This window comes from Spea bombifrons, chromosome 2 (assembly GCF_027358695.1).
Source record: "Spea bombifrons isolate aSpeBom1 chromosome 2, aSpeBom1.2.pri, whole genome shotgun sequence".
Lineage (NCBI taxonomy): Eukaryota > Metazoa > Chordata > Amphibia > Anura > Pelobatidae > Spea > Spea bombifrons.
This window is the reverse complement of record NC_071088.1, coordinates 9,189,767-9,310,444: the sequence shown is the minus strand read 5'-3', so window position 1 is coordinate 9,310,444 and position 120,678 is coordinate 9,189,767. Positions and strand designations below refer to the sequence as shown.

Sequence of the window (120,678 nt, the reverse complement as noted above, 5' to 3'; positions counted from 1 at the left end):
TATGTTGAGGGTTAGTTGGACTGGGTAAAAATCTATATTAGTTAGTCCCAACTAGTACGGTATTGGTGTTCTCTTATGGAAACTTAGCTATACCTGGGGACTTCCTTGGAAGTATTCTGGAACCCCGGCAGTGCCCACACTCCTGATCATTTTAAAATACCTGTACTTTAGCACAACCTCCAAAAATTGTATTTGAGCTTTGGGAGTCAATGTCAGGTTCTAGTAGACTTGGACCAAATCAGGGTCCCATCAGCCCACCACGGTACTGACTCTTCTGGAAGGTCTTGAAAACGCATGCACAAATGGCACATTCTGGCCCAGACTGCCTATCTGGCACACCTGGCAAATACCTGGTCGCCAGTGGCTGCGTATTTACCTTTACTGCTGTTGGAGAGGTAGATCAGGTCCTTTAGTGTGCCTCATCTGCTGGATACGTGCGCCTGCACGCTGTTTGGGTATAAAAATGTAATACGCACCAGCGTGTATCTAGCCGGCAGTCACACATACATCATTTGGCAGTCGCTGGCCTTAAAGTGCGAAGGACACTTAGTCGTTCCCGGTCTCTAAATCCAGCCACCCCTAAGCATACAGAGACACCTATATTCTCTAAAGATGTGTTTATATTTAATAAATGAACATGAGCTTAATCTGGATCTTTTGATATAATCTAGTCCCTTACTATTAGGAGAAAAAACGAAACTCTTTGCTCACTCAATAATAGTAAAAAAGACTGTAAGAAAATTGCAAAAAAAACTATTGCGAAATGCCCATAAGAAAATCAAAACTTTGACCACTACAAAATATTCCTTTTTCTGGGCTAAGAGTCGCCACAGAGAAAGATTGATATAAGCGACCAGGTTTAAATAATTGATTGCAGGTACATTGTATATTGTGTCTGTCTGCGTTCCCCAATGCGCTGGACGCTCACGCAGAGTGTGAAACCCTTTCACCTTAACATAATATATGGAAGCTGTGATCAAAAATGAACAAATGTATTTTTCCCCCAGAACACATCCAAAGTTCTTCTTCTTGGGAACTGATGGTCTACAAGGGGCTCTGAATGTTACGCCTAATCAAGTCGGATATCCACAATGGGACTATTAGGTTAGAGAGCATTCATGGTTCTAAACTGGAATCAATAAAAATGAGACAAGACCATTGAATGATGATTATTATTTATTCCCTACCAACCATAAATGTTCTTTCCTGGTTCATCACTGTAGGCACAGGTTAAACACAGATAATGGATCTGCATTCCGCCCAGAACCTGTAGGTTATTCACTGTCGCAGACACGCTTTGCTCTATTCCTTCCATTGAAATATGCAGTTCCCAGTGACGGCCTTGGCAGTTATTCTGCCTCACCCCAGGGGGGCAATGATTCAGAAACCCAGTTCCGCCACTTAAAGATGCACTTAGCGTAAAGACAAATTGCCCCGACATAATGGCCTATTCTAATCAGATTCTGTTACGCAGTAACTCAAATAACTACTTCTCTTTCAGATAAATGATATGCATGCGATCTCCGTGGTGGGAACGTTTGGACAATAAAACCTTAATCGGAACCGTCATAGACATTAAATGCCAACTATGTCTGTCTGTCAGACAGTCCCAGGATGCATTGCAGCTGAAAAGGATTTGGCGGCCTGGAGGCTGTTCCATGAGCCCCATAATTTCAATTAGAAGCCTCTCCTCTGAATTTGAATAAATGGGGTGAAAATGTCAGTTCTGCAATCATGCAAACGCTGACAGCTGTCAAGCATCAGTGCTACGCAAATCAGTTTATAGACCCCCGCTATACGTACTTAACCCATCGAGTGCCAGGGGCACATTTTTCCTCATGGGAGACATAGAAAACCTACACTTTACCTAGAGAAACCTATGTATTTTTTTGTTTCTTTTCAGAACAAGTTAAGCGTTTCATTAATAACTAGTTTAAGGCAAACTGTGCATCAGGGGAAGAATGGTACCTTTTGGCCCAGGGCCCAGGTAAAGCCGAGTGGCCCTTGTTTGCCCCCCCCCGGATAGATAACAAATGCACTAGAACACATTTACACTGACTTATTCAAACACATTCCTACTACACTAAAACATTCTCACTCCATTATCACACCTTCACTTCCTCATACCCCCATTCCATCACACTTTCACTCCATCATTCTGTCACACTGCCACAGCCTTACCTTGTCCGGAGGATTTTTCATTGCTGCTCGCACACAGTGTTAGGCTGCTTTCTTACCATGGGGTTCCGTAGCATTGCATTTTATTACCCTACCACATTTCTGTTCCCTTCCACTAGTGTTGGAAGAATATTGGACTGGCCTTAGGGGCAATTACCCCAGACCACATTCTGTGTTACAGAATATTTTTTATTGAATGAACACTGATATCTAGATTTATAATACGTTGCAATAAATCACATGGATTTTTTGTATTCCCTGCAGCCGCTATTGTTGAGAGGAGTCATCTGTGAAAACTACTGGAAGGGTGAAAAAGGTGACATATCTTTGCCCCACATGTTAATAGGTAGGGCGGTTGGGCCAGATGACTGACCTATCACAGGTCCTCATTATGATGTGGGTTACAAGCTTGGGGCTGCAACCACAGAGAGTCGGACTGCAATGCACACCAGTTGGTGTTGCATGGGAACGTAGTAGGGATTCCCTCCTCTCTACCCACTGCTAAGCTCTCAAGCCACCCAGTAGTGGCGTTATAACTCCGAGTGTCCGAGCACAAGCAGAGTCAATTAGTGCTGTGCAGAAGTCTCCTTCCATGGTCCAACCACCTCCAATGCCACCACGTGTGATATGGAACTATTGGAGGGTCAAGAAAACATTATTAGTAATTACAAACCCAAGAGATTCAGGGAATGGACCCAAACCCAAGCTTGTTTTCCTCCAATTGTAGCTTACATCCCCTCCATCAGTGTGGGAAAGGAGGAGGCTGGGGCAGTTCTCTTATCATTAATTATCCCCTTACAACTCTTAAATAGCAGGTCTCATTGTTCTCTCTCTCATATTATCTTTACTGCATTATCTTGTTTTGCACAGAAGGTTTGGGTGCTGAACTTTTATTCTTGTGCATCTATGTGTTTTACCGGCCTTACTACAATTAAGAGCTTACTCTACCAACTGTTTGTTTTTCATTTTATTTATATATATATGTTTTAAATGATATGTGTTTAATAATCTTATAAATGAGACTCTCTGGGCAACCTCATCCTGGAAAGAGGACAGAGAAAATAAACCTTAAAGTATAATTCTTAAAGTTTTTTTTTTCCCTCCTACGTGGGAAAGATGATTCTGGGAAGACGGCAATGAGAAAGTATTATTTTCCCACAATCTCTTTGGCAATGTAAGTAGTTTGCGGAGCTCTTGAGTGTTTGAACGTGGAGAGAGCCTCTTTAGATGGACCGTGACTTGCGAGTGCTATGGAATACTTTCAATTGAGTTCTCCTTGTCGCGTCTCTTAAAGTTGATCAATGTAGGTCTGGATAGATGGCCTCGGCGGGGCTCTGTGTGCGGGAACAGCCCGTCTGCGTGTCGGAGCAGGTTGCGCCCTGTGAAATACGTGGAGTATATTGTTAACGAAGTAAACTGCTGGAGGATTAATTAGCTCTGAATCACATTACACAGGAATTGTTCTGTGACCGGACAGGATGATTAATGAAGCTCAACGTTTTGAGAAAGAGAGGCCTTTCCGTGCATGGGGACGACCGATTCTTCTGCATCCACTCCTGTGCTTTTATTCGATGTACACAATGCTTTCAGTCTTTATGGCTACTTTACAGGGTGCTCTTGGGGGGTGACCTCCTGTAATAAAATAAATTAAGGGCTGTAATGCAAAGATCTTATTTTTTTCTTTTCAAACGACATTTCTGTTTTGTGCCTGGAATAGAGTGTTCTTTTGTTGTTTAAGCATAATAGCGGAGGGTGTATTTGGACCTTGGTGTATATATGTATTGGACCCTATGTGTATATATACCGTATTTGCTCGATTATAAGACGAGGTTTTTTCCAGAGCAAATGCTCTGAAAAATACCCCTCGTCTTATAATCGGGGTCGTCTTCTAATCAGACCCCAAAAAAATGCTGGCGCCATGCTGCTTACCGGTCGCGAGCAGCGTCTCTTCTGTTAGAAGCAGGGCAGGAAGCTTGCAGCGTCCTCACAGAACTCTATCTCCCCCCTCCCTCCTCTGAGGGCGGGGCCAGAGAAGTTGCTACAGCCGGTCCCCTGCAGAAGTCTGCGAGTGGGAGATCTGCAGTTCAGGTGAGGGGGTGGGGGAGGGTTTTTGAGTATGTGTGAAGTGTGTGTGATTAAGGGAATGAATGAGTATTTAAATGTTTGTGAATGAGTGTGAGTGTGTGTGTGATAGCATGGATGTGTAAGGGGGGTGGGGGTTGTAGCATGGCATATGGAGGCTGTAATCCCACTGCTATCATCCCCAGGTTCCAGCATGTACTGGCTGCCTTGGCTTGATAGGAGTGTGATTGCTGTTAGCAGTTTGATATATATATATATCAAACTGCTAACAGCAATCACACTCCTATCAAGCCAAGGCAGCCAGTACATGCTGGGTTAAAAGGCATATCATGGGGCTGAGTGGCATATAGGGGGTTAAAATGCATTTCTGGACCTCCAGAAATGCATTTTAACCCCCTATATGCCACTCAGCCCCATGATATGCCTATATACCTCCAGAAATGCTTTATACCCCCCTATATGCCACTCAGCCCCATGATATGCCTTTTAACCCCCTATATGCCAGAGTGGCATACAGGGGTATAAGGCATATCATGGGGCAGAGTGGCAAATAGGGGGGTATAAAGCATTTCTGGGGGCAGAGTGGCATAACTGGGGGGGCAGGTTGGCAAATAAAAGGAAATTTAAAAAATATATTTTTCTCAATCATAGCTTTTATTAAACATGAAAATAATTTACATTAATTAATATTTACTGGTAAAACTTTTTCCCTATAGGGTAGTCTTATATTCAGGCTTTTTGTTTTTTTCCTAAATTAATATTTTGATTTTGGGGGGTCGTCTTATAATCGGGGTCGTCTTATAATCGAGCAAATACGGTATGTATGTGTATATGTAAATGTATATGTGTATATACACTGTGTGTATACAGTGTGTGCATGTATGCATACCTATGTGTATATGTATGTATGTATGTATATGTAAATGTGTGTGTATATCCAGTGTGTGTGTGTGGATATATGTATCTGTATATATGTATGTGTATGTAAATGTGTGTATACAGAGTGTGTTTTAGGTTCAGAATATAAGTTAGAAAGATGCCAAATGTAAAAGGGAGCCAAACAAGATAAAAGGGAAAAAAATAAATATGATTATTTAAATAAATAATAAAAAAGATTATAGCAAAAAAGTGAGGAAAAGTTGAAGAAAGAATAGAACAGAGGGAGAAAAGACATCCAGAGGTAGAAAGCAAAGAAAAAAGGAGGAAAGGCAGGAAATCCAGAGAAGGGGCCCTTCCAGTATAAATGCTCCAGGGCCCAAATCCGGCCTTGTATTTAATGCATGTATTCTGATCATCTAGAATAATCATTCTCAAAATATTATTTTACATTAGATGTTCACAAACTCTTTTTGGCTTAGAGTCAGGACCCATCATATAAAGCAAGCTGTCATCTCTAAGATTTAGTTACTCTGATCACCAGCACACATAGCTGGATAATTATAAAAATCTGATACAATAATTATGCATGATTACAATTAATTATACGAACCGATTGGTTGCGCTTCGGTAAGCATGAGATCATAAGAGTTGCCTCCGTTATACCGAGTTATGCATTTTTATTTAGCCAGAAAATGAAAGGCAATGTAACATATTCAGCTAAAATGACGCTACTGCATGCCTGTGAGATGCCTGTGAGATGCCTGTGAGATTTCAAATTTTAACCCTTTAATAGTCTGCCACAAGTATTTTATTGTAGCAACTCACTAAAGGTGCCAAATCCAATGGTTTTCATAACGGCAGTGATGGAAACCATTACTGGTAAACATAAGATATTCTGAATATTCAAGCAAGGCAAGCTGCGATGTACCAGTTTCAAAAGCACCATTTGGGACGCTCAGATACACTACATTGCCAAAAATATTGGGACACCTGACCATTACACCAAAACGGACTTTTGTGACTTCGCATTCTAAAAACATTAATATGAAGTTGGTCCCTCCTTTGTAGCTATAACAGCTTCCAATCTTCTGGGAAGGCTTTCCACGAGATTTTGGAGAGTTTCATTGCATTTTTGCAGTATTTGTGAGGTCAGGCGCTGATGTTGGACGAGAAGGCCAGGTTCCCTGTGAAGCATGATACCCAACATATAAGAAGCCAGGCCCTTTCAGTTCCTGCCAGGTTAAAGATTTGATCAAATTGCATCTTATCTTAAGTGTGTTGCAAAAAAATAACTAGAAGCATTTTGAAGACTCTGAAACCTTCCCGCATGCCGGTTATGTTACCAATTTAAAACAACTTGAGACATTCGCCATTAGATTCCCTTGATCAAGAGGGCAATGATGTTTTCTGGAAATAAATAATACAAGCAGTATCTGTTCTTTCTACTGCATTAACGCAGTTGTGCTTAGAAAATACCAGCCAGATAGCGCACCAGCATTTACTGAGATTTAAATTTCCATAAGATAAACAAAAATCATTGTTTTTTTAAATTTATGTTGAAAAGCCAAAAAAGATTGTTTGATATTGCCCAGTAAAGGCTATGTATGCGCAGTATCCTTTCAATGACTATTAAAGTTATAGGGACCTCTAGTGGCTATTGGGAAAAGTACGCCAGAGCATTATGGGAATAACCGACAGTAACCAAGAGGGATTTCCATGAACTGTCCAGCCTTCCGCACACACTAACAATGATTCATTTCATAAATTTCAGAATGCTTTTGAAGAGGCTTTGGGTAGGAGTCAATAAGATGGTCAAAACATTAAAGTTAAAGATTGAAGAAAAAAATACAAAATGGCCAAATAATTAGAAACAGGAATTTAAGCGTTAATTTATTGCTACAATGCACAGAACACAAAGGGGTATTAACAGGCAGAACAGGGCACAGGAGGGGATAACGCATCTTGATGCCTTATCGTGGTCTCCACTTAATGTCCTTTACTCCTTGAAACTGCCTCTTTAAAGAGTGATTATCTGCCCAATCGGAATTCAGATATGAGATGTCTTCATCCTCTTCAAGTTTCTATAACAGAAATAAACAGATAAATAAATAAAAGGATATGTAACATAACATAACATTTAGGGAGCTGTTATGTATCGTGTAATGTTGTACATATGAAATAAAAATTAAAGGGACCTACACGAAAGGGACATAAATAGCCATGTCGGCTACATTAAAGAGCATTACCATATTATATAAATGAAGCACAATTGCTTAACGATACCAATCAGGCACCAAAAGTAGTGAGGAGTAGCTAATAATTCCAATAAATCACAGTAGAGGACATCTTACCTTAAGTTCCTCCTGTCGTCTATGGTAATACAACATTAATTTCTTTTGCTCTTCTTCTGAGACAACCGGTTCACGCGCCGGGGCCCCTTGACCTCTCTGGTAATGTTTGAAATAAAATGAAAAGGTCAGCAATGCTTTTTCCTCACCTGAACAGGTGCTTGTTTACTGAAATAAATGCATTTAAAATCACCTACTCCGCTAAATTTAAAACGTTTGCAACAAACAGAGCATTAGATGCCAAAAGCAGGCACTGATAGGCTGTTGCCATAGCCATTGTTGGGTGGTTGTTAAGTGGAACAGCCTCCCAGCAGAAATCGTAGAGGCTCATACAGTAAGGAGAATTTAAAGCTGCATGAGATAGGCATGTGGCTCCAAAATCTAAGACAAGGCCAACGACTGATTAAGGCCTGAGTCTTTAAAGCAAGAAAAAATCTGAAGACTAGACGGCCTGAATGGTTCTTATCTGCCATCAAATTCCATGTTCCTGTAGAAACTAAATCTTTCTGTGCTTAATTTATGTGATTAACCAAGTTGTATGAGTCTACATAGAACAGCATCATTAAGATCAGCTTTCATAAAAGATCACACAGAAGTTAAAAAATATGATTTTATGGACATATGCTGCTACTATGATCTCATTTAATGACCAGTGGCCATAACCTAAAATCTTCTCAAACAAAAAAAAAAATCTCAATCCAGTTTTTTTTTGGTGGGTTTCTCCATTTTCCCCAAACTGTAGGGCTGTCTCCATCTTTTGTATCTTTTTGTACCTTTTGTATCTTAACAATAATTTTGGTTTTCTCATTCTTCCCCACAAAGTCCAAAAGCTTCTTATTCCTTTGCAGCTCTTTACCAGCCCACCATAACTGAGCGGCAGGTTCTTCGATAACTAGTTGGCTGGCCTTCAATGAAAAAACAAAACACCGTTTATGAGCAAACTTAATAGACATTGAAGATCCTGAATTATCCTAATGAACGAAAGATAACTGCAGCACTGTGCACTATTACACAAGACACAGCTAATTAACTACCAGACATTCATAGCATGCAAAATTACTGCAGTAGATTCCACGATAAACGAGGAATAATAGAAATGACTAATTCCAGACTAACCTTTGCATAATTAATAATTAACAGGTGAGGACTACAAGACAATATGTAAATATGAGAGAATATATATATATATAACACACACAGTATACATAGACATTGTGGGTACCCTTATGATATTTGGCTAGCGGGTTGATTTTCAGAACTGACTTTTACGGTTCGCAATATACCGGCCTATACAACATCACCCAATATTTATGGGTATTTCTAAGAAATTATACATTTGTGCAATTAAAGAACACATACGCTGATGTGCAACACTCAAGTACAAGTTTTTTCTTTACCCAGGTTAAAAAATGCTATTAGGAATCAGTATTAATAGGGACAGGTTTTTTTTATGTCCGTTAAATGGTTTTCATGAATCTGTGATCAACACACTAGAGGTTAAAAAGAAAAAAAAATTGTTGCCATTCATGGGTTAAATAAGGGGCATTAGTAGGCAGTAAAAGTACAGAATGACTCAATTGACCATTGTCTGCAAACTGTAGGCGAGCACATTTGACAAGGAGACTATTTTTTTTTTAAACTCAAAACTGCAAGTGTAGTCTTTTTCCTACTTTAGACCTTTAAATAATACATGCTTGGTGGTAACAGGACAGCACTTTAATGGAGAGCTGTAAATCTGCATTTAGTTATCAGACACTGGGATCTGCTTTATGTTATGCATTGTATAAAAAAGAAAAAAAATCAGTTACAGAAGTTACTGAAACAATGTTTTCTGCAACCATTTTTCCCCAAGGGAATCACAAATTAAGCGGCAGGGCCAGATCTCAGAGGATACATGCCTGAGTTCCAGAAAGGTCCTCGGTATTCTCAAACTCTGTTCGGATGGGGTCATGTGGAGGCAGCCCCATGGGATAAACAATCATTACCGCCCCTCGGAGCTGGTCCAGAGCATCTTTCACCATTTCCATTGTCACGCACACATTAGCTTCAGCTTGTTTCTGTGGGATTAAAAATGTAACAAAACCCAATCTCATACACATTGTCAAAGTGAATAAACCACAAGAGGTTAAAGCCTAGAATGAAGCACTTACTGTCTGACATGCGAGACATTTTGGATTTTATCTCCTCCTGTACAACAAGGATTTGATATTCAGCTATAATCTGAATTCAATAAGACTCAATGCCAGTTGGATGTGGCCAGGCAAATTAATTTTTTCCTAGAATATTTTTCTAGTAGTAAATTTAACTGAAGGCAGCATTAACGTGACATTCTCATGCATGATAGAAGTTGTGTCCTGTGCCAGGGTTACACACATGTAGCCTATATTCTAATGATTCACGTAAACACAAGTGTATTCAGACACACAAGAAGCTTCGCCAAGCAGTAACCGATAATGATTGGTAATAAAAACCCGCTATGTCTCTAATCTCATCACAGAAACATATAGACCGGCATATGGTGTAGTGTTAGACTGCATGTGTACAATGATCTTCAGAGGCAGTGTGTTGCTCTCTATTGCTTGAGGCTTAGAGCAATATGTGAAACACACACAACATTAGCTGTGGTGGGGTAAAGGTGATGGACCCCCCCCACACACACACACACTTAAAATTAAGGGGGGTATTAAACACTAATCTGCAACCACCAAGCAATAAGACAGTATCAAACTTCATGCTGATGAGTTGCATTGAGGGGGAAACAGCTGTCCATGTGTGGTAACCTGGCTTTTGCACCTCTGTCCATGTAGTAAGTGGATATAGAGGCAAAACGCTGATCATTGTTGACCTAATTTGCATATACCTACCCAGAATCCCATGCAGTGGTGGCAAGTCTCTGGGTTTGCCTGGTGTTTGCAGATTGGCGTTTAATAATGCGTCTGCTACAATCTAATTTGGTTACATGGATGATGAAACATGTTACATGTAAGTGTGTAATCCCAAAAAGCCACATTCACTGGCCTATTATGGCAATAAAAAATATATACTTTATTTTGATTTTTGCACATTAAATATTTTATCCTCCTTCAGTACCGAGTGTTAATAGTACCCTAAAGGCCACATTTTTACAGTAACTTGGTGGTTTGATGAGTGGGGCTTCCTTCAGAAATCTTAGAAACCACACAATATACAATAATTATGTAAACAAAAACATATCCTAAAATGTTATCAGGAAGCAGACGAAAGAATTGCTAAAAACCAGGCTTACCTTAGACACCAAGGCCTTTGCCTCTTCAATGGTTTTCTGTAACACCTTCTTCATATTGTCATTTGGTGCTAAAAAGGTAAATACAGATATAAACACAAATCAGAAAAACCTCAGTTTTAATAGTATGTGTTATATTTATATATATATATTAATAATAACGCAAAGCAATTTATCATATTTGTTATATGAGAATTAAAAAAACATAACTGTCTTTAAAAACAAAGTTCTACTGCTGTATACTACTTAATTCTGAACGTTTCTTGTTCACAGGACCACATCATTTAAATATTATTTCCCCTTTAATGGGACGGATAGTTAGATTGTTACCGTGTCCATTTCGTCTTCCAATCTCATCCTTCTTAAACACACTTCCCCCACTAGGCACGCATTTTTCTTCCCACTCGTCTTTAAGTTTTAGGTCTGCGATCTGCTCGTCAGTCAGCCCCTGCATATTTGGGGGCAGAGTAATGCCGTGCTCCGACAGCTCTCCCATCTCTGCAAAAAGGGAAGATATACCGAACTACAATGTACTATACATATACTACGAATACGTAAACATTACAATACATTAAGGATGCGCGACTTCACCCGATCAGAATTTTCTTAATAATAAATAGTGCGGGCTCATGGTGAGTTACTTTCATCCTTGTGTGGAAGCAAATGCACTTTAAAATGAGGCGAGAGGATTAAAGTATTTGTTGCCTTCTTACAGAGATAAATCAATATATATATATATATATATATATATACCATAAAATATGGGGCCTATGGCCATAGAGCTGTATATTTTTGTCTTATATTCATATTCTTGCTATTAAATACAAGCTGGTGCCATGCAGTACGTATTCAAGAAGAAATCGGAGACTTATTATATATTTACCTGAACATAGTCTGTCCACTTTTAGCCTTCCGTTGTAAATAGCTGTTACCTGTTTGACCAGATCATCCACAGAGACACTGACGGTTGTATCAAAAAGGAATTGGCTTTCATCGCCCCGTTTTACATGTAAACGGACCATTTCTGTAATAAAAAGCTCTAGTTACCCATCATAACACAAAGCATGTCTGCCATCCTTACTTTTCTAAAATGAGTAAAACAATGAGATAGCACGAGGTGAAGCTGCATCTCGGTGTTGTAAATAATTTGCTCACTTGCAGTAAGATATTCAGAATTATGATTGATGGTTTATTTGCTTAAGCAGGACTTTGCTTCAGGGCGGCGGACCCCGACAGAGAGAGGTTTTAGAAAAAACTATGGGAATGAATGCATGTGTTTCACATACGGTGGGGAGCATGTAAACAGACTACTTTATTCTACAGGGTTCTGTGATTCCATGTTTTGGTCAACAAAATAAATACATAAAAACAGCCTCATGACATGGGTGCTGCAGAAAGATAACAGGGACTCCTCATGGGGGGCAATCCGGTTGACTGGGGTATGGTTACTGTGAACAGCCAAAGTGATGATATATCAATGGATTATCAACATCTCTCACTTGGCTCTTCATAATTCATCATCTGATCTGTTATGGGAATCGTGTTATAGAAAACAATAACAGAAGGTGAAAAGGTTTGGACATAAAGTGTTCGTTGGTTTCCATGGTAACCAAGCCACACTCAGCGTTAAACCAAAGAGAAAGCCCACTGATGGCACATTAAGAGTAAAAAAAGTAAGTAATGAGTAATAATAGAAAAAAAGATGGACCCACAGAGATCGAGAAGTATGGTTATATAAGCAATGGAGGTAACATAATACGCAGGCTCACCGCAATGTACCAACAGCATGCTCTTAACCAATAAATGCAAACTAACTGCGAGTCTGCAGTAAACCATCTCTGCATTCAGTGATATGACTTATTTTATATTAATAAAGGGTTAAACACCGAGGATCCCAGCACACAATAAATGTGACAAGTCACTAATTAGACTATTAAGAAAATACAGTCAGTACACTGCAAAGCCCCCACACGGCACCAAATACCCAAGCGAGAGGGTTTATAATTGTTATAATATATTAATTATAATTATTGTTGCTATGGTTATGCAATTTTTGGGGAGAAAAACTTACTCACCGCCGCACCAGACCTGAACACTTCACACTCCGCTTCCGGGACGGGTTTCCACGGAGACAGAAATCAACTTCCAGGGATGAGCCGCCCACCGGATTCCAGGCGGCAGTCACTGCGCATGCGCGCATTTCAGATCCCTGACACAGGGTTTATTCTAGAATCGTCTCTTAGAGGCGGTTTGAAGTAAATGTGATCTTGCATTTTGCGTGGGAATCTGCACGGACATAAAGTGTTAATTTAGCAGCGGGTCAGACCCCTGCTGTGGTTAATGAGCGTTGTTTCGATATATTATCTGGCGTGTTATAACCGGCCCTGTGAGTATTTGCTGGGAATGAGCGTGTTGCAATGTAACGCAGCACCAGCGTGAATAATGTTTATAGAAACAGCAAGAAATACGTTTATAGCGCAAGGTGTATAAATAAAACGCATTCTAAAGCAATAAAGTATAATAATACATTTCCCTTCAGTTATACGAATACCTATACATGGATCGGACGGTTACCTATAATGTCAAGGTAAAGCCTCGGTTATATTTACAAACGGATAAGCGGTAATTGAGGTTACGCAGGTGTTAGTATGGTCCGGATCCGACCCTTTCGGCCCATTTTCCCTGATGTAAAGACTTAGACCTAACCACACAAGTTTTATATTGTTGTTTTCTTTACATACCATTATTTTGGTCATATCTAATTTACTATAAAAAAACGGGGCCCCTGACTTTTTTTGTGTGTAGCTGAACGTCTTTATATAAAGGAACTTCAGCAACGCTGGCTGAGCTTAGCAGGTGATCGTTGAACGCCTCCTATGTAGGTTTCTTTCCCTCCCCAGGCGCCACCATTTATGTGCTGAATACCAGGGCTCCTAGGAGGGCCGTACAGGGCCTCTACACTTTTTGGTCTATGTCGAGGCATTGCAAAAACACATGTTGCGCAAAGAAAGCAATCAACAATTGCTTTCTATGTTCGTTTAACCCTATGATGTGCCAGGCACTTCAATGGTCATCAAGGTGTTTATCAGTCATTGGTCAGAACATCCCTATCCCATTAAACGCCTTCACTGTTTTAGCCTCCACCACTTTTACTGGGAAACAGTTCCATTTATCTACCATCCTCTCAGTAAAGAAAAAAACTTCTTTACATCACATGTATAAAGATATGAGAAGCAGCCGCCTCCAATGAGCCCACTGTGCAGGTGATCAGGAAGCCCCCAGAGTTTCCCGGCAGCTGATCAGTGGCGCAGAATGTCGGGACACATTTTTTTTTTTTTAAACTTCTCGGTTTGAGGAATTCGCATTAAATTCCTTGTTGAGTAAACGGCAGACACTGGCGTGTACTTATAACAGAGCTCTGCGTGTACTTATAACAGAGCTCTACATTGTATCTGTGTTCTGTAGAATCCCTACTGACAGTCTTCTCTCCGCAAAATCCTTTTCTAGCTCGGCTCCGAACGTGTTTCGTGAAGGATAATGTCCGAGACTGTCTCGAGGAGAAGGAGTTATCCGTAGTCCTCACTCTCCTGACCCCCTACCCACTAGCAAGGCCGCTATTTCCACAGCCCCTGGAACTTTCTAATGATTTTATTGTACGGTGTGACTGCTGTCGCTGCTTTGTTTCAGGTGCACTGTTGGTTGACAGCACAGAAAGTAAGTAGTTTGTTAAGCTGCTGCTGTTGTTTTGTGTTTTGTGTTCTGCGCTGCTTTGTTGGGTGTATTCGGGGTGTACCGCCGTGTATAACGTATGTTCGGTTCTTCAATAAACCCAATCTAGCAAAAAACCTTCCCTCTAGGGAGGCAGGCAAGTAACTTGACCTTTTAAAATAGTTACGTCTGCCAAACACAGGACACGATCCCCTCCATACACTTGTCCATCATCGCGTAGAAGTACAGTCACCGTGCAACAGACCGTTACATACGAGAGCAATGGCTGCACTAATAAGAATCTCTCAGCTATCATAGTCTATAACTAGGTATCATTTGGTCTTAAGAACTTATAATGTTCCCTGGATAAGAAGTGGATTACTTTAGCTCCCCTACCAACACATTAAAGATCCCCTGCCCTTGATTCAAGTCCTCGGAGAAGGCTTCAGATTAGTTGTGAATGGGGTTGGCCTCCGTTGTACACCTCAGAGCTCGAGTTGCACGTTTTAATTGGGACCAGAGTTGAGAATATTACCTATTTCAGGAAACAATTCTATGGTTGCTAGAAAAGTAGCGCCTTATACACTATGTGACCAAAAGTATGTTGACGCTCCATCTAATGATTGAGTTTAGTTGTTTCTGCCGCACCGTTGTATAAAAGTGCGTCACTTTTCAGCCGCTGGCCTTAAAGGGCCGGCGCATATTTAAACCCCCAATCTGGCCCCGGTTTAAAACAAAAGAACGAAGTCCAGCAGTTCCTGGTAAACAGGTCCATTTATTTGCGCATCACACACGAGATATTTCACATGAAGTGTGCAGGTCACGGATAAATACTGCAGCTCTCGACACGATCTCAAACACATACCACAGAAGCGGTTATCAGGACATCTAACCACATATACCACGGGATTCATAGAAATTACTTTTTTTTTTTTGCAGTAGTACTAAATAATCAGCAGTTATTCCTAGAAAGGTTAAATAGTTCCTTAATAATTGGCGCTTTAACAATATAACTTGGCTGAAGCATTGCTGCAGGGGGTGGCCAAGCATCATAGGAGCTTACGTTCAACCCCAGCAGCCCTACTCATCATGTAGAGCGATTAACCCATTTGCTGACGGACCTGTGTTATAGAGCAGCGTTAATGGAAGCCGCGCGGACTCCAAGAGGGTTAAAGTATATCATATAACATGGATATAGAACAGATCTGTGTACGTTCCCCATACATTAAATACACACATGAAAGGTTTAGCAGCGCAAAAGACTTGCGTTATTTAACTGGAGACAAACCAGTAACCGATAAGTAAGCAAAACGTACTGATATTGGAGCCAGGAGACATTCCCATCCACACACCCAGAAAGACAATCCTAGTAGAATAAATCACTTCTCTATAAAAACATACAGCAAAATAGAAGCACAAAGTAAAATACACGCCATCCCTTTACTTTAAATCTGCCATAAAGTATTCTGTATAGTGAGATCACCTAAAAACTTGGTACCATTTAATATCGTACATGCCATCAGCAGTGTTAATTAGCTCCAACCTCAATTAAGACGCAATAAAAGATCCTAAATAATCATCTGGATATAGCCGAGGTATGTGATGTTTGAAATGGGTTTCCTATTCGATGAGGCCACTGTATTAAAGCCAGATGCCACACTGTTTAGCAGACCGTGGCCATCTCACGAGGAGAGGGTGCTTTGGAAATAAGCAGAGGGGTCAGATTGTGCTCACGTTGTGCTCATTCCTATAAAAGATAAAGGTTCTATACAGCACCCTGCGCATTTTGCGGTATACAGTTTCCTGGTTACAAATAAGACGGGGTCGCTGAAGTTATCACACCTGAAAGCATGCATTATTGTAGCAAGACCCGGGCGCAAAAATTGAGTAGGAATGTAGTCTTATTCTGCAATTAATACAATTAAGCATTTCTTAAAGAGAAATACTGCTGCGTCTTCTTTTCTACTGAAAAGACCTATTTGAAATGTTTTAGGCACGTTATATAACTGTCTAAATATCTGTACATTTAACTATATATTGATAGAACACAAAACTAGACGATACAGCGGGCTATGGCTTCGACAAGGAGCAACACAGCGATAAATAATGATAAATAATGGCCCCTTTATGCACGTTACATGTAGAATCGATAACTAATGCAGAACTGGCCACATGGGAACAGAAGCTTGAAAAATCGAGTCATGGAAGAAGAGCCAACTTTGACGCGCTCCGGGATCTAAACTTCCTTGCTAGAAATCAGACAGTAAAGATGACCATATACACCTCCGCTCGAACATTTGGGGGTCACATGGAAACATCCTTGTTTTTGAAAGATTTTTAACGGAATCTCTTCATAGGCGTACAGAGGCCCTTTATCACTCCCATCACTCCTGTGTTCCAATGGCCCTTTATCACTCCCATCACTCCTGTGTTCCAACGGCCCTTTATCACTCCCATCACTCCTGTGTTCCAACGGCCCTTTATCACTCCCATCACTCCTGTGTTCCAACGGCCCTTTCTCACTCCCATCACTCCTGTGTTCCAATGGTACGTTGGGTTCACTAAGTTTAAAAGGCTAATTGATGGTTAGAAAACACTTTTGTAATTATGTCACAGCCACAAATCTCCTTGTTTTCCATGAAAATACCATCCCGCCAGCTGCTTTATGAGCCATGCGTAGTGCCGTGTGCACTCACAGGTCTTTTTGGGGTTTCTAGTTATTTTATCAAACTTTTGAAGATATCAGTCTGGTACCCCACGTCTACACCATCCCCCGACTTTACTGCATATAAATATTCCCTCGATACATATACATCTTTTTATAAATACATTCTAAAGAAGATCATTACAGATACTTGTGAATTTATCTTTTTTAAGTGCATTTAGCGTAATGCATGTTGACAGTGAGCACAAGCATATCAAAAATAATGTTGGAAACGCAAGAATATATTCAGAGAAAGGTACTCTGCGGGTAGTTAATCAGTGGTTATAGGCATGGTTACATACGTGACGGGGTTAAGGATTTCACAATTCAATATTATTGCACAAAACAGAATATGTCTACCAACTACACGTCACCGGTCGGCGTATTCTAGGTTCGGCGAAGACTTTGTAGACATCTTAGTCCGCGATGGAACGCGCGGAGGGGGAGGGGGTCTTCTCAACGAAAGGTTAAAGGAGGAAGCGGCTGAGATTGCGTTCCGGTTGCCATCTAATTCCGAAAACTGGTTTTTTGGACCCGCCCGTTCGAAGTCTGTGCCATTGCTAGGCGGTCTATCGAGCGGAGAACTGAAATGATCCTCTTCGAACGTCACCCAACCTCTCGTATCGGCATCCTGCAGCGAGGAAAGTTTAAGGGGCAACGAGAGGCTTTTTTCAAAGGACCCCAGGGTAAATTCCACTGGGTTCTGCTGCAGCTCAGGCTGGCTGTGGGAATTAAGCTGATCCAAGATGCTTGCTTGGAGCGGAGATGGAGCAATCGCAGGGCAGTCCGGGACTCTAAAAGGGTTTCCTGCTTTAGTTGGCCGATCGCTGAATGGGTTGGTGGGGCAAGTGTTTGTCCTGGTAAGGAATGGGTTAGGAGATACACGCAGACTATCCCGTGATCCACTACGGGCTGGTATAGGGGGTAACGAAGGTGCGCGACTTATGCCGGTTGAGATCATCGCGTTATTTTGTACCGTCGAAGGCAAACGAATCGACTCCTTCTGGCTCGGCGTCGGAGCTGGGGTTACGCGAGGTGGCACCCGCTGCACTGAAATGGGAGGCTGATCAAATGAAAAATCCACAAAAGGATCATTGTCAAACTGGCTTTTAAAGCCACCGACTCCATTAGTTGGAAGCTGTAAGAAATAACAATATTTTCAGTATTTAGAATTTTTTTTTTTTATACAATTAATCTTTTATCTATTTCCAAAACCATAATGAAAATAATGGAGTTTCTCATTTGCTTAAAGTAACTGCCTGCACGGATTACATGGAAAGAAAAAAGAATAAGCTAACACAAAAACATCTTTTTTCTTAAGTATCTTTTGCGCATGCAACATTCATGCAACAATTGGACTGAATCAGCCGGCTCTGTAACCTCGGGCAAACGGACAGCCGCAAGGCAACAGATATCCCCCCAGCGCCATACAGAACGGCCCGCACTTTTACAGCTGCAGTTATTTCAAGTTATATAGTAGTTTTTATTGCAGGTATCAAATTTAAAATAACATTTTCAAAAATATTGTGCTGTAAAAAAAAAGTTCTGGTTTTGCATAATATGTTGTCAGGCAGCCGCTTGTTACCCATTTGTAGGAGTTCTCGCTCTATTATTTTAGCTCAATCTATGAAACACCCCGAGTCCTATCATACTGCCTCTTGGAAACAATAGAATAGCTCAGTCTCAATCACACAGCCAGATACCCAGACTAGAGAAGTATTGAGGAACGGCCTTCATTAGCATTGCCATAAAGAATCAGCTCAGTGTGGTGAAAGTCCCCGCAAACCAAATATATAAAAGTATGTTTATTTGATTGGACGAGGAACCCGTTTTCTTATTTTCTTTCGCTGGTGCTGCTTTATGGCAAGGCTTAGCTGAGGGTCATCAGACATCCAGTATCTGGGTGCCAGCGTCTGCCCTGGAAGGCTGGTTATGGGCCAGATTTGCTAAACCAGGAATTAGCAGGTAAGTTTAACTTTTTAACGTCCTGACTTCACTCAGGCCTTCTTCCAGGAGACGTTCTGGAGGACTTTCCCTAGGTGAGAATTGACAAACTGAATTAAAACTGTAAAAATATTGCTTGTCCAAATCTCGATAAACAGAAGTGAAAATGTAACAACTTAAATATGAGGAAACTGTATCAACCCACGCTTGATGTATATCTGTTCGCACGTAAGCTCCCAAGAGCAGGCCCTCTTCTCCTTTTGTACTAGTTTGTTATTGCGCATGATCTTAAATTATCTTTCTGTAACAGCGCTACGGAATCTGCTGGCGCTATATAAATAAATGTAATATTCAGCACGGGTCTGATTGACCAGAAGCAGTTTAAGGCGGAACAGGTGGTTGGAATAGAAACAATTTATACTCCAAAAATCAACAAATTAAAACCCCAGCAATTATAGTCTTAAAAATAATTAAAAAGATCCGAAGGTCTTTCACCCATCGGTATACCTGCAGAAGTAAAAGGTATTAATGTGTCATAGAAATGATGTCATGATAAAGAACTTTTCCCAATCACGCGGATACTTTGGATTAACCCTTACAGACCTGGCCAGGCTCAAATAAACAAAAGCCAATTTTGGGATGCTTCAATAGTGTAAAATAATCTAAGGGAAGGCGGTTTTGGGGCAGCTGATTAAGATCCAACCGTAGCAGCCGTGAGACTACGAGACATACACTACTAGTGATTGGCATCGTCAGATCTTAAAGAGCAGCTCCCAAAGAGTGTTAGAATATTTCGAAGCTCATTTATAAACAGGTGGACACGTATCCACGCCGATTTGAATGAGGTGGAGATCTGTTATGGAAAAGCTGCCTGAGATCCGGGCAGGATTTGCAAACTTCGAAGAAGCATTTCCAGTTTCTATGGCAACAACCTATCAGTGCCTGCTTTGATGTCACAAGACAATTGAGTGTCCCCGGAAAAAAATAAAAATTTGGAATTTACAGAATTTTACATGATTAAATATTTCTAGGAAGCGGTACTGGGAATGAAGTTAACAAAAGTGTTAAATTAAGCAGAGTGGGTGGAAGAGTACTTGAGTTCTGTAAAGTAGGCCTAATCGTAGTCAATAACACCAATGATGTGCATCGCCAGTAGTTAAGATGGCTCTCCAAAGTAGAAACATTATAATTGCATATAACTGCAGTTATTGAAAGTAGGACCATACCACAATGTGTGTCTCCGCACATGCTCAGTGAGAACTCTAGAATTCTAGTTAATGAGCGTTTAGCTCCTATTGAAACCGGTGACAGCAGCTGCAGCATAGTGTGTGATGTTTTACTAGCATACACTTGATTGGCGGCTCATTCAGTGAGCACTACTGAGCATGTGCAAGAAGCATTCATACGAATGCTTCCTGGTTTCAGCCTGGGAGTCGTTAGATGAGACAGAAGCCTCCATTTCTAGCTGCAGTTTGAATGTGATAAGATGCATTGTAATGAAATATACAATTTTGGGGACTAGTGTGTGTTTTTAACTACCTGCCTCATCATGGCTTCTCTCGCCAAAGGAACTTCACACCAAACCTTTAAATAATATATCTCTATAGCAAATACACTAATTGCAAATGAAAAAGTACACTGCTGTAGGCAGTTTGATGAATATGACTTCATGCAGGGTCCACATTAACTGGTATTCTAAGCAAATCCTGCCCCATCTGAGGCCTAAAACCAGTCGGAGGCAGAGCGAGAGATGATGTAATGAACCGTATATGATGTCAGATCTGTTTTCCATTAATCTTTATCATGACAAGATACATGCAGAGTGAATGAATAGCTGGGGTTAACTTGTCGGCATAAGACATGGTAATTATGTGACGTGATACACATGGGAGGCCGATGTATTGTTACACTGATGAACAATTTAAGTGAATTACAGAAAACGCGTCTGGTACCTGTTACCCTGATGGTTGCTCCTGCTTGTGATAAAAAGACAGATATTAAAAGAAGGCATTAGGAAGGAGAGAAAAAAGACACAGAAACCTTAACTTATATTTAAAACGCACTTTTCTGCTACAGATAATTTTTATACGTTGCTAAACTATAAGGAATTAAGAAGAAACTTTAGAGCAGACACTTCAGTGCATCTTCACCCCTTCTCCCCGCTCCCATCCTCCGCTTTATCAAAAGCGGACGCACTGCTTACCATCTAAAGATCGTTTTAGGGATCTACGGCTCTAACCGCAGAGGGCTGGCATCTCTATTAATACTTATTAACAAAGCAACAATAGCAGAGGCAAATACATTTGTAAAAGGAAGCTATTGCTATGCTCGTGTCTTCCATACCCATCAAATACATCAGAGAATACACGCATTTAGAGTTCATCCTATATGCCCTGTCCCATGCCCACGTACCCAGCATCCCTATGGGCCATATAGTGGAACAGGGGGCTTACCGTCTGGGAAGCAGGCTGTTCTGAAGGCAGGTTCTGGGAGGAGCGGCTGCGCGGAGGAGGTTGCGGAGCTGGGTCCAGGGTTTGGGGTGAAGGTGTTGGGGAAACGGGGTGCGCCGCTGTAGGCAACAGAGGTTCTTGCAGCTTTTGGCAAGGTGGCTGAGGGACTGGACTGGGCTGAAGGGGAATTGCAAGCTGGGGTTTCATGGGCTCTGGAAGTGAATGAAAACCTAAAAGAACGAAATTAAGAACCAGTGACGAAGGGTAATAAATGAATAGTTATTACATCCTAGTGGCCGTTTGGGCCCAATTCACCTAGCAGACAGTACACCCTAGGCTTGTTAAGGGTTTGGGCACTTGGCAGTAGTGGGAACGAATTTTCACTTACATAAGTGTTAAACTCCGCAATGTATGTAGAATAGAGCGCGGAGGGGAGCTCGGCGAAGACCCCGGCTGTAAACGCCGAGGCAGAATTATCCTTAATCTTAAAAGTTAGTTAATGAATAACTAATGAATACAGATTATGAAATGAATATGAACGGCTCCTTTGCTCTGGAGGAATGGTGTCGGTCATGGCACCAGGGAGGACTTCTACATCACAAGAGAGAACCACCATATGAAGAACTGTTTGGCATGACTGCTCCATTAACATGCTGACTCTCACTGCTACATGGAGCCAGGTGAAGGTATACATGGCGCCAGGTGATGGTATACATGGCGCCAGGTGATGGTATACATGGCGCCAGGTGATGGTATACATGGCGGTGTACCTTTGGCCGGCTCAGCAGGTTTGACTGATGTTTCAGGGGATGGTCTGACTGGCGTAGGACGAATGTGGCTTTGAGGTACACTGATAACACCGGCACGGGGAGGAATTGTCTAAAGGACAAAAGAGAAATAAAAAACAGCAAATATATTAGGTTTCACAGACAAAAGGTAGTAAGAGTTACACTCAGCAGCCAGCAGGAGGCACAGAGGAAGAGTCTCCATCTCCTGTCAGCCTCCAAGATATATATATATGTTAAGGGATTCAATATGCACAAGGCAAGGATAAGATCTCTAAAGCTCAGGAGATCAGATGTAATGTGAGAAAGGACTACTGTACCAAGAGGGTGGTGGATACAAGGAATCGACCACCAGCAAAAAAAAATGGTGCAGGATAATTATCAGTGAATTTAAAAAGCTGCTCCAGACAAAAAAATGCAACCTCTAGCAAATAAACCTTAGCAGACGCAGCATTCTATTCTTTCATTACAGAAAAACAAAAAGTCCCCACGTTGCTTCCCATTTAAACAATCTCTGTGCTCGGTGTTATTGTGGACACGTCGCCAATAGTATTTACCTTTAACCTTCCAATGTAAATATTTGAGCTTAACATAAATGTACAATGTACTGCTCAGGGGACAGCATATACTTTACGCTGTTTATATACATTTTACATATGGTGTATTCTATTAGATAGTTGGGTATCACACCTGAGCTCAGCAATCTCTCTAAAAATCACACTTGAAGTGTGAGGACCCCTTAATTATGTTTAAAAACCACAAGCACTGCATTAAGGCTATCACTATATATATATATACACACACATATATATATATATACACACACACACACATATACACACACACACATATATTTACTACTCTTCCTTAGAAACATTTTAGTAGAAGGTTGCAGGAAAGTATTTCTCTTAGGTCCGTGTCTGCTGGGCACTCACCGGTCTGACCGAGGTGCATACGGCAGGGGCCGGTGCTCTCGTCTGAGGCTGAGCTGCTCCATGCACTGCAATGAAAATCAAACAGTAAAATGAAATTAACCTGGAAACGTATGCAAATGAGCACGCATTTTTAAATCAATACATTCAATGTCATAGGAAACGTCTCTCAGTTTTGATTTTTAAAATCATATTCAAAGTTTCGCTGCAAAAAGTAGAAGATCCCCAGCGATGGTGGCAGCCGGTCTGCTGAATCAGCCAACATCTTACTACAACCCACAAGATCGCGGGTAAGAAACGAGGAGCGGAGCTGCAACCTTCCAAGGGAAGCCATAATTCTGGTTCATAATGGGCAACGGATTATAGTTTTGGGCAAGCCCCTGCGATGGGTGAATTGGAAACCCGTGGAATTTGGGATAATAATATTTGTGCGGAGCGTATCAAGAGCTTTAAACACTCTGTATTGTCTTAAATCACTTTACCTTCCATGTCTCGCCGAGCGACTCCTGGACTTGGAGGAGCTCCTGGACCTTATTCAAAGAAAGAAGAGACGCTAAAGATCGAGAGAAAAAACAATACCAAGAGCAAGACGGGGGGGGGGCGACCAAGCATGGCAAATATCCTCACAAATATCCGCAAATATCCTCACATCTTCAATTACCTATTCAGCGCTTTCTCCATGAATGAGTTAACTAGTCGCTGCTTTATTCATTTATTGCTCATTTTATGGAATTGTATAATATAACTTATTAAAATTGGCAATGGATGAGAGAGTGAGAGAGAGAGTGAGTGAGTGAGAGAGAGAGAGATGGAGAGGTCTTTTCATATAGGTTGTGTGACATATATACCGCAAGGCAATATATCCAATATTTGATGCCATGCTAGTTAATGTTTTTCTTTCCGTTACAGCTGGTATCGCATGTTTTAAACAAAAGCAAACAATAAGTACTTTGGGGTAACAAAACTAAAATGCAAGTTTTTCACGTTAAGAATGGATTTTGTATAATTCATGAATATATCTATATTAAAAAAAAAATCCCCACAGCCTTTGTAAGTATAAAGTGCTTCCCAATGTTGGGAATGAAGGGTCGCCCGTACTACGGGGGGTATTCTCTCATTATAAGGACATGATTTGTACTGAGTTTTCCGGAGACTTTTCGGAGCAGGAGGTTGGGGGGTAAGAAAGAAAACTGGTTGCCCCCAACTCAAGCAAAAAAATGGAGTACTTTTGTGAGTCTAACAGCCTCGTTCGCAGAGACAGGACATTATTGTCCACATACAGGAGAGAGAAGAACATACAACAGATTTACCTCCGGTTTCCTTTCTAACTGGCGCCGGACTCTTTGCCCCTTAATAATCCCAAAGCGAGGAAGCAGCAGGAATATTAAAAGCAAAAGCAGTAAACGATTAAAAAGCAAAGCAGCAGAAGATGCAGATTCTTGCCTGAATTCCCTGAAGCCCACACACTCGGGTTACTCGGCACCAATACTATTTAACCCTTCACTAAACACTCATTACTAGAGAACACATAAAACAATGGACATTCCATGCTACTGTCTATCTACATAAACATCTAATGTTTCTGCTGTCCGTCAGAATCATAGCCGGCAGAAACCTCACAAGGAAGGTCCAAATCAAATATTCACGTAGAGCTGAAAACTAAACTTTCCACCATTCCCAGCAGAACGTGGAGCGTAACGGAGGTAATATAAAAACACACAACATCTATATAAAAGTCATATTACCTGACGGGGGAGGCGGACGCTGAGGCGGTGCCGGACGTGCCGGGGGAACGCCAGGCCGTGGAGGTGGAGGACGTTTAGGTTCTAGGTCCTTTTGTGGAATAATAGGCTGGAATTCTACAGGAGAACCTAGCAACACAAATTAAATTAGTCTAATAAAATGAGTGAGATTGCTGCTAAACACCCTAATAACAGTACAATTTTCCTGGGTCTAATTTTGGGTCAGTTTTCTACGACTAAATGTTAAGTTTTTGACTCAAACTGCACAACGTAAACCGGTTACTTTGCCATGACGGGTTTAGTCCTCCGGGTTACGTACCTTGATTCGCTGTCAGGGGGGGCCCTGGCTGTTTTGAGGGTGCGCGGTTGGGTCGCACAGGAAGTGAAGGAGGGGGTCCTTCTGGCATGGTGGGCGACGGGCAGGGACTCGAGCGCGGAGAGGAGCTCGGCGAAGACCCCGGTGCGGAGCAGGAAGACGGCTGTAAATGCTGGGGCAGAATCTCCTCCACTTCAGCGCTATAATCATCAATGTCTCCTGTAGAACATAAAGGTTCCGGACATTCTATCAGCACCGGACATACTCCGGACCAAGTACCGATCATGAAAGTCAATCAGCGGTTTCATAATTGTATGAATGCTTTGAATTAAATGTACTATTTACTATAAAAAGACTAAGTCTAGAAAACCAAAATAATCTATAACATTCATACTTTAAGAGACTGGCCCAAAACGATCCCATTACACACATTGCTGAATAATCTTTAAAACTTGACCATTTTTTTCTTTATGGATAGAAGAAGTATCCAAAATAGTTCATTCTCATGTTTGGTGGTTTCTTTATTTAAAGAAAATGAAAAAAGTGAAAACACAAAAAGCGTCATTAGTTTGCTGCGTGCCAGAGGTGGACAATCTACATTTCTATGATTTTTCATCAATTAAATTAATCCTGAACTGAATATAACTCGCCAAAGAGAAAACGTGGTATGTGTCCCTAAATATAACAAACCGTTTAAGAGATACCAACCTTCCATGTCGAAGTCCGCGGAAATTTCCATATCTTCCGCCAGCAGCGTGGAGCTTGTGGAACACGGCAAGGACACGCTTATTTTTTCCAATTTCATCTCTTCCTCTACCTGCAGGATCCAGTCCGGATTTTTCAGCTGGATTTTTACGGGTCTTCCCAATACCTGCATTTTAATAAGGAACCGGTTGGCAACGGAAATCATTCATTAGTCAAAAGCAGAACGGCTAACGTTTTCCCTGGCTGATCATTTAGAATGCGATTCTTGTCTTCGGTTTCATTAAAACTCGCCATCTATAATTCATTTTTAATATGAGCTTCTGGGACAAAGCTACTGGCAGCAAGCGAAGAATAACAGAGACTGCTTACATGGAAAAAAATACGTTATATATACACATATACATAAACACACATTATATACATGTGTATATATACGTACGTACGTGTGTGCGTGTGTGTGTGTATAATACACATACACATGCAGATCTTTAGTACTTAAATAAAAAAAATTCCACAAAACCCCTGAATTCATTCTAAACCAAAGCGCAGCCCTAATGACTTCATGGTAAGCAAGCAGGACTGTTTATAATTTATAACGTATGCTCTGACAAGCGAGAATCCGCGGTCTGTGTTTAAAATTCTAGCCAGTATTTTTTTTCTTGACATTTCTCCTAAAACATACACGGAATGCGTTTGCATTTTATACACAAATAAGATGTGAACTAAGCCCTGCTTGGTTTACCTCGACACCATTCAGACTTAAAGCATCCAAAGCAGAACTTCCTTCCAGGAAAGTCACCCACATTCGGTTTTCGACAAACCTGCAACATAATTAAAGTTTTTTTTTTTTTTTAGCGCCTTCCCTGAAGATTTATTCTTTTTAGTAAATGCTATGGTTTGGACAATGGATAAAACTACAATAGATTCCCAGCATTAGAAAGGCACCATGCGGACTCGTGTAGAAGGATTTTTGTGGTTTAATTATCAACACACACCGCAATTAAGAAATGAAATTGGGTTTCGGAGCAGACGGGTTGCCTGAACCTATTTCATAAGAGCATCAATTAAAACGGATACGTTCAATTAAAGAGCTCAGCGTCTCAGGCGGAAGGCACCTTTGTGTCATCGTTGGCACAAGTCCTCATAAATCTCTCCCCTTCTTCTTTCTAGCGAGTTCCGGACAAGACATTAAAAGCTTGAGAGCTCGGTTCGAATATTTGACATCTGCTTAGCTCTTCCCGGAAGAGATGGTCTGGAAGTCCGTGGGCTCTTTATTCCGGCCAACGGTAACACGTTGTTTTTAGATGATTTAATATTATTATAGGAAAACTGAATGAAATTACTCTCTGACCTGATTAGGATGACCTCTCCGTATCCGGCAAACTGTTGGAGAAGCTCATCAATTAAACTATCGTCAAAATAATTATCTTCGGGGGAGCTGCTCTGCAGGGAGACCATGACCGTGCCGTCCGGGGGTCCTTGCTCTGCTATCACCTCCTTGTAGATGTTTTGCCTTTCCTCTGCTTCCGTTTCAAAGATGTCGACTTCGATCAGTGCAACGACCGGCCTGTAAAAGACGCACAACCCTGTCACGCGAAATGCCTTAACGGGCAGGCGATCGAGAGCCATTGCTTGCACGAGGTGCCTTACCTGTGGTCAGAGGTTTTTAGCTCTGCGCGGCCGTAGTGCAGCAAAGTACCTGGATTCCAGGTATACGGAATGTTTTTCCCTTCTTGTAAACTTGAATTCAGAAGATCCAAGTCCTCAGCTACAAAAAGAAAGATACGTTGTAGGTTAATGGGAGCTTATTACATATACTATATACACATACATATTACATATACTATCTACACATACATATTACATATACTATATACACATACATATTACATATACTATATACACACACATATCTAGATAATAACTTCCCCAGGTAATCCAATTGGAACATAAATGGGAATTATTTTCAATTCAGGTGTCAGATCAGACAAAATATGGTCTTAATAAAAATCTACGTTTTCGGTGAAGCAAGTGCACTGCAATCGTACGACTATAGATGTCGGCAAATAGAATCTATTGTTTTTAATAGTACCTGTACAGTACCTGTTATAATAAATTCATGCTTTAGTATGGGACTTGGTCCATCTGTCACATCATGAACCTCATTTATTAGAAGAGAAACAGATGTTAATAAAAAAAAAAAAATTACCGGATTTGTCAAAAGGCCATTTTCTTCTCCTCCAAAGAATGCGGTCGGTCCACGCTGGCGTACGACACTTCTCACTCGTGTCATAGTCATCCGAGAACAAGTCGTACTTATATGTGGGAGCAAAATTGATCTTTCCCTCTAAAAATCCACGAAAAACCTGGAAAAAGCAAAAACATTAGAGAAATGAAAACGGAAGCTTTCATTCTCCTGGGAATAAAACGTCCGCTGTCCCGCAGCCCAAAACGGTATAAATGCAACAAGGTTTAATTTGTTGATTTTTGTTGATTTTGATGCCACAGAATTGAAAAAGTTTAACTCTTGGGACCGACGTTTTTAATAAAAAGAATATAGTCTCAAAAGAAAGAAAGCTACTGAATTCCGAGGTACCTGGTGAAAGAAGGAGTAGGAGCAGCGCTACCGGTGTTCCACCTGACAGGTAGACACCAAGATGTTCGCCATAAAATGTTATACTGGCGATGAGCCCCAACTCTTCCACCCCCAAAATAGAGCAGGAATTTTGTAATCATTCTTGTCTATGGAAATAAGGTAAGTATCTGCTTTCACGATACCTGGCTATTGTTCTTTTGATTGGTCAGTTGGTCTCCTGAAAGAAGAGAATCCCAGTTCTGACTTCGGATCAGTTCTTTCACTTCTTCGTTTGGAAGGTCGATGCGATAGTTAAAATCCCCACACCAAAACACATAATCGTGAGAAAAGAGCATTCTTCCCTAAAAAGGCAAATCAGCAAGAGACACACACAGGTTCCCGTTTAGGAGGCAAAAAAAGCAGAACAAGTGAAATCAAGCTTGCAAACAAATAAGCTTACAAGCAGGGTTAAGTTAAGTTACAAGCAGCGCTGCAGGGAATCTGGATCTCAGTCTCACAGTCAAACCTATTTGAGGTCTGATTATAAGATGACCCCGATTATAAGACTAGGGGTATTTTTCAGAGCATTTGCTCTGAAAAAAACCTTGTCTTATAATCAAGCAAATACGGTATATGACAAATACAGTATTTACAAAGAACGACGACTGTTTGTCGCCTGCAGATATAAAGATCAGAGATGTACAAGCTTTCATTTGTCACTTGGGTAAAGATTATGGCTGCATTGCTTCCCCGGCGGCGGGTTTAGTACTCGGCACGTAGGAGGGACAGATTTCCGCAGCATCTGCTGCTTCATACGTGTACCTTCTGAGCGGAACATATAACCAATGTGTTCCTGATTCAAAGACACGCTTCTTTCCACCTAAACGGTGCTCTTCCCCTTACACAAAACATGAATTTCACAATAAAGAAATACCTATGGCTGGCTGAAGCTGTTACCGCGTATGCATTGGGGTCTCTTTACACCGTCTCACCCAGAGTGTTCACCGAGCCAGCGCCGGAGCCGACTGACACTACGTGCACCACGTGGCTGAAGATTTGGGGACTTGGTAAATCTTTTAACATTATAAAGGAAGACCTGCTGGAACGCACCTTAATAAAAACGATATTTCAGGAGTAGGCATCACGGTGCTCCTCCTTACCGTAGTAATAAACTAAAGCTAAAAACTTCCTCAATTTTCTACCCGATTTCTATGAATGTGGCAAAATGTTATTTTCTTGTTTAAGCGGAAGCAGGAATTGCAGGTTTACCATCGGAAAGCTGAGTTTGCGGGTTATCTCCATGTAGTCTTCGTTTCTCTCTTTCACTTGAGACTGTCCTGCGGCAAAGTGACTGCACACAAAGCAGAGACTGGTCGTGTGCATCAACATCCGGACGGCCACGGCCCCCTTGTTGCCGGTCGCGCCTCCCATACCGGTCTTCACGGTGTCAACCGAAACATCTCTGTAATATAAGCGTGAGCGGTGAGCGTGCGATGGCCCAAAGTTACAGAAAAACTTAAAATGCTCAGCAACTCACAGGTCTGCGTGAATGAAAGAAAGCACAAAAAATATATATTTTATATCATTTGTGGGGCTAAAATACACCATTTCTTCTATCTTTCTTGTTCTATAGCACACAGATATATGACAATAGTATGCTTCTTCCCAAATGCACGTTTTGTAGTCAGTGAAAAAAATGGCATTTTAGCAGTCTGCTATTATAAGTCAAATTCTCCTCTTTTCCAGCGAATGCCGGCTTCTCTGATACAAGTCAGTTATTTTTCAGTAAATTAGGTTTATGTGTGAGATGCCTGGTAGTCTGAAGCGCTCTGATATCCGCGTGGGTCCCTGCCTGACAGATCAGACCGGACACCATCGGAGTTCCCTTCTCTGCCTGCGGTGACGATCGCTTGCTGTGATTCTTCGGCACAGGAGGCTCTTGTAAGTTCTCGTCTACTGATGTTGGTAAGAATTTCGGCAAAAGCAGAGTCTGTCGGCGACCGGATTGTAGCCGGAGAGCAGGCAGGGCTGGTCACCCTGAGAAGGCAGCTTCCTCAAAATCCTGGCCAGAGGGCTCTTGATGGACCAACCTGAACACTTTGAGTTTCCCACATTCTCAAAGACCCCAAATAACAGCATTTTAAAATGTTTCAAACGTAACAGGGAATGCAAACTCACCTGATGAAAGGTGCATGCTGGGGTCTGATGAAGATGAACAGGCAGACGCCGACGAGCTGCTCCGAGGCGAGGAGGACATACTTGTTGTCTCTGGATAGGGTTTTCTGGAGTTCTGCTGCCCACAGCTTCTGATTGGTTGTGCTGAAAACCACATTTCGAGGAGACAATCAACACAAAGAGAAAACCGACACAGACAAGAAGAGAAGGAATATGGACTAAAGTCTTATTTTCTAATTTATAGCAAAAAAATTTACATGCAGAAAAATGCGTAGGGAGCCCAAGCCAAATAGACTCCAATATGCATTTTATTAAGTATGAGTGGACACTTAATGCATCGAGTACAAGCCGGAGGGAGGGCCAAATGGTTCTGGTAAAACTGCTGAAAATTTAACAGTTTGGAAATTGCAAAGAATTATCTTAACTACAAAATAAATAAAATTGGAATTATTCATATGATATAACCAATATTTATTTTGTTTCTGCAACACCGGGGGCCGTTTACTAAACCTTGCGTTAACCCTTACCTCGCGTTCACAATATTCCCTGCGTTTAATTCAACCATCTCTTCAAAGCCAATAGCAAATATATCAACGGGTTTGCTTCGCCTGTCTAAAAGAAGGGCAGCGTTAAAACATGCCGTATTAGCCGCATATATACATTATTCCATATTGCCCTTCCCAGGAGATATATATATATATATATATATATATATCTCGATCTGCTGACATCACTGGACAGATGTACCGTCTGCTCGGAGGGCTCGCTGCCAGAGAGACCCTTAATTGCTTAAAAAGACAGAAACCACCAAATTTAATTCCAGGACATTATGTATTCTGCAGGAAATTAGTGATTGGTCTCTCCAGATTTAACCCTTTCAGCGTCAGAATAGTGCAACACTAACATAAGCTGTACGCACCACGTATAGCACATAGATTTTGCGATTCAGCTTTGAACGGGGAGGAAGAATTCAGCAAATACCGTGTCAAGCAGCTAAGATATCTATCGTCACTCCCAATAAAATTTCCATCACAGATGCTATTGAATCTGTATACACATTTATCATACAGAAAGTGACATAATAAAATAATAAATATTTTATTATTTATAGTCCTCTTTAAGTATATGATTAAACGTTCACAGGTTTTTTTTTTGTTACAGTTGTTTTATATTTGGCTACCAGGTGAAACGGTGAAGGAGCAACACCAAGATTTCTTTATTTATTTCTTTATGCAAATGCATGGGGGGATTCTGAAGACCCCATGCCCCCCCCGTAATCACTTCTTTCTCTGCCCCAGCTCCTATGCTTGCACTAGATGTGTTTGGCGGAAAGTAAAGGGATGGGGGCAAAAGAAGGCAGGCGGTTTCACACGCTGACAATACTGACAGTTCGGGAGAGCTGGGGGGGCTCTTTAATTAAAGATACGCCTGTTTCTTAAAGAGGGGCAGAATAAGGGACAGCTGGGTAATGGATCGTTACCTTGGAACTCCTGGATGCCAGCAATCTTCGGGGCATCCAGCAGCCAGTCGGTCAAGGTCTGGTTCTTAAAGGCGATGCTTCGGAACTGCTTCCCACCGTTGACATTCCAGGTCCCGACACAAACGCGGATTTTCTTGGGTTTGGAATACCTGTAATAATTCTCGCACATGCTGCGCAGGACTCTCGGAGAGGCTACAGGGGAGGAAAAAAGGCCAGCTTTAGGTATACAGAGACTACAGCCGTGCACGTCTAGGACACTGAATTATGTAGCAATGAATGAATCGGGTCTCTGACAGCGGAAAGGGTTATCGGCGTTTATGGAGAGAGGAGTCAGACAGACGATAGCGTCCGCTAATAAAGATAAGCGACAATACCTGATTGTAACATGAGCTCAGACACTGACCACGCGGCAGAGGAGAAAGAACAAAAGTGTTAGTTAATAGAAAGTCAATGAAACGCACCATCGATATTTACTAATATATTCTGGGGAGAGAGTCAGGAGGAACAGCGTTCATTCTCTTTCATACCATGTAAGCTCCCGGCGGTCAGCAGAGCTCTCGCTTTATCAGCTAAATCGCTGTTCAGGGTGTTCCCCAATAATAAGACGTCTATGGCCTCCTGCTTTGAGCCGTCGAAGAAGTTACTCTGAATGGTCCTGGTCACCGACCTCGCGCCGTCCTTCAGCTTTCCGCCCTATAGAAAGAAAAGCCGTCATCTACAGATAACGCAACAAACTACGCATTTCCACGCATCAGTAACACGCAAAGAACGGCTCAAAAACCCCCGTCTACAGCCCGTCATCACAAACATAAACCGTTAATTCCAATAATTACTGGTAACCACCTAAAAACACTTTCACAGTGTAAAAAATAAAATAAAAACTGTATTTAAATATAGATAAACTATTAGGCTACCAAAAGATGACATTTTCATTACAGCAAACTTATTTTCAATAATATGCAAAAAATAAAAATAAAAAATAGTACAGACTAGTAATCTGTGTGGGGAGGGGCAGGCTGAAGAAGAAAAAAAGTCTTTAAATTATATATATTTTATAATAATTTTTCAAAAAAAAAAAAAAAAAAAAAAAAAAAAAAAAAAGCAGGTTAATGCTATGCTAGGAGCCAACGGGTCAAACCATTTACTCTCCAAGAGAAGGCTTCTTTGATTTGAATTCTATAGTTGTGTGTTTAAAAAGGAAGAATTGTAGATATCAATATGATATCAATGAAATCTCTTTGGAACAGACTGAACGCTCTATTTGGAACGGTGCTGCTGGCTACTCTTATCTTTTAGTGCGAGTAAACATTGCTTGCGTGAGAAATGCCTGCTTACTAACAGACCGATCACTTTTGGGCATTCATTGTTCACACACGGACTGCATTACAGGCGGGGGTAATTCATACCCCAGACATAAGATGGTAAGAAGGGTTACAGGCAGGGTAAGGGAAGAGCAGCATGTATGTATAAAAAGATTCTGGGGCGCAGCAACCCACAGAATGTTCTTGTTCACTCAACCATTCCTTTGGTTGCTCTCGTCATAGGCTGGCTTTTCACACTTTGCACCATAATACCTACTAACTCTCCCGGATTCGAGCCCGAGCCAATTATCAAGCTCTGCAGCCGATACGTTTAAGCTGAGGGTACAGGAGAGCTGTTGGAGACCACCCGGCTGTTTTGGGGTAGCCCGTCCCTTTGTACGGCCAGACCTGCCTCCTATAAAGGAGGCAAAGAGCGATAGCCCCAGCCTTATGACGTTCCCCACCATGAACTCCACTACCACGACCATACATTACTTCTCAGAAAACAGAATCATCAGATACTCACCATTCATACACAAGTGCGAGAGGACCCAAGAGAAAGCAGAAGGAAAGCAGTCAAGAAATGAGATGTTAACAATTGGCATAATGTCTATCTTCATACAAAAGGAGAGAAAAGGGGAGAAACCATGGAATTAAAGAATTGATGGCAGATCACAAAGCAAGGCTGGATTTCAAATGCCCAAACGCAACGTTACTGCCGTCACGCACTTCGTGCAGCGAATCTACACTACATTTACCACCGAAGTCAGAAAACAAAGTGAAGCGGCATGGCCGGAACCACAGGAGGCAACCTGTGTGGTTCAAAGTATCGTTAACAATCCTAAAACACCCCGTTTGGATAAACATACGCAGCAGATGTACATCAGAAATGGGTCTAGCTTGGCGATAAGCATTAAAGCGTTTTTATAGATTGATCCGTGAGCTCGTGCTGGCGGCGCGCAGGCACAAGCAGTCCCGATGGTCCAGATAAAAATACCCAGTAAAGAGAAGGTAGATAACTCCAGATGTAATTGATGAGTCCGTGGAAAGAAGATCTAGAAGATTGCGCTCTTTGCCCATCAGATTGTCTCCTAGTAAGGCAATGACCCAGGGCAGAAATGTACTTACAACATCAACCAAGCCATTCTTTCAAATATTTATGGCAGCGATCCCAAAACGGCATGCAGACGAGAGAAAGGGGAAGGGGGACTGGAATAAATGAAAACATTAAATAAAAAAGGATCAATGGGGGGGTTTGGGAGTAAGACCCCCCAAAAAAATCATAAAAGGAAGCCTTGGACTTTACTGCAAAGGGTGGTGGATAATTGTAACAGCCTCCCAGAAGAAGCGGTAGAGGGACTATAAACATGCATGAGACAGGCAGACAAATCAAGTCTTGATCAACAACCCAGATATTATACCCATAGCATCATGAGAAGAGAAGCCATGCCGCCATGTCTACGAGTAACGCACACAAACCTTACAACAAATACACATTATGAAGCAAATAATGGATTGATTCCGATCCCGAGCCTAGTCTGAAGCTCACCTTGGCTTTTCCTTCAAGAGCTCCGGTGCCGGCGTAGATCTTACTTATGGAGTCACCGTTTGTGGACCACATGGACCGGAAGACCTCCTGGAAGCGCGTGATCAGCTGCTGCTTATCAGCCAGGCCGAGGGCTTCCAGCTGCTTTATTAACATCTGAAAAATGAGACAAACAGCCTGACAAACAGCCTGACAAACAGCCTGACAAACAGCCAACACAACATTCTTTACAAAAATACAACGCAATTTAAGCTTTAGGAGAAGCTGCAGCTCGCATCCTCCTCGCATCCATCATACAACGGCTGGAGCGAGCAGGTAAAAGAACTAAAATGCTTTATCTCCTGAACTACCTAAAACATCATAAACAAACATGGAATAAAATGCAGCTCAACATGGTAGCCCCCCCCCCCCCCCCGCTGCATTTACTAAGTGGTTTCAGTGACAGAGATTAAATGTTTTTTTTGTTTTGTTTTTTTAAGGTTTAATGTGATAAGGGAAGTTTAAACAGCAGTAAGCTTGCTTTGTTTGAAGATTAAATCCTCTGACGTATGGAAAAAGTACACAAGTCCTGTTTATTGATCCAACTGGATTTACCTGCTTCGTGAACTCGTCCCGCAGATCTTCATTCACGATTTATTTGCCTTCACACAATAATGCGACGTAGAACAAGCGACTTCTGCCTGCATATTGTGGAGGGAACCAGTACGGAGAGCAGAAACGTACCTGCCAACGTTTCAGGTGCCCAAAGTGGGGCAACTGTGTTAGGCGAAGGAGTGGGTGAACCACCTTAACCCACATACCACGACAAGCTGCAGAGCATCGCGAGATGGCCACGCGGGAGCTGCAATGAGGGTCTGGGGTCAACAGTACAGACCACCATTGGTTTTACAGATCCCTGGGCGAGTCAGGAGGGATTAGAGGACCCCCCCCATCTGGCGCATGATCAGGACTGTCTTACAAAGACTGGGACTGTTGGGAGGCAGCATGTTTTACAAATCAGAGCAGAGTCTCTAGACAATCAAAACGCTGAAAGATTTCTATGTCTTACAGAAACACACATATTGGACAATATTCATGAAATCATAGAGAAGATATTGCGCAGAGTCCAGAATAAAAAGAATCTGATCACTCACCTCTAGTCCAAAGAAAGCCTGGACACTGTTTGTTCTATCCAGACAATCCAGGCAGTTGGTTCTGATGGTACCGCTCTGAGTTCTAAAGAAAAAAAGAGCAAAATAAGTAAGAAATGAATTCAATATAAATAAAACGTTAACAGAAAAGTGATATAGTGACTAGAATGGGTCTTACATGCCGTCACATTCTATGTTTCTAGCCGTTAAACCCAAGGTGCGGCTGTCGTAAGTGAGGTCATCAATCTGAACGGCGATTTTTGTGTGACCTCACAGTTTAATTAGCTCCTGCTGCGAACTCCCAAACTCTGCGTAAATTAACGGACCCGCTTTCCGTTCCCTATACAAAGCAACAAACCTGTGAACGCCGTTCTTATCGAGATAGAAGAATCCACATTCTTCCAAGAAAGAGTGCACTTTGGGTTTTAGGACGCCCTGGAGTTTTTCCGCCTTGCCCCCTCTAACCATCTGATGATAGTCGAAGTTCACCATCTGGACATCGGTGACGTGCTCGGAAGCTTTTAAATGACTCTAGAGAAGGAGAAAATAAGGCAAGAAAGTCAGCGGAGGAATAAAGAGCCGCGAGACGGGCAGCACATTGTGTGAAAACACGTTTCTCGCTATATGGGTGACTTGGATAAATTCAATCGGGATCCTCCGTGCGCCGCGGCACTTACATGTACTGACAGTCTGCTGACCCTAACAGCCGCCACGATGATGAACGCACGCGAAGGTACCGACTACTTTAATACGCATTCTGTAACCGCTCAAGATCCTCTCCAAGATTTGTGCATGGGCCCGGCGACCGAGTGCATGGGCCCGGCGACCGAGTGCATGGGCCCGGCGCAAGCATTTTGCAAATGCATGGGGGATTCTGCAGAACCCCTGTAAATAATTGTGCCCCTTCCCACGCCCCGAGCTATCTGCAGCGCAGGAGATGCGTTTGGCCGACACACACCTCCCCAGCGCCGGCTCTGTGAATAGAGCCCTGTACACATGCGCAGCATTGATTTCAATGGGAAAGCCTTCCTGACACCAATTGGCTGCTTCAAGCACTCAACCAGTGGCAACAAACATCAGAGAAGGAGGGCAGCGGATCCCTTTAATTACAGATCATTTCCACAGACAATTTTCCATAAGCAAAAAACATGAAAGGAATATTATATTATATATATATATACACACACACACACACACACATATATATATATATACACACACACACTATTTAGATATATACATACACACACACAGTATAATTATATATATATATATATATATATATTTATTAAAAAAGCCACCTCACCTGGAATGCCCTGCTTAGCATGGCTTCTCCCTCTTTAGACCCCAGTAAATTGGCTATGACTTGTCTTCCGTACAGTCTTTTCAGGGTCAGGAAATGCCTGTGACGGGCAGATTTTAATATTAGTACATATTTCATACCCTCCGAGGCTGCAATAAGATTCAAAACATTAAATAAAAGCTAGCAGCAGCCAATCACGTGCATGCTAACAGAACACCGAAGTTTTGTTAGCATGTGATTGGCTGCTTCTTTGGTGACTTCAGTGGCAGTACTACTGAGCATGTGCAATGCGTGCAGACTAACCCCCCCCACACGCAATAAAATTCATTGGAGTTTATAAAAAAAAATGGATGACTATGGATTAAAAATACAATGTTGGCGACTAGACTGTTCTTTTCATAATTGTCTCCCGTCACCCTTATCTGAATGCCTACGTTGCATAACATAATATTTTTTGGGGATCGGCTAAAGGTTAAAGAAGAATTAAAGCTTAATACCTATCAAAAGCCGGTGCGTTTGCTTCAAATCCTCGGGACATCCTCACGCGATGAGATCCCACCTTCCAGAGAAAAGCGTAAAATTACAAGAAAAAGGTTATAATAAAGGCGGTAAATGAGTATTAAACATTTTCACCAGGAGCCAGCGGTTTCACAATAAATAGGGTGATTGCCACAAGGAAGGTGGTAGAGAGAACGACTGCTAGGACCACCATGGAACTCTGCCAAACAGAAACCCCATAAGTCACTGAAGTAAAGGTGGCCGCCAGAAGCACATCTCCTGCTGTCACCCGGAACGTATCTAAGGCTGCATCTGAACATACCAAACATTCTCAGGATTCCTTATTCCCTGGAACATAGTGCACCATTTACAAGCGCACTTACCCTGATCTGTGCCGATCTTTGATTAAAACCAGCAAGAGAGGCTTTTACACCCACAGAACGCCGGTTTGAGTTACACCCGAACGGCAACGTATAGGTAACGGGACGTTAAATATAACCCCAATTTACCTGCAATCCAGGCTGCTCCCAAAACAGCGGAACGGATCCTCGAATTTGTATAAAAGAAGCCACGCAATCATCGAGGTAGATCACCTGATCAAACGGGCGAGAAGGAGACGATTAGAACAAAAGCTGATAATCAGAATGCTGGCCCTGTTCTTAAAGCGAACGTTCTTATTAGGAACCATAAAATAATAATAATAATAATAATAATAATAATAAAGTGTTATACAAACTGAAACCGAGAAAGAATTGATGAATTCAGAATATATCCAGCCAAAGGAAGAAGAAAAGCAAATTAAAGTGCGATCGTTAATCATTGAAAGCGATTAATATTCATCTGGAGAACCCGGCAGCTACGAAATCCCCCGAACATCAGTTTCTAAATTTCAACATTTATGAGTAATTCTTAAAATTTTTCATGCAAAGAGAGGATTAAGTAAATGAATATTTCTAAACGACCGCCGGTTACGAAGCCTCACCTGCTCCGTCTCCACAAAGTTGGCCACTTGGCCGTTATCGTTGGTGCCGCGCACGTTGAACCGGGTGCCGGCTCTCTCGCAGCTGAGCCGGGAGATGATGCACGCCTTGGCTTGCTTGTGGGCAGCGTATATCGTCCGGATCTCTACCCCGCCACACATCAGCCTCAGCAGCCAGTCGTCGCAGTTGACGCCGTAGTGCTTCAGGTGCAAGTGCAGGGACTGGTTCCTGTTGGAAAACCAATAAATATCAACGGAACGAGCCTTTCAAGCTTTGCATGCAGTGGAAGTTTCAGAGTGTTTTACCGTAACTAAGTATAGTTATTGAAACTGCTCATAGTTTGAGCTTTTTTGCAACTATTTTTGGATCTATTTATGTTGACACCACTGTTCAAAAGTTTGGGGGTCACTTAGTTGTATTCCTGGAAGACAAGGACATTTCTGGCTGTAACATAATTTGCAAAAGGGTTTCTAACAATCAATTAAGCTTTTTAAACTTAAACTTGGATCAGCGAACATGCCATTGAAACAAAGGAGTGATGAGAGCGATAAAGGGCCATTGGAACACAGGAGTGATGGGAGTGATAAAGGGCCATTGGGACACTGGAGTGATGAGAGCGATAAAGGGCCATTGGAACACAGGAGTGATGGGAGTGATAAAGGGCCATTGGAACACAGGAGTGATGGGGGTGATAAAGGGCCACTGGAACACAGGAGTGATGGGAGTGATAAAGGGCCATTGGGACACTGGAGTGATGGGGGTGATAAAGGGCCACTGGAACACAGGGGTGATGGGAGTGATAAATGACCATTGGAACACAGGAGTGATGGGAGTGATAAAGGGTCTCTGTACGCCTATGAAGAGATTCCATTAAAAATCAGCCATTTCCAGCTACAATAGTCATTTACAACATTAACCCCGTCTGCGCTGGATTTCTGATCCATTTCATGTTTTTTTAAAGGACACATTTTTGCTTTCTTTTCACAAAAAAAGGAAGCATTGTCCTTGAACTTCCGCGACTTGAGCTTCAGTGCCGAGTCCGTGTTTAATGCACCAGCATCAGGTACATCGGCATTAGTACAGGAACAGTTTGGGTTTAATGGCACTGCAACCGAAATAGTGTTCAAGCTCACTTATCTGCTGTGAAAGTTTTAGATTACACAAAGGGCAGCACCGGGCTGAGGGGTCTAGTTTCTCAAGTACTCCTTCAGCAGCGTAGTGTTTCTACGAGGAAGAGCCCGTCGTGCTTTCAGGACAGACCCGGTATAATAACAAAAAAATGGGGGGGGGCAAAACCACACATCTCGCCAACTCACCAGAAGAAGCGGTTGTCTGTCCTTTGCTCCTGATTGCTGCGGTGAGCGTTGAGACTGAGGTCTAAACTGGTGCCAGCAGAAGACCACGCAAAATAAAAGCTGCCGGAGTTTAATACTTTGCGCACTTCCGACATGCGATCTTCGTCCGCGGGATCGGCTCGTAGAGAGATGAACTCCGTGGAGGTGACGCGGAAAACCTCCGAGTCCTGAATCTTCCCCACCGACATGCAGCCGGTCACCAGCACGAGATAATGCGACATGGCATCTCCTGGATATTTAAATACATAAAGGGATTTAACAAAGAACAGGAGCGACGTTTATTTCACAGCAGGAGAAATGTTACAAGAGGACATGATCTAAAACCAGATGGTCAGAGGCGTAGATGTGATATAAGGGGGATTTACTTTGCTGATAGGGTGGTAGACTGTGGAACGGACTCCCAGTAAAAGCGGTAGAGGTGGATATATCATGGGAATTTAAACATTCATGGGATCGGCATACGGCTTCCGACTAAACGGTCTGAAGGGGTCTTATCTGCCGTCACATTCTATGTGCACACTTTATGCCTCTGGGCTAGTAACTGAACATGCATAAACCTGGCTTTTAATTACAGCTGTATTCCAGTATAATTCTAGATTACAAATTACCAGAGCGTATAACACCCAGTTATTTAACGCAATGAGCTGTACGGCCGTATCCTCCCGTAGCATTCCTACTGTATATCCGGAGAGCGGATAACAAGGAGGAACTCATTAAATTACAATGACATCTTATACCCTAATTTTACGAGTAGGGAATGTAATCTCATTACAGACACAAAGCTGTAATTATAAAAAATAACCGTGTGTTTTGTAAATCAGCGGCCGCGTTCATCTTACCGAGATTTAGCCGGAGGACACCCAGGAGGCCGTATGCGTCCATGACCTTACTGTACATGTGCTTGATGGCTTCTTTTTCTGCAGAAGCTGTAAGACAAATATAAATAATCATCCGTGTATCTCCGAGCATACGATGTGAAGACCCCCCCCGCTACACAGCAACCGTAATCTCGTAGCCCACCAGCATCCTTAATTCATAAAAAGGATATTTTCACTCGTACAGAAGAGTTTGCCTTTCAGACTCCCATATGGACCAGCATCTCAAACAAACTAATATAATTTACCGCAATCCAGTACCACCGACAAACAGAAGGTGGACTTTCTTTAACGCAACACAGAAAGCTGCCGAATAAAGATGGCTTTGCACACATCCAAGGAAATTTTGTGTTATTTTTTATTTTTTGCAATTTTGTCAAAAAAATAATAGTAAGCAGCAGAAAATATTTTCTGGACGTAGAGCATCAGACCTTGTCTTCCTGCGCACTACATTCACTAATCTTTAAGTCCCAAACTGGGTTTACAAAGAAGGGCATTTTTACCCAAAAGAAGGGAACGATTTTATGGACACTGACACGCGTTCAAACATAATGACCAACCTCAGCCACACACACTCAAACATGCACATCACTCTCGGTTTCACACACACACACACACACTCATACACATCACTCTCTGTTTCACACACTCAAACATACACATCGCTCTCGGTTTCACACACACACTCAAACATGCACATCACTCTCGGTTTCACACACACACTCATACACATCACTCTCGGTTTCACACACACACTCATACACATCACTCTCGGTTTCACACACACACTCATACACATCACTCTCGGTTGCCGACACACACTCATACACATCACTCTCGGTTGCCGACACACACTCATACACATCACTCTCGGTTGCAGACACACACTCATACACATCACTCTCGGTTGCAGACACACACTCATACACATCACTCTCGGTTGCAGACACACACTCATACACATCACTCTCGGTTGCAGACACACACTCATACACATCACTCTCGGTTGCAGACACACACTCATACACATCACTCTCGGTTGCAGACACACACTCATACACATCACTCTCGGTTGCAGACACACACTCATACACATCACTCTCGGTTGCAGACACACACTCATACACATCACTCTCGGTTGCCGACACACACTCATACACATCACTCTCGGTTGCCGACACACACTCATACACATCACTGTCGGTTGCAGACACACACTCATACACATCACTCTCGGTTGCAGACACACACTCATACACATCACTCTCGGTTGCAGACACACACTCATACACATCACTCTCGGTTGCAGACACACACTCATACACATCACTCTCGGTTGCAGACACACACTCATACACATCACTCTCGGTTGCAGACACACACCTGCTTGCCTTTTATCAGCTTGTCTCTCCGACGTCTGGGTCAGGGAGAAGTCCCTTTTAAACCGGACACAAGCAGCAGCGTTAGCACCATGGCTTCAAGTTACGCTTCTCGGCCTTTTGGCCAAGATGAGTATCTACAACGAGGGGGAATGCTTGGTCCTCTGGTAAGGGTCGGGATCTGGGTCCGTGTCACATTTTTATCTGCACCCTTAATATTCTTATATTTATTCTTCTCCAGTCCCAGCCTTCTTAAGCTAAATATGCTGCGGGGTGACTTTTTTTTATCATAACAGGGTTGGGGGCCGATATGGCTTTTATGTTTTACGTATTGCACAGTTTTTGTTTGTGCGTGTGTGTGACCAGGAAATTGACGCTTTTTTTTTTTTTTTATTAAAAACTGCCACGGTGGAGCCCGAGGGTGGTATCAGGTACGATAGCTTTTATGAGCAGTCTCCTTCCTCAGATTACTCCTGCAGAGAAGAGCCCTCATGCAGGTCTTTGGGCTTGGGTTGCATATCCCTTTGGGGGTACCATAAAGATTGGGGGGTTCGGATTCCATTGTGGCTCTACAAAGATTTTCGCAGCAAAGCTTTACATTATTTATGAGGTTGATTCCACAACTTCTGGTCCTGTAATCTACACATATTGAGGGGCAAGAATAAGGATAAAAATCCTGGCACTCATTCATCAACGATCTCTGCATTTACCCCGACTCCGGACTCTGCAGGTGAAACGCCGCCACCGACGGGGTGATGAATTTGTAGGGAGTAACTGGCGTGACCAGCGATGCACTTTGTCAGCATACAGAAATTTCCTAATCTACTTTACCCATGAAATACCGTATTTGCTCGATTATAAGACGACCCCGATTATAAGACGACCCCCCAAAATCAAAATATTAATTTAGGAAAAAAACAAAAAGCCTGAATATAAGACGACTCTATAGGAAAAAAGTTTTACCAGTAAATATTAATTCATGTAAATTATTTTTTCATGTTTAATAAAAGCTATGATTGAGAAAAATATATTTTTTAAATTTCCTTTTATTTGCCAACCTGCCCCCCCCCCAGTTATGCCACTCTGCCCCCAGAAATGCTTTATACCCCCCTATTTGCCACTCTGCCCCATGATATGCCTTATACCCCTATATGCCACTCTGGCATATAGGGGGTTAAAAGGCATATCATGGGGCTGAGTGGCATATAGGGGGTTAAAATGCATTTCTGGAGGTATATAGGCATATCATGGGGCTGAGTGGCATATAGGGGGTTAAAATGCATTTCTGGAGGTCCAGAAATGCATTTTAACCCCCTATATGCCACTCAGCCCCATGATATGCCTTTTAACCCAGCATGTACTGGCTGCCTTGGCTTGATAGGAGTGTGATTGCTGTTAGCAGTTTGATATATATATATATATATATATATATATATATATCAAACTGCTAACAGCAATCACACTCCTATCAAGCCAAGGCAGCCAGTACATGCTGGAACCTGGGGATGATAGTAGTGGGATTACAGCCTCCCTATGCCATGCTACAACCCCCACCCCCCTTACACATCCATGCTATCACACACAAACACATTTAAATACTCATTCATTCCATTAATCACACATACTTCACACATTAAACACACATACTTACCCAAAAACCCTCCCCCACCCCCTTACCTGAACTGCAGATCTCTCACTCGAAGACTTCTGCAGGGGACCGGCTGTACCAGCAACTTCTCTGGCCCCGCCCCCAGAGGAGGGAGGGGGAGATAGAGCTCTGTGAGGACGCTGCAAGCTTCCTGTCCTCCTGCTTCTAACAGAAGAGACGCTGCTCGCGACCGGTAAGCAGCATGAACCCAGCAGACATTTTTTGGGGGGTCTGAGAAGACGACCCCGATTATAAGACGAGGGGTATTTTTCAGAGCATTTGCTCTGGAAAAAACCTCGTCTTATAATCGAGCAAATACGGTATATAAAAACGCAGAAACTGTTTGCTGATTTTAGGAGAATAAACGCCGGCGCTCTTACGCACGCTGAAGGCGACAGGCTTAGCTTGTATTAAAACAGTCTGAATGCAGAACTGAGAAAATCCAATCAAATGTTACAACTCACTGTTAAATATTTAAATGAAACGTATATATAACCATATAAACACACGCCGGCCCTGGCTCCACCAGCACACATAGCTTTGTCTGGTCTTCTTCATGGTATACGGCGGCATAAAGAAAACGTGGGAGATGGTGAAGAGAGCTGCCTGGGTGTTATTTCTCACAGATTATTATATTTAATTTATATAGCGCCAACAATTTACACATCACTTTGTATACATTGCCTATACGTTAGGAAAAGAGGTCCCTGCCCGTAATCTTCTGAACATTGACCCATCGCTCTACCGTGCATAGATTTAGGTTCCTCAACAGCTCACCGGTGCTTAAAAAGGTTCTTCAAATTCAACTTTTGCCAGGTTGCCTCTAAAAAGGGACCAAACCTGGGGCAAACCTGTTTTAACCCCTTAAGGACAATGGACGGTCCCTAAACCTGTACATGTACTGGCTTTGTCATTAAGGGGTTAAACGATGCAAGGGATTTTGTGACAAAGTATATCAGCCTAGTAGCATAGGGTAACTATGTGATATTATGAGGTCATACAGGTCTGTAGTTTAAATTATTAAAAGAGTGAGAATATAAAGCGGACAGCCCTGTACCCTCTCTCACAAGAAGGCTGAACGAGGTCACCGGGTAGACCCCAAACTTTGCTGCACCGATCACGGCTGCAATAAGGAACGAGACGTCCGTTCGAATATCTCATTAACTGTTAGCAAACACGGCACATCCAGGAAGAACTGGGAAGGGCCGTTTCCTCCTACAGACCGCGGATGTCGTGGTGGCCGGTTCTACGTGTGCTGCTAGTTGCACAACACATACAAAAGGAGCTTCCGCCTCGTGCCACCAGACATGTGACACGGTTCCCAACACGACTGCTTCACCGAAGTAAACGTTTGGAAACATAGAACCGGACAGCAGATAAGAATCAGTCGGCCCGTCTGGTCTGCCGGTTTTTCCTGATGTAGAGGCTCAGATATTAATCAGTCTTTGGTTCAGTCCCATGGTGAGGATAAGGATGCGCTGTAGAACTTCCAAGTCTCAGACGCTCTAGATTATCATCTCTTGTTGGAATCTTTGTTAATCCCTTTTATGTATTTAAATGTTTCTGTTACTTATTATCTCCTCTCTCCTCCAAGCAATACGTATTAAGCCCCCTTAGTCTTTCCTCATAATGTCTATCCTGCAAACCACTTGCCATTTTTGTTGCCCTCCTCTGAACCCCTGTCAACGTGTCAATATCCAAACGGAGATGGGGGTCTCCAGAAACGCACACAATTTTGTAGGTTTTTTGAAAGACGTACAGGTAAAGACAAAATTAGATTTTTCTAAACAATTCAAAAGGAAAATGCATCTCCAGACACGTCCATGAATTCAGAAAAAAACCCACATTTAGTTATTTTTGGAGAACCCAGTGCAAAGCTTGAATATAATTCTTCTCCATAATATTGGTAGTACTGGTAGAGGGGCGCCCATCTGTTATCCATTAAGCACCTAGGAGCCCCAATCTCTGTATAATACAGATTATGCCACGCAAAATCCAAAATTAATGATATACAAGAGTTTTCATCTGGAAAATATTTTACATAAAAGGTTTTAAAAATGGCCGATGTCACGTAGAGCACCCAGCGGGTTTCAGTTTCCATTTCCTTCCCTTAATGAATTTCATAAATACAAGTATCGCCATAACAAAGATTACGTGTAGTTAACGAATATACCGTGTAGTGTAAAGTACAAGGTTGTTGATAGGTTATCAAATCATAGTTCTAAACGCAGGTAAGCGGAGACGTAAGGTTATAGGTACACGCATGCATGATGCATACCGGATTGTGTTGCATGGCCTTTAAGACAACACACATTATAAAGATACACCGGCCTAACAAACGTGAAAGAAAGCAAAAGGATGCCGGCATCAAATGTTAGCTGAAAAAAAAGAATTCTGCAACTTTTATTATTTTTTAAAGGGAACCGCTACTTTTTCACGAACGCTGTAAATTATGAAGGCCCTATATAAATCAATAAATAACCTTACACATGGAAGGGTGTTTATAAGGTTCTCATCCAACGTTCTGTGGTGCGCCACCACTATACCATGAGATGCAGCCAAGAGAAGTCCCCTTTGCCCACCACCCCCAGGTCCCCCTAAAACCAGCCCTGATCACACCTGCCTTCCTCTCCTATCTCTGCCGGTAGGGCCACAACAAGCTACCCACAACGAACTCGTCACCCGCTAGTCGAAAGGAGATCGCCGGTGGCAGCAGACTATAGGAGAAGTCAACTACGTAGACGCAGAGCCCCAAGGATCTAATGCCTGATTAACTTGAATACACAACCTGATACAAGAACGAGATAGCAGAGATGGACTTCACATCAGATCCAGTCTGAGGAAGAGATGGACACCACCATCATGTACAAGCCAAGAGTCTACAACCAAAGAAGTTGCCCAAGACAAAAAAAAAAACCCACACCAAGCAGCTGAAGTGTCTGATTACTAAACAGTGAGCAAGAGACACGGTTTAAATAGAAAGCAAGCAGTCGCTGTGTGTATGTTCCCACGCGCTTCACTCCTATGATTATGCAACAAAACTTGGCCCCGCGCGCAGACCTTGGCCTCCAACACTGCGGGATGTTGAGACCGTTAAGACAGCAAACCAATAGGACACAGATGTGTTAGCAGAACTGTACCAGTCAAAACAGGACACTTGGCAACTATGCACTGGTGCCCCATAATGTGCTATAGGAATCTTGAAGATACCTTACAAAACTTTTCTTTGACCCAAGTTTTCACACAGCTCGCCTTCCAAGTATTTGACAAACTAGATGGAACGGCGGTACGTAAACACCTGGAAAGCCGAATCTCCGGCCCAGCGGGTAACGGCAAAAAGAATGAGCAAAATCACTATAATTAGAGCTCGCTTAGCATGAAGGATGCTTATAGGCTTAAGACTTTCAGCCATTCTTCCTTATGAACACATTTAAAGCCTTGGGTCATAATCTGGATTTCTAACTGTCCTAAAAACGGTAACATTCTAGTACTTAAGTAGGCATGTAATAGAAAGAGAAAATAATAAGTAGCCCAACGATGGCGGCATTAGTAAAGAATAAATGACCATAAATGCATAATTTATTGTTGGAAGGAACCATAAAACACGCAATCTAGTTTATCGGGTGCGTTCTCTGTAATAGTTCCGCATAGTAGGGGTAGATTATTAGAAGATTATGGCCTGTGTAGGGGTAGAATATTATGAGATTATGGGCTGCGTAGGGGTAGAAGATTATGAGATTATGGGCTGTGTAGGGGTAGAATATTATGAGATTATGGGCTGTGTAGGGGTAGAAGATTATGGGCTGTGTAGGGGTAGAAGATTAGAAGATTATGGCCTGTGTAGGGGTAGACTATTATGAGATTATGGGCTGTATAGGGGTAGAATATTATGGGCTGTGTAGGGGTAGAATATTGGAAGATTATGGGCTGTGTAGGGGTAGAAGATTATGAGATTATGGGCTGTGTAGGGGTAGAATATTGGAAGATTATGGGCTGTGTAGGGGTAGAAGATTATGAGATTTTGGGCTGTGTAGGGGTAGACTATTATGAGATTATGGGCTGTGTAGGGCTAGAATATTGGAAGATTATGGGCTGTGTAGGGGTAGAATATTATGGGCTGTGTAGGGGTAGAATATTGGAAGATTATGGGCTGTGTAGGGGTAGAATATTGTGAGATTATGGGCTGTGTAGGGGTAGGAGATTATGGGCTGTGTAGGGGTAGAATAGTGTGAGATTATGGGCTGTGTTGGCACGGATATCTGTGAAGAGAACAGCGTTTTCGAGCCAAAGAGCAGAAACTTGACGCGGCGTTCGGGTTAATGCCAAGAACACAGACTGCGTAGGAAAGCAGAATATGGTGAGAAAATAACGAAGGAACGGCCCCGGTCGAGACATAAAAGAATGTCATGTAATACATTATTAAAGGGAATTTAACACTTAAACACTCTAGGGTATATTCATTAAACTGGGGTTTGCAGGCAGTTTCAACTGACCTATTTAATTATGCATTATGAGGGCCAACAGGGTCATGAGCGGAAGCGCTTGCTCAGGAGTAAGCAGAGTTCAACGGGGAATTATATGAAATCTCTGATTTAGTTATAGATTATTGGCGGAGAAGCTACACAGGGGCGTCCATAACAAAAAAGCTAATAAAACTACAACTCTCCTGCAAACATCTTCTTAGCGATTAAACTGCTCTGCACCGCACCAGGAGACGAGATACCAAAACAAAATGGAAAAATAATCACGAAAATACGTTAGTTTCAGTGAAGTTTTGTTGAGGGAACGCTTAATTGTCATGTGACATAAAAGAAGGCAGGTACTTGCTATAGAAAATGAGCCTTCAAAGTTCCTGGGTTGTTCTCATGTGACATGAAACGTTGAGATGAAATAAAGGGACAGGTTTCCAAGGTTTACTAACTTAATATGCTAGAGAACGCAATTAACATTTGTACAAGTAGAACGAAGAAAGAAGAAGAGCAAGAGGCAAAAAAGCGGAGCTTTGGAAAAGAAGAGGGGGACACGGGAGGTAGGGGGACACGGGAGGTAGGGAGACACTGACAGAGAGCGAGTTACTTTTGTTTACGTAAGTCGGGATCTTCGTGTGTAGGAGATATCTATGCAAGTCGGGGTCCGTCTGTATCTGGAAATTGCACACGATCGCTTGCGGAATATTTGGGCAAGCAACGGGTTGCTGAAAATCCATTAATTCAAAGGAAAGCAAGAATGATACAAACGTTATCAGTGTCTGATGGCAGACACAATCAGTCTCACAACAGCGAGCAGGGATTACAAAGGGCACGATAATACAGTAGCCAGGAGAAGGAGGGGGTTCTGACACTTTACAGACTGCCGGTCAGATCTCAGAGTATCGTGCGGCCCCTTCTTTTTTGTACATATCACCAGCCCCAGTCTTTCAGGCTAGCTGTGGGGTGAATGTTACATTTTTATCACACCGGCCTAAATGGCTGGACCTTCTAATCAAGCACTTTCTATATTATTTGCTTCACGATTGCCCCCCTCCCTTTTTTTTTTTTTTTTTTTTTTTTAATGCACAGCGCACGCGTTTGCTTTTTTTTCATGTGTTTTTATAAATTAGTATCACGACACAGCTCAGCAGAATGGTGGAACGGCGTCCCCTAAAGGGAAGGTCCAAGGAGATTCAGCCCACCTGCTGACCTTTTGGCCAGGGAGGGAAGGAAGGAATTGCGTATCCCAAATAAAAAAAAGCCCCCAAAGAAAAGGAAGAAGGTGATCAGGTGTCCACCATGGCCCTCAGGAATTTTTTTTTTTTTTACATCAGACCACCTGATCCTCTGGGCTTCAGTAAAAAAAAAACAAAAAAAAAACAAAAAAAAAAAAACCAAGATCATTACGAGGATGTCTGTGAACAGACAGATAAATACACCCGTAACATGTTTATATTGTTCCTTCTTACTGGATTTAAAAAAAAACAAAAAAAAAAAACTTACATTTAGTGATATTCAAGTATATTTCTTTATAGCTATTTATAGCAACCATAATGGTGAAATAAGTGAAAATGTGTTTAACCCGTTAAGGCTGGTTTGGCTGCTGGACATATTAGAGGGGGGGGGGTTTAATTTTATAAATAGAAAAAGGAAAGCAGTGAATGGATTCGTTAACTCAGCCATTAATTCTACACATTTTTTTTTTTAATCACAGTATAATTCATATTACATTCTGTTTTTGCTGAATTTTGAGATAGAAAGTCTGTAAAGAGGCAAAAAAAAGGAAAGTATTCTTGGTTATGCAGAAGAGGGGCTGACTTACAGAGAACGGCCACGGCCCCGGACTCAAACATCAGGCACTCCTCCTTGTTTCTGGCTTCCACAATCAGGCTGAACGGAGGAGGATCCAGTTTGTGGAAGATACGATAACCTTTACTAAAAGCCATGATGTTCTTCTCAGATAAGCCCTATTAAGAAACAAGAAAAAAAAATCACCAATTAATCTCTGCTGGCAAGATACAAGCTCCTGGAACGCATGAATTTACCAACACACAGGCATGACATATTTATTATCCACTGTACAGCGCTACAGAATATGATGGTGCCATATAAACCAATAAATACACACATTCATACATACACACTCTCTACCGCTCAAAAGTTTGGCCACTTAAAAATGTCCATGATTTTGAAAGAAAAGCACATTTTGGTTATTAAAATAACATGAAATGCATCAGAAATCCAGCGCAGACAGGGTTAATGTTGTAAATGACTATTTTAGCTGGTAACGTTTGATTTTTAATGGAATCTCTTTATTAGGTGTACAGAGGCTCTTTAACACCCCCCATCGCTCCTGTGTTCCAATGGCCCTTTATCACTCCCATCACTCCTGTGTTCCAATGGCCCTTTATCACTCCCATCACTCCTGTGTTCCAATGGCCCTTTATCACTCCCATCACTCCTGTGTTCCAACAGCCCTTTATCACTCCCATCACTCCTCTGTTCCAATGGCCCTTTATCACCCCCATCACTCCTCTGTTCCAATGGCCCATTATCACCCCCATCGCTCCTGTGTTCCAATGGCCCTTTATCACCCCCATCACTCCTCTGTTCCAATGGCCCTTTGTCACTCCCATGTTCCAATGGCCCTTTGTCACTCCCATCACTCCTGTGTTCCAATGGCCCTTTATCACTCCCATCACTCCTCTGTTCCAATGGCCCTTTATCACCCCCATCACTCCTCTGTTCCAATGGCCCTTTATCACTCCCATCCCTCCTGTGTTCCAATGGCCCTTCATCACTCCCATCACTCCTGTGTTCCAATGGCCCTTTATCACTCCCATCACTCCTGTGTTCCAATGGAACGGTGTGTTCACTGATCCAAGTTTAAGTTTTAAAAGGCTAATTGATAGAAAAACCCTTTTGCAATTATGTTACAGCCAGACATGTCCTTGTTTTCCAAGCTCAGTTCCCCCAAACCTTTCAACAGTAGGGCATGTGTGACTGCAGAACACGATGGTACTATATAAATTAATAAACACACACACATATACATACATACATACATACACATATATATATATATATATATATATATATATATATATATATATATATATATATATATATATGTAACCTGGTACAGATGAATGCAAAACAAGATATTCCAATCATATATATATATTAATGGAAAAAAAATTAAAAACCTACAAGGAATTTTACAGACACCAAAAAAAGTAGCACCCAAAACAGTTTCTGATCCATGTGTTATGGCAATGGGTGACACGGTGAGGGGTAATCAGTAACTACGCTGCCGTGACCCATGAAAATAACCTTTTATCTTCCTTGTTATAGTTCCTCATAATTTCAGTCTTATTAAACACAGCGCGTTATCTATAATATCTCTATATTATCATCAATAAAGAAATTAAGCTTTTTATCACAAGCAGCGAGATACAGAGCAAGAACGATGCAAGGGATGCAGTCACCATGGCAACCAATGAAATGTTACTACTGAATGCTCCACTTTCACCACTTTGCATGAAAATTGGTATATATATATATTTCTCTCAATAACTCAACAAACTCAGCGATTAAACAAAAACCATTTAAATGGATAAAAAAATATAAACGCAGTTTCTTGGTCCCTGGTATAGAGCTAAAGAACAGACCAATAGAGCCCGGAGATAAACAAAACGGGAATCGCCACGGCTACGGACCTCATTGGTCTCAAATTGGTCCAATAGGCTCATCAATATAGAGAATGTAGGAACTATCGATGTGCCCCCCTAAAATCTGACGGCCAACGGTTCTTAAATAAGCCCAAAAGGGCCATCAAATCACAGAGACTTGAGGACTAGCCCTTTGTACACGCCAGTCAGAAATACAACACATTTATATAGCACCAGCAGATTCCGCAGCGTTGTTACAATAGGGGGCAATGAAAAAAAATGACAACATTAACACACATCTTAAAACATTCCGGTGCAGAAGGAGGAGAGGGCCCTGCTCCTGTGAGCTTACAATCTATGGGTAGGAGATGCCATAAAACAAGGACCCCATCCCATGGATTTGTAGGGAGAGCGCGGTGACGGCTCTGGGGTCTACGGCATAAAAGACAGAACGCAAAGGAAGAGACCCTGATAACCTTTACCAAGACGGTCGGTTACCATTCACTCAATGAACATGTATGTGAGACTGTGAGGAGCGGACAATGGCTTCTGAAATAAGGGATAGCGACTCTCACAAGCCTCCTACCACCTGATACCACCCACACCCTTTTATTGGGGCAGTTTCCATGGAAACCTCCATAGCTTTGCCCTCAATGGGTACACTGCCAATGACCAAAATGCATAATATCATTAACACCCCTCTATAAGCATCATTACAGGAGTGTGCTCTATTATAAACACTGCACGGTGCTGTACAGTCCTAGAGGGTTCTGGACCCCCGTACCCGAGCAGAATGGCTAGGAACGTTATCATATCAGCGGCCCAAAGCCACAGAGCCGGGCAGCTTGCGGCTCCTAGTAAGGATAAAGGTTCAGTAAATACCTCCATGGCCTGTCACCCTTCCTGGGCTAATACAATCTGACAGCTCCCCTCCCCCATGCAGTTTCTCTCATTCAGAAGGGCCGGCCGGTTGCCCTCACCTAGGGATAACCCCGGTACCGTTAGCAAGGTATACACACCCTGGGTGTCCGAGATGGAAATCCGGAGCGGCGCGGTCCGCCGGTAACAGCCGACTGACGGTTCCTGCTCCGGCGTGAACGCGCTTACAGACAGGGAGCCTCCTACCGCCCCGTAGCCACGCCCTCCTCCTGGTGCCTTCCACGGTCAGGCATAGGGCGGAGCGAAACGTGACGTCATAAACTCGGAAGCCATGTTTGATACTGGTGAGCAGGTGTCAAAGTTCATTTTTGGCAAACCGCTGACACTTCCTGTAGGTGCAGAGACCGGGTATCGGGAACCAAACGAACACATAAAAATAAACTAAAAACTCGATGGCAGATCAAACCCATCCGGCTATCAAGTCTGCTGCAAAGACTCCGACCTTAATCAGTCGTCGTTCTCTATGCCTATCCCAAATCCCCTCACTACATTAGCCTCTACCATTTCTACCGGGAGGCTGTTCCTCTTATCTCCCACACGCACAGTAAAGTAAAAACAGTATGGAGATATGTGTTAATTATGGTTCTCTTACAATTCTCTTCTCAGTATTAATGTATATGCAGGGCCAGCCTTAAAGGCACGCTCCAGCCACTTCAAAGCTCATGGTAGATGTGAGGTCCCTTTAAATGTTGGTGGCTGCTGTTTACGAATGCATGGATTCTCCAGGATCCCCCCATGGGCATTCGCCCCATCACCCCCAACTATTCTGCGTGCAGATGTACGTTCCCCAGCGCGCGATACGCTTTCCGCGAGCTCCAGCACTGGCTCAGCGAACACTGCGGATGGCGGTCTATTCACACCCCACGTGCGGCAAGAGCTCCCATTGACTTCAAGCCGCCAATCAGTTCTCGGAGCCCAAATATAGTGAACACCCGACTCCTTATACCGCCTATGGGAATCAACAGAGCGACTCAGTCTTAAATCGCCCATCCAGACACTGACTAACGAAAGGCTATGAAGGAACAGACTTCGTGAGCACTGCCATAAAGAACCAGCTCAGTGTGGTGATTGTGCAGGGAAAGTCATGACCGACAACAATGGCCGCCTCCGGGTCTGCAGGTAAAGGGAGTTAATTTTCGCATAGGACTTCCCCTTTAATTATGTGTCTTTCTTTTCAGATGTTTTTTAGCCGTGTCTGCATCATAAAGTCATTCTTGCATTACAGCTCAAAGAAGAAGTCACAAATTGGAAGGGATGTTTCTATTTACTGTTGTGCCGTTGTGTCAGTGTAAGAACCGCCGGCAATACATTTTCAAAATTCATTTTTTTAAAACCATTTACTGTTTTCAATATTTCCCAATGAAAAAGCCTCAATCTGATTTTCAAAAGGAGTTTTGATAGAAATATATATATATATATTTATACTGTCAAAAAAAAAAATATATATATATATATGAGCAATGAGGGAGCACTCAGTTAATTGCAAAACCAATCTATGAAATTAATTTATTTATACTGGACACAATTCAGAAAACATCCAGGGGTTAGCATGTGCGTGTGTGCGTGTACTTGATTCAGTTATTGACTATACACAAGAGGAAGCCAATTCAAAAATAAAACACTTGAGGAATATTAATGTACAGAATCCAAGAGACCAAACTGAAAATGGGGACAACGTCAGCAATACGAGGAAGAGATTTCATTCAGGAGAAGAAGTTCCTCAAAGAAATTGCCCTGATACAGGACTTAACTCATGCAAATAGTAAATTATTAAAAGGACAAAATCCGTCTGATGTATTTATGGTATCGTTTTCCAAATGTCAATCATTCCAGTGTCGTCTTCAGCTGCACGGCCCTTCAAACATCCGCGATACCGATATGAGATACTACGGCCGATGTTACGCGGCTCATTCAGCTGCCCGGCGGATGGCGTCCCTCACATAGCGGCTCATCTCGCTAACAGTAGCTGTGAGTTTGTTTTTAAGTTAAAAAAAAATTAAGACCAGCAATCTCGACATTTTAGGGAAACCCCTGCATTAAAATAATCACCACTTTACAGTTTAAGAAACTTTACATAATTTACAACGAGACCACAAGGGAACGCATTTACACCGCGGTCTCTCTCAAGGTTCTCTAGCTTATGATGGAGCTTTGACGTCTTTCGCGTTGTAGTCGTTGGCCACGGAGGCAGCGTTTTCCAGCGCTCGGATACTCGCTAGTAATTTCACAATCTGCCTGATTTGGTCCCTGAAACAAGAAATAGATAAATGATACAGCGAGTGTCAGAGGGTATCGACGTGCTCTATGTGCTCGACCTGTACCTGTGGTATTTCCAAGCCTATAAACGAGGGTCATTAGAGGCCATCTGCCGCTGTATGCGTTGGGTCTAATCCTTCCACTCACAACACTAGCTTAAAGCACATTGAAAAATGGCAAAGCGTCCCTTTTCACCTATAGATTGTTGCGCGCCAACCCGCATTCTGTACATTACAGCATTCTGGGTTTGAACAGCAGGCTGCCTGGACGAGCGAACAAACGCCTGAGGTCTGCTTTGACTTCAACAGAGGCAATATGGAGCAAGCAAACTAAGTTTAGGATGCCAGGTATGTATTTGCTATATAGTGGCTATACCTGCCCGGCACTAAACATACTTTTCCACAGAATAGTAGGGCCCCCCCCCAACCCCGAGCCCAGAATCAGGAAAGATTCCGTGTGCACCCACCGGAGGCCAAGCTTACCTTGCGTTTCTTTTCTCCACATCCGAGCACCCAATGTTATTCCGGTAAATCACACCGGCCAGGTGAGACAGATATCGGACTAAATTTTCCAGTTGCGGAATGGTTTTGCCTCCTTTAAGATTTGAGAACCACTGCTTTGGAAAACAAGCAATTACCTGAAATATTATTGGAGGGGACAAAAAAAAAAATAACCTGTTACCAAGCAAGTTCCAACAGATGCTAAAATATTGTATATGTGCCCTCTGTCACCAACTTATATATATATATATGTATTCAGACACATACTTTTGGCAGCAAAGCACACAGAATGTTCAGATGTTAATGTTTGATACAGGAAAGTACATAAGGAAAGCTGGGAATATAGCCAATGGTGTTAAAGGTAACGCAGCCTACGGGTGAAGTGTCGGGTTATTCAAGCTCTGAGATATTCCAGTTTATCGATGAAAGGTTTTTAATGCTCACACTTTGGGCCTTTTTAAGAGTATCCCCTCCGTTCTCATTGTTCTGAAAAGCCATCAGGATGTATCTGTTCAGCAGCCCGTCGAGTGCCAACTCCTGCAACGTCTTGTTGGATAGGATTCCGTACCATTTTAAGAAGTTTCCTAGTAACTGAAAGCAAACATCGATACAATCAAATTGATTTATAAATTGCCAAAGTACAGGGAAAAAAAAAAAATATATATATATATATATATATAGTTTCAGTAAATGTTGGTAATATCAGTTATATATATAATTGTGTGTGTGTGTATATTATATATATATATATATATATATATATATATATATATATATATATATATATATATATATATATATATATATATATATATATATATATATATATATATATATATATATATATATATATATATATATATATATATACACACACACACACAATTATATATATAACTGATATTACCAACATTTACCGAGAAAAATCACGTTACATTTGATCGGTCAAAAAAAAAAAAATAAAACATTAAAATATGTTGAGTCATTCTGCTGCAGTTAAACACAATTAAAACCTACCTAAAGCTAAGACTAATACATTGAAACCTACCTCCGTGCATTATATTTGTGCAACGGGCACAGTGACCAGGCTATTAATGTTTACATATCCCGTAAACCCAATTAAAGGGGCCGCTCCTTTAAGCTGCAGGACTATTTAAAGCGTTGTCGGTACGGAAAACCTCTTATCGCCTATCGCAGGGCATTCGGAACGATTCATGGATTTACAGAGTGGGTTTATCGGAGCCACTGTTCTAACCCACGGTGCACATTTACGGTCCGAGTGAAGACAAAACATGTTTAGATTACCTTTATCGACGACCAAAACTGGCGCTGGAAAAACACGCAGGGCCCGGAGTTCTTATTTTCTATAACGCTAAGAATGAAAATATAGATTTTTATGTACAACGCCAATAATGGTTAGTAAAAAGAATTATTAATACTTGCCATCGGTTGCTTGCATTTGCCCAACTGACATAATCAATGAAATCAGAGTCTGCCCCAGTCATTATGATTGTTACAAAACATATTTATATCTTAAGGATGAGAGTGAATTTTATAATTTTTATAATAATATTTATAGATTGGCGGCCACCCAGCCGTAGTTTAAAGAGGTCAGAATGTTTGATTTGTCCAGAGACATTACCCACTACACCATCTGGGCCCATAATTTACTACATTTAGTTCATATTAAAGAAACTACATACATCCACAATAGCCATAATTTATCTGTATTGTTCAATTTAAGGCAAAAAAAAAATAGTCGGAGGCGACCTACTTACTTTTTGGGGTATAACGGCATAAAAACGTCATCATCTAATGTCCGTCGCATCCTTACCAGCAACGCCCTGAGCAGAGCCTGGGGGGAAAAAATAATATTAACCTAGAGGGTAGTTTAAGAAAGTTTGCTGAGAGGGTGGTAGATAATGGGAAACGCTTCTCAGCAGAAGTGGTAGAGGTTAATACAGTGAGGGAATTTAAACATACATGGGATAGGCACATGGCTATCCTAAGGACTGTGAAAGGTCGGCGTCCTTACATCAGGATAAAATACTATGTTTTTAAGTTAAGTAAAACCACTAATACCCAGCATTGACCAGCTAAAAAAAAATAAAAAAATATGCGAAAAAAGTCTAGTTTAACTCACCTCTGTGGTTTTGTTTTCGGAGTTTACAACGGTAGGATATCCATTGATTAGTTTCTGAAACACCGCCACCAGCCTGCTGGTCTGGGTTGTTGAAAACGGGTCCCACACATTTTCAGCAATGACTAGCAGGGATAGGAAACAAATTGGGGTGTCATACGGATTCGACAAACGCAAAACTATATTTCATTCTCTAAAACTAGACCAATATATTTCTCCAACAGAAGCTACAGCTGCCAGTCAATAGACTGAGCAAGAAAAATGCACGGGCGCCAGGTTCAAAGAGACCTATCATGGAAAATAAAAATGTATTTTGATCATTTGAATTCTTTTGATCATTAAATGTATTTCCTTACTTATTTGTTTAAGTTACGAAAAAAGACTACGGTAGGAATGACGGTAAAACCTGAAGCATGTAAGCCGTCATTATAAATCAACTTTCCCAAAATTGGGCAAACATACTTGGCAAGTTCTTACCCGAAATAAACTCGTTATTATAGAAGCAGGTGTCCACTTTTATAAAGTGTGCCGATGTTATATGCAAGCTACCAGACGCAGGGTCGATACTAGATAGAATATTTTAAATTACGCACCTGCTAATCTGGGAAGAATTATTTTTTCAACAATGGAAGGCAGCAGAGCAACATCCGCGTCTTCCTTGTCATACTCTTTCTCTTCACATCCGTAAAAAACTAAAGACTCGAACCACTTCATGCCTTCAAAGTCACGGCAGTTTATCTACAGGGGAAAACAACTGTACAGTTTAGTTGGGGGGAAAAACGCAGATTAACGTTTAATGAACGGTCCAGCCATCACTTTATAATTGATGACAATTTCAGATGGATTTCCATGGACTACAGGGTTTGGTGTTTGAAAGGAGGCTCGACACCAGCAAGGGCGTCTAAACCGATGACATCCATCCTGCTGGACTGACCGATGATGAACCAGTCCTCATGCTTTTGGACTTCTCGTGACAAACCAAGTTCATTCATTTTGGGGACAAAGAGGCTGATATCATAGGGCAGTATTTCAAACTGGATCAGCATCATTAAAATGACAGATTTTTTTTTATTGTAATAAATAATATAATAAGTTATAATTATATCAACCTACCTCCAGCGGATTCCACGTTAACATTTGCAGTCGTATTAGCGGATTTAGTAGTTTTGGCAAACAAAGGCCAATATAGGCGTCTTTGTAACTACTATAGTAATTAGTACGCCATGTTTCGAACTGATCTTTGATGCAGTCAATAGAATGAAAATTTTCCAAAGTATCTTCAAACACTTTAGAGGACTCTTTTAAAATCCGATCTAAAAAAATAAATAAATAAATAAATAAAACAAAAATTATATACATTTTGTAAATACCCATTAGTGGAACATTTTAATTTTGTACCTATAACACAATCATTTCACCCAGAACAACTAAAAAGCAAAGCAGAGGTAAGTGCTATTCATTTAGGGCCAGCATTACCCCCACTGAGTTATTGAAATGTATGTTAAAATTATAAAATATGAAAACAAAATGCAGGATTTATTCAAAAGGCACAAGTTGAAAGACTTCAAATATACATAGCATGCAAAATGCAACAAGATGGCATTTTCAATCTTTAACTTATCTTAAATTGAGCCCTTGAAGACTATTAATTTATTTTTAGCAGGAAAAAAAATTGCTGGATCAGCTGCATTATTCTATTGATGTATTTTTTTTTGGCAATAGGAATTGTACTAAAATTAGCCTCTTCCATCAGATGAGCTCAGATGTAGCCGTCATAAAAAAAATAGTTAAAAAAGCAGACACTGCCACTGTAAAGTACAACTGGGACTGCATAAAAGGCACATTGGGGTCAGGTCATAAAAGACTCTCGGGGTTCCACTTTTAGAATTAAATGTTTAAACACATTTTTAATGTATACGCGCCAAGAAGGCAGAGCCACCCAAACTAATCCTTAAGTACCAATAGTATGATACATTTAGATGTTGCAAATATTTGGGTGAAAACAAGACAGATTCTTATACCGACAACTTCTGGATTCTACTTTGTTAGAATCAGCAGCATTTCTGGAACACACAGAGCCTTCAGCATACAAGCAAAGGGAAACGTGCGCGGTTGAGAGGAACCACCTATACTGCCACAGACACCTACGGAGGTCTGCCCAATCACTTTGCAGGAACGCCCAATTCTTAGAACTCAAAACAGCATGAAAGGCTACAAAGCATATAGTAAATTGCACCAAAGGCTAACCTTTTTCCATGTCAAAGTTGGTAATGTCAGTTGAGGTTTCCTCATCATCGCTGGAAAGACCTTCAAGATGCTCAGACATCTTGCCAGTTACTTCTCTGGCCTGCCGCCTGCGTGCTCTGTGATATGTAACAAAATGATGCGTCAGCACTGAAACGTGAACACAGGCGATGCAGCCTCGAGGGTCACAACAGGTTCAATCCACAAATACAGCCATCAGAAAAATTCAATACATATGTCTGTGTCTGCAGAAGACCATGCCAAAGACAATGGCTTCAACCTATAGCCGCCCTGTTAAGATGAGCAACGGTTCTCACTAGAACAGATTTCATGAAGAATGTAGTTTGATTCACTGATCGCTTAAACAAATCAATCCATTAATAAAGAATGCAGCAGTACCTTCGGGCTTCTCTCTCCGCTATCCTCCGCTGTTTGGCATGCTCTTGATACAGTGCTCGATCTCGCCCAAATGAGTCCAGATTTGGAGCCATCACTGCTTTACCTGAAGCAACATATACCATATAATCTAGTGTCAAACGTTTAATGACAGATATGCCCATCATGTACACACAACCTAACCCACCCTATCATGGCTTGGGAGATCATACGAGCGCAGCCCAATCTTTGGTAGCGATTAATGATGATACGTAACGTAAGTATTCTTCCAATTATTGTCTTCAAAATCAACCCAAGAAAGCACAGACACAACCTTACCATGCGCTATACAAACACTTTAATTTGTGGTCTTTAAACAGATTTCAGGGGCACCTTAAGTCTATACCAGGTCAAAACAAAGTTCATACGCTGACCTGCGTTATTGGAAGTTACAGCTAAATAATGCAATCACTGGGAGTTGAGGGCAAGTTGGTTCTTTATAATTAGAGGCTCAATCGGCTGGCGCTTCATAATCAAAAGGCAAATTATTTCATGCCTAGTCACTGTTTAGCGAATAAATACTAGTATGTGTTAGTACGCATCCTTTGGGGTATAAAATTTAAAGTGACCTTAAATACCAAGCCAATTCTTCGTAGACTTAGTCTAAGAATAAAGTACAAGCGACCGTGAAAACACACGCATCCCAAAGGAGTGACTGTACCCCTTGAGTACGGGAGAAGTTCTTACACTCTATACAGAATAGTTTAAGACATTTATTGTTAGAATAAGAATCAGAAGAAAAAAAAAGCAAAGCAAACCACTGCTTTGTTTGGCATGGTTGTGAAATAGTTAATGAGACATATGGAACATGTGGTAGGATTTAACGTTTACGCATCATAAAGAACAATTAAACCTACACGAGATTTCAGACCTCTTTCCTTACGGCAGCGAACAGTGACCTGGTAATTAGAGGGGGTCACCCCATGTGAACGTATAAAACCCTCTAATCTTAGCAGGCGTAAAGCCTCATACGCTCATTAGAATTTTTTTTACATAGTGCTGGGTTTATTCAGTGTATTTTTCCTGTCTCCATCTTCGAAAGATTTCTACACTTATTTAATGGAATCGAGTTAGATTATGAAGCTAGTCACTGCTACTTTACTAAGAAACCCGTCCCTAGGAGAGGAATCATCAGCGGGTTCCCATTAAAACAAATTCACCTGCTAACACTTCGTTAGAGGGGGAATCTGTTTGCATTTTGTACATTTTCCTTATGTTATGGCAGTGTTGATGACAGAGGGGTCTTTATAGGGGAAAATCTGCTTGTTGTGTTTCGTCGGCATCACTATACATTGAGAAGGTCCAACCCTAGTACGTTTCTGCTGCAGGAACAGCTTGGCCGGCCCTCTACAATGCATAGCTAAATTAATGAGATCACTTTAAAGTCTCCTTACACATTGAATTATGCATTATACAGGGCCATCTCAAACTGGAGGGACCTGGCAATATTAAACCTTTATAAGAAGGGATCTTATCGCTTCGCCCCATTTTTAACAAAGCTGATTAGATTAGAATTTTTTTACCCAGACAGGAACGATGTATTATCTCACGATAGATTCCATAGATATAAAATTGAAACTCCCATAAAGCTCGCTGTACCCGAAATAAACTGCTTTACCAAACCAGTTTATAGATGTTGTAACTGAATACTGTACAAAACAATGAACCCCCCCAAGTTTGTGGGTTTTTTTACAAGCTAGGTGTTAGAACTTTTTTTCTTAATGCACAGAAACATTATAGAATGGTGCATGTTAAGGTGCATCTTGGGCAAGCGAGGGTGTTTAATGAATAATAAAAACCTTCAAGATGGACTGACTTGAATGGCTTGAAAACTCCGAAGATTCATCTTTAATATCATCTTGTCGTCTTTGGACAAGGCGGACAGCGCGCTGTTTGTATAGCTGGGTCATTGCGGATTCCAGCTCGTTAATCAGAGGCACCTGAAAAAATACAACAATACTCGTAATACCCCGGCTTGGTGCGTTTGGGCTCATCGGGGCAAGTTATTCCAAGCGAACTGAGGAACCCTGCAGACCTGAAAAGGAAAGTTTAAATACACCAACAGAGCATGCCTAAATGTTGTCCAGGTTAATAATATAGATGTTAAGATATGGTTCCCTACTACTTACATAATCCGTTTCATGCGCTGGGAACCTCACACCCTAACCGCCTGCTTATTCTGCTTTTTCCTCTAACGTGTTTCGAATCTGGTATTTGGGCTGAACTCCACGACAACATATAGACAGTTTTTACGCTCTGTTGGTATGATTGAATTTGTAATGGGCATAATGAACCAAAGGCCGCAACAAAATGTTGGATCTACAGCAGAGTTCACTCCTGCAAATTATAACCGCCCGGAAGAGAACAGGACTGCCCTGGAACTCTTGGGCAGGTTTGCAGCCCTCAAAAGCTTTGAGCGGCTGTCGCTCCCTCATTAAGCCTCCGATCGATATGACATTTTGGGGGCAATCATGAGAGACGTCCAGGGTCGCCCCACTAGGGAGACCCAGGGAACCTCGTTTTCTGTACATCCATACATCTCACAGCAGGGTGCCGGGGGAAGGCGCCAGGCAGACGACTGGAATATTTAAGCTGGGTGGGAAAGAGGGAGCGGAGGATACCGTATGTCACCCGGTTCGATGTCTGTTTTCTCACCCTACACTCTCTCGGCAAGCGACTGGGTGAAGAGCTATAATTACCAGGCTGCCTAGGGAATTCTCCGCAAGGCAGACCTACTGATCCTGAGTACGGATCACATACAATATACACTCTACATATATAAAGCACATTAATGTGGTCATCACTGATCTTTGCTGGGTATTTTCTAAGCCAAAACAGGTGTGTGCTCAATTATATTATATATATATAGATCGTGCCCAAAGCCCTTGGATGAGAGGAGGTTTATACTGTAATAGCAGTGTCAACAATTCATGCAGCGCTTTTCACATTGCACGGGCCAAATAGATTTAAAAAGGTTAGCAGGTCCCGGCCCGCATGCCGAAAACCGAACAATAAGAAAAATAATCCTGTTATTTATTATACTTTATAGGTTCATGCGCTACCTGTTAGAAAAACAAATTCTACTTGTGTCCGTTGTTATATTTAGCAAAATAAAGTTTAAAAGCCAAAATCTTTTCTTGGTGGACATAGAAGACAAATGATGCTGCATCCTTACCTTTTCACGGAAACACTCAAGCAAGTCTTGGACATACCCTCGCATTTCTTGCAAAAATTGGTACCGTTCACCGTTACCCCCCGCGCACCCTTCCAAGCGTATTATCGAATTGGAGGAGTCTTGCTTGCTTTGTTGGTGTTTCTCATACAGTTCACGGTTTGCTTTGTGAGTTTCTTTCATTGCATCCAGCCTATATTTGGGACAAAAAAAAAAAAAGAAGAAATGTTATAAAGCTGTACAGCTAAGGAAGCTTTTAGGTAAAGCCATCTTTAATCTTGTAGCTTTATTGGATTTAGGCCAATCCAAACTATAGCCCCATCGTGTTGGTTGTGTACACACAAGTATAAATATTTGAGAGTCATTGTGATCATCTTATAAAGGATCACTTAAACTAATATTAAAGAATAGGTTTTAGGTGCACAAGCTTCTATTTTCCAGCAACATAACCTGATATTAGATAAATACTAGATATCGATCTCACAACAGTTGCAAAAAAAAAAAAAAACAGAAAGGAGTGGGACCTCAACATTCTGGAAAGAAAACGCTATCAGAAACCTAAATTCAAATACATTTTCTATGGAAATGTTCAGCTTTGCAAATTAACGTTAGATCCCTCAGAGCGCCCACTGTTAGGGGCTACGAACCTTATTACACATCAAAGAACCAAATCAGAATCTGATAAATCCAACTAAATCTGTAAAACCAATCCTAGCAAGGGGTCTAGGATTTTCTTTTCCGTTTATGCTTAAACTCAGTAGAACGGCTTTATTAAAAATGACATTCACTTTTGCACCTCGATACCTGTGGTTTAATTTCTGTGACCTCAAAGTCATCTTTTGTTCATAAAATTTTGGCCTCAACGTGTAACTGTCCAGAATGTCGCACTAACACAGCCCTGTGCTCCTGGCAAAGAACGCAATCTCAATTCACTAGGCTCCTATAGTTTCCATGGCAACTGCTTAATTCTTGCTTCCGTCCGTGTTCTTCAAGAGTTCATTGTCGTAACACAGTAGCATTAATGCTCCCGGGCCCCATTTTAAGAGCCAGTGGGAACAGAAAGCTGGCGGACTGCTTTGGTACTCCCCAAAAAGAAAGTTAGTCTGCCCTACCTGTCTTTAAGCTGTTTCTTTACCAAATCAATAGTAACAGGAGTCATCTCATTACTGGGAGTTTTGAAAGAGACTGAATTATCTGTTTTTTGAGATTTTGTCTCATTGGATCCATAAGCAGTGTAAGAGTAAGGAACAGCATAGGAGGAACCGTAAGGAATTCCCTGGTAAGTGGTTGGATAGAACAAATTATTTGCTTCAGCAGGCTGCGGCGCTTGAACCTGAAACGATGAAAAAAATAGATCAATTTACATTTAAATATATTATTTATAAACATATTATAAGCCTTGGTACCATCACAGCTCACAAGTATGATGATGCAGTAGTTTAAAACACTCAGTCCTGCACCATAATACAAATATTTCCCAAAATACAGAAAAATCACCCAAAATGTCTCGGTTTCCTAAAGGCAGCCAAGATCTTGACCAATGAGGACTTCAAAACACCAGTGTAAGCATGATCGGAAACACTTGCCTGGGGTATACTTATTCCCTTTCTTATCTGTTCTTGTTCCCATCGGCTGATTTCTTCGTCTTGTTCTCCTGTTGCTAAAGCTTCATCATCACTCCCCTCAATACCTAGTCAAAGATAGAAATAGAAAAAAAAAAGTGGGTACGGTGTACTTAAAAACAAAATATACCACCCCACCGACCAGTGCAGGTTGGAACAGAGAACGTCATCACAGATTCTTGATTCTGGAGTAGGTGGTTAATAGTCATAACTACCATAAGCCAGAAAAAATAGACCATATAAAGAACCTACCAATTTCCTCTGCGATCTTCTGCCTTTGTGATTTTTCTCGAACGGAAAACACGATACGTCGCTTTTCATCGTCATCTTCATCGTCACTGGCATCATTTTCATCCTCACGCACCAAGCGGCTCTTACCACCGTCTGCTTCATGAGACGGGAAGTCACCCAGTTCACGGGCCATCTGTCTCTTTTTACGGGCAGCGTGGATGAAAGCTGCATCCGGAATTTCTCCTACATAAAAAAAAAATGACTATTATAACAAGCAAAAATTCCAATATCACAGGGGGAAAAAAAGGAATGATCCACTCATCTTCCCCATTTATTTTTTGGTTTGCATTACACATCTGATGTACCAACAGTAATGCTATGCTTTCGTAATGTCGGCTTAATATCTTCTAGATTGTAAGCTCATTTGAGCAAGGCCTCCCTTTTTGTTTCAAATCATTAGGTGCTGCACAATTTGATGGGTCCGCTGTACAATATGACGGTGCTGTATAAATGAATTATAATACCTGGGCGGAGAACGTTGAGAGATGAAAGTGGGTTCGTAAAGGATCCAGCTTTGGGCTTCTCATCTTCTTTTTCACTTTCAACTTCCATCTCTTCTTCGCCAAGGTCACTGTTATTTGCAGCGTCCTCCTGGTTACCATCTTTAACGGCTGATGACTTATTAACAGAGTTAACACCTAGAAAGGGAGAAAAAGCCTTGATTTTGTACACAGACTACAGTCCTTCGAGGGCTTATTAGCACATTTAATTTCAAAACGTGTTAAAATGATTAAAATCTTATCGGTTTAGACCTATGCATCTAGAAACGTGTTTTCAAATTACCGTATTTGCTCGATTATAAGACGACCCCCCAAAATCTGAATATTTATTTGTTTTTATTTCTTGTATTTTCCAACCTGTCCCCCAGTTATGCACATCTGCCCCCAGGCTTGCCACTCCAATATGGCACTGTGGCCCATGATATGCCTTTTAACCCTCTATATGCCACTGTGCCCCATGGTATGCCTTTTGACCCCCTATGTGCCACTCTGCCTCCAGAAATGCCTTATACCCCTATATCCCATTCTGGCATTTAGGGGGTTAAAATGCATATTATGGGGCAGAGTGGCATATAGGGAGGTATAAGGCATTTCAGGAGGCAGAGTGCTCTATTAAATGCCCCCTTAACGCCACTCCAGAAATGCCCTATGCCCCCATTTAACACACACACACCCTATACCCCCATTTAACTAACACACTCACACACTCTCTCACCCCCCTTCCCCCGCTCTCCCCCCTCTCTTACCGGTGCTTCCAGCCGGGGCAGCGGGTTGACGTCGCCTTCTGCTGTAGCCGGAAGGAGGTGTGGCTAGCAGCGGGGGTTTGTATGCGTCCGTCGCGTATACTTTCCCCGGCTGTCAGAGATCAGAGTTCCCCGCACCGGTGCGGGGAACTCTGATCTCTGACAGTCGGGGAAGGTCTATGCGACGGACGCAGACAACCCCCGCTGCTAGCCACACCTCCTTCCGGCTGCAGCGGACGTTGTCTACGCGGATTGCGTAGACGTCAACCCGCTGCCCCGGCAACACAGCAGGAAGCACCGGTAAGTGTGTGTATGATGGGGGGGGGGATTGTCGGGTGAGACAGGAGGATCCAGGTCCCCTGCAGCGGTGCGGGGGATCTGGATCTTAGTCTCCTAATCAGACCTCTATTTGAGGTCTGATTAGAAGACGACCCCGATTAGAAGACGAGGGGTATTTTTCAGAGCATTTGCTCTGAAAAAAACCTCGTCTTATAATCGAGCAAATACTGTACTTCATTAAATCAGCGCCAGGGGCAACGCATAGAAATGCAAGAAAACTGTTAAACTGATGTTCAATATTCAACATCGAATAATAAAGGGAAAACACACACAATAACATGAAGCTAAATAAGAATTGGGGCATCTGCAGCTTGAAATAACATTAGATTAAACCCATCATATGGAGAAGAGCTGCTATCCAAAAAATAAAAAGCACAGGCTACATACAGCTCTCTCTTTTAAACAGAGGGTATAGACCCTTGTTTAAACTCCAAACTATAACATTGGACTACATAAACACATGTACATTTATTTTTTAATATACTGTATTTTGTACAAATATTAATGTATCGACACAAACTATTATTATACTCCAAGAAGTGTATTCATAAACTTCCCCACAAACTCCTGCATTAACAAATAAAACTTTAAATAAGTGCTGGGCAGTCTATGATGCCGCGGCGGTTCTCAGGCTGCATTATAACTTCTCTGGCTAGGAGTGATGGGATTTCTGTTGACAAACAGCTGAAGGGCTGCCTACACATTTACAAGCCTTCCAGCAACACGATGACTTACCATCAAGCGCGAGAAGGAATTCAGATTTCGGTTTTGATTTCTCTTGGTCTTCTTTATATTCCTTTTTCAGAAGCTTGACTATTTTCTTGCTGTAATTGGACTTCTTCACTTTAAAAACCTCTTCTTCCGCTGGTGAAAAAAACATTCAGATTTAAGAAAATGGGAAAAACGGCAGCTCGGTAAAGTATTCATGTACGGTTTCCAAGTATTAGCATCTAAACACATCAGTGCAACAAAAAAGTTACAAAGTACGCGTGACGGGAGACTGAATCTGATATCTAGAGGACGAGAGAAGAGACCGCCGTGCTTACAAAGTACCGTGTGTATGTATGTATGTATGTATGTATGTATGTATGTATGTATGTATGTATGTATATATATATATATATATATATATATATATATATGCTTCTTGTCCCAGTGAGTGAGGTGGACAGCTTTTAACAAACATCTTATACAATAGATGCCTTCAAAAAGGGGTCTGTATATTTTCTAAGAAAAGCAGAACATACAGCGCTATAAAAATAAAACATTAATATTTTAGAGCTTCTTAAAAGGAGAAATCAGATTGTCTTTTGGAGTCGAGAGGGAATTTGTCCCACTAAATGGCAAAATGTTGGTAATAATAATTGGGCCTTTTTGTGTCTTCTTTTCGATCAAAAGCAGGAAGGATAGGTAGAAGAGGTTGGCCTTGATGGACATTAGTTTGGGTTAAAAAAAGACCTAAATTACTATTTGTTTAAGTACGTATTTGCTAGCCGTGGGGCAATCCCACCGTATCGGTTTCATTCCTGTACGAAACAGCGTCAATCACCCATCTGGAAACGACTGGTCCTCCCCACACACCAAAAAATGCCTTTCAAACGCTCATTATCCCGTATTATTAACTTAAATAATACGATTTTCTGGTAACAGTTGAAACAGGTCTGGGAATTATCACATAACAGCAGATCCTGCCCTCGTGGGTCACAAGCTCCGCAAAGCTCTCCAAGGCAACAAATAAAATGCTTCATTTGGAACAAACATTGCAGGAAATAAAGTGTTTCTTTCCCCAGTATAGATCACTACCCGGGTGGGCTCAGATCTTCTTAAACAGCCTGCCACGGCCATGTTCCCTTCCATGGCCCACACAGCTGGGTGTTTAGGGGGTATGCGATTAATGTATGGATGCGCACAAATGGGTCTATTCACTAAATGGGGGCACTTTTTTTTTTAACTCCCCCTTTAGTGAATAGACCCCATTGTTGGAGTCAGACTAACTTTAAGACTGTCTCTGAATATAGCTTGATCTATTTTTGCAAGTAGCAGGGAGGTTAGCCATGTATGCGGCACGCAATGTGTTAATACATCCCCTAATGTATGGAAAAATGTATGGCTGTCTCAGTGCGGGGGGGGGGGATAGGCACCCCAGTCAGTTGTATATATGAGGCACATGACTCCAGAATAGGCCACTCAGCAGCGGGCCTTACCTTCCTCCTCATCATCATCCTGGAAGCTAAGCAGGCTGGCTTTGGTCACGATCGGGTTAACCTCTTTGGCCTCCTTGCGGGGTTTGGCAGCCTGGCACACGGGCCCGTTCTCATACTGCGGAGGGTCGGCTGGGCCGATGAGGGGGATGATGGTCTGGTGTTCACCGGAGCCTATGCCAAGTTCCGACTGCTGGTCAAAAATCCCCGGGAAAGGCTGCTCGGCGTCCCGCTCCTCGTCCTCCGAGTCATTGCGTTTCCTCAAATTCACCCGGCGGATCTTACGGAACATGTCGGGAGAGCAGCGCACCGAAGGCCGGGAGCTGCAGCAAAACCAGCCGCCAAACCAGCGACAACAGGAAGAAGTGGGGCTAGAGAGGTGCGTGTGTCACAGCGACACCCAGCGGCCGGCGGCTCAAAGGAGGGCGGACTGAAATTAGCTGGTGACTCCAAACGAGAGACAGAGCCATCTAGCGGTCAACTGCAGAAAGACAGCTTCACTAAACACTTTCATAAAATTGTATCAAATATGTAGACAAAGTAGTAGTAGTTATATTATAGCAATTATGTGACCATCAGAAAAGATTCTGATTCATTTTCTGTCATTATCTAACAACTTTATTTAATCCAGCTGGATAGTTGGAAAGTGTGTTTAAATTAGTACATAATTCTGTAAAACTGTATTATAAGCGAACACTCCAGCCAACATATACAAATGAAAGAAATAAATACAGAAAGCACTCCTATTGATTTGAATGGGCGCACTTTCCTGCCACTTCAAGCTGCTTCAACCACTTCATTTACCGTTGGCACGGCCTCCATAAGACACATGGGGTGCTAAGATATGATATCCTATCCCGGCGCTCCGCAGTGGGGACAGTGGCCACAGAGGGGGCTGGCTGAGGCACTGGTCCAAGGTAAACACATTGTAGCCAACTCATTTACTCATGGAGGTTTCTGTCTAGCCAGCACGGACCCCTGTCGTATTTTCCCTCACACTGCGTGATTTAGTAGACCTCGGCCTCCTCATTCAGTAGCTTTGTGGATCAGTCTGCGGGAGATCGTATAGAAAGTGTATACATTTTTTTTTTATCAGCATTCCTGTCTAGACTGTGTGATCCTCAGAATCTGTCCATGAGGGCCAGAGTAGGGCCGATCACGCGTTACACATTGTATCTAGCTGGTAACAGCACACGGCAGAACCTGATCTGGAGGGTAAGGGTCAGTATGCGGTGTCATTTGCCCGGTGTGCCAGAGGGTCAGTCCAGGCCAGCTGCCCATTCATTCTGAAAATGGGGCAAATGTGGGTTTCTACTGTCTAGTGTTGGGGTAACTGGCTATAAGGCGATGTTGGTGTGGTCCTTATGTATGGAACATGATTTTGGGGCGTTATATTACTGGTTGCTTTTGCTGTCCTTCCCCACAGGGTGAAATCTACCAGCCCTCGCTTCTCGTACAGACTTGGTACATATTTCCCCCCGTGGGAGTCAGCCGAGAGGAGCTTCATGATCTTCTCGTGATTCCAGATCTTAGTTTTAAGACTTTCAAAAAATTCAGAAGCATTCACTGCATATTTACTGTACCCGCCGATAAATACCGGCCCGATGAATGTTTATAACCAGAAGAATTTACAATCTCACTCATACTTGATTTACTCGGTGTAAGGTTAAGCACGTAACTGGAATGTTCTTTGGGCAAAGGTATTTTGTTTGTATAATGAGTACATCAGGTCAGGTGAATTATCCCTTGGTGAAAGCCTTTGGAGATTTATCACTAATAAATACGATAGGTTTGAGATACAGAATGTAATATGTTTTCCTGCTTTTATTGGCCCGCAGTCATCTTATTGATGTAAAGCAGGGGTTCTCAAACTGCGGCCCTCCAGCTGCTGCAGGACTACATCTCCCATAATGCTCCTTCAGCTAAGGGGCTGGCTGAGGAGTATGGGAGATGTAGTCCTGCAGAAGCTGGAGGGCCGCAGTTTGAGAACCCCTGATGTAAAGGCTGGGGTCTTAAACCATTCCATTTATAAGATCTACTTAGGATTATTTATTATTATTGATTTATATCGATGGCGCCATAATATTCCGGAGCGCTGTAGAAGGATAATGAGTGATTTGGGGATCTACAAAAAATATTTTGGAAAATAGTGTCATTTTAAGGATTAAGATGTATGTTGAACATGTATTTCCTTGTAAATTGCGTTATAGATTGCTCGTAAACTATTTCATTAGTAGGTAGAGAGGCGCCCCATGTTGGCGATCTCTGGCTTAGAGTAACACAATGTATCTGATTTAAAGATTTCAGGTCACTGCTTGAAGTTATATTGTGTGTTTGCAATCCACATACAAATTTCCTGACTGGACTATCTCTACTGCCTACTGCGTCCAATCTGGGGTCCTCCAGCTGCTGCAGGACTACATCTCCTATAATGCTCTTTCAGCTAAGGGGCTGGCTGAGGAGGATGGGAAATGTAGTCCTGCAGCAGCTGGAGGGCCACAGGTTGGACGCCCCTGGCCTATAACCTGCCCCTTGGATAAGGTTAATATTGCCCTTCCTGAAACGATTTCTGTGAACGCTCATCCCACCAGCAAGGACTTCCAGCTTCCCACGATACGGGCCGCCGGCTCGCAGAAAAGGCTTTTTCTTCTATAGGGTTGACTTAACCACGGAAGAAAAAGGGAAGCTGCCTTAGAACAACCTCAGATGCTCAAATATATATATATATATATATATATATATCTGCCCTCTGCCAACTCGCCGTTTCTCAATAACCTGGCAGACCCTAGAAAATCCTATCCGTCTTTGAAAAACCAAAATGAAAAATATGAAACTCAAACATTTCTTAAAAAAGCTCTCTATTCCGCATTCTATCTATAACACTCTCGTGCCATTGGGTGGTAAATAAATACCCATGTCACATAGGGATTCAAATTAAGCACTGAAGTGAATTATAAGTAAGACATGCAGGAAAAAAGTGGATAGAAAAGGCACAGACACACTAAGTTATTGGTCAAAAACAAGAAAGAACGATGGATGGAACCTCATAAGGTAAATTCTGTCCGGGTAGCTGCAAAAACCTCTAGTAGTACGAGCACCGGCAATAATTCTTTATTGAAAAATATACAATTTCAAAATACATTTTCATTGAATTCATCCTCTGACATTTTTTCCCCATATTAGTAAATGAGTGTCACAACAAAGCTCACGTTGATGGCGGCGGAGCCCGTCCCGGGGTAAGGTAAGTTCGGAAAGTGGTCTGCTATGCTCGGAACGTCTTCAACGCTATATGACCTTAACGAGGTATTCCTATTAAAAAGAGAAGTGTCTAGATAAGAGATGTGATGGGACGATCTCCTTCCTCCGGAATCGGTACAGGCAGCGTCCTTGGATACAATGTCTTCATGGTTATATAACTTTAAACTTTGCTCAGGCGCTCCGCGTGTCTTCACTCGAAGATGTCTGAGGCCCAAGATGGCCAAGTACTGAGCGGGGAGAGGAGCGGCTCCGCAGAACGAAATCTTTAGGTCGTTCACGAGACTAAAGTTCAGCAGTTGCCCGAGCGTTGGCGTGTTTGGGAACCAGACCGTCAGGTCGCCGGTATAGACAAGACTTGACAGCGTTCTATTCCGTTGGAAGAGGATAGTTTTGCAGCTACACATCAGGTTGGCCAGGCTATAGTCACAGTCACGGATGAGGGTAGAACAGCTGCAGTTGCGAACGTTGTTGAGATCGCTGGCAAATATCAAGGTGTAGTTTTGACTGCTTACAAGGTTTTTAAGCATACAGAAGCCCAGGAAGCCAAATAAAAAGGGATGGGAACTGTAGAAGGGCATTGATATCCGTCTCCTGGATCTCTCAGCCTTCCCATAACATGTTTCCATATGGCGCCCGCTGCTCTAGGTCATGTTCTAGAAAGAAGAGTAGATAAGAGTTATGAAGAGTTCATGAAGCAAGGAAGGACAAACTCGAACACACTACATATAACACATAGCAGTGTATTCACTAGACATATACGAGTCCATAGATAATCCAAGTGTCCATCAAAGAGAGCTCAGACCAAACAACCCCTCATATCCCCTTGAATTAACGGAAATATACAAAGGTAGGCCGCCAAAACGCCACTGTTGGCAGCGTGATGCAATAAAATATATCTTTTATTGTGATCTAAATTCGGTAAAACCGACAATAAACCCATCGCAAAGTCAAAAATTATTCTATTAATTCTCCAAATTAGGAAACAAAGGCTCGACGCATTTCGAACGACGTGCTTATTCAAAAAGCCATCGGCTTGGAGACGCCTGCCTTCATTTGTATATTCACTAAAGAGGGAGCTTGAGGTTTCAATTAAACTATGCATTGTGAAGGGCAGACCTTGTCGAGTTTCCCCTGACAAATGGCTGCCCTGGTCTTCCATAATGCCTATTTCAATCATTATGGTGATGCTCAAGACGTCTCAATAATTGAACTATGCATTAACAAGGCCAACAGAGGCTCACTGGGATTGATCCTTCATAACGCATACCTGGGAAGATCAGCCACTGCTATTGAGTAAACCTCACGGCTAATTACTAACACGCCTTTCAAATAAACGTGTATACGCTGTGAAATCCGGAGGAAAGACGGAATCGCTGCATTTAAAGGGACAGCATTGCTGAGCTCCGCGAGTAGAGACTCACGGTATCTGCTGCGCATGCACACATAATACTTTGTGTATCTGTACACCTGTGGGTGTTTGCTTTTAATCATTACACTCCTTTTCGCGGATGGCGATTCTATACACATGGAATGATGCCGCCATCATAAATAGGCACCTGCTGATAACGTAGCTGCTTCATGCCTTCAGCTCTTCGTGCCATAGCAAGTGCGTTAGTCAACCAATTGCTAAACAAAGTTAAAAAGCAGACTGGGCTATTTATAATAAATATATAAACTCATTTGTCCCAACTGTCCTGTTTTTCTCAGGACAGTACTGACTTTCAGATTTACTGTTCCAATGTAGCTCATGGGCCAGCTGGGGGGGGATCCTCCAATCTTCCCCAACTGGACCAGGGCGCTGTTGCAGCTCAGAACCCCATTGCCGCTCCTACCTTCACTCCCACCTCTAGCCATACCCCCCCAACATAGATGCCCCAAATTGTGCACCTGAATTGTTGGGGGGCATGTAAACGGAACATAAACATCTGTGCCCCCCTCCCCAATCCTTTTAGATTAGCCACTTAAATTAAAACCCCTTTGGCGCAATGTATATCCCCCAACTGCAGTGTTTTAATCCATTTTCCATAAACGTCCCCCCAAGTAGTCCCGTAGAAATAGCCGTCCCTGGAGAGAGCGAATATTCCAGCAAGAAAAAGAATTTACTCTGCTTACAATAGCTTAGGCAAAAAAGCCCAGCTCCACATGTCCTACGTTTACTGCCTTGGAGTTTTTGGAAAATAAAACTTTTTTTCTTTTACGCTGGAAAGAAAAATCTCTAGAATGAAATGCATGCAAGCGATCTACGCTGAGAACGGAGCTTCGGTATAATCAGAGCCCTACCTTTTGCTTGCATCCCCGCTGTTCTGCCTGCCTGCCTGCCTGCGGACGGTTTGAGGTTATTGCTCGAGAACGATTCCCGAACGCCTTGATTTGTTGACATACCGCTTTGGTTTTTCACTTTGGGAACGGACGGTATATTTGGAAGGCGGCCACTCGAGCATCCCACACATCTGGCAACTTTAGCGAAAGTTGCAGAAAAGTGGGAATCGTAATAAAAAAAAATAAAATAAAAAAAAAAGCACGAATAACACAATAATATTATGATTTCTTTTTTTGCCCTAAAGAAAATAATCTTAAATCGTGCGTAAATGCACCAAAGGCATTGTGTTCTTGCTGAAAAACCTGACATGCTGCTATTTATAGTTTGGAGATGAATCACGCGGCGTAAAAGGTTACGGGAGAAAGTTGTTTTCGGCCGCACGAGACACTAAAAGCCCTCCAGATGAAGCCCCTCTTATGTTCTCATAGGGAAGGGGTTAGAGAAATCTATTTGCTTGGATAGATACTCACCGCCGGTTCAGGTTACCCTGCGGTCGCAAACGTTCTGGGTTCGGCAGCTGCTTCGGAGGTTTGAACGTTTTTTTCATTTTAGATTTTTTTTTTTTTGGTCTGCAATAAGCTCTTTTCCCCTGATCTATCTTTAGTTTCGCTGCCACGCAGCAACACCAGTAGCAGGAAATAGTTCTCTGAGATTTTGGCTTTGGCTGCAGTTAAAGAAGCAGTGCCACTGCTTGCTCTGCTGAGAAGAGTATCATCCAAAATAAAATTGAATTCCCCGTCTTGTGCAGCCTTTGTCTTATGCTGCATCATACCTGCCAACAGTCCCAGATTTTGTAGAAATGAATTCCCCGCTTGTGCAAACTTTGTCTTATGCTGCATCATACCTGCCAACAGTCCCAGATTTTGCAGAATTGAATTCCCCGCTTGTGCAAACTTTGTCTTATGCTGCATCATACCTGCCAACAGTCCCAGATTTTGCAGATCGGTGGTGAGATCCCCTGACCTGACGCTCACAATGCTTGACAATTTTCCCCACTCAGATTGATGAGCTGGGCAGTAGCATAATATTAAATGGTAGGGGGTCCTGGAAACTTTTTGGAAAGCTCCCTTCCACCCATATGTCCACTCAGTATCCTACCATGTAAACAGCGACAATTCCCCAAATGCATCTGTAACAGACGTGCAACACCTGCTTTGAATTGTCCAAAGATACATTGAAATACATTTCATATAAGTACGGTAACAAGTCATTTCAGGCAGGGCCGGCCTTAGGGGTGTGCGACCTGTGCAGCCGCACAGGGCGCCATGGCAACAGGGGCGCCTGCCCGGGACTTAAATTAAAACATCGTTTTTTTACTTTATTTAACATCCTCCATGTTAAATAAAGTTTTTTTTAACTTTATTTAACACGGAGGATGTTAAATAAAGTTAAAAAAAAAAAAACCCCGGTGTTTTAATTTAAGTCCCGGGCAGGGGTGCCGAGCGGTCGCTCGTGAAGTTTTCAGTAACCGCTCGGTGCCCCTAACTCTCTGTGACTCCGTCGCGGTGCCGGCGTTTCGTGCTGAGCGCCGGAATTATTCTGGCGCTCAGCTGTGAAGCGCGCACCGTGGCAGAGCTGGAAGACGGACGCCTCCCGCTCCCACCGCAGGACTCCGCCAACAAGGTCAGTAAGCATAAGGAGAGGGGGTAGATAGTGAGAAGGGGCAGGGGGGTAGATAGTGAGAAGGGGCAGAGGGGGGAAGGCAGTGAGAAGGGGCAGAGGGGGGAGATTTTTTCCTTTATTTTTTTGGGGGATGGGGGGGCGCCAGAGGAGTAGTCCGCACAGGGCGCCAGAACACTTAAGGCCGGCTCTGATTTCAGGCATTCCCCTCCAGTAAGTGTCACTGTGGAAAGCCACCTGAAGTTCACTTGAGGACAAGTGAGCCTCAGTAGGGACAAAATAGTCTCCCCCACCCAAAAGTGCTGTAGACAGCACTTACCTGTCTTCGAGAAACATAAACATCCTCGGGAACCTTTGGCTCCTGGAAAAATCTATAAGGAAGGAAACAAAATAAGTTATTGAAACACAGACAAGTATATCAGGATCCTACACACAAGAGCCAAGAAGCCACTATGACTGTAATTGGACCTGGCTACCTGAGATAGATCCTACCGTGCAACACAGTACACAAGGCGGACAACTGTATCTGGGAATTAGTACATTAATTGCTGATATTCAGCATTTGGAAGAATGTGGAACATTCAGGAAAATTCCCAACGAATGGGACTTTCCCTTGAAAATTGAGACTGTTGGTATGTACGCTTCTGAATGCCTTACTACGTTATACTACTTACTATCCATAGGTCACAGCACCTAAAACAAAAGTGTCCCTCTTGGGCCATATAAGATCGTCACTGCAAACGGAACCTTGTTTAACCCATTATTCCATCCAATTCATGTTAAAAGTACAAAAGTAAGATTCTCACTAGCATTTATTCCAAAAACAATAGTAGCAGAACTTGGCTGAATTCAAATATTTCTAAATTCCAGAGCTTTGTGGACCTCAGCCATGTTTTGCATTAAAAAAAAATCTAAAATCAGTGAATGGCAACCTTAATGATGTTTTAAAAATATTTTTACACAATAAAAGGAGGTTTTCGTGATACGCTACTTGTTGTTTTTTTATGGATAAAAAAGTAAACTCAAAAACAGTTCAGTAAAATAACTTGCATGGGTATTCAAAGATGGCATTAAATAATCGCGAATTATACAATTATAGATGGTAGTTCGGAAACAATCATGCAAGGAAATGACATCTGAGAGTATATAACTGAAACGGATCCATGTAATATGCTCTAACACTCTTATCACAAGCAAGAAAAGAAAGAAAAAAAGAGAAAAGCAGAAAAAAATGTCCTTTTAACTTATTGTACAGCACTGTGGAAAATGATGACACTATTTAAATCAATAAATAATGATAATAAGGGCTAAAACGTGGTTTGAACAACATTTTTCTGGGGTGCCATCGGTTGTAGTCTGCAACCACACATCTCATGATGGGAATTGTTACACTGATTTCAATATCTGAGAGTTAATACAAGGTTCCCTTTTATGTGAGCATGAATGTTTATGTATAAGTGTACGTGAGCATGAATGTCTATGTATCAGGGGCGTAACTAGAAACCTCAGGGCCCCGGTGCGAGAATCTGTTAAGGGCCCCCCCACCTCCAACCCATCTATCCCTTTCTCACAATCTACCCTCTCCCTCCCTACCCCCTTTCTCACAATCTACCCTCTCCCTCCCTACCCCCCTTCTCACAATCTACCCTCTCCCTCCCACCCCCCTTCTCACAATCTACCCTCTCCCTCCCTACCCCCCTTCTCACAATCTACCCTCTCCCTCCCTAGCCCCCCTTCTCACAATCTACCCTCTCCCTCCCTAGCCCCCCTTCTCACAATCTACCCTCTCCCTCCCTACCCCTCCCCCCCTTCTCACGATCTACCCACTCCCTCCCTACCCCCCCTTTGTAGGTCACTTACCGTCAACTACTGTGTTGGGAGCGTGAGGCGTTTGTCTCGGGTGCCGGAGCTTCACTGCTGAGCGCCGGCATATGACGTCATATGCTGGCCCTCAGCGTGAAGCGCCGGCACCAGAGACAAACGCCTCACGCGCCCAACACTGCACTCTGGGCATCGCTGAGGCAGGCGGCGGCGGTGACTGCGGCAGCAGCGGCGGCGGGGAGCAGAGGCATCCTGGATTTCTGTCAGTCAGGGGGCCCAAGAGTTTTCAGCAACCGCTCGGCACCCCTTGGGCCCCCCTGACTGGCAGAACTCCAGGGCCCGGTCGCAGTCGCGACCCCTGCGACCCCGGTAGTTCCGCCACTGCTATGTATAATTGTGTGTACATGAATGTGTATGTATAAGTGTATGTATAAGTATATAAGTGTATGTGAGACATAAGTGTCTATGTATGTGTTAACATAATTGTGTATGTGAAAGTGTGTGTATGTACAAGCATGACAGTGTTTGTGTATTAGCATAAATGTATATGTGTCAGTGTAAATAATGTTCTATGCTTTCTAGTCAGTATGAAACCTTAACTAACCCTTCATATTTAACCTCACAAAAAACAATATATATATTTACATTAAACTGTGTAGAGGAGCGTCAATGCTCAATGTTTAAGTTGATCTACTGCCCTACCGTTAACCCACAGAGATAGCGCTAATATTTATATCACGCTGAGATAATCCAGAGAGGTGCAGGGTCAAACTTTTGTTATTTGCCACAATGCTCAGAGCGGAAAGGTCTGTTTAAGGTTACAGCTCTTTCATCCCTTGTGCTGTAATTTCAACACACAAAAAAAGAGATTTATGAACTTTAGAAATCCATAGATCATCTAAATATAAGTTATTTCACCAGCACTGCCTGGCGTCTGCTTATTTTAAGATTTACATTGTAATGTAAACGACAAAGCGAACTCCTTGCACCATTGCACAGAATGCACAGCCTGATGTAACGTGTAAAGGTGTAATTTAAGTACACTGTTCAATTGAGGCTAAAGTGTTGAGCATAAATGAAAATCATGCATCAGTTGTTTAATACGCTGATATCTATCATCTAATAAGCAGTTGGGTCCGTTTTTATTGAGGGATTAGTGAAGCAAGAACTGATGGCTTCACTGATGAGCAACTCTCTTGCAAACTCCATAACTCCTGGCACTGTGGGAAGTGGGTAACGTGTTATTTGGTGAAGTTGAGGGCCCAAAGAGGTGGCGTGGTTGACATAGAAAATTGATGTGATTTGAGGTGTTTTGTATGTTAAGGGGGGAGTAAGCAATCCACCCAGGGGCGCATAAAATCCTTGCTCCTAGTCAGTGACCCTAGGCTTGGCCCCACTCAACAATCGCTTTTTATGCAGGGCATTTCAGATTTTCATGAACTGCCCTGTTGAGCAGCCCCATTGCCTCACTTTGAGGGGCAGTGGGGATCAAGGGCCATTCAGGGAGATCCTCTTATCTTTCCTAACTGGCCCACTGAGCCGAGTTGTGGCACAGACCCGAATCACAGCTCACAAAAGGCCGCCTCATCATGTAGTGAAGCTGCAAGCTGGGATATGACATCATATGTCAGCTTTTGGCTTCATTACATCATGAGGGGTTAGGTAGGTGCACCTGGTCCTTCCTTGGCCCGTCTGGCTATAGCCACACCCCTCCCACCTATAGTCACACCCCTTACACAGACACCCCTAAACTAAGGTGTCCTGGTTTGGACACCTGAAATATTGGGGGATTTGTAACTCTGGTTTTAGTGAATACACCACTTTTCCTGATCTTCTGCACACATGCACAAGAAGTGGCCTGTCCATGTCAAGGTGTCACCATGCCATATCACTGAAAGGGATGGTTCCAAGCAGACTTTAATACTAATTCCCTTTAATGTTAACTTTACATCATCAAAAGGTCATTAAGCCATTGTGCCTGACAAGTTGCTAGCAAATGTTTAGATCAAACGCTATGGTGGGCAGTATAGGTTATCCAGAATCTACGTGATTAAAACTGTATTCTTTTACACTAGAGAGAACATTGTGGGTACCAGGGCCAGACTGGGTAAGACAAGCAGCTCTGGCACTTTAAGGCCTAAGGGCTGTTAAATGATGAACGTGCTGCTGCTGCTGCTGGATGCAAGTATGGCTGCTGACAGGCGGACATGAAAGAACCTGATCTGCTCCAGGAGGGGCAATAAAAGGTAATAAAAGTAATATTAATCCCGGACCCCAGAACTTCCCACTTCTATACTCATCTTATTCTTGGTCCATCTCAGACTGGAGCAAAAATAGTACAATTACCCTCTGGGCCATATTACACAGACCTGTCTGGTTTGCAGCAATAATAATAATAATTCATAATCTCTAAAGCCTTCATGTCTAGGGCTTTGAGGGGGTCGGCAAAATTCCCCCGAGTTAGTGAAAACTAGAAAAGAAAAAAAGGTTAAATACTGTTAATGATTATCCCAATGTGTGTGGTTCTTCTGCATTCTGTTCATGTTTCCCAGTTAATAGAGTTAGTGATTTCCATGAATAACAGGATAAACAGACATTGCCTATATCCGCCATTAAATGGGTAAGACACAGAATTTCCGTTTCTTTTTTTCAAAATCAGGAAATTTAAAAACTCAAAGATAACTTATATATCTTAAATCATATATGTTCCAATATACGGTACCTTTTTCAAATATTTTAACACATGATATTTTGCTAAGTCTGAAACAAAAAACATGCTTTTATAAGTTCTTTTTATAGATGGATAGATAGATAGATAGATAGATAGATAGATAGATAGATAGATAGATAGATAGATAGATAGATAGATAGATGGTAGACTGACAATTCTAGGTTTGTTGTAGCATTTTAATGTATTTACTGTAAAAAAAAGTGTTGCATAAATAAATGCTAATAATAATAATAATAATGGATAAATAGATATTAGATAGATAATAGATTGTCAGTCAATTCTAGTTTTTTTGTATTGTTTGAACGTATTTACTGCAAGAAGCGCTGCATAAATTGCTGTCCCCATCTAAATAAAAGATAATAATAATAATAATAATAATAATATATTAAATAGATATTAAATAGATAAATGGGTCATATCTAAAAACAACAACATGTTAATCAACCAATTTAAGTAATCTGTAATCTGTAATACATGACACTGATCTGATCTGATTTACGTACCCTGGTTAAATTCTTTTAGGGTCTTATTGGGACCCCGAGCTTCCTTATCCTTGTCTCAGAAAGTGCGTGAAGGAGAGTCCCGGCGAAGCTGTGTTCTTATCTCCGATATTAGAAGCTGTATTAGTTCAGATTATGCGAGGAGCTGAGATTGGGGCACGGTGATTATCCAGGCGTACCTTTCCAATGTTTTCTTTGATAAATGAGAATGTTTATCTTTGATTTGTTCTTTGCATTCCTGTGAAACACTCCCCTTGGAAGCTGGGAAAGTTGACCAATCGCCGAAATGCCTGTTTCTCAAAAATTACAGAGGACGCTTAATTATTAGTAGAGATTTTAAAAAAAAAAATCCTAAAACCTGCAGCGGCTTAAATTTTTCACTCAGCCACCCCCGGCTGGAACCGGTTTTGGACGAACTGATCCTGCGGTTTGGGATCCACTCCTGGATACTGCTTAAAACATCTTTGAATGTTTTGTGGTGAATTTACCCTTTAGCCAAAATTAAAATAATATAACCCGTTGTCTCGCTATTTAATCGAAAAACGAATTATTATAGAAACATTTTATTCATTAAAAAAAAATTATAATAAAACTATATAAATTAAAAAAAAATGTTTTGGGAGGATGAGAAGAGAGGGAATGCAGTAAACCACTGAAAAGTAATAAAAAAAACTCCTGTAAACCTGCCAGTGTACATTTTTCACATGCTTTAGAGAAAACTGTTGCAATTTCAGTTTTTATACATTTTTTAAAATTAATATTACAATTCCAATTTTGTGCTTCTGTACGGCGTTGTAATAAAAATGACATATTAAATTCAAAGTAAACATAATGAGGGTTATGTGTAAAAAGTGATTATGGCGCAGTGTGAATAGTAGTCTTTTTTCGCCATAGCAACCAGTGGAATAGTTGGACCCTTCAATGGTATAAAAAGAGAACTTTATTCCATATACTTTATTCCAATAGTCACCTATAGGGCAGGCACTAGCAGACCTGGACTGGCCATTTGGAACACCGGGAAATGCCTGGTGGGCCGCTGGCCGACATCGCTCCATGGATACCCGATCTGCCGCTACAGATATGCCCGCACCCTGTATGAGTATAAAAACGTAGCGTGTGGCCTTTCATATCCAGCCGTCAGCTGCACCTAGGTCACAGGCGGCCATCAGCCTTAAAGTGCCAGTGTGACCTCGTCACCCCCAGTCTAGCCCAGGAAACTAGGAATCAACAACTCTTTGGATACATTTTCACCTATTTCTTACCAATTATAGCTGCAAAAGGTATGTCTTGGTATATGAGACTAGATGAAATTTTTTATGTAATATAAGTAACAGTAGAACAGAATGTTGATACATGGATGTGGTGTAATCAGAGCCGGCCCTTACATGGTGGGTCCATGGGACCCAGGTGGCACTTTCACAGGGGCGGCAGTTTGACACCCCAAGGTGTGTTCTTTTGAAATAGATTCATTGAGAAAAAGAATTGTTTCTGCACTTCTCTTTCTCCAGGAACCTATCTGCATTATTCTGGTCTCCTGGAGCACTTCTGCAAAAGGGCGGAGACACAAGGAACAGTTGCCTGGAAGCCCCACCCTTTACTACTTAACTTAATCAGAGCTGTGGGGATCTATGAGAATGTGTACAGTATATTTTCAAATATGTCCTACTATCAGTAATGGCATATTCTGGCCGACTAAGCCTGGGTTGGCAGTTCCAAGAGGAAAGGCAGCCCCAGCTGGGACGTAAGGTGTGTGATATCCAATAAAAGTGTCAGTAGATATATTTAATATATATAATTTAATTCAATATGAGTAACATCAGCCAATCAAATCTATTCTATGTAAACACAGATCTTTCGCTACCATACATGCAGTTGGCTACTTCTTTAGTGACTCTAATGGATGTATTATTAAGCATGCGCAAGAGGTCCTCACGCAGATTTCTGGTTTCCGTAGAGGCAGCCAAGGAGGCGTAAATAAGGCAAAAATCGTATTTTTGAACGGTAATAACTAAACAATTAATACTCCAATTTGCATTCTGTAAAATGCATTGAAATCTATGCAATATCAGCTTCGACGTGCTTTAAAAACATACAATTTGGGAAAGTGTGCTGTTCTTTCTAGAGCTTGATGGATATGTCCAGGGACAAATAATTCTCAGGAATAGAAGTCTCAATCAGGCCACTTTGCCCCAAATACAACATTTTACATCTAATATATATATATATATATATATATATAATGAATTCAAGCTAGGAAGGCCTCCCTGTATATGGCATCGCAGCGCCTTTCATTCTTGGCGTTGTGACTGAAGGCACTTTGTCTCAAACCAATAACAGTCGGTGGGAAAATGCAGCCGCACAAAGAAGATAATCCCCTCCAGTGAATTTTAAACACAGACTATTCGCTGCATTATATTAAAAATAATTACGATGAACTCAATACATGTCGAGGAAAGCAGCAGTTAAACCTTAACTCTCCATTTTCCCATATTCTATTACACCTTTACGCTGCGCTCCATCACTAAGAGGAATATAAAAGATAACGATTAAAAGGCAAATCATCCAGCAGCTAGCAGTTCATTTTTTTCTGGATAATAGTATAATTTAAGATTTTTATATTTTTGGATCAGTGGTCCAGATCTATCCATATTTAGACAGATCCAGGTTACGAATCCATCTGGCCCTTAGCAGAGCTTGAATTTAGGGCCGCTCTTCATAACGAGAAGCCTCCCGTGGCAGGCTACCCAGAGCTCTCCCTTTGTGGCTTTGTTCAGGGGCAGAATTAGGTGCACATGGGGGCAAGGCTAGCCCCAAAAAGCCTTTGGTATGAGGGAACTGGGCGGGGAGTGGGCAGAATGTGGGTGGGTAGTGGGCGTGACCGTTCGTTGTGCCTATCCCTGATCTTGATATTGTCCTGTCCGGCTAAGATTTAAGACTCCAAAGGGTTTGTCAGCTGAAGCAGGCATTTGCAAGTAAAGTTTTTAATGTGGGGAGATTTCCTTAAAGTCACATCACCTATTATTATTATCTTTTATTTATATAGTGCCAACAATCCCCACATAACTTCTTACAGTCCCTACGTTCAAAGGGTCTGACAAAACCAGAACCGACAGACTAAGACAAACCAGAATATTAGGTATTGAGGACTCGGCTCGCAAGCTTGTCTATTGAACTAGAATATTCACACAGGGCCAGCTCAACACTTTACTTTCCATGGTTGAACCTTCATGAAATCATTTTAACTCTTTACTCTGCGTTGGTAGATAAGCAATAGAGGTTAATAATACATTGAGTGTCATCAAGTTCTATGTTTTCTGGAATATCCAACTTTAGTGACTACAACACCAGGTCTGCAGATGTAACAAAGCTCCTGGATGGATCTGAACACCCGAATGTTCTATGCGGTGTTTGAGTTCAGCTCCGAATCCCTGACCCCATAGACAATCATAATGGACAGAAGTTATATGCTGTCTAACCGTAGCCTCCTGAATTCAGATCAGTTCCCACAATGGTCTGTCTTGGCTTCAGCTCAAGCATTATCTGACATGTCAGTAGGAGTAAAGTACGGCGCTTATCCAGTAGCTGAATGAATCACAAAGAGAAAATCCCAGACGATTATCAGCCCTACATAACCAGCATGGCTTTTGGATTTTTTTTAAAAAAAGAACCTTTACCTTATAGGCTTCTAAACCATAAGTTAGGAAAAAAATAGGAAAAAATATAGCCTGTATTGTTTTTGGAGATAGTGGGACTATTTTACCTTTTTACTTGGATGATGAGACTGGCAAAAGGCGGCAGAAGCAGCATATACGCTTTAGTTATACATATATACCGTATATATATATATATATATAATATATATATATATATATAGACAATAGTTGTTCGTTTCACTTTAAATTTAGAGAAATTGTTCTCGTTATTATGTTCTACACACACCCAGAGCAAAATGTTTAAGATTGGTTTTTCCGGAGTGTTGCACTCGGGAGTCCGTTAAATTATGAAGTGCTTGTATGTCCTGCCAATAACATGATCTCTGTTTCCCACTTGGTTGTATGCAGCGGCTTGATCATTAATCATTCCGTGTTTATAACTATAAACACATTAGTAACCAATGACTGTTTCATAACACATTATTGAATATTAAAAACTCAATGACGGAGGCTAATTAATTAAAAGGACATTAATACCCAGGTACAGCGCTTGCCTCACTGATGTTTTACATTCTTTTGATGTGGGGTGGTGATGTAATGTTATGACATAATACACCCAGGGAATGCCCAATTACATGGGATGGTGATCACCATCCTCTTAGAGCTCACAGTTTTGGAGAACCCATCTCTAGAAAGATATAATAATTTTGGAGATAGTTCAGAGACGGGCTACTAAGAGGGTTTGCAGAAATATTAGGTAAGACCAGAGGAGGAAAGAAGAAATGTGATATAAGAAAGTACAGGAAGTTTTCTTCCAAGGAGGAGAAATGGTAGAACAATGGGTCTAGATGGTTTTTTTCCGTCATCAAATTCTATGATATGTAAAATGCACTTACATTTCTCCGTGCACGGTCCAGTAAAACACGCTATTTCCACATCTTGCTGGTTATAGGATTGCTGAGAATTTGAAGACTTGTAGGCTTTTCATACCTACACGAGTGAAGAGTAATAAAAAAAAAAATCTGGAATGCAAACATATAAACTGCATTTCACTCATTCTTTTCTGCTTGACTTCATTGATATGATTTCTTAATCGGCCTTGTAATTCTGTAACAGCTCATAATTTAAGTCAAAAGAAGCTCTGGCTAACTCTTGATTGAAAGACTACATTTATGGAAAGCAGAAAACATTGTGAAATAAAAGCAAGAGCTGGTAAGCTTTTATTTTACTAAATAATGATATGTTTTACTTTATCTATAGCACAGTAAGCAAAAGTAGTAGAGCACATCAAAGGAGAACCCTATCTTCCCAAGTTGCGTACTCTCGCCTTCATGTTTTCATGCCAGATGGGGGAACCTGTACTAGGAGAGGACCTGTTATGTGAAGGCACACTTCCTAAGTGTCCAACTTTCACCAGTTAAAATGTTGGGAGGCATGTGGAGATGTGACTCAACGGAAGTCAATACTTGTAGAACAAAAGTGGAGTTCGTCACCAAGGACCATGCGTGAGGGAATGTTGGATTCAACAAACCAGCTAACAGATACCAAAGGCATGACAGGTAAGACATGTCACGAGACAAGCTAAAGGTAAACTTTATTGTAAAGGCATACTCAGCCCATTGGTTAAATTGGGTTAAAGAGTAGCACGCCCTCATCAGAGAAGGACCAAGTCCACAAGGTTCTAAGATAAGTTACTATTGGGCTTTTTGGGGCAGAAGGACTGTCGACCTAGGTCTAGAAAGCCTAGGCAAGAATACGCCTCTGTTTTTTTATGTATATAGATAAAATTACATTTGGGAGTACAGTTTTCCTTTAAGTGCGTTGAAATAAGACTATAAATTCAGCTGCTTGTCATGAACATGTGCGCTGGAAAGATTCACTACATTCTTTCTTTGTAGAGCTTGATGCTGTATGTTAGGCATGCGATTTTGTGAACTATGTTCTCGTGTTACAGGACCCCGCGCGCAGCACTGCTTTAGAATTTTGGAACTGACAATTTGTAGGTGAGCTCTCCAGCAAGTGATTCATAATAATATGATTCTAACACCACCAAAAATAGTGTGTTTCACGCTATGAACTGGCGGCAGAAACATGTGCAGATTTTTAAAGGGCCTATTTAGATGTTAAAACCCAATCTGACGCCATATATCCTATGGTTCAGTATAGCTGTACTGTTCTATACATACAGAAAGTATGCAGCGTCAAGGAGGAGATGTGTACTACCAAACACATCTGCAAAACATGGAGCTGAGGAGTGGAGAAAGAGAGTGAATGCAAACGAGGGGGATTCTGTTGAGACCTCCACGCAGAAGCATATCCTGCAGACTAAGCCTAGTGTGGTAGGTCCAGGAGACAGCAGCCACTTTGGGTGATCAGACTGGTCAATGGGCCAGTTGGGTGCCACAGGTCAATGGACCAGTTCAACGGAGAGCTTGGATCTCCCCATCTGGCCCACTCACACCATGGAGTACAGTACCTAGCCGACGCAGCCTCCATAGCACATCGTTTCCAGGTGTCGCATGTCCTGGTGGGGTTCCAAAGACAGCGTCCACAGAGAGAACCTAAACGAGCATGGGATAAGCGTAAAGCTATCCCCAATCTAAGACATGGCCAATGACCAAAAATAGGTTCACAGGTGTGTTCACAGCAGACTAGATGGTGCCGTCAAAGTCTATGTTTTAGTCTTTCTATGCGTATCAGGGCGGGAAGCAAAAATAAATATAAAAGATGGGGTCCAACACAATTACATCATTGTAAAGCTGTCACACATGACAGCCACACTTTACACGCTTACAAGCTTTTTATCGGTAGTGGCTATCATCAGCATTCGCTGACAAGACACATGATCAGGCAGCTGCGCTGGATAAGAGCTATTTAATTGGAGATGTTGTAACTGCCAGATCTGTAAAAGATCAGCACCAGAAATGAAAGTTTCCCACGACAAACTATTATTTAGTTACAAGCTATTGTCAGACGATGGAGACGACGCTGCCAGTTTCATATCCCAGATCTGTCCGCTGCGTTATTCAGTGGTTTGATTATTTCCTTTTTGCCAGATGGGCAGCGACTCAAGGTAATATTTTATCCTAAAGTCCTTTTTCTCACGGCTTTTGTTCCAGGTTTTCTTGGCTCAGGACGGGGGGCTTTTTTAAAAAGAAATGTCTTAGGAAGTTTCAGATGTTTTGGGCTCGTGGACCACTTTGGTAAGGTGTGGCTTCTCTAGGATTATGCACCAAATCAGATTCATTTACTGTCTTAAAGTGGATCTGTCGCTTTTTTCCCCCAAATCCAATATCTTACAGTTCCCTTCTCTAAATAAACGGGTGTAATAATAAGTGATTAAATAAATAAATAAGTGATCTATACCTCCATCATTACTTCCTCTTCTTAGTATCTCCGCTGATATTACTCCCCAATAACTTTGCCCCGCCCTCTTGTGAAGTTGCTGACCGTTGTTGATTGGTTCAAAACGTCGGAGTGTTTCAGACAGCCTTTTAAACAAATATAGTATATGAAAGTACATGGTGATTACTTTATAATGCAATCATTAAACCTAAAACTAGTAGAAGTTAACATTTAAACTAAATGTCTCCAGAAACCTTTTTTTAGCCCGAGGTACTTGTGTTTCCAGAACAATCACTCTGACAAGCTACAGCTAGTTTTAATACATTAATTTATATATGCTTAGCCCGTGGCAGGGCCCGGTTGCTGTCACACACATGAAAGCTCTCACCATCGCATTCTCTTCGTTATTTTTTGTTCGTAACCCCTTAATGACAAAGTCCGTACATGTACGGGCTCAAAATGCATTGTTTTCAATGGGTTTAGGGACCGTGCATTGTCATTAAGGGGTTAATCATGAGTCTGTTTTGTATACATCAGGAAATATGAGATTTATGGCTTATGTTGGCAGAAATAGCCTCACCCCACCCTTACAAAAGGCTGCCATCCAACACCCCCACGATATAAACATACGTGAATTTCTAATATGCATACTTTCACATCTTAATCTATAAACATCATTAATCACCTTTTTTTTTTAGCGCCATGACCACCAAATGTTATGTTTGGGGAAAAGAAAATCTGCTCGAAAAATTAACTTGATAATATATGTTTTTTTTTTTTTTTTTTAACAACACTGTGTTTAAGTAATTAAATAAATGCTAATGTTTAGAATTTTAAATCGCTACATTCATACTTTTCTGATCACGTGCTCCATCTTTAACCCCTTGATCGCCGCAAAGTATTTCACAAAGCTCATCATCAAAATCAATCATCTGCTAGAAATGTGTACAAAAAAACACATATTTATGTTCAAAGTATGTGTATTCTGATTGGAATGTGTAATATCTTCTGTCGTGTTGACATATGATGTTTTGATGCCTTGCCAGGCCATTACACTGCCTTCACCTGCCAGAAGTATAAATTACTGAAATCCAGGTTAAATTCGTAATTACGAAATCACAGCTGTAAAGAGAACCCCCGGAGCTTCCATCGCTAATATTTCCTTATACAAAAAAATAAATAAATACAAATCTAAGCTCATTTGAGCAGAGCGCTCCTTAGCTTTTGTTCCACCACTTGTCCTGTTTACCCATTGTACATCGCTGCGGAACATGATGGAGCTATATAAAACAATACATCATAATGATAAGAAGAAGAATGGCACTTACTTGAGTTGCTACTCCTCTGTGATATCTGGTTAAGGATGCCCAGCTACTTTCTTGGCCTGGAAGGTGTCTTGTAGGAGAGAATGTGTGGTCTTCACTTTTATACCTGCCAGGGGTTGGCGGTCAGCGTGGTTTCCATGACAAGCAACGGGGGTTCGTCAAACACGGCAAAATTCATTATTAACACAGCGTGCCGAGAAAAGGGTCGTTATTGTGTGAACATAATCCTAGGCTATAGCTAGCGATGGAAATGCCAACCGAAAGTTCACCCAGTAAGCAAACAGGTTTCCGCACGCATACCAAACACTGATTTGTTTAGAAATCCCCCATTTCTTTGTTGCCCTTATTTTTAAAGTCAAATCCAGGGACATTTTGGAAGCTTTGTTTGTAGAGCTCCAGAAAGTTAAAGGAATTAAGCGTTCATTTTGTTTAGGATAGAAACATAACGTAGATATTTTTTGTCACATGCAAGATAAGTGATGTTATTTTGTTAAGGGTGATATTCAATAAGATAAAGTGGCTGCTGGAGATTTTTAGAATATAAAATAGGCCGATAAGTGTTAATAAAAAAAATCTAGAAACCCAGGGCAAGAAGTTTAGTCTTGTGCTATGTTGCTAAGAGAATAATGAAATTATCAAACTATGGCTTAAAGGCATCAAAAACAAATTATGATTTACTTAACAGGTAACAGGACAGGGCTTGTAGCTTTCAGACAAAGGACAGGTCCAGTCAAATGACCAAGTTTCACTGGGATGCTAAAATAGACCTGCATCCAATGGGTGCTACCTGCTCCTGACTCAAATACCTCCTACCTGCTCCTGACTCAAATACTTCCTACCTGCTCCTGACTCAAATACTTCCTACCTGCTCCTGACTCAAATACCTCCTACCTGCTCCTGACTCAAATACTTCCTACCTGCTCCTGACTCAAATACCTCCTACCTGCTCCTGACTCAAATACCTCCTACCTGCTCCTGACTCAAATACTTCCTACCTGCTCCTGACTCAAATACTTCCTACCTGCTCCTGACTCAAATACTTCCATTCACAAGAAATTACACAAAAATGATCCAGTCCTGGTGCACATTCTGCCCTAAACATCTTTATCCTAATTATTGGGTATATAATTACACATTAAAACATACTAAACAATAAAGAAAACCCCCTGCTTCTTTCAGCCCTAGCTTGCCTATTAGCAATTGAGAATTTTAATTGCTGAGTGTTCCTTTAAACTATTGAGGGCATTTTCAATTTAATCAGCCCCTTTTTCTACCCTTTTGCCACCAGTTACTACTATGTTTTTGGTGGAATGTGTATGTTTTGTGCAGCCTTTAAAAAGGAAAGGAGACAAGAAGAAAACATTGTATTTGGATTGAAAATGGATATGATAGTTTTGCCACTTTTAGCCACAAATCTTAGTTTCTGTAAGGTAAAAAATTGCTACTACATTTTAAAGCAAAAATACCCAAAACAATTATACTATTTGCAAAATACGTTTTTGGAAGTTCCAGCGTAACCATTTAGAAGCGCTGAGCTAGTTTAGGGTAAATCAATGTTTATTAAGGTTTTCAGTTTTATGGGAAAGGGCAGGGGGAAGGGTACAGAAAATCAAAGGAACCGGGGGAAGGGAGGAACGAGTAGGTACAGCTGACACTGTGCACGTACAGATATCACATCGACAGTGCATGAGTACAAAGGAAAATGATCACAGCATGTAAATATAGCGGAAAAAACAGCACGGCAGGAACAGGGTGCTCCAGAGCAGTAGGACACATAGTTACAAACACCCCGTCCTCGCAAGGACAGAGCGCATGAAAAGGGGGTGCGTAGACCCTCCAGCATTCGTCACCCAGAGAGGGGGGGGGGGGCCCGGGCGGTCCGCCCACGCGCCAGAAGGAACAGGGGTGTTAGCACCAGAGAGCAGGGGGCAACCACGCGTGCCGAAGCAGACAACCAGAACCATGCAGACGGGAGTCACTGATGCGGGAACCCCATGTCGTGTATGCACATTGCGGGAACGCCGCAGGGCGGGATGACGGGGGGGGGGGCGAGGCAAGGAAGCGCAACATCCCCCGTGCAACCCCGAATGAGCTCAGCGCACGGACACCCCCAGCACCTAACCTCGGAGGCAGAGCCCTAAACCCGTAGGGAAGGAGAGCAGCAAGAGTATGAGAGGGAAGGGAAGAAGCGAAAACAGAAAGGACCGCTGAGCTAGTTTAGTTTTGACTAAAGTATTGACTTTAAAAAAAAAGAGAGATTACAAAGTCTGGATTTATGCCCCAAGAATAATCAGTTACCCAAACTATTTTCCCTTCTTGCCTTTACAAATAAGATAAAATTAAGGGCATTGTCAGCGTGGAATAGTTAATCACAAAATGTGAAAATGTATAATCACCCCATGCTTCCAGTTACACCACTGGAAAAAAACGCTGTACATGGGTGACTAGCCTGATGTGAGGATTCCAGCTGGTGGCCTCTTTCACAGAAAACCAGTCATTTTTGGGCATTAATAGTGGGCATCCACTTATTTTTAAACTACCTATGTTGTTAAACAATTCCTTCATTAGCCACAAGGGGGCACTGTATTCCACAACATTCTCCATATACAGCACCCACTGTATAGCATTCTAATCTCGCAACATTATTAATATTAATAATTCTAATTATTCTGACCTGATGAAAGCTAAAGTTGATTAACGAAAAAATACTTCTAAGAAACCAGTTCATAATTCACAAGTTGCTCTGCCCAGTCAGACCTGGTCTGTCAAGGGTTATGTGTTAACCTTAAATTATGAACCTAATCATTTTACATGTATCAATTTAAAGGTATAGCCTTGGACAACAATAACAATTCAGTTCTAGATAAAGAAAGCAACTTTTATTGAAAAAAATAAAGCATAAACACACAGAACAGCGACTGAAATCTGGATAAGTAAGAGAATAAAGCTAAATCAGCAACAATAAATTTTATAATTTAAACTATTTTGAAATAATCCAATTTGTATGAATCAAATCATTAGAAAATAAAAATATGAATTCTCATCAAATGATCAGATCACCATGCAATAAAGATGAAATGGACGATAATCAGCACAGAGAGTTACAAATAGAACGATTAATGATTCATTATACTGATATGTATAGATGAATGCATATAATTATATGAACAATGCTAGAACAAACACTAAATATGTACACATACGGCACTTCAATTAATCTGCATATAAATGTGTTAATTTATCTGGATAAGGGAACTAAACCCTCTATTCTGAATAATGACTTTGGTTACGTTATGAGTTGGGATCTAACTAAATAATGAACAATATTATTATGTAATTTATCACTCTACCGCAATCAGTAACAAGTGAAGATGCAGAACTTATACCATGACGCTGCATGGTCCAGACAAATAGTCATCTAACCCCCAGGGACAGTTTCTGGAGGCCAGAGGAGAAGAAAGTTCTGACCCAGCAGGCCAACAGACTGGTTCTCCCGAGATCCCATCCAACTCATCACAGACTATGATAGAATAAGATGCAAGGAACATGATATGATACTACAGCACTCCGATGAACGATGGGTTCCTGATTAATAGATACTTTGTGACCAGTATGGCTCCCTTCTTGTTGTGAAAGGGAAGGAAATAATTACCTTAACCATACCTGGGAACTCTCCGGGTTTGATCAGTTCAAGAATCCTGGGGGTCTTGACACGCCCCGCTCCCCGCCTATTTTCCCTTTAAAAGGGGGTGTTTCCCACTGCCGCCAGCAGGAACGCCCCCAACATCAGTGGGACTGCCCCCCAATATCAGCGGGAATGCCCGCTGACGTCAGTGTGCAGTCCTGGCCGCGTCCCGCAAGGGAAGGCTCCGGGTAGCCGGAGACCAGAAGTTCCCAGGTATGACCTTAACTCATCATAGGACAGTAAAATAGCACAAGGTTCGGGTAAAATATTAATCAGAAGGAGGAAGAGTTTTAGTGTGGTTTTGTTTTAAGTTTAGCGGACGTGAAGTGTCTGATACGGTGCGTCAGCCAAATGCCAGTGAAAATAATAAACACAAATATGAGGACATTTCACGAGCTATGCAACTGACTGCCTCTTATTCCCCTCTTTTATAACTTTATTATCTTTATCGTTTGCCTATCTTAAATGGGAAGGTTTTGGGGCGTATACCGATTATACTAGGCCCAAATAATCGATATCTGGAGAAACCTAATGGAAATTTCCAATACCGACATATTATTGAAGCATTCACTCTTGACCACTTAGGGACGCTCTATCATATATGAAGATACAATTATTATTTGGATAAATAACCGCTTATTTATCAGAACAAGGAATGTAAGCGTTGCTCAGTAACTATCAGGCCTAGCCTGGAAAACAGAGACAGAATTCTAAGTCCTAGCATCGAACACAAAATACAAACAACAATTATTTCTAGAAGGTTCATCATTTCAATACATTCTTAACTGCATCATTAATATACTTACATTAAATATGAAAATATACGTAATATAGGAATAATGTATGTGTTATTTAACTTATAATCTATATGAATAACGGTCATATTAAGTTCTATTTATACCTAAAGTAAATATGGCACTTTATAAAAATTGGTAGTATTCTCTCTATTGTTGGCCATTTTTATTATGCAGGTGTTTTTAGATTTTATTTCATTTACACACATCTTTGTTCGCTATTTTGTTTTTGTATGCTGCTTATATCGCTTAATAGGGACTGGGAATCCAATTTCTGTGCTTGCAGCCTTTTTGTTTTTTCCTGATTTATTCCGATACCCACCTTGCATGTGTGGACTATTCATGAATGGATCTCCAAGCTGTCAGCGTAAAAACCTGCTTCAACCCAACCATCCTCAAACCTAAACATGTAAGTTGAAGCAGCAGGTGTAGCGTGTGGTATGTGTGCGCATGAGGGTTTGCGAGGTGTGTACTCCTCTTGTCACATGTGTCAAGGCATTCAATTATCCTAGCATAACCGTCTCTATCCAAATGTCTGGTCACCCTGCTGTGCGATGGACCGAGGCTCAGATGTACTTTATGGCTACTGGTTTACTGTGTTTGGTTGAAAGCACCAGGCTTCTCAATGATCAGTAATCTTGCCATCAATTACATGGTGTATGTTTGATGGACTGAAACCACTCGATATGGGTCTTGTGACTAACTCTACGGATAAGCTGCAAGTCCAATGAGAAAACTAACCCATGCATATCATTTAGCTCATTTACCACCCAAGCTTTCATGAATGTGATAAGTGTAGCAGAGATTAGATCAGGGGTTCTCAAACTGCGGCCCTCCAGCTGCTGCATGACTACATCTCCCATAATGCTCCTTCAGCTAAGGGGTTGGCTGAGGAGTATGGGAGATGTAGTCCTGCAGCAGCTGGAGGGCCGCAGTTTGAGAACCCCTGGACTAGATTATACCAAAATAGTAATCGGATTTACGTTGCAACGGTAGCACAAGCCTCCAGGATCTTAGACCTTATTTTTCTTTACCTATAAATATGTATACGAGTCAAAACATGGGAGATAATTGGGAGATCTGGTTGACAAACCATACATTTCCCAAAAAAAATTACATTAGCAATTTTATCCAAGAAAATGTTGGTTTTATTATCTCGGAATATATATCCACAATGTTCTTCATTTTCAGATCATCTCTTGCGCAACTAGTTAAAAGTTTCTTAAATACATTTTTTTAAATCATTTTTATTTTTTTGCCCTCCATAATAGAATACATAACTTTGTGGCCTTTCGTTGGGCGCAAGATAACTAAATTACTTGATTTTGTAATGCAAAACTGGCTTAGAAAAGAATACTCTGACATGACGTCCTTCACTGGATTGGCTTTGATGTCTACTACAGCCCCAAGTACCCTACAAGTGAAGTGAGTTTTCTCAAGGAAGGTGTCACAAAGAAAGCTGAAGGATGTGCCATTGGTGGTCACCAAGACGGATACTCGAAGCTGTGCGCTCCGCATTCTGACCATTTCGACTCAATGACACTTATGTAGCGAATTCTTATGCAGAGTACACTGACAGGGGATATCCTTGAACAGCAGACAAAAGAGAACTGGAGGTGTCAAATGGAATCAGGCTTAAGGAGCCTAGAGGAGTTATTCATTGTCCCCGGTTTGTGCTATGAAACATGGGATTAAAGGGGAAACCACCTCCTGGCTCGCTGGGTCCATTCATAAAGAACATTGGCAAGGGCAGGCTTTATTCATAGCTCCAGCTGAAATCACCACCCTACAATGAGACTTCAGGAGGTTAATTAAAATCAGGTAATGGAAGGAATCAAGTACTAACACTTCAAAATTACTACCGAGGACCCAGCAGAAAGAAAGGAATATGCAGGGAAGAGGAATCTCACAGATTACAACTGCGGCAGGCCACCTATAATGAATTTACGGCTCCTTGGGGCTGATGCAGAACATGTTCCTATAGCCCATTAACAGTCTTAATGGGCTATAGGAACATATGGACATATGTATGAAGATGAATACAGGGACAATGTACAAAACATTGAGCAATCAGCAGGACAATTTCATTGGTTTCTTTTAGTGACCACGTTTATCATTTAACCCCCAAATGTATCTTTATAATATGGCCCATGGTGTCTCCATAAGATGCAACATCTATGGCCTACTGAGAATGATTCTAACATCTAGGGACGTTCTACCTATTTTGACCTGAAGATCTCTGCCTTCTCTACATATAAAAGACCAACGGGGTTAGCGATGGGCCAGGGAATGTGGGGTTAACTTTATAATGGGCTAGCAGGGGCGGGCTGGGCCGGGGGGCAATTGCCCCCCAGGCCGCCCGAAATCTATTCTAAACGGCCGCTGGGTGCTGATGCCGCCAGCCGGCGCTACTATCATACTTTTTTTTTTTTTTTACTTACATTTAAAAAAAGTATGGAAGCAGCGCCGACCGGCCGACAGAATCAGCACCCAGCGGCCGTGTGCGATGGCCGCCTAGTGATGGGAGCAGTGCCAGCATGAGGGGTGAAAGCTCCGCCCCCTCGCACGGAGCTTTCACCCTTGACGCTGCAAGCCTGCTCCCATCACTATGCGGCCAATCCAATCTAAACGGCCGATGCGTGCCGGCGATACTTTATTTTTTTTTAATTTAATATGGCAAGCCGGATTGGCTCCGGCCGGCGGCATCAGCAGCACGCATCGGCCGTTTAGATTGGATTGGCCGCATAGTGATGGGAGCAGGCTAGCAGCGTCAGGGGTGAAAGCTCCGCCCCCTCGCACTCAGACTGCTGGGGAACCGGATGTCAGAGAGACAACGTGGACAACGGCAGTCTGCAGCTACCAGGTGATAAAGGTCTACACGAAAAAGTGGAACAAAGTACAAGGTTATTAAACAAATGTATTTTTGTACATTATAAAATATTTTTTGTTTTCGTTAAAAAAAAACAAAAAAAAAAACGGTAGTGTCACCTCTGTCCCCAATCAGAACCTCCCAGTGTCACCTCTGTCCCCTTTCAGCTCCCCATATCATTGATGTCCCCCACCATCAGCCCCAACCAGTGTCACCTCTATCCCCAATCAGCCCCTCCATGTCATTACTGTCCCCATTCAGCTCCCCAGTGCCACCTCTGTCCCCAATCCGCCCCTCCCAGTGTCACCTCTGTCCCCAATCAGCCCCCCCATGTCATTACTGTCCCCATTCAGCTCTGCAGTGTCACCTCTGTCCAAATTCAGCCCCTCCATGTCATTGCTGTCACCATTCAGCTCTCCAGTGCCACCTCTGTCCACAATCCGCCCCTTCCAGTGTCACCTCTGTCCCCATTCAGCCTCCCATGTCATTAGTGTCCCCATTCAGCTCTCCAGTGTCACCTCTGTCCCCATTCAGCCCCCCATGTCATTGCTGTCACCATTCAGCTCTCCAGTGTCACCTCTGTCCCCAATCCGCCCCTTCCAGTGTCACCTCTGTCCCCATTCAGCCCCCCATGTCATTACTGTCCACATTCAGCTCCCCAGTGCCACCTCTGTCCCCAATCAGCCCCTCCATGTCATTACTGTCCCCATTCAGCACTCCAGTGTCACCTCTGTCCCCATTCAGCCCCCCATGTCATTACTGTCCACATTCAGCACTCCAGTGTCACCTCTGTCCCCATTCAGCCCCTCCATGTCATTACTGTCCCCATTCAGCTCCCCAGTGTCACCTCTGTCCCCAGTCAGCCCTTCCAGGGAATTTATATTTGGAATGTGACAGCTGTGAATGTTAGCTGTGACCTACATCTCCCATGATGAACATTCACCAAAAATGTAAATAATGCTGGCTGAGCATCTTGGGGAGTGTAGTCCACATTGCTGTGTATGTATAGTGATGGGGAGGCCTATACTCTGTATAGCGATGGCAGCTTTGCTATGTTATTGCTATGTTATTACTTATGGCTGATTTTTTAAAAAAAAGTAAATACCTTCCTACTGCTATTTGACCACACTTCCCATGATGCTCATCTGGCATAATGGGAGACTTTCCTGCCTGAGCATAATGGGACTTGAAGTCACCATGTTCATCTGGTATTGACTGCAGACCTTATTATGCCCAGCCAGCCAAGTCTTTCATGATGCTGGCTTTGCATTATGGAGTGCAGTCCATTGCAGCAGTATGTATTGGAAGTTACACTGCACAACTCTACTGCATTTGTCTGGCTCACTAGATATTTATGCTGTACTACTGTTTGTGTCTGACTCAGTCTATAATGATAGGAGTTATGCTGTACTGTCAGTGTTTGGCTGACGGTATAATGATGATGGGAATTATGCTGTACCACCATGTGTCTCTGGCTCAGTCTATAATGGTGGGAGTTATACTGTACACAAGTCAGTGACTTGCTCACAATGTAATGATGGGAGTTATGCCACCATCAATGTCTATCTCCCCCTTTTTTATGGGTTTGTTGTATGTTTTAGTTGCATTGATTGCATTTATTGTTTCTATTTAATACTTCAAGATTTATTAAATGCTTTATTTTTATACTTCACATGTGTGATGTAAGTATTAAAATTTTCAAATGCAGTTTAACTATGAAAAACGCTGTCTAATTTGGTTATTTATTTGGTGGCCTAGTGTTGTAGGTAGCTTGAGTGTTAAATTTAAATATGTTAAACCACATTTGTCTTGCTTTATTACATCAATATGCGTTAGAAAATCAGGAAAAGATGGACATGTATGGTGGGCTGATTCGGTGGTGCAAAGGGCCACTTGACTTGACTTGCCCCCCAGGCCTTAGGCTGCCAGCCCTCCCCTGTGGGCTAGGGTAGCCAAGTAAGAAGGGGTCAACTCGATACTCCTGGAGACCGAAAGACTGCCGAGAGGCACAGCCATCCACTACCATCCCCATAACCTTCCAGAGAGTGAATGGTGAACTTGGTCAGCCGAAAAAAGCGAGAAAGCTCAAAGGGAATGCAACCAAAATTGGTTTGTTAAGTTATTGAGCAAACCGGGTAGTATGTATGTATGGAGCAGCATAGTGCGGCACTACGATATTAAAAAAAAAATAGGATCACCATTGATCTGTCCAAGCAGGATAGAAAATAATCACACAGTTCTATACTGCATGTTAAGAAAAAGAATGTCAATTCCAAAATGATTGTACAATTCACTTAACATTATTGCCTTTGCAGCTTTTAGCATAACCAAATTTTACTTTATCTTTATTTTTTTAAAATCTGCCTATTTTTGGTTTGTGGACATTTTAAAACCAATTTTCTCGGTGACTGTGGTTCCTACGGTGAAAGATAGCCGGGTAGGAATATGAAACCGATGTCCACGCCATGTAACCCTTCCTTACAAAGACTGCCAGGACCATTCAACAACAAAGAGGGACACGTTTGCTTCGCGGGGTGTGCTGATGATACCTAAACATTCTAACTGCCGTTGTGACCAGCAACACATTTAAAAATCATTGCAATGCATGCCGGCCGCATTTTTCATCGTTCCCTTTACTCGCCAGAAGATATGATCCGTTGCGTCCGCTCAGTGTGCATCGAGGCTGACGCTTTGAAGTTGTTCAGATAAATGAGATTAGTCATACTTGTGGGGAACTAGAATGGCCGACCAAATAGAACCAAAGTCCGTATGGTTTAATGCATCTTTTAACACCGATTAGACACGTCCTTGTAAAACAGGCATTTCATGGATTGTTGCTTACGAAATCATTGTTTCATTCATCAATCCGTCACGGCGATTTTGCCTAAAGAAGAAAGATGTTTTGTTGCATTGTTCTTTGGAAGGCTATGGCATTGTAATCCAATTAAGGCAGAGAGGTTTTTTTTTTTACCATACTCAGTTACAATTTCTTTGAAAGCTTCCTCCCGTTCTCCCTCACTTCTAGCCATAATGAGTATTTAAAAGCATTAAAATGATTATTATTCCTATTGTTATCTCTTTTATGTAGCTCTATTCCATAATGCTGCACAATGGGTTAACGGGACATAACAAGCAGCGCATCACATAACAATACAACACAGCGCTACGGAATTTGATGGCGCTATATAAAACAATAATAATAATAATAAGGTCTTTCAGAAAAAGAGGCCCTTTTTTATTACTAAAAAAAGACAATTCCTATATTCCCCTAAACAAGCTTTTCCATGCATCATTATTCTTCAGAACAGCGTATTCCAAGCGTTTCTGAGTCTCCCCAACTGTCACAACTGTAACAACGTAAAAAAAGGTTTTTTTTAAAGTGATTATGTTATAATTAAGTTATTTAATAGTCTATGAGAAAATTGTAACTTAATATGTTTTAATTTAACTATCCAACTTCTTAATCACAATCTGAGTGCTGCTTCTGCTGGATGGCTATTCCAGGCATCTACCACTCTTTCTGTAAAATCATTTATTCAAGACACTATCTTGAACAGAAATGTCAATAATCAGGTTTTTTGTAATTCTCTTTTTGTTTCTTTGTAACTGTCATGGTTAGCTATTGGACATATAGGGTGTGGGTGTGCAAGGGTTAACGATACCAGCCCTTTGGTCACTCTCTTAACCCTTAAACACACCACGTAAACACACGCCAGACTGGTAATAGGCTGCCGCCACCACCAAGTTATATTTTTAGCTAACTACAGTTAATGGACTCTTCAGTAACGCCCGGTACCCCACCGAACCGATCAAAAATGTATAAGATCCCCATTTAAGTAAAACAATTAAGTAACGTGGTTTATTCCGGCTTTCTCAGAAGGTAGAATTCGGTTAGAGCACAGAAACGGAAACTGGATTAATATGTAGTTTAATCTGACGAATGTCACAGTGCTTACCTACAAAAATTATATGAACAAAAGGTAAAAATAAACAAGGATAAACACAGAAAAACCTAATTATACGAAACCGATACGGGTCATCTGCGGGAACCTCAATGTCCTTGTTGAGTTTGAGGTTTTTCAGTGAAGTTCCAAATCCATAAAAGTTCCAGGAGAGGTTCCCCTGATTTTCCAAAAAACAGTCAATTTTGTTCCCTGGTGAGACGTTCTGCCCCTCCAGCGTCACAGAGAGACGTCCGAGGCTTAGCCCTCAGTGTAACACACACGCATATACTCCTAACATACATCTGTTAAGATTAACAGATCTCATTGTGTCCTCAAGATGACCCAAACCCAGGATAGAAGACCTCACCCTAAATTCCATATCGTAGGGGAGGCACCACCCATGGTCACAGAGGCTGAACCTGAATGAATTTATGGCAGGGCTCTGGTATGAAAAAGGTGGCAGTCAGTCGGAGTGGCTTAGGAGGCCAAGTTTATGGCTGCAAAACACATCTGGCTAGGTTAACCCTTCCAATGCCAAACCCCTGCGTTAGCCCAACACAGGCTTTGCGTGACAGTAACTTTTAGACTGATGTGTTGGCTGTCTAACCTAATGAGTCTAGGGTCTGGGAACCCTTAAGCATTTATTTAAATAGCCAATCATCTGCGATGTCAATTGCATGCAAACCCTACATTATGCTATGACTTTAAATCACCACTAGATGGCATTTTAACTCCAAAAGAAGGTTACTTTATCTTGCTAAAAATTAGACAAATTACATTTTAATTATTATTCTATGCAATACGTAGATTGGGCTGTATATATTAGCAATGTTTAGTCTAAATAAACACAATATGTTTGTTTATATTACAGATTATGATTATAAAGATATCACCATAATTCCTTTTATTTAATAATCTGCTAAAATTAAAATTTTTAAATATGCATAACGGGCCTTCTGTTACTTCAAGGTGGGACATTCCAAAAATATTTAAAAAAAATAAATATGAAAATCTAAATAATAACTACTTTATACCAGTCACTAATATGATTATCATGATGGCCAGAGAGTGGAGAGCATGGATAATATATCCCTACCAACCAACACACTAGATCCATTATCCGTAATTATTACTTATCCGAAATACTTCTGGTCCCAAGCATTTCGGATAAGGGACAAATGTATTATCTCAATAGTTTTTCTTTAACTATTTTTTTTATTTAAGATATTATAAAGTAAATAAATACTAATTACAAAAATGCAATCGTTATATATTTATAGTTACTTATGTAGAAATGTTAAAGCCTTAGATTGCTTAAAAACCCACACATAGTATCTGTAAAGCAGGTACTGGTGCAAGATACGCAATATTACTTTTTAAAAGTTCAAATAATAATTCAAATAAAAATAAGTAATGGAATGCAATACTGTTTAGATGGACCCCAGAATGCATCTGATTAATTTATTTCATAAAGCCGTTCTCGTGCCTATGGGTGAAGGGGATAGCACACCGCAATGCTTAGGTATGCCTGTAATAATGTGTTTTACATCCCCATTTATTGAATAGGTTATCCATTCAGACCTGAAGAAAGGAGTTTTTACTGAACACAGCAAACAAGGTTCTTTAGGGTTCTTTACAGTAAGAACAAGGTGTGGAATTCACTGCCCACCGATTTTTTGCTATCAAATAAAATATATGCATTCAAATATGGGCTGGAAAATTTAGAGAAAATAAGACCACAAAAGGGATATAATTGGTTATAAAAAAGAGGTTAGTTATCGCTTGTTGATCCAGTGAGAAATCAGATGCCGTTTTTAAATCAAGAGGATTTTTTTCCTTTTGAGACAATTAGAAATAATCACTTGATTATGAGTTTTTATGCCTTTTTCTGGATCAACAGCAAGGTTGAACTTGATTGACTTTTTTTCAACTTTAGTTTGTTTTCCTAACCATTACAAATTTCATCAAATTGAAGGATAATTTATTAAATATACTTATTTATCAGTTAATAAAATATATTTAACTACATTATGCACATATTAAAACTGAGACATTCCTTTATTTAAACAAAATGTCTCAATACAATTATACTGTATATATTTTTATGCTTTAATGTGCTAGATCTGCGGTTAAATCTGTCCTTGATCAATATCGGCACAGGCAGCTGTGTATTAATTACTAGACTGATTCTCCTCTCCTTATTCTTCTGAATTGATTTTTTCTAACCTGAAAGCTTGAAGGAAAAAACTTTCTGTACGGACAGCAATTACCTCTGCCACTGTATAGTCCAACCCTGATGACGGGTCTCAGACTTATAAGAGCTGACATTACGAACTTAAATATGTCACTTTTTATCGTTTAGTTTTTAGTTCTGAAATAAATAAAAAGTGACAGCTCTAGTTGGGACTTCTTCAAATCAGAAAAAAGGCCAAAAACAAGGTAAATGCTCTGTTGATGTGAATTTTCTAGTCTATCCGCAATATATATATATTTTTTTTTTTAAAGTTAAATGAATAAAAAAAAAAGTTTTGCCAGTCGCTTTTAAAAAAGATTACAGATATTGGTTTCAGTTGAGTCCTAGTAAAATAAAGCTCAGTGTGAGAAGGGTTAATATTGACCAAACTGTCAACATTGAATATAAGTAAATACAATAATTAAACATACCTATATAATGTGTTATTCTTGTCTGCTGATATGTATAATTTTTAGTAATGAAGTAACAGTACAGTAGAATGTTAAGAACTTTCCTTATGGTATAAAAGGGTTTTTACTATTTGATATACTTATTTTATTTTATAAGCGTCATTACATTGTTTAATAAGTGTTTAGAATAATAAAAAGGTAGCATTTGGGAAAAGGTGCAGTGAACACCTGAGTAGGATTGTATGCTGAGCTCTCTCTACAGCAAGAGGTTAAATGGTCTGTTAACCTATTTCATGACCAGCAGAGAGTGAACGTTTACCTGGGAACACCCTGATCGACAGGTGGAGGTCCCGTTTGGAGAAACTTACAGGCAAATTGGGATATATACGGAAGATGGCATGTTACAACAACACCAAAATAAGGCAAGTGCTTTCAATGCATTTCAAACGGTATAGAAGAATTGGACTGCTATGTACGAGATCTACGTGTGAAGATGCTGAAGCGGGGAGCTGGTCCGCCTCACAATCTGAGGGCCGATCCAACAACCCACCTGTTGTTGCAAACAATGTACCAGCAAGGCCTTACCCTTAGGGATGCCAGGACCAGGGCCCTGCAAATAGCAGAGGAGACGGTGTGGGAGACCCCGGATGAGTATGACGAATGTGGTCCCACCTATGCCCAAAAGGCTAAAGAGGGGCTCCCCAAGTACTCTAGCCTGCAGGATGCATCCCAGGACACCCTCCAGCAAGCACTAGTAGAAGGACAGCAAGAACTATGGTATCTGGGGGGAATAGAAGGAGTCTATAGAATGTATGCTGAAAGAGCTGAGACTCCGCAGCAACAGGCTGGGGAGTAAACAGCGCGGCCCCGTAAGAGAACAGATCAGCTCACTTAAAGAAAAAGAACAAGAAATCCAAAAAAGATTGCACAACACGAAAAGTAAAACATTGAAGATAAATTGCTGACAATAGAAGAAGACACAGTGATCCCACCTACACCAGAGGACCAAAAAACAGACGATTCCCAGCAGGGCCCAGGAGAGGCCGTATGTCATCTGACACAAACTCATCTTCTCCATGGATAATCTGGAGGATGAAGAGGAGCCCCAGGGGCCCAACAGCAGCAGGAAGAAGAAACACAAAAAGAAAAGCAGGCCGACGTATGCATCAACTGGAGAAGAAAGCATCGAGGGTTTCAGGACCCAGGCAGCAGGTCAGGTGGGAGCCCAATTACAGGGGATATCTGAGGCTCTGTCTGTACCCCGAGATGCATATCAACAGACAAGAGATAACCGTCTCACACAAGCTGTTTTTGAACCCGTTATGCCCCCTAGGGCCAAAGATCATGCGGTGGCTGCTGCCCCTGTCATTAAACCTGTTACGGCCCCTGGGCCCAAAGATCATGCGGCGGCTGCTCGTGCGGCAGCTGCACCCGTAGGTTTACACGCAGTCGCACCCGTGGCTTCTCCTGGGCCAATTCCCAAGCCAGCCACTGTAGCCTATACAGCTAACTCGAGAGTTGTCTCCATAGTAGCGGCTACCTCTACGGCCGTCCCCTTACAGGTCTGGCCCAGGAGAAGAATATGGCCGCGAGGGTGTCGGGATCCTCTACCCCAATCACACCTGGCCAGAGCAGCGCAGGAAATAGAGTACAGGGTATTCAAGAAAAAGGTAACAGGAATGTGAGGCGTCTACACTTCGGAGACCCATGGAGACAGCGGCCCCTAGTCGGCCAGCTGGTAACGCTTGGACAGCAGGACCCCCCAGGGTGCAGAACACGGCGAGCGGGCTATCGGACTCCCCACGGGGCAACCCGTGAGGAGAAGGAATGTGGTCCGTTTGCTTGAAGAAGGGAAGGGGACCGTGTCTGAAAGGAAGCGGGTGATAGGAGCTCTGAAGGACATGGGCTTCACGGCTGTGGACTTCTTCGCTATAATACACATCAGTGGCACCCCTGATTTTGATGTCAGTTTCAATACCCCAAGGGTTCTGGAAAAGCTCTGCATCCTTTGGGAGGGGGTGCAAAAGTCCGCAGGCAGCATATGGGCTCAGTTTGATGTCCAGGCCATCGCACCAGGAGGTGAGAAAAGTTCATTTCATGGTGCGGAATGAGTCAATACCCGTAGCGGACATCTTGGTTTGGGCCTGCAGATACGCAGAGATCTTGACCACACCGGTCAAAACTCTTTGTGAAGACGGGATCTGGAATGGTGGCTGGATGATTAACATTCGTTTGAAGGAGGTACGGGGTCTCCTACAGCACATGCCCGACTAATTCTTCATCAGGTCTGACCAGGTGTAATGTTTTTATCCCGGTCAGCCCAGAGTATGCCACAAATGCGGTTCGTCAAGGCATTTCAGCATAGGGTGCGATGTCATCAAGTCTACCCTATGGGGTGTTGTAGGACACTCCAAACACCAAAGACCCCGACACCTGTTACTAAGAAGAAAACACTGGTTAGAGACCCCTCCAGCAGCAAGAATATCGTTACTAAAACTAACTCGGTCTGTACTCCCTCCACAGGCACGAATACACCTGATGTTGTGTAGTTTCTTTTTCACCAATAAGGTTAAACATTTTTGAGATACAAAAGAAGACACATTTAGGTCATTATCAGGTCCTGTGATGCAGTTGTCAACTTTAATTTAACCCATAGTTAAATAAAACATTTAAGAAAAGCATCAAACTGAACTTTTCTATATAATTTTAAAGATCCCAGTATTTTTGGCTCTAACACTTGAGGGAAATAATTCCTTAATAAAGCGGTAGCGGACAATGGTCCTTTAACGGTCGGCAAATGTTACCCAGTGTATAAAACTCTGGCCATGAATGTGAGAGAACATATCGTTTCTAAATGCCAGCCATTCCTTGAGCAATTTATCCCGGGGATAGTTTCCTACAATGGAACACATCATGGGGTTTGACGCCTCAACCGTGGGGCGCGGTATAGTGATAGATGGGCCATAAAGCACTGACCGTGAAACTTGCGTTATTCTACCAAAAAAAAAAAAAAAAACACCATCAATGTAATATGTCATTTTTGGTATATTTTTTGTTTCAAAATAAATCAAAACCGTGGGGGTTATTCCTCCGTCACCTCTAATTCAAGTTATACATCTTATATGTACGTGAGATCTGCGTTCTCTTCCGGTCCTGCCATCCGAAACCAAGTACTGGTGTGCATGAGGATTTGCTTATTGTAAAAGGCTCCAGTACAGAATGATTGGGGGGACGCACAAAAACATGCGTTGCTATGGGCCCCCAATGTCTCAAGAGTCTTGGAATAAAGAGAATTACCGTGCATGTAATTGTATAGAATCCTACGGTATTGACTGTAGCGCTGGTAATCCTTACGGGGAACATAATGTCTGCCGCCCCTTCATTCTGGCAGAAAAAACAGCAAATCCAGACAAAACTCTAAATTCACAGGTTCTTTTGACCACGTTCCCCGTTCATATCTTGGTTCCCTTCAGAACCCGCAAGACGCTGTGTACAGGCTCTGTGTAAGAATATGTATATACCGTAATTAAAAATTACATTATTTAAATTTTAACATTTGCATACATATACAATATACATATATATATATATATATATACATAATATACATATATGTTTGTACAAGATTTGGGCTCTGTGTAAGAATATGTATGTATATAACTTTTTATATGTATATAATTTTTTTTATATATATATATATATATATATATATATATATTACACATTATACACATAATATATATATATAATGTGTGTGTATATGTATGTATGTATGTATGTGTATATATATATATATGTATATATTGTGTATATTATATGACATTTCCATATATCATCGGATAATGCGCCTGCTTGTTGTCCTTACCGATGTGGCCCATCACATTGTGGAGGTGAGAAGCTTATGAAAGTCTGTAAAGTGAGAATGTCCCTTTTTTTTACCCATTTTAACACCAATAACACCAGGGTGACACTATACTATTTATTTAACGCTCACCCTAAATGAAAGTTTTTTTACTTTTGTTGCAGAAACCAGACTATTACCCTTTAATAATTAAATGCAAGTATGAAAAACTATATTTCTACAGTCTCTACATACTTTTTGGTACATTTCTAATAAAATATTTACATGTGTTAAATGGCGATGTATATAACTGGAACCTAGTTTGACCTCTTTTGGGTTCTGCGTCTTTTGTCCTTTAATATTGCAGGGAATTTGGAACTTTAAATACTGCAAATATGGAGTATAAAATTCCACAACATGTGTATCTCAGAATCTTTTTTCCAAATAGTTCTCTGTTTTTTTTTTTGTTTAGTTATTTAAATGCTTCTCAGATTTAATACACCTGATCCTGATTTAATACCACCCGGTGATAAATCGCTAAAAAAACAAAAGCTATGTTTTCCCACAGATTATGAAATTCAAACTGTTTGCTATTTCATCAAGTGTGTAATTATCAAATGATTGATTTCAGAGCACTAATCTTTCATTATCAGTGATTAAAACAAATTAGAGGCTGTCAGTTTAAAATGCTACGAAATATATGTAAAATCTTTTTTGTAATAGAATGTTGACAATGACTTCATCGTGTTCTATTATTATTATTATTATTTATTTTATTATAATCATCCGATACATTTGTAATATATATATATATATGAATCCATTTTTTTTTAAGTTTAAAAAAAATGAAATTTGAGTACGCATCATTTGAATCAAGTGACATCATTTCTCGATTTTTACCCCGGGAAGAAACTCTTTTTCTGGGGTATTTTCTGGTTTTGCAAACACATTCAGAGCCCCCCAATTTGTACTTACAAATCTATCTCTTTCTTGATAAATCCACATGCACACAATCAGTAACTGTTTGTATGCCAAGCAGTTTGTAAGCTTGATTTGACAGTCAGCCTATTAATTCCTTTGTCAACTGGGTAGACTCAACATGTTAACCTGCCTAGGTCTTGGGATGTGGGATTTCTTTTTCTTTTTTCTTTTTTTAAGAAAAAGTCTTCCTGGCTACATCTGTATAATGAACAGCCTGTTTCATTAAAGGGACAATTCACTGGCAAATCCAGACCAAACAACTTATTTCACAATTTGAGAGTGGAATTGGGTTTAGGAGGGGTTTGGGATTCGGGAAAGGAGGGGAAGTGAAGGAAGGAGAATGGAAACGAGAAGGTAAGTGGTTAACAATAAGCAAAGGATCAGGGCACAAGTGCTCCAGTCAATTTCATCAGAAGCTGTGGGCAAGGCTAGTAGCATGCAGATCAGAGGATTATGGGGTCCAGGACATAGGGTCAAGTGTCTAGAGGCGAGCTGATAAACACCCCAAAACTAAGAACAGATTTTTCTTTCTTCCACTACTACTTGTTAAGTGTCAGAGCAAATCTTGTGAATGCCAATGAAGTTTACATAGTGTTCCTTTTCATCGACAAGTGATTCCGTCTATTTTCTGAAGCCCATTCCCGTTTGTACGTAGAATAAATTTACCATGCATCTCCCTCACAAAAAAACATTTTTCTCCTTTTTTTTTTTTTTCTTCTTTTTTTTTTAACGTCTCAACCGTAGTCTTTGTTTCAAGGTGTGTGAACTGGGGAGAAAATCCATGCTGAGAAAAGCTTAGTCGTAGGTCTGAAGGCTTTAGATCTGATGCAAATGAAGTTTAGAAATAATTTCCCCAATTAAATACATTTTATTTTTTTTCCAAGGGAAGAAAAAGATACCAAAAAAAAAATCCGATTGTAGAAGCAGCTGCCAGTGTATATAATATGGCAAATAACAAAAAATCACCATAAGATGTGGCAGAGTTTTTGTTAAACACTTTTCATTAAACTTAATGGAAATATTATGGCTGTTTAATTTTACGTTCTAAGGGCCAGCATTCAAAATTTTAAATTTGCTCAATTGATGTATTAACAAAATAATTATACCCATATGTATGTGATGCTACCATGTAAGCAATTTAAAGGGAAACTGGCACATTCAAGGTTAATCACAATCCTAATTCTAATGCCTACATGGAACATTCTAACTGTGTTTTTTTTATTTATTCATTTAACTACTTATATACAAAATCCGCTTGATATTTTGTGTTGTGCGTTATTTGAGAGCTGCCATCTTTCTGTCTCACCCAAAGTTATTTGTGATAATAGCTTTATGGAGGAAAGATAGCCTAGTGCTCTAATTAGTACCAGGGATTATCTATAATTAAATCCGTGTTAAAGATAAACCATATTGTGATTTTCTAAATACCTCACCACTTCACCAAGTTGGATTGCTGGAGAAGTTTACGTATGGTGGTAACATGCATGAGTATTTGGCACCCGGGTAGGATGGAATATTGTAACACGCTGTAACACCGATTTTATACACTCAAATAAACTTTAATGTTCAATTTTAATAAAAGTTGGCATACCATCATTCCAGATCGCTTTCAGTCAGATATATCTAACTTATTTCTAAACATTAAAGACAACTTCATTCAAAACTAAGTCTAAGTAAGGTTTGTGGATTAACGCCCAAAAACTTGCCATTGGCACACATATACTTCCTTTATAACCACCATTAACGATATAAACCAACAGGCTGGCGTCCCAATGCCTGGTAGCCAAACATACCCAACTATCATCACCAATGCTTACACCTAGGAAGTGTCCTGCGCCTACGCCCCTAGGCTTGTCGACCACGAGTAACCATACCTAACTAGGAATCGCTGGATCCAAAATAAGCATCAGAAACAGAAATGTACATAACCAGGGGAGGGTGGGTGAGCAACTTGGCCAGCCCTCCACGTGGCACCACTTTAAATAGACTCCTACAGGATAGCCCCTGTTGGAGCCCCCATTTTTCTCTACAATACACTACAGGTCAATCAGAGAGTGGGGACGGGTTCTGCTCCTCTCGTTCAGTCATGGGGTCCTTCCGACCGATGGTCTCCCTCTGGGGCTATTCTTTTTACTCCACTTCTTTATTAATAATATTTTTAGGAGGTGATGTTCCTTTCTTTGCTGAGTATGTTGGGTGATCTTTAACAAAAAAAAATACATATATTTAGAGGTCTAGTTGGTGAACCTTGATCCTCAACTATAACACATACACATATCTTTACAGAATGCATAAAAAGAAATCCAAACAAGTTTTAGCCTCAGTTATATCAAAGTTCTCTAGTTCTATTATTTGTGATCGCTGGCACCTTAACAGATAAGCCTTAGCGGAGGTCATTTTACTCTGTCTCTTTAAGGTTTAATCAGATAAAAGCAACAGTGAAGATTTTCTCAGTTCTGCAACAACTTCCTATTCGTATGACGACTAAACAATCCCCCAAAAAATTATGAATGAGGTAAAATTGTATATTGTTAAAATATTACTGCTGGAATATGCTTGAGTATTTCTCAGTACAGAGAATGGTGTCTAGTTATAACAAAAGCGTTAAATTCGGCACAACAGGTAGAACAGATGCTTTAAAATTCTAAATTAATTCAATTCATGTTGATTAAAATCTATTAAAATAAGTGCTGCTCTCGTGTTCTTTTATCTATGTGGGTATTTACTCATCAATATGCATGGCCGCTATTAATATTTCTAGCACATGCATGCCATATCCATCATCAATGTCAAGGTCAGTGACTTGGGGTTCACGCATTAGCCCCTGATATCAAGGTCAGTGAACATGTTTCATGGGTGACTTGTTCTTCACAAGAATGTGTGAGTTACGAGATCTGTTTGTTTGCCCGTACGGACTCTCCAAAACTGCTTGTTGCTGCAGCCAACAAACTTTGATGACTCTTTGCTTACCATTCATGATGACCACATGTTTCCATATTCAATGTTCATTTTAACGGGGCTCGCTTTAATGACATATCACTCCTTTCACCACTGAACAGAAAAATTGCATTCTTCGCCCCCAATGATGTTATTGTTTCAGTTCTACAAACCATTTAACACAAAAATGACATCTGAGAAGCCGATTGTGTCAAATAGTCGTTTCGTTCTAACTTAATGGGGGTAAAATGATTTGTTTTACTTAATATGTCCTATCCTGGAGAAAGTCATCAATTATGCTAATTAATGATCCAAAAAAAGTTTAATTAAAACTCTCAAAATTCAGAAACAGAGCATTGTAGAAATGTTGTAATAAAGAACACGAGTTTCTATTCTCTGCTTGCTTAACCCACAGAGCAAAAATTAATTTGAGGTTCATTTTTCAGTTATTCTGTTTTTATTTATTTTACATTTTAACTGATTTTCATTATTACGTTCCTACACTGTGGCTTGCGGATTTTTCTCCCGTAATGTCGTTTTTCGTCTTTAAGAATAATGTCTTGTATTTCACTGGGAATTTGCTTTAACTCAAATACTTGGATCCGGTTTGAAATATCTCGCCCTACAATACATGCTTAAAAGTAGAAATTTCTTCCTGTTATCCCTCATCAGGGTTGAATAGTGGTGGGTAACGCGAGGGGGGGGAATGAAGGAACAATGAGAGTCCAGACAAAGGGAGGCTGGGGAGGAAAGATGAGTTAAAGAGAGCACAAGAGGGCTTTAAATTCTCACAAGTGTAACTGCCTGCCCACTGCATGTCTGCTGTCAAAAGAGCTTGGAGTCCAAGTATCTGACCTGACGAAAATGGCTCCTAAAGCAAGATTTACTGCTTAATGACCTGAGACCCCGGTTGCTGCAACAGGCCCAAGCTTAGGTCATGAAGCAGTAAATCTTATTTTAGGAGGCAACCATTGAGGTCAGAGAGAGGGACCTCCCTGGCTTATTTGACATCTGAACATGTAGTGGGTGGGCAAATAGCCTGTATCACGATTTTACCGGGATAGAAGTGTTGATGGAACCCCCTACTCATTCATTTACGGGCCTGCCTTTTCCTATTCATTTCGCAGTCCAATATAGCAAACTGCACACATTCAATAACAGCCTCCCCGGACAAAAAGATCTTCTCCAGCCAACCCGCTTAACGTCCATCTGATGAGCAGTTTGCAGCTTATTTTACTGACGATTCCTTTCTTTTTATTTTTAAGCCTGATTTTAAGACTGTATATGCGTTTTTCAATGTTTAATATGATTTTTCAAATTCTGCTATCATGGCCTCTACTGGAAATAAGAAGCACTGATTACAGTATTCAGTTAAAGTTAATAGGGATGTCTTTAACGGGAATTTATTGTTAGCTATATAAATATATTAAATATTTAAATATGTTATAAAAAATAAATTTGTGTCTCGTGCATATTATGTCTCCCGGCATTCATCTAGGTTTATCTTCATAATTCTTTGCCTTTTAGAAATAAATAACCTTTAACCTTTCTTTATAGTTAATACAGCAGGCATGTATTGCTAAATTTCCTAATAATTTTATATTTTGGAAAATTGTAACAAAAGTAACATAGAATCAACTTGTAAGTGATATAGCGCACTGCGCACTCCATTAAAAAGACCCAAATTCATTAAGGTAACCAAACGGTTTAGTACAAATATCTATTGGCTCAAAAACACTTTATTAAAAAAAAATTATGATTTGATAATCCAAAATTGCCTCTCTGCTTGCAATTTTTAGATTCTACCTTCATAACTTTGGATCTTTTGCTTGATGAAATCCTACATATTAGAGTTCAGAACACATAATAAACATAGGTAATTGTGTTTATAGATTTAAAAATAAATCTATATGTATTAAAAACTAACATTATGTGTATACAATAGGAGCAGTCACCTTAACATCCTTGTCTTATGATCAGTATTATTATTCCTCCCCATCAATGGTGTACTTAGGAGGTACTGGGTACTGATGACCGGGTACTGGTCATCAGGGGGATGCCATACTGGCACACAGAGGTCCCAAGTCGCCTGGAGATTCCCTGTCTGCTTTCCCGCAGCTTCGCTTCCTCTCTTCCCTTTTCTTCTTCTGTCTTCTTTCTTCATCCGCTTCTCCCTGGTATCAGCAGTTTTGATGACCAGAACTTCAGAGTACTTCTGCTAAAGGGAGGAGCCTCTGTGCGCACAATATGGACAGCATCCAATCAGGGGAAAGCGTGTATGTGGAGGCTCCGCCCTTTTGAGGAAGCAGAGCTAATACCCACGAGAAGCAGATAAAGAAAGAAGACAGGAGAAAGAAGGCAGAATATGAGGCAAGAGAAGTGCTACGGAATTTGATGGCGCTATATAAAACAATAAATAATAATAATTGGAGCTCCCGTAAGGGAGACAGGGACATGGAAGCGATTGGTGGAGAAGGTAGAGAAACATTCAGAGAGTGTAAGAGAAAGTGAAAGCGTGAGAGTGAGTGTGTGAGTAAAAGTAAGTGAGAGTTTGATTAAGAGTGAGTGAGAGTGTGGGTGTTTTCATGTTTTAAAGTGTGGGGGCAGGGGGTGCCAAATGCAGTGTCTGCCCCAGGTGCCAAATACTCTAGGTACACCCCTTCTCCCCGTTAATATCTCCTGTTCTGTTAAACTAGTGTTTTGTAATGCTACCCTGGCCCCCAGGGGCAAGCTACCATGCTACTACCACGCTTTCATGCAACAGACCAGGCCGGCCCTGCTTGAAGAATTAGGACCAGTTGGGGGGATTTCAAAGTCTAAAATTAAAAGGCAATTATATGACAAGTATCACAGTCAAAAACATGATATTTATAACTATGATTCCAATCGAGTGCAAGTTATTTGAGAACATTCCTTTTAAGTAAAAGTTTAAAGACAACGACAAGAAATATACGGGCGTTAGCAATGTAGCAACTATTCAATAATTAGATAAAAATATTAATTTCGATCAAACGAGTTATAGGCTCTGCCAATATACAAAAGATGTGATGCGTACGGAAAATATAACACGCCAACAAAGTATTGAACTTCATTAGCCGGCGGGTTAATGGGCCGTCTATTGCTTCTGTCCCCCTGTATACCTTCCTCTATTGTTACATTAATCAATGGGTCTGCCTGTCTATTGAAGGCTGTTCTTCTTTTAGGAAGCAATTATTCTGAGGTGTGGCTCATTTCAGGCATTTAATCTCAGCTGAATGGGAGCCGTGTTCCCCATTTTTTTTTATTTTGTCGTGTTTAGACCAGGGATCACAGGCAGCTGGCCAGTGGAAAGTAACAATGACCATGAGGATAGAACGGGGGCAAGCGCTTGCCTGCAGATGCCAGCATCCCCTCTGCCATTGACCTGTGTTTTTTCCCCTTCCCAGGGAGCCCTATTGCTCTCGACAGGAGGCCAGCTTCTTAAACAGGTTCTTTTGTCGGTGGGGGGAGACGGCTACCTGAGGGTCTTTTGTCTTAGATTAATAACATTTGGACCTGATAGACAGGCTTCACAAGGGAAGGGGGCTTGGGCCAATATGTAGGAGCCAGGGAAAGCAAAACATCTAAACAAAATCCCATATTTTCAGGAAAGGATTCCCACTGGTGATTAGCCAGCACACTTTGCTACGGGGTGTGTGTGCCGACGACGTATGCCGGGAGCTTACGTTAATTGGACTTTGCCTACATTGTACGTACAGCTTCAAGCAGGTCTCGGTGACCCGACCATAGGAATGACTTATATAATCCAGAATTATGTATCTCATACCCCACCCAATGTTCTTTATATTTTTTTCCAAAATTTCCTTGCAGTTTTAAAGAAAAAAAATATATTTGTATCTTTCGACATAGAATCAAGGGACCTAGATGTCAAAGTGTAAGGTTAAATCTTGACCCGACATTTAGACACACACACACACATTTACATATATATATATATATATATATATATGTGTGTGTGTGTGTGTGTATAATAGTTATTTTTCACAGTTTATATTAAAATTACAACAGACCAGGCATACTTGAGTACACTTCCTGCAAATATTCTGTAGCACTCCCATTGAAAGTACAAAAGTATATGTTTCCAAAAAGAAGATGCTCAGGCTATTACACAAGGGTCATTTTACCCTTTCATTCAGCCATTTCCTTATCACCTTTTCTAAAGCATGTGGCAAAAAATAATAATTTTTTATATTATTAATTATTATTATTTGTTTTAACTTTTTTTTTTAAGTTTTCTTATTCTAATATTTTTTGGCAACTTTGTAACAATACTTCAGCCCTCCACATGACCTACCCTTGCAAAAAGGTTGATTAACCCACCCTGTGCCACCGCACACCTGGCTCAGTTTGAATGTACTGCCGGTAACAGTATTTAGGGAATATGGAAGTCCTAGCAGCCATGATCTTCTGTAACAATGAGAGACCGTTTATAATAGCGATGGGTCAGACATTTGGCTCGAAAACATGGGTTTTCATTTTGTTACTAGCTGATTTCAGAAATAGCCACTGTTTAACCATCAGGGAAGTGGATATTATTAACAGATACAGCTGAAAAGCATTAGCTAAATCAAGGATTTATTTTCTTTTATGCAGAATATATTAGTCAGAAGCTCAATTATGTTCCACACGTGCAGAATAGGAGTTTTATCACACAGAGAAACGTAAAGGTTTAAGCAGCTTTGTCAGATGACCCAGATAATTATTTTTTATAGAATACGTCAATATAAAAATAAATAAGAAAACATGTGCCGCGGAATATGATGGCGCTATATAGATCATTATATATTAATAACAATAATAATGTCGGGGTTGTAAAAATGTAGTGACGTACAACACTAGGCTGCTTCATTAATCAAATAATTTTAATGACCCAGAGAACTATATTATTTATAATGCTTTTATAGTCCTCTGTTGCTTTGAGGACTAGGGACTAAAATAGAGTTAGCCGTGCATATGAGTTCACGCGTAAAAAAATTGATTTTAAAAAAAAATCTCTGCCACGTAAAGATTTTTTGGGGAGATGTTAAAAAAATTTGAATAAAAGCCATAAGGCAATGACAGAAGAGCCAGGCTTTTAATGGACCGATGTCTTATCTCTGATCAGCTAGAGCAGCTCCTGCCGTGCTCAACGTGTTATCCTATCTGCCCAAATATCAGTACGATGTTAGACGTTAAGATAAACTCTGGCTTGAGTTTATTAGAGGGATCAGGACCCTCTGCCCTTGACATCTGCGTTATCACTGCCAGTCTGATCAACAAGATAGTAGATTCTGATAAAATCATCGTCAGAGGATTCTTCTCCCTAGGGCCACAATGGTTCCTTTCTTAAAGAGATATTCCGAAGGCTAAGTGCACGACCTCAGTCAGAGTTCACAAGAGACGCGGACCTCTTGCGTCTGAGAATGGCGTACTGTTACCTATTCGAACACAGATACTCTCCTTCCAACACGTTTTAAGTCGTGTCTACACATGTTTTTTTGTAAATAGACCTAAAGATTTCCTCTGAGTATAACTGATGACAGGGACAATCCATATAGATTTTTTTTACTCTGATCATGTCACCTATTCTGGTTCTAGGTCACAGGCTAAAGAGAAGGTCATTTGTCATTTTTAGACAGCCACATGGTTGAGCAGCTTTCTGGATGTGACTTATTGTCATTCCAGAAGACAGAGCATGTGTTGAGTATGTTAAAAAAATACACAATTTCCTTATGAATGCTTGATGAAATATGTAATATAGATGATACATATGATAGATGCTCTTGTTTATATCAAAGTCAGAAGTATTCTTGGGTATTACTTCACATAAATGGGATTTTTCTAGACACCGTGGACCCCATGGACAATAATTTCTGGGTTTTCACCATGTCATGTGTGGAAACTGGGGCCGGGGCAACATTGTCGAACTTGTGTTCTGCTCTCACCCTGTTACAATGTTATATCCCAGTTCCCTGCATCATTGTTGCACCAAAGTGTTAAGGGGGCAGGGATTCTAGATTAGTAGATGCACAAACTGCTCTTCTGCAAAACACCAAGAGTAAGAAAAGGTGTTCAAGGTGGGACACCTTTGTTGGAGGATGTGGTTGAATGCATGGAGGGATGGAGAGGGAGGCAGAGCTGGGATCTTACCTGGAAACCTGCTGGCATCTAGATCAGAGGATCTTCCCAACTGGTCCATGACAGGACACTGGGACAACTTGGCAGGACAGTTAGGAAGTATGGGTTTCTGGCTCTTTAAGGGTTCTGAAATAATCTAAGCTATTGGCGGCAAGTATAGGCAGGCCTGAGCTGGCCATTTGGCACAACGGGCGAATGTCTGGCAGGCCGCTATGTGAGCAAAAAACATAAGGTGCAGCCGCGCAGATGCAGCTGTCGGCCGCACTTATGTCATTAGGCTTAATATGCCAGGGCTGCCCTGTCATTCCCAGTCCGGCCCTGAGCGTGGGGACTGATAAGTAACAAATGGACTGGATGAATAAACGGTGAGCTTTGTGTGAGGTATATATGCAAATAAGAACTTACATGCACATTACCTATACGTTATAAAGGTTCAAACCTGACGAGCCTCTCAAATAAGGGAACCATCCAAACTGATTGTGTTTTTTTTAAAGCCGTTAGATTACAATAAGTTTAACTTATAGAACCCCAGCAAATTCATTGGGCTGCAAGCTTTCAAGACTATCTAGGTCTCTTTTTCAGGCATATTATCATATATATATATTATTGTATGTAATATACCTGAAGAAGAGACCTAGATAGTAGAAAGCTTGCAATCCATCAAACTTCACCAAACTTTACCAAATTTGCTTTCTCTCTTTCTATCACTCACATAACACAAACCTCTACCAGCAAATTCCATAGCATTGTTGTAATAGAGGACAATGAATATTAACAATTGCCCTCCTCATCTGTTGTTTCAAGTCAATTTGTTATGTTATATACTACTTGTTATGTCCCATCTACCCATTGTACATCGCTACAGAATACGATGGCTCTATATAAATCAATAAATAATAATAATAATAAAAACAATTTGACAACAATATTAACACACTGGTGTTGTGAGAGGACTCTGATCTTGCAAGCTTACAATCCATTAGGTGAGATGACATTTTCATCCGCCGATAGCCTAAGAATCACGAGTCTATCATCATAGTCATCCTAGAGCATATTAAATAGTAACTAAAAATCTAAAGAATACAAAAAAATGTATTCTTTACCATTATTTAAAGCTACGGCACAGTTTCGGGTATATTTGGAAGGTATGTTGGTTATGAGGATAATCCCAGTTCCTTAACAATGTCTGAACAGATGTCAAGGATATTGAAGTATGTCGGATAATGATTATTTTATCAGCACAGTCAGATAGACTGTCAGAGATTAATGATGTATCTCTTTATTTGCTTTTTTTTTTCAATTACCCAGGGGAAGCGAAAATGACTGCCCTTCTGCCGTTACCTTTGTCAAACAGGAGGGGAAGAAGAGATGATTGGGAGGGGTTAGGTTTGCCCCATAGACAAAAAGCCTGTACTCCCGCAGGACTGGAACTTACTACAAAGAAATGTAAGTGATCTTGATTGACCTGCACTATGCTCGGTATGCAGCAGAGAACGGCTCTTTAATGGAGATTACCAGCCTGTCTCCTCACGGCCTCGACTTTCTTCAGCCTTTGTTATTTCTTTCATTCAAATGGCTAAAACCATGCGAATTTTGCAGAATTCTTTTGAAAATGTGTTATAAGTCCTATGGTCCTTTTTGTCCCAATAGTGTAAGAATGAAGTGTTAGATTTAATGCAGACTCTGCGCTAGAAAGGGGAAAAGGGTCAATGTGATCTGGGTTGGACTGGCAGTCACGAGGCGGCCCTGGTATTTTGCGTTTTATGCTCACGCAGCGAGCTGCCGGGCAGATCCAGTTGTTGACGGCACGCTGCAGCACCTGATCTGCCGCCGGAGCCCGGTGTGCCAGATGGAAGTCCGGGCTTGAACGTAATTGGAAATCTTACAGAAGGAGAGATGTTAGAACAAGGTTCATAATCTAAAAGTAGAGAGTAAGGACATTTTGCTTTACTGAGAGCTTGGTGGATAAATGAAACAGCTTCCCAGGAGAAGTGGTACCGATTAATACGATAAATTAATTTAAAAACGCATGTGATGGGCATAGGACTCCTGAATCTAAGATGACACCATGGACTGATTAAGTCTTTACATCAGGAAAAGTGGGCAGACTAGATGGCCAAATGGGGCTTATCTGCCATCAAATTCTATGTTTCTACGTTAAGGGGAAACACTCTTCAGAAATAAAATTCAGTGAAACCAAAGATTGCTACTATGTTTCTCGGCGTAGAACTTTTTGTGGGTTTTCCTGTTATGAGTTTTTTTGGTCTTTGTAAAGATAAATTATTTTATAGAGCTTGGATTGGCTGAGTGGGGGTTGTATGAAACTAAAAATACAAAAAATATATATATTTTAAAATATCAACATCACCTAAGGACTTTTTAAAGGAAATAAATGATTGTAACCAGTGGAGTTTCACAGTTGTAGGCAAATAATACACGGGATAAGAAGTTTT

The 120,678-nt window shown here is 41.4% G+C and overlaps 4 protein-coding genes across 13 annotated transcripts; all 4 read right to left on the bottom strand.

The window, feature by feature from the left end:
* Nucleotides 1-7,003: 7,003 nt before the first annotated feature.
* CFAP298 (cilia and flagella associated protein 298) lies at nt 7,004-12,923 on the bottom strand. Of its 2 annotated transcripts, none has more exons than XM_053455567.1 (8): nt 12,825-12,923; nt 11,633-11,773; nt 11,080-11,247; nt 10,753-10,820; nt 9,386-9,544; nt 8,261-8,392; nt 7,491-7,586; nt 7,004-7,220 (listed from the first exon to the last, which is right to left on the bottom strand). In XM_053455567.1, exons 2-8 carry the CDS (start codon nt 11,769-11,771, stop codon nt 7,110-7,112), a joined length of 873 nt encoding a protein of 290 aa, XP_053311542.1. In that variant the 5' UTR covers nt 11,772-11,773; nt 12,825-12,923; the 3' UTR covers nt 7,004-7,109. The 2 variants fall into 2 exon arrangements, with proteins under 2 accessions (XP_053311542.1, XP_053311541.1); XM_053455566.1 differs by having other exon boundaries at nt 12,821-12,841.
* A 4,396-nt stretch (nt 12,924-17,319) lies between these two features.
* Nucleotides 17,320-53,545, bottom strand: SYNJ1 (synaptojanin 1). Of its 7 annotated transcripts, none has more exons than XM_053456692.1 (32): nt 53,440-53,545; nt 50,572-50,716; nt 41,218-41,304; nt 40,340-40,607; nt 39,026-39,251; nt 38,553-38,636; nt 38,043-38,104; nt 37,549-37,645; nt 36,601-36,773; nt 36,246-36,327; nt 35,116-35,268; nt 32,793-32,958; nt 32,640-32,663; nt 32,266-32,457; nt 31,313-31,397; nt 30,789-30,929; nt 29,880-30,072; nt 28,814-28,972; nt 28,245-28,401; nt 27,686-27,803; nt 27,387-27,602; nt 26,778-26,856; nt 26,039-26,201; nt 25,334-25,549; nt 25,018-25,143; nt 24,583-24,621; nt 23,755-23,802; nt 23,276-23,328; nt 22,326-22,434; nt 21,559-21,785; nt 21,058-21,081; nt 18,164-18,299 (listed from the first exon to the last, which is right to left on the bottom strand). In XM_053456692.1, the coding sequence occupies exons 2-31, from the start codon at nt 50,693-50,695 to the stop codon at nt 21,061-21,063; spliced, it is 3,888 nt and encodes a 1,295-aa protein (XP_053312667.1). In that variant the 5' UTR covers nt 50,696-50,716; nt 53,440-53,545; the 3' UTR covers nt 18,164-18,299; nt 21,058-21,060. The 7 variants fall into 7 exon arrangements, with proteins under 7 accessions (XP_053312663.1, XP_053312662.1, XP_053312664.1 ...); XM_053456693.1 differs by having other exon boundaries at nt 21,058-21,078; XM_053456688.1 differs by lacking the exon at nt 21,058-21,081 and having other exon boundaries at nt 17,320-18,299; nt 53,401-53,545.
* A 1,792-nt stretch (nt 53,546-55,337) lies between these two features.
* On the bottom strand, nt 55,338-70,163 carry PAXBP1 (PAX3 and PAX7 binding protein 1). The gene is made up of 18 exons (XM_053456676.1): nt 69,806-70,163; nt 68,337-68,459; nt 66,484-66,657; nt 65,981-66,202; nt 65,693-65,796; nt 65,219-65,439; nt 64,110-64,299; nt 62,751-62,874; nt 60,899-61,001; nt 60,503-60,618; nt 59,369-59,568; nt 58,849-58,993; nt 58,259-58,380; nt 57,894-57,970; nt 57,421-57,487; nt 56,560-56,706; nt 56,098-56,252; nt 55,338-55,606 (listed from the first exon to the last, which is right to left on the bottom strand). The coding sequence occupies exons 1-18, from the start codon at nt 70,092-70,094 to the stop codon at nt 55,498-55,500; spliced, it is 2,688 nt and encodes an 895-aa protein (XP_053312651.1). The 5' UTR covers nt 70,095-70,163; the 3' UTR covers nt 55,338-55,497.
* A 2,734-nt stretch (nt 70,164-72,897) lies between these two features.
* Nucleotides 72,898-77,575, bottom strand: C2H21orf62 (chromosome 2 C21orf62 homolog). Of its 3 annotated transcripts, none has more exons than XM_053456679.1 (2): nt 77,320-77,575; nt 72,898-73,713 (listed from the first exon to the last, which is right to left on the bottom strand). In XM_053456679.1, the coding sequence occupies exon 2, from the start codon at nt 73,684-73,686 to the stop codon at nt 72,982-72,984; it is 705 nt and encodes a 234-aa protein (XP_053312654.1). In that variant the 5' UTR covers nt 73,687-73,713; nt 77,320-77,575; the 3' UTR covers nt 72,898-72,981. The 3 variants fall into 3 exon arrangements, with proteins under 3 accessions (XP_053312654.1, XP_053312653.1, XP_053312655.1); XM_053456678.1 differs by lacking the exon at nt 77,320-77,575 and adding an exon at nt 75,851-76,554; XM_053456680.1 differs by lacking the exon at nt 77,320-77,575 and adding an exon at nt 75,341-75,777.
* Between the last annotated feature and the right edge of the window lie 43,103 nt (nt 77,576-120,678).

Bases quoted from the DNA above. Each gene is read 5' to 3' on its own strand.
- SYNJ1 (XM_053456688.1), bottom strand. From the start codon at position 50,695: ATGGCTTTTAGTAAAGGTTATCGTATCTTCCACAAACTGGATCCTCCT. The intron at 36,328-36,600 runs GTTTGTTGCTTT...TTTTTTCTTTAG, and splicing joins GATAAGAACGGCGTTCACAG to AACTCAGAGCGGTACCATCA. The intron at 22,435-23,275 runs GTGAGTGCCCAG...TTTGTCCTTTAG, and splicing joins TATGCACCTCGGTCAGACCG to ACAATTCCTCCCCGTGCCGG.
- C2H21orf62 (XM_053456679.1), bottom strand. From the start codon at position 73,686: ATGGAAACATGTTATGGGAAGGCTGAGAGATCCAGGAGACGGATATCA.
- PAXBP1 (XM_053456676.1), bottom strand. From the start codon at position 70,094: ATGTTCCGTAAGATCCGCCGGGTGAATTTGAGGAAACGCAATGACTCG. The intron at 61,002-62,750 runs GTCAGTCCATCT...ATGTTGCTTCAG, and splicing joins GGAGTTTTCAAGCCATTCAA to GTAAAGCAGTGATGGCTCCA. The intron at 56,707-57,420 runs GTAATCTAAACA...GTTTGCTTTCAG, and splicing joins AGTTTTGGTCGTCGATAAAG to TTACTAGGAAACTTCTTAAA.
- CFAP298 (XM_053455567.1), bottom strand. From the start codon at position 11,771: ATGGTCCGTTTACATGTAAAACGGGGCGATGAAAGCCAATTCCTTTTT. The intron at 10,821-11,079 runs GTAACAATCTAA...TTACCTTTTTAG, and splicing joins TGGAAGACGAAATGGACACG to CACCAAATGACAATATGAAG. The intron at 9,545-10,752 runs GTAAGCCTGGTT...TTAATCCCACAG, and splicing joins CAAAGGCCTTGGTGTCTAAG to AAACAAGCTGAAGCTAATGT.